The sequence below is a fragment of the Papio anubis genome, chromosome 9 (assembly GCF_008728515.1).
Source record: "Papio anubis isolate 15944 chromosome 9, Panubis1.0, whole genome shotgun sequence".
Taxonomy (NCBI): domain Eukaryota; kingdom Metazoa; phylum Chordata; class Mammalia; order Primates; family Cercopithecidae; genus Papio; species Papio anubis.
The window spans coordinates 96,815,555-96,959,733 of record NC_044984.1 but is presented as its reverse complement, the minus strand read 5'-3'; the positions used below and the strand labels follow the sequence as shown (position 1 = coordinate 96,959,733).

Here is a 144,179-nt window from a genome sequence, read left to right as displayed (position 1 = left end):
ATGACAGAGACAATGGGGGACCTCAAGGAAAAGCAGCCTCATACCTCGGCTTCATGTTTGCAGGTCAGGAATACTGGGGAGGAAAGTCAGAAGGAAGAAAAGAAGCCCTACATTTTATACTTTCGGTCCAGGGAAGGTAAGGCTGGAGAGAGAGTTCACAGTCAAGGAACAGAAGAACTGGAGCTGTCAGGGCTTGACTACTCTGAGAAGCATTTCTTTCCCACCTACAGGTAAGTCTGTCCTCACAAGTTAATCAGTAGCTTCTTTCCAGCCACCCATTCCCCAGGGGTCATAGAGCTAAATCCCGAATTTGCTGCTACTCCTTCCTCCTCCCATCAGCTGAAACATCCCAGATTTTGAGCACAAACTTCTCCATTGACTGCCCTGACCAGGGCCAGGTTTTCCATGGAGGCATGTATGCCTGGCCAGGTGATCCCCGGTTTGGAAAGTACAGTCTGCACTAATAGGTGTATTCCAGGGCTCACACATAAGTAACGCAGAACATCCTCTCCTTTCTAGGCACATGGTGTAAGGGGCTGGTTAAGGAGCAAAGGGGATGAGACACACAGTGTCCTTGTATCTAACAAAACACTTGAAATGGGAAACAAGGAGGGACACTGATAGATCTTTCCCCTAACTGGAGACTGCTGTCTCAAATCTCACTGGCAGACAGCCACACTAGGGTGCTTTCGTGACATCCTGCTGCTTCCGACCAAGTGAAATGAATTTCTGTCCGCCTTGGGGAGAAATGTCTCTCTAAGACAGCCTGAAGGAAGGAAGACAGAAAGTTAAAAAGAAGGTTAAATATAACCGGCACTGATATGGAGTCTTGAATAACCTTCAGAAATTCCAATAGCATTATTGCCTCTGCTCTCATCAGAGTTCCACACCCCTTCTCCCTGCCAGAGCACGCTTCTCGCATTTTCCACAACTCCTCCAGGTTCTCTCTGAAGGTGAGGCAGCCCACCGAGGCTGTCTCCATTGCCTGTCTCTGTGATTGATGGTCACCATCATCCCTCCTCCCCCAGGCGCCTCAATCTGGATGCACTTAATCAGGTTCTGAGATCATGCACAGGAAAAAGAACACATCCCGGAGAGTTGGCTGGCTGGCCGCACCACCTCCAGGGTCACTGAGAGCTAATTGAAGCCATGAAATGTGGAGCACAAGGCATGGGTCCTATTTTCCAAAGGATTCCAAGAAGGGGTGGGCAGCCATAGGCTCCGGTGAGTTCTCCTTGATAAAATCTTCATGGGAACCCAGCCACTGTGAATGCTAGATTTTTAATCACACAGGGCGTGTCTTTCTTTCTTTTTCTTTTCTCTTCTTTTAAATTGTGGCAAAATATTCATGATATAAAATTTACTATTTTAACCATTTTTAAGTATACAGTTCGTTGGCATTAAGTACATTCACATCGTTGTACAGCCATCACCACCATCCATCTCCAGAACTTTTTCATCTTCCCAAACTGAAACTCCATATCCATTAAACACTAACTCCCATTGGCTCCCTCACCCCAGCCCGACAACCACCATTCTGCTTCCTGTCTCTGAATTTGACTACTATAGGTAACCCATACAAGTGGATCATACAATATTCATCCTTTTGTGTGTCTGGCTTACTTCACTCAGTTTAGTGTCTTCAAGGTTTATCCATGGTGTAACATGTATTAGAATTTCCTTCCTTTTTAAGACTGGGTAATATTCCACTGTGTGTGTGTGTGTGTGTGTGTGTGTATAACTTGAGTGTCCACTGACAGATGAATTAATAAACAAAATGTGATATATAAATAGATCATATATATCATATATATGTATAGATATATCATATATAATATATATAAAAATGTGATATCACATTTTGTTTATTAATTCATCCATCAGTGGACACTAGGGTTGTTTCTACCTTTTGGCTATTGTGAATAATGCTGCTGTGAACATGGATGTACAAATATGTCTTCAGGACACTGGCTCTCAGTTCTTTTGGGTTATATGCCAAGAAATGGAATTATTGGATCATATGGTAATTCTATGCTAAATTTTTTGGGGAAGTGCCATAGTGTTTTCCACAGTGGTTGCATCTTTTTACATCCCACCAGCAGTGCACAAAGGTTCTAATTCTTCCACATCCTTGCCAACACTTGTTATTTTCTGTTGTTTGTTTGTTTGTTTCATAATAGGGCTTTCTTTTGTTTGATTTTCCTTCCAAATGGACAACTTGTCTTTTCCAGTGTGAAGAATTTCCAGCTCACTCTACTTTTATCTGCCATGGTGTTGTGGAGAGGTCATCTTACTAATAATATTCTTGTAAATACTCCCTTTCATGAAGGCCACAGCCCCTGTGGGTCTGAGTTAAGAACTAAAGTGCTTTCAAGAGTTCAGAAGTTTTAGGAAATTTATCTCCTGATGGAAAAAAATCTTATAAGTGACTGCTCTTTTCTATTTTTGCTAAGAAAAGTTACTCCCCCTTCAGGAGGAAGAAAATAGGTGCAGGAATAAATAATGTGGGGAACGTAAAGAAATGAAGGCTGTAGAGTAAAGATGTCTGGGAACTCAGCTCCTCCTGTGCAGTTGCTGTGTGGATGTGTAGCCTGAGCAGCCACTGAACTCACTGAGCCTCAGTTTCCGCATATAAAAGTAAAGAGTAATGCTTGTACCATGGGATTAATACCACATTTATATTTAAATTTATTCTTTTTTATATATAGCATATCTTTAATGTATAGAATTAAAAGCTGTGCAAACCCTTATAAAAATGGGATGCCATCCATCCTTTTCTGCATTTTGGCTTTCTCACTCCACATTTTCTCATGAAATCCCCTCCAAATCAACCGGCAAGCTCATGTCAATCTTTGTAATGGCATCACCCATGGTTGACTGTGCTATCATTTCTTTCTTTTATCTTTTTTTTCTTTTTGAGATGGAGTCTCACTCTGTCACCCAGGGTGGAGTGCAGTGGCGCGATCTCAGCTCACTGCAAGCTCCGCCTCCCGAGTTCATGCCATTCTCCTGCCTCAGCCTCCCAAGTAGCTGGGACTACAGACACCTGCTAATTTTTTTGTATTTTTAGTGGAGACGGGGTTTCACCGTGTTAGCCAGGATGGTCTCTATCTCCTGACCTCGTGATCCACCCACCTCAGCCTCCCAAAGTGCTGGGATTATAGGCATGAGCCACTGCGCATGGCTGCTATAATTTCTTAAACCACCCTTCTTGGTGAGAATTTGGCTTTCCTTTTCTCCATATGGCAGCTTGGATGTAGTGTGTGGATAGTGACTCTGCTGCTCAGTGTCCCCCAGGGGCACCCTTTCTCACTCAAAATAAGATCCAAAGACCACACAGAGGCCCACAAAGTCCTAGATCATCTTTGTACCTCCAACTGCCCCAGCATCCCCTCTGCCCAGTATTTTCTGCTTCACTTGCTCTGCTCCAGCCTCACCAGCCTCTGTACTGCTCCTCAAGCCCGTTACTCATGCTCCCATTTCAGGGACTTGCTGTTCTTTTGGATCTAGAAGACAAATATGTACATGGCTTACACCCTCACCTCTTCCTGGACTCTATCTCAGCAAGGTCTTCCCTAGTTTCCCATGCTAAATAAGCAACTCCCCTCTCCCCTCAGCACTCCCTATTTCCCTTCCCTCCTTAATTTATCTTCCTAGCACTTACCACTCACTTGTGTATTATCTGATTCTCCTCATTAGACTGTAAATGCTACAAGGGCAGGTATTTCACTGTTTTGCTCGATAGATAGATAGATAGATAGATAGATAGATAGATAGATAGACAGACAGACAGACAGATAAGACAGAAAGAGAGAGATGAAGTTCTATATCTTCAGTAACTCCATTAGTGCCTGGTACTTAGTAGGGTTTGAAACATTTTTAATGACCAAATGAGTGAGTGAATGAATGAACCTACATAGGTCAATGTGGGATGTGGGCCATGATGGAACACAGAATAGCATGTTATCAGAACCAGAACAGAGACAATTTTTGTGGCCATATGAAACTAAAGCGTCCCAAATTCCTAGCAAGAAGGAATTCAACACAACTTCGGAATTATACTGTATTTGAGAGCTACACAACAACCACAGATATACACATTAACTACCCACTGAATATAAAGAGCTCATTCCATGGAATGAAGTGGCTATTCTCATCTGAATGCGCGTTGTTCTTGTTATATCCATATGCAAACCCATCTAGTCCCTTGTAGAGAGGTCCATATCAGTTAGATTAAAAATGAACAAACACTGTGACAAAATGGCACAGTAGCTGAAAGCTCTGGCCCTGGAACCTGACTCCCTGGGATTAAAGCCCACTTCCCTCTGAGGGAGCTTGGACAGATTACTTAACCTCTCTGTGCCTCAGCTTCTCATGTGTCAAATGGCAAGAACAGTACCTATTCTTGTTGCAGGAGTCAAATGAGTTAATATATATGTAAAACACTTAGGACAAAGGGTGGCTAGTTTGGTGACCTGTCTGGAGACAGACTGCCTGGGGTCAAATCTTGGCTGTGCTACCTACTAGCCTTGTGATCTTAGGCAAGTCACTTAACCTCTCTGTGACTCAGTTTCATCAACTATAAAATGGGCATAATCACAGCCTCTCCTCCGAAGAATGTTGTGAGAATTAAATGTGTTAATAACAATATTACACATAATAATTCCACAGAGTTACTGTGAGGATTGAATGAAAGGATGAAGAAGGCTTAGTGCAGTGCCTGGTACATAGCAAGCAATGATGGAGAGGAGGAGAAGTTAAAACAGGAGTGTGCTCAGGACATTAAGGGAGTACAGAACATATGCTTTGCTGGAGCCAAAGATAGAAAGGTGAGGTTTAGGGGGCTGCAGTAGACTGTGTTAGCTGTTTCTCCTCCCTAGGGATGATCACACTTACCTCCCTCTGGGAGCAGACTTAGCTCAGTGACTCTTTGTACAGCAAAATGTGACCAGAGTGGCATGTGTTACCTCTGGGAAGAAGCTTTGGAAGTCAGTGCATGGTGTCTCATGTTCCTGTTTCCCTGCCTCTGCCACCATGGAGCATGGTTTGAGATGGAGCCTTAGTTATACTGAAGGACTGAACTCCTGTGATGATCAGGTTACTTTTGCTGGCTTGAAATTAACGTGAAACACACATGAAAAACAAGTGTTGTTTTAACCCACTAAATCTGGAACTGTTAGTTGCTGCAACATAACCTGGCCTAAACTGACTGAAGTTTTCTTGGAAGAGACGAAATCTTAGCTGAATCTTAAAGGTTGAGAAAGAGTCAAGCAAAGAAAGCAGGGAGGCTGTTCAGGCAGAGAATAACATGTAGAAATGTCCAGAACTATGAGGTGGCAGGGAATGTGCAAGCTGAAAGCCCCTTGGTATTGCTAGAACCTCAAATCAAGGAGGAGAATGCCAAGAGATGAGTCTGATAGGTTGATGGGTGGTAGTCACATCAGAGCCCCAGCATGTTGAGGTGTTCAAACTTTGTCTGTGGATTGTTGGGGAAATGCTTCAGCCACCCTCCACTATCCTTGTGGGGCCGACATCCATGACACATTCCTTGCATGGTACCTAGTCAAGGATCACATAACAATAACTGATTCCTCCTTCTTTGCCAAAATATAAGCTCACAGCTCTTCCATCTGGCATTTAAAAACCTACATAAATGAGTCCTGCCTATCCCACTGCCTAGCAACATGAATCCCTGGTCATAATGGCAAAGGTCTACTCTACTGTCAGTGGAACGTGTTTTGTCAATCTCATTTTTCAGCCTTTGCAATCTTTAGTGCATTCATATTTCCCAGGTTCAGGACAACCTCTTTTTTCCAAGTCTCATGTTTCCATATGGAGGGTCCTCCATTAGCTAATATTCCTGGCCTCTCTTGGTACTTCCAGTCATTTTCTCCTTGGGGTAAACAATCACTAACCTGATTGGTGTTTGGAGGAAAGAACATAATGTTGAGGGCTCAGCTGCTTTTGAGTAGTTTTCTTTTGTGATCTGTCCATCACTGCTGACAAAAAACATTTCTTCTATTTCTGCCAGGATGTGGATCTCCAGGATCTGGATCTAGATCTGGATCTCCCTGTGGGAGAGACCTTTAACTGCTGTATTAAGACTAAGTTTATCTGTAAATGACAGAATACCCCAAATAACTAGGGTTTAAGTCAGATCGAAAATTATACTTTTTGAATATAAGTGATATACAGAGGTAAGCCATTCGAAACTACTATGATACTTCATGGCCATCAGAAAACCCAGAGCCTCTTGTCTTGTTCTACCATTGTCAGCATGTGGGTAGAATTCCAGGGGTATTAGCTTCCGGGAGTTCCAGCCATCACATCCACCTTCTAGTTGGCAGGAAGAAGGAAGGAGATAAAGATGGACTTCCCTTTCAGTGCACTTTCAAGTAGTTACACACACCACTTAAATCCTATTGGCCAGGATTTAGTCATATGGCTATCCAGCTGCAAAGGAGAGTGGAAATATGTTTTTTGTTTGTTTGTTTATTTCCTTAAGGAGCATGTGCCCTACCAAAGCCTGGGAACTCTATTACTAAGGAAAAAGAGGATGTGGAATGGGAGGGCGCAACTAACAGTCATGACTATCTAATTCTTGAGGAAAATCTTAACAAATCCTCTTAGCCATGGTTGATAATCACATTCTCAACAGTTTCTCAGTCATCAAGAAGAAATTTGGACCTCTTGTTTGGCCTGCTTCCTGTGTGAGTCTCTCAATTGTTTCAGACTCAGAAGTGGAAGAAGGAATTTATTTGTTGAAGTCCAAAACCTTCAATGTATCACAACAAATCAGCACAGACAGTAATCTTAATATATCTGTCTCAATTTTGTTCTGGAAACAAGGTACCAATACATCAAAGAAATGCATGCAATCTCCCCCATCCCAATAAAAACACTGGAAATAATTACAAATAATATGAGTATGAAAATAGGACTATTTTGCTTTATATAAGATAAGCAGCTTATGAGAATGGCATATAATAATACTAACAGATTGCTCTGGAGAGAGATAAATGGAGAAACATGGTCTCCTTATTCCTACCCATCAATTCTAAAGTGAAAGAAAGAGGCTAACCATGTATTCCCAAAATACAAAGGGTTGATACATGAAAACTTACTTAAGTGTGTTATAATTTTTTTTTTAATTAAGGTGAGGCCAGAGTCCATTTAATACTAAATTACCATGATTTTTTTTTTTTTTTTTTTTTTTTTTTTTTTTACCGGCAGAATTGTATCCATTTCATGTTACACCAACAAAGCTATCCATCATTTTTGTTTAAGGGCACGCATTATTCAGGAGAGAGCATCACTGCTGACAAAACACATTTAAATAAGCAAGATTACTTCTCTTATTCACAGAATGATTCATTTCATGTCACACACACTTCATTTTTGACTCATAAAGTACGTCGCAACAGGCTTTGTAAGACTTATAATTATTGAGGCTATTTTTGGGCCGCTATTCACTGCCTTTTCCTAGCCTCTTTGCATTAATAACCAGTTTTTTCCTCTTCGTTATTTAGTATCCGACCAAATAGGACTCGTGTCAGCCAATCGGCATCTTGGGTGATGATTCATTTGCATTCAAAAGCTTAAAAATATTGAGTCCTTATCAACAAAAATTAAGCTTGCTGCCATGGAGGAAGCACTGAGCTGGATCAGGGAATACAGTGGAAAGTAAGATGTGGTTTCTGCTCCAGCCCTTTCTTGCTGAAAATTTAAGTGTTAGGTTACATAGCCACTAAGATCCTTTCCAGCACTGAGACTTGTATTTTAACACAAAATAATGATTGCCATGGGCCTTCCCGCTTACAGACTGTCCTTCATTTGCATTTAGCTCATTTGAGCCATGCAGCAACCTCAAGAGAGAGGCCTCTCCACTACTGGCCCAATTAAACACACCAGAAAACTGAGGCACAAGTTAAAAATAAATAAATAAATAAATAAATAACCCCTACATAACTTTGACTTTCAACATCAAAATTTTTCTTAAAAATCCCACTCCATATTTTCACAATTCTGGAATTCTTTCCAAAAGATCTGGATAAGAATGTGCAGTGCTTTCAAAGAGTGGTACCTTGAACTGCCTACATCAAAATCATCTGTGGTGCGTGTTAAACATGCAGACTCCTGGGTCCCATCCCAGAGTGACTGAGTCAGAATCCAGCATGGGGCCCAGAAAAGTGGCAGTTTAACAGGTGATCTCCAGCCTACTCAAGTTTGAACTTCACAAGAGTAGGCCCACCACAGGGAGAAAAAGAAGGGTAAGGTATTCCAGGCAGGATGAAGTGAGCAAGCTGAACTTTGGAGTCATGGACATTCATGGGAAACCCAAACTCAGCAACAGGCAAACATTATCCATTGCATCAATTTCTAGATGATGTCATAGACAAACCATTGAGTTGAACATTTTAAAGGGAGAAGGGGGGCTGACACAGCTTCAGAGCCTTACATCTCTGTAACACCTTCAACAGCTTCAGTCAGGTGCTGACTGCACAGCTGGAAGGTGAAGAGTCTGCCTCTCCTGAAACCAGGGACACTAAATTTAATCCCAGACACAATCTGCTGCCAGCTGCAAAGGTCTGCTTTCTTTCTCTGGGAGAAGATTTTTCTTGATGAGTTATATCTAAGTCCTAAACAAACTACGTGTGGTAATAATCAGAGTCCTGCACTAGAAGCCATGGGACTCAGGTTCAAATTCTCTTCAACCACTCCAGCCACTGTGTCTATTTGTTTGCAAGTCACTGAGCTAGCTTTAAGCTAATAGGGGAATTTGTTATAAAGACATAGGGCTGTCTCACAAATCCCAAGGCAGATCCAGGCTCTGAGAAAAGCCTTTCTCTATTACTCTTTTATTACTCTCTTCTACCTTGCTTGACACATCTGTTCATTTTTCTTTTCTTTTGCCAGCTTTCTCTGCTGCCCTGTTCATAGGTTGTAACCCAGCCGCCCCTCTGTTCCCAGTAATAGCTAACAGTTATTAGGTACTTACTCGGGTCAGACACTATCTTAAGCCCTTTACAAGTATTATTCTATTTATTATTATTATTATTATTATTATTATTATTACACAGAGAGCCTCACTCTGTCACCTAGGCTGGAGTGCAGTGGCATGATCTCAGCTCACTGCAACCTCGGCCTCCCAGGATCAAGGGATTCTCATGCTTCAGCCTCCTGAGTAGCTGAGACTGCAGGTGTGCACCACCATGCCTGGCTAATTTTTGTATTTTTAATAGAGATGGAGTGCCACTATGTTAGCCAAGCTGGTCTCGAACTCCTGACCTCAAGTAATCTGTCTGCCTCGGCCTCCCAAAGTGTTGGTATTATAGGTATGAGCCACTGCGTCCAGCCTTATTATTCTATTTAATCATCACAACAATTATTTGTGGTAGAGATGCCATGACTACTCCCTGCATACAGATGAGGAAACTGAAACACAGAGAAATTAAGTCACATGCTCAAGGGCACACGGCTAGTTCTGTTACGAGCTCCAGGCAGGCAGAACTCAGAATCGGTAGATTTATGTCTTGCCGTAGATACTTTCAGGTAACACACAAAGGTGTAATAGCTGCCTCTCCATGTAATTTCATATTTCAAAGTAGAACTATATGGTTCCAGCTAAGGCAGAGTGCTGGGGTCATCAGCACAAACAAGAGTAAAAGGGCTGTGCTCACATAAGTGAAGGCCTGGGGGAGCCCCTGTGCTCCCTGCAGAAGTGTCCCCATGGCTATTAATTCAACCAACTTTCTACCCTTTCCCATCTCAGGGTTTCAGGTTCTTCTGCCATAAAACGAAGGTGTTGATTCTGCTTAGTGTTTCCCAGAGTGGCACGAAACTGGTTCCATGAGAGGCTGTGCACTCAGAGAGCTCTGTGGTCCAGTGGGAAATGCTGTTTCATCTACCCTCCTCTTAAACTCTCACAATGAATGCTGATGTATTAAAGGCCTTGGAAAGTCCTGCAGTGAAGAAAACTGCTTAAACTTAACATAGCATATCCCAAATATTTTTGACAAGAGAAGCTTCCCCACACTTTTTCTGTAGACACTGAGCTACCTACTGATGGGAGCCATAGAAGAATTCAAGCAAGAATGCTAGCAACTTCCAGCCACAAACCCTTCAAATCCACGTACATGCATGCTTCTTCTCTCCTCCTTTCTGGCTATGATAGCAGAAGTGCCCTTTGTCCTGGATTCCATTCCCTCCTGCCTTTTCAGTAACTTTACACTATTCATTTTCACTTCTCTCCTGTATTTTCCAACCTCTTCTCCCACCCTCATAAACCATTTAAACATAGCCATGTGTCTCTTCCTAAAGAAAAACTCTCCCTGACCCTCACTTCTCCTCCAGCTATCCTCCTCCCTTTTCTTTCCTCCACAGCCAAACCTCTCCAAGAGAAATCAACTCCATGTCTTTTGTTGTCTCCCATGCATTCATCCGGCGTCTCCAACCTGGCTTCTGACTTCAACACTCAAATGGTTCTTGCTGGAGTCACCAATGGCCTCCATGTCACTAAATCCAAAGGACAATCTTTTGGTCCTCACCCTCCATCTCCTCTCCACAGCATATAACACTGCTGATCAAGCCTTCCCTTTCAAAATGCTCTCATGCAATGGCTTAAGGAATACAACCCTCTCCTGGAACCCCCTCCTACCCCTCTTAATTATGTTCCTCTGGCCTCTCCTTCCCAGATTCATGGCTCTTTATCCAAACTGCAACCGCTAAGTGTCAGAGTCCCTTGAGGTGAGTTTTCAGCATGCTCACTACCTTCTCCAGTCCAATATTATCTCATGAAGACCATGCTTATATCTCCATCTGCCAATTTGACATTTCTACTTGAATGTCTCAGACAGGCCTCAAACTCAATATATTCAGAACATGATCTTCCTTCTACAATCTGATCATTCTCCAATGTTCTCAAAGTTAACAAACCAGAAACCCATGCTTCATTTTTAATATCTTCCTTTCCTCATCTCCCATATTGACTCCAGCACTGGGTTCTATCTAGTTTAGCTTCCAAGTAGCACTCAAATATGTCCATTTATCTCCATTTCTACTTCTACCACCATAGCTGAAACAGACTCAGTTATCACCTGCTCTACTGCAATATCCGGGCCCTCTGTTTCCCCTACTAGTCTGCTCCTATTTTTTCTCCAGACTTCAACTAGAATTATCCTTTATTTAAAATCCGTTTGTCCCTTCCCAGTACTTTTAAGATAAAAACGGAAATCCCGAACAGGGTCTACAAGATCTTGCCCCATCTGGTCCCTGTCCTCCTCCCAGCTGCTCCTCTATCCACATGGCCCCTTACTCTTGGCACTGTGTGGGCAGAGATGAGGAACGGTGATGAACATTTTGCAAGGCACAGGACATCCCCCACAACAGGTGTTTATCCAGCCCCAAATGTGAATAATGCCAAGGTTGAAAATCCAGGTCTAAGCTAATGTGTTCCCCCTTACTAATGGTTGACTTAAAATTCCAGGCTTAAGCCAATCAAGGTATTCACCTGACCACTATTTAAGACAATCAAGGTATTTACCTGACCACTATTACTGGTCTAGAGGTGAACACATATCCTAAATTGCCTTAATCTGATTGAAATTATGGACTTCTCATCACATGGCTGGAAGAGAGGTGCTCTCTCTCTCTTTCTCTTTCTCCTCCCTCCTCTCTCCTCTCCCTTCTCTCCTCTCTTCCCCAACATGGGTTAGAAACAAGAAAGCACACCTACACCACCTGCTGCTGACAGATATCTTAGAAAACAGCCTAACACCACAGCTCACACACCAAGAATGGTAGAGCAGAGAAATAGAGAAAAACTAAACTTTATGGCATTGTTGAGTTACTGGATCATCCAGACCTGAAGTCTGCCTTACCACTGAACTTCCTACTATATGAGATAAATAAATGTCCTAGTTGTATAAGTTAGTATAAATCATGTTCTCTGTTACTTAATGTACCTTGTGCTAATTGGCTTAAGCCTGGAATTTTAAACTAACCATTATAAGGAGGAAGATGTCATTAGCTTAGACTGGATTTTCAACCTTGGCACTATTGACATTTGGGGCTGGATCAAATTGATCTATATAGTTCCTTTCTGTCCTTATATTCAATTATTTTATGATTCTATATATGGCTAAGACCCTTCCAGCCCCAGACATATTCAGTGGAAAAGTAAGGAGAAGGCAGGGAAGATGACATTTTAACCAAATTATAGAATACATACTTCGTTTCTTGTTTACCACTGGGCCGCTCCACATTTTCTATTCTTCTCAGATCTATCAGGACATGCTGTTAGGCAGACAATTTATTTTACTAAGATAATGACAGGTGTGTCTGTGACCCCATCAACCTTGCCTTCTGCCTGGTTCCAATCCCAAACAGCTGTTCCTTCCCGCCTCTGATGATCTGAACACTTAGGAGCCATCTATGCACCATGTAACCTTGTCCATCAGAGCCCCAGCCATGGGACCAGAGACAACAGTCCACAAGGCAGCTGCTGCTGTCACTTGCCATGACCGCTAGGGCCTGTCTTTAGGACAAACTAGCCTATGCTGCTGAGTTCTGTGTTCGGACAGCATTTGAACCAGACTAGTGATAGTGATAGCTAAGATTACTCAGTGCTTGTCATAACCAGCACCCAGCCTTGTATCTTATCTCACTGAGTCCTCCAACCACCCCTAAATGCAGGCACTATTATTAACCCTATTTTTTAAATGAGGTAATAGGCCACAGGAAGGTTAAATAATTTGCCCAAGTCCACACAGCTGGTAAGTGAAGCCTTTTTCCCTGGCTCATAGAGAATAAAGGTAGAGTGAGTGAAGTCCCTGTGACTTATTTTGTTGTAATTAAATAGATCTTTTCAAAAAACTTCAATTAAAAAACAATAGATATGGAAGATAAGTTAACCAAACAGTGCAGAGAATGATCAACTGAAAAGCGCAGTCTTCCTCACTTACTCATCACTTTTTAGTTGCCCTGTCCAGCTGTAAGGGGATAAGAATTGCAAAAAGTTTCTGGAAGATTTTTGCAGAAATTCTCTTTGCATGTGCAAAGAAGCAGTTCCTCCCTTTAAACCATCTGTTCCTACCGCCTTTTAAGGCACCAGTCTCGACACAAATTATCCTGTACCTTTCTCCAGTGTCTTTCTTGTCTTCCCCACCTCTTTGCTCCTTCCCAGAGGGCGGGAACTGCCTGTTGCCACCTCCTCCACAGGCACCTGGAGTACAATCAGGGGAGGAGATCTCAGTAACCAACATCTCGTGAGGAGAGAAAGAAAAAAAGAAAGACCAAAAAAAAAAAACCCTGAAAAGCAGTTTTCCTGAATAGCAGTATTTCCTGTGGCCCTATTGGGCAGCTGTTTCTTTCTCATGTTTGAATTGTCACTGTAATTCCACAGGCTCTGACTTGTTGCCTAAATGTCAGGATGAACCCTCAGTTGGACAGTTGAACAAACACATAAGGTCACTGGCAAAGAGAGGCATTCCCAGGGATCTGAGTTCTGGAGTCCCCCAAGTGCAGATTGGCCCTCATGTTAATTTGGGGTCCACCCTTTGCTCTGCTTTCACCACAAACTGTTTAATTTGTTTTGTTGTTGTTTAAGTGCAGCTGTCTCGGAAAGCCCCTAAGAAATAACCTTTCAAACAGGGCCTTCCCAATGCATGAGCTCTTCCAAATGCATGTTGTATTTGGAAGTGGTGCACAGTCCCACTCACTGCTAATCTCAGCACACTTTCCATATCTCCATATCATTTCTCAATAGCAGCAGCTTAAGAATAGGGAATGACAAACATCTATTCCTCATAAAACCAATGGAAATTGGGCAGTGGGTATTGGATCTCTCGAGGACCCAGTGAATGCTATTCCCATCTCAGAAAGATGCAAAAGCTGTGGCTTAGGTAAATGAAATGAGAGCTCCATGCCCACACCTGGAGGAGTCCATGATCAGTCATGTGACTTTCAGAAGTGTCCTAGTTTAGCAAGAAGAGTTACGACCCTTTGGTGCACAATAAAAATAAACTAAGATACCTCATGATTATATACGTGCCATCAGCCCATAAAGCACTCTTCAATTTTGGACCAGGTAACTAAGGCCTTTCCTTCCAAGATAAGGTATAAAATATGAAGATCTATTCTTGTTTTAATTTCTTTTTTTTTTTTTTTTTTTTTTTTGAGACAGGTTTTCACTCTGTCGCCCAGGCTGGAGTACAGTGGCATGATAATGGCTCACTGCAGCCTTGACCTCCAGAACTCAGGTCATCCTCCCACCTCAGCCTCCCAGGTAGCTGAGACTACAGGCATGAGACACCATGCCCAGCTAATTTTTTGTCTTTTAATAGAAACAGGGTTTCACCATGTTGCCCAGGCTTGTCTTGAACTCGTTGGCTCAAGCAATCCATCCACCTCAGCCACTCAAAGTGTTGAGATTACAGGCGTGAGCCACCATGCACAGCCCTAATCTTGTTTTAGACACTTCTCCATCTCTCTTTCAATGTCCATCACCTCCACTCTGATGCCATCTACCTTCTTAGTCATACTCCACCACCACCACCACCACCACAGAGAAAGACATCTGGTACTCCCTAGTTGCACCACACCTGGGCTGATATCCCAAGTTCCATCTTGTATGCAAGACTAGAGCATAACTTCCTAATTTCAGGAAGTGTTCGTTGATTCATAGGGCTTACCTGGTGGGTCTTATCTAAGTTCAGAAGGAAACATTAATATTTCTCTCATGGGTACATCACAGGGGAGTTGGGATTTGGATCGTTGTGGAATTGCAACCCTAGCAAATCCCTTCTCTCTAAAATTGACCTGATGTTTAGCATCTCTCAGAAACTGTAGTAGGTTCATGCTACACATACTTACTGAGCACCTACTATGTGGCCAACACGATTTCTGGCCCTTGAGATATATTCATGAATGATACAAAGAATGTCTGCCCTTGTGAAGTTGGCATTCTACAGGCAGTAAAGAAGGGGATGGGAATGAAGGTAGAGATAGAGTAAACAATAAACATGATATGAGACATACTATTAAAAAAAAAAGGAGGAAAAGAGTAAATCAGGGTAAAAGTGATTAGAAGTGATGAGGGCTCAGATTTCTATTTAAAATAGTTTAGGGAGGTATCAGTGAGAAAGTGTCCAAATAGGTGGCACAGGCTTCTTAATATAGGTGCTCCTTGAATGCCTGCGAGAGGATGGTGGCAAGTACAGCTGAAAAGAAATAAAGCTGGGGAGAGTGGGAGGTAACAGGACAGTGACAGTTGGGGAAAGCAGATACTGAAGGAGCTTTTACTCTAAGGAAAATGAGGAGCCATAGAGATATGTGTTGCTTTTCTGCCTGCACAGCATCTTTGGTTACACTTCCCTAATTTTCCCACCCCTCCCCTGCTTTCAGTCAGAGTGGATTAGGTGGGAGTGATCAGATGTCACAATTCCACTTCGCACACTCAGGTATGGCAAATCAGTATCCTGGACATTTGATCCACACTAAGCCTAAAGTAGACATTTGACTCACATTAAGCCCAAAATTCAATTCCAGGATTTTCACTGAACGAAAAAAAAAAGCCGGGGGGAGTGGGGGGGGGGGTTGCAATCTTTCTTCCTAAGTTGCCAAGTTGATAGAGTGTACATCTGGAGCTTTCAGCGGCCATTGTGGCCTCATGAAGCAGAACCTTGCCTAAGAATGATGCCAGCACAGAGGAACACAGAGCCCAGGAACAGAGAAACACAGGTCCCCATTGACATCAATTGAGCACCTGGATTCAGCCTTGCCTGAAGCTGATATCCGTAGCCTTTTTAGTTATATGTTAACATTTCCCTTTTTAGATTGGACTAGTTTGTTGGATTTCTCCTCTTTGAATGGAAAAAGTCTTGACTACAACACTAATGAATGCAAATGAGTTGTCTTTTACCATGGCCTTGGTGTCTTGTCTCTTCAGCCAAAGGAGTAATTAATGGAGGGTGAGATGGCAAGGGGTGCAATGTGAGTTAAGGAGTAAAGTTTAGGAGAACTGCTAACCATACTCCTGTCCTGTAACTTTCATTGCCAAGACCATTAAATCCTTACCTGTATGTTCTGTCTCATCTCAGTCCATGAGAACTTTTCCAGGCACATGGAAATATTGGCATCAAATTAAGAATCAAGTAAGTCTTGCATTGGAGCCCCTCTGACCTTGTAGCCCAGCTCCCCAGTAACTGACCTCCAGTTTCCCCCTCCCTGCATGTCTAGGTCCTCTTTGCTTCCAAAAGATGCCAATGACTTGATTCCCTTCCCTAAACCTCAATTTCCCTGTGCCTGCCTGTGGTAGGTTGAATTGTTAGCCCTGATTCACACCCTTGCCATGGCCTCCTCTTCGTGGGTGGAAGGTACTTCCCTACCCTTTGACTTTGGGTCTGGTCATGTGACTTGCTCTGGCCAACAGCATGTGGGCAGAAATTGCAGCGTGCTTGTTCTGAGCTTTGGCCTCGAGTGGCCTTGCATATTTCCACTTGTACACTTGTGCCTTTGTTATCACTATGAGAAGACCATGCACCAATGATCCCACTGTTGTCAGGAGGAAGAAGAGAGATTTAGGGAGCATAGTCTCTCCAGCTGCCATTGCTTTAAGCTGAACTACCCCAAATTAATCACAGACCTATAGCTATAAACCCCAGTCTAGACTACATGAACAAACCACAATCAATCTGCAAAAGTGTTAGCAGTAATAAACTATTATCTTAAGCCATAGAGTTTTGAGGTGATGCTATGAAGCATCTGCTAACTGATACACTGACTTCTTGATACTGACTGCCAATATCACCCTCCTGGCCCATATTTTTGGACATTTATTGAAGATCTACACCTCCAAGACATCCTGGACAGGCTGGAGTAAGATATTTGGACTCTGTATATGTAAGAGAAAGGACCCCTCTTTTCTTCTTGTACGATTTCCAGATAAAATATAGGCTGCCCACTTTAATTTGCATTTCAGATAAAAACTGAATATTTTTTGGTATAAGTATGTCTCAGGCGATATTTGCAAATTTATCCAAAATTCAAATTTAACTGGGAATTATGCATTTTTATTTGCTAAGTCTGGCAATTCTATTCATCTACTACTCACTCTGTTTGGTTCTGGAGAAATAAAAAGACAGCCCCTACCACAACACACACACACACACACACACACGCACACAGACACACACTAACATACACATGCTTCACTTCAGGTTTAAAGTCTATTACTATATGGAAAAGTTCTTTGCAATGAAAGTTTTGAGCACGTGCTTTTGTCAGTCTGTTTAAAGTGATTGCCTGTGAATATTCTTTCTGAATTCCAAGGCACAGAGGTGAGGAAAGGAAGATATGTGGAATTATTTCCACTGTACACTCAGTTAACTGAATCAGGGTAAGGACTCCATTTCTCTCTAACCATCATGAAAATTGGTTCATTCTCAATATACCAGGGGTGAAACATAGAGTTAAATACCAGAAGCTATGTATTGAGATTGCAAATGGCTGCTTATCATTCCTCAGTTCATAGAAGGACCATATCTTTTATTGTCAACTTGATTAAAGGCTTCAGCTTCAAAATAAAACTCGTTTCCAAGGGGCTTTCATTTTCCCTTTGATAAACAGGCATAATTCACTTTTCTTTAATGTTATTCCAACTAGCGTTGTGTTACAATGGGGTTTTTGTCATGCCCCAAAAACATTTTTGAAACTTTCTTATCTTTCCAGGCTCTTGCTAACAGCCACCACAATACTCTCTTGGGCATAAGAATGCCTACTCCAGCAAAGACTCCAGAAATAAGTTTCTGGCCTCTGGTAGTCGGATCCCCTGGGTGGAAGGGAGAAAAGGTTGCATATAAATCATTTCCCATAAAAGACTTTGTCAAATGGCTGAAACACAGCATACGAGGCAACTTGTTCCAAGTTGTTTTTCAATCAGCATTTTGTGAGCACCTCCTAGGCACCAAGCAGTTCATATACTAGTAGCGCTTGGCCTTGGCTGCATATTAGAATCACCTAAGGAGCTCTATGAAACTACTGCTCTCTGGAGCCCTCCTTCAGAAATTCTAGCTCAATTGGTATTGTTTTGAGGTGGGGCCTGAGCGTTAGTATTTTTAAAAGCTCCCCAATGGTTCTAAGACGCTGAGAGTGTGCTGTTGGGGGAGGGTTTCCCCAGACACCTGGGAGGTTGAGGCCATGACCCCAGTGTCCCTTAGCCTGCCAGCCTTTCCTGACACCTGGCTGCTGGGTGAACACTGGCATAAGTGGATGCGAACCTCAGGCATGCCTAGCTTTGCCCCATCACTTGACTGCAGTACTGAAGCCCCCAATTGCCTTAGGGGGATTAAATATGGAGCTGGAGACCTGAGCAAATCAGGGTTCTTTTAACCTTTTTTAGAGTCTGGCGCCATGCCACGCCATAATGTATGCTATGGTCTGAATGTGTGTGTTCCCCCGAAATGTCAAATGTTGAAATCTAACCCCCAAGGTGACAGTAAAAGGGGATGGGGCCTTTTGGGAAGTGATTAGACATAAGGGTAGAGCCCCCATGAATGGCATTAGTGCCCTTATAAAATAGGCTCAAGGAAGCTTGTTTCTCCCACCCTGTGGGGGCATAGAGAGAAGGCAACATCCGTGAATCAGAAACAAGATCTCATCAGATGCTAAATCTCCCAGGGTCTTGATACTGGACTTCTCAGTTTCCAGAACTCTGAGAAGTATATTTCTGTTGTTTATAAGCCACGCTGTTTATAGTATTTTGTTATAGCAACCCAAATGGAATAAGGCAATGTGTCAAGAGGCTTAGCAGTGTACTGGGGTGAGGACCAGGGACGGGGTAGACAGGCTGATGTGAGGCAATTCAGGCATCCTGCATTCACAGCTTTTAAATAGTTACCTTAGCCGGACGCGGTGGCTCACGCCTATAATCCCAGCACTTTGGAAGGCCGAGATGGGTGGATCATGAGATCAGGGGTTCGAGAACATCCTGGCTAACATGGTGAAACCCCGTCTCTACTAAAAATACAAAAAATTAGCCAGGCATGGTGGCAGGCGCCTGTAATCCCAGCTACTCAGGAGGCTGAGGCAGGAGAATTGCTTGAACCCAGGAGGCGGAGGTTGCAGTGAGCCGAGATTGTGCCACTGCACTCCAGCCTGGGCAAAAGAGCGAGACTCCATCTAAAATAAATAAATAAATAAATAAATAAATAAATATTTACCTTAATCCATTCACCCAATAGTTACTGAGCCTGTTTTCTCTACCATGCATTGTGTTAATTTTAGAGATCATAGCAGTGAATAAGACAAATAAATTGTCTGTCATTATGGAGCTTCTATTCTAATGAAGAAGGGGTAAGCAAGGAAACAAGTAAGTAATCTCATTCTGTATGGTGATAATGTTATGAAGTAAATAGCCAGGGTGATGGACTGGAGAGCAATGGGAAGAGGCCTGTTTTACATAGGGTTGTCCCAGGGCAATTGATTGAAGGTCCAACAGGTGAGGTTAAACCAGCTTTGGGAGGATCTGGGAAAAAGCAGGCCAGGAAGAGAAAAAGGCAGCTACCAGGACCTGAGGTGGGAAGGGACCGGTATGTTCTGGGGCCAGTGAAATGAAACAAGGCCAGAGTGGGAGGAGAGATGCTAAGAAATAAGCCTAGAAAGAAGAACACAAGGGAGGATGGGCAGGGACTTGGGGGCCCCATCTGGGAGTTTGGGTTTTATTCGTAACACAATGGAAGGACATTGGAGGGTTTTCAGTGGTAGACTGGCATGATAGGAACCATCTTTTAAAAATGTCACTCTGGCTGCTTTCTGGGAATTACAAATGGGCAATGGAGGACCCAGATAAGAGATTTCAAAGCCCTTTGGCAAACTCAGTGCCAGTCCTTGACTTCTTGTGAGATCTCCTTGAAAAAGCACTTGGCAAGGGGTCACTGCTTTTTATAAGTGTCTAAAATTCATATTGAAATGAAATCATGGGGAGAATCTAATAAGAATTTTTTGGGCACTCTTTTATGAAGATCATAAAGATTAGAAAAAAACATACATTTGGAGAAGTACCCCAAAAGTTCATGCGTCTTTTAATTAATGAATCATTCATTTATTCATTTTTTCTTTCTTTTATACAACAAATATTTATCATCTTTCTACTCTGTGCCAGGAACTGCGGTCTGTCCAGGGATTCAATGGGGGAATAAATGGATAGTATCTTCTGCCTTCTTGGGGCTTGTGGTCTACTCTAGGAAGTTTTCGTAGCCTTTAAGAACTCAGCCATGTTGCAAGACAAGTTCTACAGACCTTCTGTACATCATATTACCTATAGTTAATAATACGGTATTGTGTACTTTAAAATACACTAAGAGGATAGAGCTCATGTTAAATTGTTTTACAACAAACAAAGAAACCAACTCAGAAAGTAACACAAGGTAATTTTCAGAGGTGATGGATATGTTTAGTACCTTGATTGTGGTGACAGGTACCATGGTTGTACACATATATCCACATTCATGAAAATGTACACAATAAATATGTGTAATTATTTGTATATCAATTGTACCTCAGTGAAGCATAAAAAGGGAAAATGAAAACAAAAAAGAAATGAGCCAAATGCAAGCACGAGGAAGAGTGGAGAGACGTCACATGGGAAGAGCCTCAAGTTCTCATAGGAGTGGGAGCTCGGTAAATATTGATTGACGAACAATTGATGTTGAACAAGTTGTTAACATCTCTGGACCTGTTCCTTGCTTTCAACAGAAGAGAACAGCTGGGCAGAGGGCTGTAAACTCTGAGTAGCTGGCGTGTAAGTCTTCTTTCAGTGTTAAAAGTGGGATGCAGAAGTGGGATAGAAGGATAAGGGTGACATCAGCTCAGCAACCTTAGCATTGCTAAACATAGGATGACCTATGTGCGGACCTCCTAAATGGCACAATATGATGGATGTAGCACTCCCTGTGAAGTTTTCTTTACAGAAAATTGGACAATAGTTTGCTATTGGTAAAGCTGCTAGAGCTACCTGCCATTTACCGGAGATAATGAGGAAAGAGAAGCATGTTGAATGCATCACAGGTCACAACATGTAACCAGCCAACTCTAAGTGTGGACAGTTCTACAGGACAAATTATCTGTTTTTGTGTTTGTTTTTTTAAACACAGAAAAGTGTCAGGTTTTGGGTGGGTTAGATTAAAGGTGAGTTAGATTAAACCAAAAGCAATGATAGATCCTGTTTGGGTCCTCATTCCACAGCTAGATGTAAAGCGACATTTTTGAGACAACCAAAGAAGAATGAACCCAAACTGGGTATGAGTTGACATTAAAGAGCTATTATTCATTTTGTTAAGGGTAATAATGGTTCTACGGTTTGGCTAAATGAAAAGAAGTTCTCAGGTGTTTCATACTACAACATAAGTGAATCTTGATCACATCATGCTAAGTGAAATAAGTCAGACACAAAGGGACAAATATTGTATTATACTATTCTACTTATAGGAAGTACCTAGAGTAGTCAAATTCATAGAGATAAGAAGGTAGGATGGTGGTTGCCAGGGGCCGGAGTCAGGGAGAAGTGGGGACTTAGTGTTTAATGGATTCAGAGTTTTAGCTTGGGAAGATGAAAAAAGCTCATGGTTGGATGGTGATGGTTGTACAACAATATGAATCTACTTAACGCATGTGAACTTACACTTAAAAATGCTTACAATGGTAAATTTTATGTGATGTTTATTCTACCATGATAAAAAAAAAAAAAAAGAGAGTTCTTAGGTGTTAGAGAGAAATGCTGGAGAAATTCCAGGTGAGTGAATGATCTGATGCCTGGGATTTGCTTTAAAATAGTCTAGTAAAACAAAACAAACAAAAAGTCTGGAGGATAGAGGAGAAACAAGACTAGGAAAATGTGTATATTGTTGGGGCTGAGTGATAGATAATGAGGGCTAGTTATACTACTCCTTTACTGATGATATGTTAAATACTTTATAATATGAAGTTTAAAGTATCTCTGTCATGGTTTGGTATGTTAATTTTCTGAGATGCTTGCTCTTTTTAGAGGACTCAATTAAAAAAGCAAAATCAAGTCCCGCAAAGCCCTAGTAACATGAGCTGTCATGGTATGAAATTGAGCGTAAAAGAGGGCCCAAGCTCCAGGACTTGGTCATAGAGACTGCATTATAGTGAGCAACTGCCTCATATGTTATATAGGCACCCTGTGCTGCTGCCCTTGTCATATTGCTGGGCAGAATAAACAAAACTGTATGCATCAGTGACCCTTCTTGCTGCCTCCACCTTCTAAGCTCTCCAGCTCACAGGGACTCCATGGAGAAACATGATGTGAAAGTGAAAAGACAAACCCCAACCTACCCATCTTAACCCATGAATGCCCCAACGTGCAGCCTGAGCTCTGAAACCACCACACATTTGGCAAAGAGAAGAATGTCTCTTTGTACAGCTTCAGTCCTGACCAGGCAACTAGATCCCTGGAGAATATACTGAGTGGTAAAGCCTGAAGCTTCCCCTGAGGATTAACAGCAACAGCCCCAATGCCTGGGCTCTGTTGGACTCAGTGCAATGTGGAAAAATGTGTTCTCCTGTTCACATTTAAAGAACAAAATAAAGATTGTACCTCCTTCTACCTTGAACCTGAGGCCTAACTTCTGAGGCTGTGGCTTATTCCTGGTTCTAAACATTCATGTGATTTCTCAGGTCCTATGTAGACTCTGTCTTGTTCTCCTCTGCTTCTCCCTCTGCCCTTTTCCTCCCACTCTTGGAATCAGGGTCCTGGTCTTTATCTCAGTCTCTGTGCTTGGGGCCATGCTCCCTGCTGAACAGGTGGTCCTTCTCTGGATCTACCTCCACACCTTCCCATCAAAGCTTTTTCCATTGCCAATTCCACCACCTTTGCCCACTGCAGCCAACACTCAGATGGTGAGCTATGTTAAGTGCTGTTACATCAAGAGCAAGCAACTTGGCCTTGCCGCTTCTGTTTAGAAGGAGAAAAGGGTGTCCATAAGATCTTGAGAGGGAAGAGGAAGTGGTTCTCTTTCCCTCATAAGTACTAAAAGTGGAAAGAAACACCAGCATTTTGAACTATTAAGTTGAACCACATGAAATCACCAATATGCTACCTACTAAAATCAGAAAATTCATATCACCCTAACACATCTCCTAGACTGCCGCTCCCACCCAGGCACACAAAGCTATTGTAGGCTGTTTTGGACTAATTTGGAGTGAAGAAAGTATGGTATAATTAAAGGGTGAAGTCTTGAACCAGACAACTCTGTGGAGGAGAAGGCCTTACCAACTCTTTTCCCATTGCTTAGGACACTTTAAGCAAAGGAGTAGAAGTAAATACTCGTCATTCATTTACTCCCTCCACAAAAATATATTCAAGTTCTATTGCAGGCTAGGTATTATGCTGTTAATATAATATTCTTTTTACACTATGTTTACTCCCAGCCTTATTCTTCCTTTCCAGGAAGGCAAACACGTGCTGGTGTTATAATGGAAACAGCACTAGTTTAGGATCAGAACAATCACGGTTTGGCTCCCAGGTCTGTTTTTAATTAGCTGCATGACCATGAAGGAAGTCCCAGACTCTCAAAGTTATCAGTTTCTCCACTGATAAAATGGGTATAAACATGTCTGCATCATGTATTAAGGATAAAATAAGTTGACCCATATGACAAGTGCACTCGCTACGGGTACTTTTCCTTCACTCCTCCTTTTCCTATAAACCTTTCATTTATTCTTAAGTTTCCTGGTGGCCTAGTCATGGCGTCTGGTTTAAATCGGCCTGTTCAGCTTGGAGCAGACTATTATATCAAGTGGGATAAAAGTCTGGAGTAAGGTTCACAGACACTAGGTTAAGGATCCCTGATATATATTTGGGTGTTTCAATACTTACTGGATAACTCTAACCCCAAATGATCAATGTCACTGTTTGCTTTCCTGCTCTATTTCCAGACATATTACATAAACATGGCAAGATCAAAGAGCAATAGCAGTTTGGCTGCCACTTTAGACTTTGCCCCCACCGAAAGCACTTGACCAATGTAATTCTTGGTCATAACTAATTGTTGGCAAAGCTGCAAGGAGTAGCCCCAATTCTGTCCTGTTAGGGGAAGTGCAAATTGAGAAAACTTTTGGAAGACAACACTTTTGGACAGTTTTTTAAAACAAAAATGTCTGTAATGCTACCCTAAGAATTCTCCACTAGGAATATCTGTTAAGAAAGTAGTCAGACATAAGGATATCTGATAAAAAAAAGGTAATTCATTATATGTCTGGAGTTTTTGTTTGTTTGTTTTTGAGACTGTGTCTTGCTCTGTCATCCAAGCCAGAGTGTAGGTACAATCATAACTCACTGCAACCTTGAACTCCTGAGTTCAAGCTACCATCCCACCTCAGTCTCCCAAGTAGCTAGGACTATAGACAAGTTAACACTAGGCTCAGCTAAGTTTTTAAAAATTTTTTTGTAAAGATGAGGAGGTTGCCCAGGCTGGTCTCGAACTCTCAGCCTCAAGCAGTTCTCCCACTTCAACCTCCCAAAGTGCTGGGATTACAGGTGTGAGCCACCGCGTTCAGTCTTAGATGTTTGTTTATAAAAATTCTGAAGGATGGGGCACCCCCAATATTCAACCAGAGAGGCTTGATTAAATAAATTATGGCTACTAATAAAATGGAATCCAATTGAGCTACTAGAAATCTCACATAAAATAAGAAAGGATAATCTATTGCTAAGTGAATAGAGCTGATTATAAAAGAGCATAGTACATTTTTTTAGTTACAAAATGCACCAAAAGTTTAACATTGGTAATATCTGCATCGAGAGATTATTGATGATTTTTGTCATCCTCTGTGCTTTTCTACATTTTCCAAAATTTTTGCAATATGTATAAAGTACTTTCAAAATTAGGGGTAGAAAGAATGCACCTCTTTGTTTCTAAGTACTTAACACATAAGTAACTATCTAAATAGCACCCTGCCACAGGAGAACAGAGCAGAGAGCAGACTTCTGAAAATGAGGGAGACACTAATGGCCATTGTTATATCATTGTTAGCAAAGGTCTGAGGATCAACCTTGTTGCAATTTCCATGTTCTGCATCAGTGCATATTTAAATGATGTTGTTGTGAGCTTTCCAAGCTACATGGAAAAGATTCCCATGACCCAGTTGTATTCAACTCAGTGCATAACACAAAGGAATGTCTGTGTAGGAAGGAATCTTTAAAATCATTTTGTTTTGCTCTTCCCTTTCTTAAGTGAGGCATCCAAGCTCAGAGAAATCAAGTGAATTGTCTTAGGCCACCAAGCTGGTCATGTGTATGACATTCTGTATGGCATTCTGTACTAAGTACATTGGGGTTCATAGGATGAATAGCGAAGGATTATCACAGATTAGGTGGACTTGTCACAAAACATATCAATTTGAAACAAGGTGATATATAGACAAAAGCAGCAACAAGCCAAGATAAAACTATTTGCCAGCATTCCTCTTCAAGAGAGCACAGTGTCTGTTTCAAGAAATGTTGTGATAAGCTTACTTGGAGTAGATGCTGAGGCCCTGGGGCCATGAAATGGGTGGTACCATGGCTTCAGGAAGAGGGGCAAACTCCTCTGTACAAGAATTGTATTTGTTCCTCAAAGAGGGAGGGAGGGGAAAGAGGAAAGAGATGAGAAATGTCAATCATAAAATGTTGGTGAGTAGATCTTTTTTTGTGAACTCAGGAAATAGCTGAGTTCTGTATACAAGTTGGAGCAACCAACAGGCTTACAAGCTCACCCGATTTTACCAACAACCTTCGCACTTTTAGCAGTGATAGTCCTGTGTCCCATGAGACCCTCAGTCCTGAGCAAACCAGGGTGGTTAATCCACCAAGGGCAACATGTGGATGGGGAGTTAGAGGCCTCTTCTAGCATCTGCGTTACAAAGTAAATTTTTACAAATCCAAGAGACTGTCAAGTTTTGCAAAACATTGTCAAATTTTGCCAACAGGTTAAATGAGCAAAATGAGAATGAGAATATCTCTTCTTATATACAAAGAATCTATAATTTTTCAAAAGCCACTGCCTAAGTCATAACAACGCTTTAACATTATTGATAAATGTGAGAGCCTTGATTAGGAAGCTTCTCTCTTGCCATTCCTGTGCTCAAAGAATAAGGATTAAATTCCTGCCCTGCTTATTGGGCAACTCACCAAACATCTGTGATGTATGTAGAAATCACAACTTCTGTAAATAAAACCAAACAACCATATGTAAAATGGAGATATAATTATTGCACTCCTTCAAAGTACCGAGGTTTAAATGAGTTCATATGAGTAATGATTACTTAAAAATTGTTAGTTTCTCTGGCTTTGGCTGGTTAGAGCCAAAAGGGCTGCTGTTTGCATTTATTTTCCATTTTCAAATCTTCTGCAAATACATGAATATTGAAAGCAAAAGAAAAGTGAAGGGGAAAAACTCAACAACCATTCTGCTGGGCCAGAAGCTGCTCTCCAGTCCCCAGAAGCTGCCAACTTTTCCCACTCCCAGGTTTTCTCTCTTTTTTCTTTCCTGGTCCCTCCTGTTCTCAGAATTAGAATTTGGGTTGCCACTCTCTGTGCTCCTTTTACTTCAGAGGAGAATGCGTACTCAAGAGAAAGAGTCAGACCAGGAGGGAACAGATGTGCCTTCCTCCTGGTCATTCCATTAAAGCCACCTTAAGGTTTGGCTCGACTTTCATAATAGCCTTTCTCACGGTATCTTTGTAGATGCAATAGTAAGATGGAGTAAGTGGGAACTGATGTAAAGATGTCAGTTGAACAATAATACTATCTACTAAACTCCTAAGTAGCAATTAGAAAAACCCAGTTCTAGTGGGTAGAGAAAAATGATTCTCAATCCTGAATGAGAAAAGAATCACCAAGAGAATTTACCAAAAAGAGGGATGCGTAGGGACCCATCACAGGCCTTCTCAGTCTGCAGGACTATACTTCTAACAAGTACCTGTATATTTAAACTACCTCCTCGGGTGATTCCAATGTACTGCCTGGGTTGAGAGCCCTGAGTATAGCATATGTGTGGTACAGTGGGTCTCATGTGAGTGGTTCTGAGACAAGTGGACTGCAGGGCACACTTTGAGAAAGGCTGTGGTTGAGAGCACTGGCTCTGGACTCAGCAAGACCTGGGTTAGAATTCCAGCTCTGCTCGTATGTAATTAGACACATTACTGAACTGAGTTCCCGCTTTCCTCAGACATGAATTGGGAATTAAAATAGGGTTTACCTTGTGTTTGCTATGGATGAAAGGAGAGAGTATTTGTAAAGTGTTTAGCAGCATAGAACAAATTACACTGTAAACAGTTTTTTTTAAAAAAAGTCAATACTTCTTTTTTTTTTTGAGACGGAGTTTCGCTCTTGTTTCCCAGGCTAGAGTGCAATGGTGCAATCTAGACTCACTGCAACTTCCACCTCCCAGGTTCAAGTGATTTTCCTGCTTCAGCCTCCTGAGTAGCTGGGACGACAGGCACCTGCCACCACATCCGACCAATTTTTGTATTTTTAGTAAAGATGGGATTTCACCATGTTGGCTGGTCTCAAACTCCTGACCTCAGGTAATCCTCCTGCCTTGGCCTAAAAGTCATTACTTCTAACTAGTCATTTACTCCTCTTTGGGCCTAAGCATCGTCATCCATAGTATGGAATAGAGTGTACTCAAAGAGGTCATCTATAAGGCCCCTCCCAGTTCTAACTTTCTATGATTGACAAGGATATAAAGCAGGAATTGGCAAACTTTTTCTGTAGAGGAACAGATAGTAAATATTTTAGTCTTTTCAGGCCATATGGTCTCTGTCACAACTACTCAACTCTGCTGTTATAATGTGAAAGAAGCCATAAACAACATGTAAATTAATGAATGTGACTGTGTTCTTATAAAACTTTATTGACACAAACAGGCAATGGACCATATTTGCCCCTGGGCTGTAGTCTACCAGAACTCTGATGTAAAGGATAAAAGGAGAAGGTAGGCTCTCTCCACTCTGTGCTAATCAAAACAACTGCAGTAGTGTGTCTTCTCCAAGATACTACACTTTTAGAATACACTGAGGTACACAAAGGTTAAATAATATGCCTGATTTAGCTTATATGTTTCAAATATGGCCATTCTCTTCTTACAATAAGACTTTGACATTCCTCTTACCAAGAGCTGGGGTCTATGTCTCCTCCTTTTGACTCTGGGCAAACTTATGTCTATGGCACAGGTGGTACTACATGACTTTTGAAACTAGGTCATAAAAGGTGATACAGCTTATACCTGGTTCTCTTAGGATTCTCATCTTTGTAACCTAGACATCATGCTGTGAGAAAACCTAGCTCACCCTATATATTAGTCTGTTTTCAGGCTGCTGATAAAGACATGCCTGAGACTGGTTAATTCATAAAGAAAAAGAGGTTTAATGGATTCAGTTTCACATGGCTGGGGAGGCCTCACAATCATGGCAGAAGGCAAAAGGCACATTTTATATGGAGGTAGGCAAGAGACAATGAGAGCCAAGTGAAAGGGGTTTCCTCTTATAAAACCATCAGATCTTGTGAGACTTACTCACTACCATGAGAACAGTGTGGGGGAAACCACCCCATGATTCAATTATCTCCCACTGTGTCCCTCCCAAAACGTGTGGGAATTATGGGAACTACAATTCAAGATGAGATTTTGGTGGGGACACAGTCAAACCATATCACCCTATGAAGAAGTTCACATGGAGAGGAACTGGTAATCAACCCCAAATCACCAGTTCTGTGAATAAGCCATTTTGCAAGTGAATCCTCCAGCCACCAGATAAGCCACCCCAACTGAGTGGAGCAGAGATGAAACATCCCTGGTGACCCTTGCCCAGGTTGAAGATTCATGAACCAAATAAATCGTTGGTTTTACCTTAAGCCATAAGTTTTGGGATAGTCTGTTATGGAGTAAGAGATTAATTAATTTTTTTTTTTGTATGGGAATTGGATGTTGCCACTTTAAAAAAATGTAAAAAATGTGGCATTGGCTTTGGTACAGTAGGCAGAATCCTAAAAGATCTTGAAGAGAATTTTAGTAAAAGCCTAAAAAGCTTCAAGGAGCTACTATATCCAAAAGTAAAGTGAATAAAATGTTATTCAAAGCTACAGAAAAAGATCCCCATGTTATATTATGTAGTGGCAGAAAATTTTGTAATTCAGTCACCTGGGGTAGCATGGTCAAAATAAAATGTACCTAGTAGATTTGATGATTTAACCAAGGGGACTTTCAAGAAGAATATTGGGAGAGTCACCTTGCTTCTTCTAGCTGCCTATGATAAAATGTGAGAGGAGAGAGATGAGCTAAAGGACAAACCATTACATACAAAAGAGCCAGAATTTTCAGGGTTTGGAAATAAAACTGTGTCTCATCCCCAGCCTCTCCAAGATTTTCATATCTATAAATGGCTTCAAGGCAAAGAGGATTGAATACAGGGTGTGGCTTTAAATCCCTTGTTAAGACCTAAGAAATATTTAAGGTGGTACCTCAGAGATGTATTCAGATAAAATAACTTCTGAGGGTATGAGTGTCATCTCTCACAGATCTTCTCCATTAAACAATAAGGCTTCCAAGAATCATAAGGGTGATGTTCCTTAGGACACTCACAGAGGTCCAATGGAAAGAAATACCTGGCTCAAATCGGTCTGTGGATGACTTTTGTCTAGTGGGTACATGTCAAAATGATTCATAGAAAATCCAAAGAGTTTTTAAGAGAATTGTTCTGAGCTGAGCATGGTGGGGCACGCCTATAATCCTAGCACTTTGGGAGGCTGAGGAGGACAGATCATCTGAGGTCAGGAGTTCGAGACCAGCCTGACCAACATGGCAAAATCCTGTGTCTACTAAAAATACAAAAATTAGCTGGCGTGTTGGCAGGCACCTGTAATCCCAGCTACATGGGAGGCTGAGGCAGGAGAATTGCTTGAACCCAGGAGGTGGAGGTTGAAGTGAGCCCAAGATTGTGCCACTGCACTCCAGCCTGGGTGACACGAGCAAAACTCCATCTCAAAAAAAAAAAAAAAAAAAAAGAGAGAGAGAGAGAGAGAATTGTTCTGGTAAAAGCACTGTCAATTCAGACTAAAAGGGATGGAAACTGCATACAATTAAAAGAGTGCTTTGGACTAAGATGTAGACTGAGAAAATCATTCAGCTGCAAATATGGCTACAGGAAGATAAAGGATAATTTAGAGTATGGAGCCAAAAGTCAGGGGGCAGAACCAAGAGCTGTGTAGAACCATTCCCAGGTAGTAGAATGAGGCTTAATCAAAGAACTAGCAGCAAGCATCTGGCTGTATTTCAAAACTGTTGTAGTGTGATAACAGTTGTGTGTTTCTTATTTTCTCCCTCTTTGAATGGAAATATCTATGGGGATTATTGTATGAAGTCCCCCATTATATGTTGGGTATGAGAGGAACAGACAACTTGACTCTTTAGTCATAGGTCTTCGGAATGACACTCAAGTGGCTATACCTAATGTTATAATAGGATGAGACTTAGGGGTCTTGGGAGAAGGGTGAGAGTATATTTTGCATAAAAATTGGCATGAATTATAGTGGCCAGAGGGCAAATTGTGGAAGATTGTATTTTTCAAACATAGTCGTAACAGTAAATTCAATCTCACATGCTCTTCTTACAAAGTAGTATTGAACCCTGTCTTAGTCCATTTTGTGCTGCTATAATCAAGTACTTGAGACTGGGTAATTTATAATGAACAGAAACTTATAAGGAACCCACTCCTACAATAACAAACCCACTCTCAAGAAAACAGCATTAATCCATTCGTGAGGGCAGAGCCCTCATGGCCTAATCACTACTATTAAAGTTCCCACCTTTTAATACTTGACTTCTTTAATACTGTCACAATGGCAATTAAATTTCAACATGAGTTTGGTTGGGGTGGGGGGAATACTGGAACCATAGCAACACCCCTCTATCAAAATGTGATGCTCTGTGATTTCTGAGGCCAGACCATAAAAGGTGATACAGCTTCTGCCTAGCTGTCTTGAGAATACATCCTTGGAATCCAGCCACCGTGCCATAAGGAAACTCAAGCCATGTTGTCCAGGTTGAAATTGACAGCCATGTGAGTGAGTCATCTTGGAGGTGGTTCTTTGAACATTTGATGAGCCATCCCAGCTAACCCCATGTGCAGAAAAATAAGCTATCCCCACTGAACCCTACCCAAATTGCAGATCTGTGATCTAAATAAATGACTTGTTTCTTAAGCCATTAAGTTTCAGGGTGGCTTGTAACATAGCAATAGATAACTGAAACACTTTGCAAATGGTAGAGCTCACATTTACACACAGGCATTCTGACTCCAGAGTTCATATTTATAGTTGATACAGAAGGTTGCACTGTCCAGATCCCTATTCGGGACTGAAATTCCTGATTACTACCTCAAATGCTGCAAGTGTTGCCCATCAACACTTGAGTTCTGAGGCCTCTACGCCAATTGCTCTTGGGTGAAGAGAGAACTTATAACCTTGCCAAGGTCAAAGCCCTTTCCAGGGCCAGTCTGCACCCAACATTTGGTTGATGTAGGGATATAAAAACTCAGCCTCTCTGCCCCAACTTGGGCAACCCTCAAGGACTACCCCAGCTTTAGAGCTTTCCATGGGGTCAGCTAAGGCTTTGTTGCCGCCATACAACAGCCCAACTTCTCTCTTTTCCCAATCTGCTTCTTTCACTTCCTCCACAGGTGCTGATCCTGAGAAACCTCCCCCAAAATTTCAGCATGTGAATCTTCATTGCAGTGTCTTCTGCTTGGGGATCCCAATCTGCAATGCTATTCTTAAGTACACCTAAAATAGTAAGAGTGGAATGAGGTGTTTACAAAGGTGGGTGAACTGAGGTATTCAAGCAAAGGCATTTGATGGGAAAAGAGTAGAGGGAAGTTAATCTACGTAAACAACTTTTATTGAATGACTACTGCATGTTGTGACTATAAAGACAAGAGATTATATTTATCTAGAAAAGTTTGTCATCTAATAAAGGATATGGGCAATAAAACATAAAGTTACAATACATGGTAGTAAGTACTATGAAAGGGAAAGACTCTAACGGGGCCATGGAAACCCAAAGGGCCAGCATCTCTGACCTTGCAAATACGGGAGAACATAAGCTTCATGTAAAGATCAGTAAACACTGCAGAAAGCACAAAAATATGGAAAGTGGAAAGTGATGTGGCTAGATAATTTGACAAGGATTGGACTATGAAAGGCTTTGAGTACCCTGGTTAATGGTATGTATTTTGCTTTGTAAGAAAATAGAGTTCCACTGAAAGTCTTCAGGAATTGGATCATCAGAGTTAAGTGCACATTCTAGAAAGATCACTGTAATCACATCTTGGAAGATGATTTTAAAAGTGGCAAGACTAGAGACGGGAAGAGCATTCAGGGTTGCTGTTGTGATCACTCAGATGAGAAATTATTATCTTTGTCATTATTATTATTCAGTAATGCCGACAAAGAGAAATGGGGATTCTGTATTTTTCCCCCTACTCCCTGCCCAAAATTAAACCATCTAAGCTGGGCATTCTATTCTAAATGTGGCTTCCTATACTGATTACATGGAGCAATTAGCTGATTAATCCTCTCCTCCATGGAGAGGCTGTGAAAGCAGAAGAAACAGCAGCAGTTCAGGAGTTTCATGAGGGCAAATTAGTTCCTCTGTCCCCCAGCATACCAGAAAAAGCAGCAGTTCCTCAAAATGAAGATCTACGTTAATCAGACACTTCTGTGACACACTACTTCTCAGCCAAATGTTGAAAAGCTTTGAGTACCCTCAAGGTACCCCCAAGGAGTGCCTTCCCTGCCTGAAAAAGTGTCATAACCACTTAGGGGACTTTCTTCAAGGATGAGAACATTTCAACTGCCAACCAATTATCAAGGACATCTAGTACAGCCTGAGGCAGAATGTATTTGTTTTTTGTGTTTCTCTTAAAAAGACACTGATCAGCCATCATGTCTTTTGGTTGCAGAAAAGCAGAGACCTGTAAAAAATGCAACAGGGAAAGAAGCCTCAAGGACTCACTTTTGCGATCTGCTAGGAATGAAATAATCCCAACATCAGGGCTTCTAAGAGCCCCAAGATAACTGTTGGAATTCTTTAAGATTCAATTCCCTTGAGATTAGAAGGTGGGGAATAGAAGCAGGGGAAGAAGTTTGCATTTTGTTTTATTAACTACAATCCATACACACATAAAAAGTGCCTGCAGGAGTAGGTGCACTTTCTTTTGCCCTTCACCTTCCACTCTATGAGGGCACAGCAATAGAGCCTCACCAGATGTCAGCACCTTGATTTTGGAACTGCAAGAAATAAATATATGTTCTTTATAAATTACCCAGACTCAGCACAAAATGGACTAAAGCAAGTACTTACCTTCCAAATTTCTGTCTTGGTTGACTTCTAAGGAAACCCAACTAAGAAGTGCCCTCCAACAAAGGTTGTAATAATTTGTACTTCCACCAACAGTGTGTGTTTTCTCTTTCTGCATCAGTTTTATCTCTACCCCAACTCATCATCATTATTTATTCATTCATTTACTTATTTGTTCATCCATTCACTAGATGCCTGCTAAGCATATTCTGTATCAGAAACCTTTCTGGCTGTTGCATACAATACAGGGCACTGGAAATCAGATATACTATCTCCTTTTCCTGTACTCCTGCTGTTACTAAATGTTTTTTAAAGAAGGAAAGTCCAATATCATTCCACAGCTGGAGAAAATACATTTGAAATACATATTCTCAACTAAAGCAACACATGAGTGAGGGATTCCAACAGTCTGTAATCAGCAGTGACAAGATTGATTATCAAATCCTTCCCAGGTTTGCTAAAGGGTGGGGTTGAAGAGAACGGGAGATGTCAGACCCCTGAAGCAGGTCAAGGGGACCTGGGACAGAAGACAATCTTCAAAGATTTTACATGTTGATCTAGACTAGGGTTTGATCCAGGACAAAAAGAAACTGCATGCTGAGCAATTTTGTCACAAGGTTACAAATGTTCTGCTTTCATGATTTATGGACATGTTTTTGTTTTTCAGACTGCCTGTTTTCATAGTAAAGAGCTTTATTCCCAGAGTGCTCATTAATGGAGGTATTATTGTTCTCAAAAGAGCAAGAGAGAAAGTCACCCCTACCCTGGGTAAATTCCAGGCAGCCTTCTCTGCCTCTAAACCACAGCTGCCAAGTGTTGGGAGAAGTCTGTCTATTCTGCAATCATGGAGTCCAACCACAGCTGAGCCCTTGCTGCTCTGAATACAGCATGTGTTTGTCCATAGTCAACTCTCTCCCTTTCTCCTCAGGAGCTACTTCAGGCTTTCTCCTCTCTTTAAACCTCCTGCTCTGCTACTTTCTCCTTTGCTCTAAGCAGAGGAGCTTGTTTTCTATCTTAAGGGAAAAACTGGGCAATTCAAAGATGGTGAGGCAGGAGAATCACTTGAACCTGGTATGCGGGGGTTGCAGTGAGCCAAGATCGCATCACTGCATGCCAGCCTGGGCAACAGAGGGAGACTCCATCTCAAAATAACAAAAACAAAAACAAAAAAAGGATGGGCTCCTCCATTCACAAACCTCTCCACATCTGCCGCCATCCATGACTCTCAATTACCTGCCCCTCCATCTGCGAATCTCGCCTATTTTCTCTGGTCCCCTCCAGCTCATTAAGATAGCATTTGCCTCCTGTCCCTCCTGTTCCCTTCTGTTTCTCAGGGCTTCACTACAGCTCTTTGGCGTCATCAGATAAACATGCCCAAATCTCTTTTAACTTTAAATGAAAAGGCTTTCCCTGTAAGGCCCCTATCTGACTCCTCTTTCTTATTTTATTGATTGATTGATTGATTGATTGAGACAGAATCCTGCTCTGTCACCAGATTAGAGTGCAGTGGCTCAATCTCAGCTCACTGCAGCCTCTACCTCCTGAGCTCAAGCCATCCTCCTGCCTCAGCCTCCTGAGTAACGGGGACCACAGGCATAATTTTTGTGGAGATGGGGTTTCACCATATTGCCCAGGCTGGTCTTGAACTCAAGCAGTTTGCCCGCCTAGGCCTCCCAAAGTGCTGGGATTACAGGTGTGAGCCACCACACCTGGCCTCATTTCTTTGATAATTGAATGCCTTGAAAGAGTTGTCCATCCTCACTTTCTTCATATCTTCTCCTCCCAATTGTTCCTAACTCCCTGCATCTTTTTCCACCCAACACAACATAGATATGTTTTTCTTTTCCTCATTTTCAAAACCAATTAACTCTTTTCAAATCTCAACTCACTCAAAATCTTTACAGCAGTGGTTTGCCATCATAAAACAAATGTCACCTGGGAACATATTAGAGACTAAATTCTTGGGCTCCACCCAAGATCTGCTGAATTAGAAACTCTGAGATGTGACCCGGTAACCTATGTTTTAGCAAGTCCTCTAGGTGACTCTGATTCATACTTTGAGTTTGAGTTTAATATTGCTAACCTCTCCTTATTCTTTTTAAAACACTTTCTCCACTTGGTTTCTATAAACTAATATTCTAACTTTTCTTTTTTTAAAATTTTTATTGTAAATCAATAATTTATAATTGTATAAATTTGTGGGGTACAAAATGATGTTATGATTTAAGAATACAGTGTGGAATAGTTCAGTCAAGCTAGTTAACATATCCATTGCCTCAGATACTTAACATTTTTTGTGGTGAGAACATTTGAAATTTACTCTTAGCAATTGCAAAGTATATAATACCCTATTATGAACTATATTCACCACACTGGGTAATAGAACTACAAAAATGTATTCCTCTTTTCAAGCTGAGATTTTGTACCCTCTGACTATTATCTCTTCATTTACATTTACCCTTCCTCCTAACCTCTGCAACCACCATTCTACTCTCTGCTTCTATGCGTTTGATTGTTATGAATTCCACATGTAAGTGAGAATATGTGGTATTTGTCTTTCTGTGCCTGGCTTATTTCACTTAGCATAATGTTCTCCAGTGCCATCTATATTGTCACAAACAGCAGAATTTCCTTCTTTTTAAAGGCTATTAATATTCTGTGGTGTATATACCACATTTTTATCCATTCATCTGTTGTAGACACATTCATTTCATAGTGCTGCAATGAACATGGGAGTGCATCTTCAACAAACTGATTTCAAATATTTTAAGTAGAATTGCTGGGTCATATGGTAATTCTATGTTTAGTTTTTTTTTTTTTTTTTTTTTTTTTGAGATGGAGTCTGGCTCTGTTGCCCAGGCTGGAGTGCAGTGGCCGGATCTCAGCTCACTGCAAGCCCCGCCTCCCGGGTTCATGCCATTCTCCTGCCTCAGCCTCCCGAGTAGCTGGGACTACAGGCGCCCGCCACCTCGCCCAGCTAATTTTTTTTTGTATTTTAGTAGAGACGGGGTTTCACCATGTTAGCCAGGATGGTCTCGATCTCCTGAACTCGTGATCCGCCCGTCTCGGCCTCCCAAAGTGCTGGGATTACAGGCTTGAGCCACCGCGCCCGGCCTATGTTTAGTTTTTTGAGCAACCTCCTTACAGTTTTCCATAGTGGCTGGTACTAATTTACATTCTCATCAACAGTGTACAAGGGTTCCCTTTTCTTTGCTGCCTTGTCAACACTTGTTATCGTTTGTCTTTTTTGATAACAAGTATGACCAACATTCCTGTGACCACTTATCTAATCCATAGACCCATCATCTCTTAATCTGAATCTCTCATATGAAGTCTACCCAGTCCTCTTGCTCCTAGTCTTGTCCTTTCCCTCAATGTTCTTCACATTGTTTCTGGAAAGGTCTTGCATTTCCAGACAGTGCTGAGGGCTGATTTGATGTTTGTGGTCAAAAATCTAAAGTGAGGCCATTCAGCTTGGTTATGCATTTTCTCCAACCATATTCAGCTGTACAGGTGTAGGCATGGAGTTGATGGAGATTCAGAACTGTGGTTTTTCCTTTACAAATGTGATGGGAAAAGACATGGATGAGGTACGTACACACAGGGGATGGAGTAAAGTGATGGATCACGGAATGGGTCACAGAATGATGGGTTGAGTAAAGGGGAAATTGAGGGCATAATGGGATAAGGAATAAGGAAATATAGAAGAATCAAAGGATTTGAGATCCCAACAGTGGCAAGGAATGGTTAGAGATGGAATACTAGAAGAGGTGAGCTGGAAAAATAGAAAATGGAGGTAATGCAAGTTACCCAAAGTTTAGGGTATGAGAATTAGGGTTGATATATGAGGTATGGTGGAAGAACAGATGACTCAATGCAAGGAGGCAAAAAGGCTGAGGAGCCAGATTGTCAAAGAGACTGTCTACATAGATGCCAAAGTACTTAAGAATGCTAACAAAGTCAATAGTGGAAAGAAGGCAGTGATCCAGACAACAAATCTTTAATGAATGAAGGGGACTGACAATAACGACAATGGATAGTGGCAACAGGGTGGGAGAGCAGGAGGTATATTCTGATAACTTGTGCTCCAGAGGAGCTGGAGATGGAGCAGTTTGGGAAAGAGGGAGAGAAATCATCTGAAAATAGTCGTAGGGATTGAAGAGGACATCTATCCATCATCTCCAGACCCTGGTGTGCATGAAATACAAGAGAAAAAGAAACAGTCTCCACAGAGAGGACTAGGCAGAATCACTTTCCTCCAGAGGCACATGGGTTTCAGTTAAAGAAAAAAGAGGAAGCAAAAGAAGATGAGGAAATGGGGAATTTTGCTGACGACCTGCTATGAGTTCCAGGGGCACAATAGAAAGATTTGGGGGAGGGGTACAGAAGATTAAGTCAGATTGAGAGATGGACAGAGCAGTCTAGAGAGTACCCATGATGGGATGTCAAGAAGGATTAAAAGCATGTAGGATGACCATGTGGTCTTTAAGAAGGAAGTGAGTAACCAGTTCTGACTGTAACCTCCTTTTTGAGACTAGTCTTGGAGGCAGTTTTCAGTGAGGAGGTGGGAGATGTTGGAAGGCAATATAGTGTTGATGAAAAGCATAAACTTTGTTAGTCTTATGTAAAACCCCAAAGCAATTCCTATTAAGCTCCCAGTGAATGTAACCTTTCCAGGGATTGTTTGTATTTTTAAGAGAGACAGTTTTCCTTAAGTAGATGGGGAGGAAGGTATTTTGAGCCTCTGCTTCTCATTTCTTCTGACCTGTATTTATAAATGCTGTTTCATTAAAAAAAAAAATTTTTTTGAGTCCCTCCAGCTCTGCTTGAGGCTCTAGCATAGACAAGTACTGAGTAAAGTCTTCCCTTAAGAAACTGAGATAACTTAACCCTTTGCCTCTATGTCTATTCCTTAAGGAAGATTCCCTTGCTTCCTTCCCTTTCCTTCCTTTCAAGGTACTTGGATCAAGTACCTTTGTTACACTCCTTAAAACAACAAACAGAAAGAAGGAACGTGTATTTCTTGTATGATTCACAGCTCAACTTGTAAGTATACTTTAATTAATATAATTATTTAATGAATAATGGTCTCCCTGCAGTAGATGGTAAACTGCCATAAGAGGAGAGATGGGGTGTGGCTTTACTCACTCATCAACATGTTCTATTTCATGGCATGTTGGCTATTATGCTCAATAAATATTTTATGAATGAAGGAATCAATAAATATATGGATATGTGTCTACATATTTACATACATTCATAGAAAGAAGAAGTCATGACTCAAGTGATATGGGAGTTCACAGAGGTGAATCATCGCTTCTAGCTGGTGCAGGGGTTGGGGGCACAGAAGAGACGGCAGGAGGATTAATGAAGGACAGGTGGTAAATGTGCTCAACTTTTCAGCCCAAAACATAGCGATTGAGGTGGGGATGAGGATTCTTTAGCAGGAGCTGGGCGTGCACATGGAATGAAGCATGTCTAGAGTATACAAAGTAATCCAGTTTGATCAGAGGATGGGTGAAATTATGTAATGGAAGGCATGTATGTATATTCATTTGCAAAGGTCAGCCAGGTTGAATTGTAAAGGGCTTGGGTTGTTGCATTGATTTCATAATATCTCCAACAAAAAAAGTTAGTGCAATTCAACACATTACCCTCCAGGATAAAGAGCGTTTGAAGCAGATTGCTACAGTCTAAAAGTCTAAATAGTTTTTAAGGGAACTTATTAAAGACAGCTCAAAACTAATTCCTTTTGGAGGAGATTTTGCAATTTAAGCAGCACAACGAGTGAGTGTCTTTTTCCAATAGTGCAGGCCATTGAACAGTCTGATTTTGCACAGGTCTATTATTCAGTGATCCAGTCAATCTGATATGCATGTGCATTTATTTCCTATGTCCCTGGACCTTATCGGTAAAGGCTCAGCTTGACAGTAGAAATGAATAAGGTGTTGTGAGGTTGAAATGGGAAAGAAAGAGCTTAGGTGCAAAGGTCCTATAGTATTGCCTTTTCTTGCTCTTTCTTTTTTCCTTTACTCTCTCTCTCTCTCTCCCCACTGCTTTTTATATGTTTGTTTTATTTTGCACATATACACTTACTTAACTGGAACTATGAGATTTAGTATTATAATTCCAAACATACGATATTTCAAGTGAGTCTCTGTTTCAATTACTAAAATCAGACTTCCTGGACAAGAAGAAAGCCCCCACTTTACTCCCAGCAAATGGTTGGGACATAATGAACATCTGGAATGTATACTCGGCGTCTTTAGATGATTACTGATAGACCCCACCCCATTGCGTTCTTTCAGGGCTATAAAAACGTGCTAACATAGTTACATCACACATTTCAGCTGGTTTGCATAAGGCATGATTTTACCCCATGACATTTATTTAAGAAAGTAAATAATAGTCTCATTCAAAGAGATGCTGTAGTTCAGGGCACCTATGTGAATGCAGCCTGGTATTTCCTGCCTGTTTCCAAACAAGTTGGTTAAAACTTGTTTGACAATGAACGGTATTAACATATTTTCCAGGCAACATAATTTAGTAGTTCCAAGAGAATGAAGTTTTCTCCAATCTGGGGTGACCTGGCTTCCATGCGAGTAGTTGGATTGTCCCCACTAAAGAGTTGCATCTTGCAGTCATGCATTTCACTAATGGTTCACAAAGAAAAATCCCTTCACAAAGAAATTCTCTCTTGTATTATAGGATAAAAACCACACTGGGTTTAGCATGCTTGGGACATGAGTGCCACTGAACTTTTTCAAAAGGGCTCAGTGGAGATCCTGTGGAACTGGTATTTATAAACAGCAAAAATGCAAATTTGCCACCACTGGTGTTGAATGGTAACAACTGCTATTGTCCAGTTATTCCTGATTTCACTTAGCATAGATTATCAGTTCTTCCCTCCCACTGGAAAGATTCCCTTCAATTCCCAGCAGCTTTGGGTTTTATGTTTTGTGTGTTTTGTGTTTGGGTCCTAAGAGTTGTTTGAATTTGGATCACAGGAGTTCCTTGCCCCACTGAGCCTGTCCTTGGGGGCACCACTTGCTGAATAGTCACTGGTTTGGAAACATTTGCTTTATCTGCAAAATCCACAAAAGTGAGGGGATTGGAAAAGGCCAGATGTTGGGAAAACATCTTGGGAAAAATAGCGGTCCTCTTGGGAAAAATAGATCCCCTCACTGAGAAGCCCTAACTTCTCTCCAAACTTTGCAAATGCTACAATTGCCTCTGGATGTCTTCTGCTTTCCAAAGCAGTGGAGTGAATTTAACAACTTTGGCACCTTGCAGAGAAGCTCACCAGTCCAGAATGTGGGATTGCTACCTCGATGGGAGCCCAAGCTGGTAAAGAGCCTGCCAGTGGGTTGGCAGTGCTCTAACCCCTGCAAGATCCAAATCTGAAGTCACCATTTTCCTTGTGAAGAGTCAGGGATGTGAAGCCAGGGTAGTTGATTAAAGGGAACTAGTTCAGCTAGTATTCTTTAGCCAGGAAAAGAGGGAAAAGAAAAGAGGGAAAAAACCCACAAAGAACTGGGAGCAAAAAGCCAAAATGCTAGTCAGTAAGCATACAACCTGGTCAAACCATACTGTCTTGAATTTCAAGAAAGTCAGCATGACTTCAGAAACTGTCTCTAATCTACCATGAGCCCATTTGAGAACTGCCAAACAGGGAAAGTAATAGCTTTCTGAAAACTCCCAAACTGCACTGATTCTGGGGCAGGTGGAAAGGAATTTGCTATGTTATTTATCCTAGGACAACATGTAGATGCTTCTTTAACCTTAGGAAGTACAGACTGAGTTTACCCAAGACTCTAGGACTGTAAATAGAGCATTCCAGGCTATTAAGTGGGAATGTTAAGGCTTTTACGTCTCATCAGAACAAAGCCTATCCAAATCAGAGTGTGACACACTAGATAAAAGTTTGGCATTATGATTTGCTTTACTTCAGTTTCCCACATCTAAGGCTCCAGTAAGACATACCCCAGAAAACCTATCCTTTGCTCTTTGCTCTTACTATAACTGGAAGAGTATAAGTGGCTTCCTGACAGGATGAGACTTTGCCTGAGATTCTGGCTTGGGCTCTTCCAACTCTTGCTTATGGAGACTAATTGTCTATTTATGCTTCTCTGGTTGCTTGTTTTGTTTTGTTATAGGTAACATAGTATAGTGAAAAGTCTGCATGAATTTGTAATGTTGGGCTGGCAGAGCACATAGTGTTGTGTATTAGAACAGCCTGATTTTGAATCTGGAATCTGTAATTTAGTAGCCATATGACATCAGCCAAATCATTTAACTTCTAGCCCAATTTTCTCTTCATTCATCCAACAAACATTTTTGGGTATCTAGTATGTTCCAAGAACTGCCCCCAGCCACTTTGAACTAAAAATGGAAATAGAGTGATAGTTAAACGAGATTATTAAAATTAATATGAAATAAAGTATTAAACATAATACAAACTCAGTAATGGTAGCATATATTAATATCATTCTTAATATATAAATATTTATTCAGCACCTATTAAAAACCAAGCACCAAGCTTGGAGTTGGGGCATACTGGTGTACAATAACAGGTTAGTTATGAAGAAGCCATTCTGAACATTAGCAAGAGATGAGGCTGCTGAGGAAGAGAGTGTTTTGAATGGCAGGAGGAGGACTTAGACGTGATCAAAGGACTCTGAGGAGTCATTGCATGTTGCTGAATGTGGTATGTGTGGAAGACCATTTCAGCAACAAGACAATGGCTAGATTGCCATGAGGGAAGACTAGTTAGAAGCTCATGCAATAATCAGAATTTCATCAATCCATTATGGAACAATGCCAGGCAACTGGAAAGGAAGAAGATGGACCTGAGAAGCATTATAAAAGAAAGTGGAAGAATGAGGGTGAGGTTTGATGAGCAAGTGAATACAGGTGTCAAATAAGCAAGCCAAGACCAAGGTAATACTTACAGAGGCTCAAAAGCTTTCAAGAGTAAAGCGCAAAACTGAGTAACTAAATACACACCCAACTCTCTGGGCAGGGCATCTCTGAAAGAAAGGCAGAAGCCCCAGTCAGGGACTTATAGATAAAACTCCCACCTTCCTGAGACAGAGCACCTGGGGGAAGGGGTAGCTGTGGGCACAGCTTCAGCAGACTTAAACATTTCTGCCTACCAGCTCTGAAGAGAACAGTAGATCTCCCAGCACAGCATTTGAGCCCTGCTAAGGGACAGACTGCCTCCTCAAGTGGGTCCCTGACTTCCATGCCTCCTGACAGGGAGACACCTCCCAGCAGGGGTCGACAGACACCTCATACAGGAGAGCTCTGGCTGGCATCTGGCAGGTGCCCCTCTGGAACAAAGCTTCCAGAGAAAGGTAGACAGCAATCTTTGCTATTCTGCAGCCTCTGCTGGTGATACCCAGGCAAACAGGATCTGGAGTGAACCCCCTGCAAACTCCAGCAGACCTGCAGAAGAGGGGTCTGACTGTTAGAAGGAAAACTAACAAATAGAAAGCAATAGCATCAACATCAAGAAAAAACTCCATCCGTAGGTCACCAACATCAAAGACCAAAGGTAGATAAATCCACAAAGATGAGGAAAAACCAGTGCAAAAAGGCTGAAAATTCCAAAAACCAGAATGCCTCTTCTCCTCCAAAGGATCACAACCTCTCACCAACAAGGGAACAAAACTGGACATAGAATGAGTTTGACGAATTGGCAGAGTAGGCTTCAGAAGGTGGGTAATAACAAACACCTCCAAGCTAAAGGAGCATGTTCTAACCCAATACAAGGAAGCTAAGAACCTTAATAAAAGGTTAGAGGAATTGATAACTACAATAACCACTTAAGAGAGTAACATAAATGACCTGATGGAGCTGAAAGAAACAGCTTGAGAACGTTGTGAAGCATACACAAGTATCAATAGCCAAATCGATCAAGCGGAAGAAAGGATATCAGACATTGAAGACCAACTTTATGAAATAAAGCGTGAAGACAAGATTAGAGAAAAAAAGAATAAAAAGGAATGAACAAAACTTCCAAGAAATATGGGACTATATGAAAAGACCAAACCTCCGTTTGAATGGTGTACTTGAAAGTGATGGGGAGAATGGAAGCAAGTTGGAAAACACCCTTCAGGATATTATCCAGGAGAACTTCCCCAACCTAGCAAGACAGGCAAACATTCAAATTTAGGAAATACAGAGAACACCACAAAGATACTTCTTGAGAAGAGCAACCCCAAGACACATAATCGTCAGATTCACCAAGGTTGAAATGAAGGAAAAAATGTTAAGGGCAGACAGAGAGAAAGGTTGGGTTACCCACAAAGGGGAGCCCATCAGACTAAGAGCAGATCTGTCTGCAGAAAACCTACAAGCCAGAAGAGAGTGAGGGCCAATATTCAACATTCTTTAAAAAAAAAAGAATTTTCAACCCAGAATTTCATATTCAGCCAAACTAAGCTTCATAAGTGAAGGAGAAATAAAATCCTTTATAGACAAGCAAATGCTGAGGGATTTTGTCACCACCAGGCCTGCCTTACAAGAACTCCTGAAGGAAGCACAACATGTGTAAAGGAAAAACTGGTACTTTAAAGATCATCAACACTATGAAGAAACTGCATCAACTAATGGGCAAAATAAGCAGCTAGTATCATAATGACAGGTTCAAATTCACACATAACAATATTAACCTTAAATGTAAATGGGCTAAATGCCCCAATTAAAAGGCACAGACTGGCAAATTGGATAAAGAGTCAAGACCCATTAGTGTGCTGTATTCAGGAGACCGATCTTACATGCAAACACACACAGGTTCAACATAAAGGGATGGAGGAAGATTTACCAAGCAAATGGAAATAAAAAAAGAGAAGAGGTTGCAATCCTAGTCTCTGATAAGACAGACTTGAAAACAACAAAGTTCAAAGAAGACAAAGGATATTACATAATGGTAAAGGGATCAATGCAACAAGAAGAACTAACTATCCTAAATACACATGCACCCAATACAGGAGCACTCAGACTCATAAAGCGAGTTCTTAGAGACCTAAAAAGAGACTTAGACTCCCACACAAAAATAGTGGGAGACTTTAATTCCCCACTGTCAATATCAGACAGATCAATGAGACAGAAAATTAACAAGGATATTCAGGACTTGCACTCAGCTCTGGACCAAGTGGACCTAATAGACATCTACAGAACTCTCCACCCCAAATAAACAGAATATACATTCTTCTCAGTACCGCATCACACTTATTCTAAAATTGACCACATAATTGGAAGTAAAACACTCCTCAGCAAATGCAAAAGAATGGAAATTGTAACAAACAGTCTCTCAGACCACAGTGCAATCAAATTAGAACCCAGGATCAAGAAACTCACTCAAAACTTCAAAACTACATAAAAACTGAACAACCTGCTCCTGAATGAATACTGGGTAAATAATGAAATGAAGGCAGAAATAAATAAGTTCCCTGAAACCAATGAGAGCAAAGACACAACGTACCAGAATCTCTGGGACACAACTAAAGCAGTGTTTCGAGGGAAATGTATAGCACTAAATGTCCACAGGAAAGAGTGGGAAAGATCAAAAATTAATACCCTAACACCACAATTAAAAGAACTAGAGAAGCAAGAGCAAACAAATTCAAAAGCTAGCAGAAGACACGAAATAACTAAGATCAGAGCAGAACTGGAAGACATAGAGACATGAAAAACCCATCAAAAAATCAATGAATCCAGGAGCTGGTTCTTTGAAAAGATTAACAAAATAGATAGACTGTTAGCCAGACTAATAAGGAAGAAAAGAGAGAAGCATCAAATAGACACAATAAAAAATAGTAAAGGGGATATCGCCACTGATCCCACAGAAATACAAACTACCTTCAGAGAATACTATAAAAATCTCTATGCAAACAAACTAGAAAATCTAGAAGAAATGGATAAATTGCTGGACACATACACCCTCCCAAAACTAAACCAGGAAGAAGTCAAATCCTTGAATAAACCAGTAACTAGTACTGAAATTGAGGCAGTAATTAATAGCCTACCAGCCAAAAAAAAATCCCAGGACCAGACAGATTCACAGCCAAATTCTTCCAGAGGTACAAAGAGGAGCTGGTACCATTCCTTCTGAAAGTATTCCAAACAAGAGAAAAAGAGGGAATCCTTCCTAATTCATTTTATGAAGCCAGCATCATCCTGATACCAAAACCTGGCAGAGACACAACAAAAAAAGAAAATTTCAGACCAATATCCCTGATGAACATCGATGCAAAATTCCTCAATAAAATAATAGCAAACTGAATCCAGCAACACATCAAAAAGCTTATCCATGATGATCAAGTCGGCTTCATCCCTGGGATGCAAGGCTGGTTCAGCATATGCAAACCAATAAATGTAATCCATCATATAAACAGAACCAAAGACAAAAACCACATGATTATCTCAATAGATGCAGAAAAGGCCTTCAATAAAATTCAACAGTGCTTCATGCTAAAAACTCTCCATAAACTAGGTATTGATGGAATGTGTCTCAAAATAATAAGTGCTAATTATGACAAACCCACAGCCAATATCATACATAATGGGCAAAAGCTGGAAGCATTCCCTCTGAAAACCAGCACAAGGCAAAGATGCCCTCTCTCACCACTCCTATCCAACATAGTATTGGACATTCTGGCCAGGGCAATCAGGCAAGAGAAAGAAGTAAAGGTTATTCAAATGGGAAAAGAGGAAGTCAAATTGTCTCTGTTTGTAGATGACATGATTGCGTATTTAGAAAAACCCATCATCTCAGCCCCAAATCTCCTTAAACTGATAAGCAACTTCAGCAAAGTCTCAGGATACAAAATACTTGTATCTCAGGATACAAGTATTCCTATACACCAATAACAGACAAACAGAGAGCCAAATCATGAGTGAACTCCCATTCACGATTGCTACAAAGAGAATAAAATACCTAGGAATCCAACTTACAAGGGATGTTAAGGACCTCTTCAAGGAGAACTACAAACCACTGCTCAAGGAAATCAGAGAGGACACAAACAAATGGAAAAACATTCCATGCTCATGGATAGGAAGAATCAATATCATGAAAATGGCCATACTGCCCAAAGTAATTATAGATTCAATGCTATTCCCATCAAGGTACCATTGACTTTCTTCACAGAATTAGAAAAAAAAAATACAAAAAAACACTATCTTAAATTTCATATGGAACCAAAAAAAAAAAAGCCTGTATAGCCAAGACAATCCTAAGCAGAAGGAACAAAGCTGGAGGCATCATGTTACCTGACTTCAAACTATGCTAAAAGGCTACAGTAACCAAACAGCATGGTACTGGTACCAAAACAGATAAATAGTCCAATGGAACAGAATAGAGACCTCAGAAATAGTGCTACACATCCACAACCATCTGATCTTTGACAAACCTGACAAAAACAAGCAATGGGGAAAGGATTCCCTATTTAATAAATGATGTTGGGAAAACTTAAATGGAAGACTTAAAACCATAAAGATCCTAGAAGAAAACCTAGGCAATACCATTCAGGACATAGACATGGGCAAACACTCCATGACTAAAACACCAAAAGCAATTGCAACAAAAGCCAAGATTGACAAATAGGATCTAATTAAACTAAACAGCTTCTGCACAGCAAAAGAAACTATCATCAGAATGAACAGGCAAACTACAGAATGGGAGAAGATTTTTGCAGTGTATCCATCTGACAAAGGGTAATATCCAGAATCTACAAGGAACTTAAACAAATTTACAAGAAAAAAACAAATAATCCCATCAAAAAGTGGGCAAAAGATATGAGTAGACACTTTTCAAAAGAAGACATTTATGTGGCCAAAAAATGTATGAAAAAAAGCTCTTCATCACTGGTCATTAGAGAAATGCAGATCAAAACCACCGCCCGTTAGAATGGCAATCATTAAAAAGTCAGGAAACAACAGATGCTGAAGAGGGTTTGGAGAAATAGAAATGCTTTTACATTGTTGATGGGAGAGTAAATTAGTTCAACCATTGTGGACAGCAGTGTGACAATTCTTCAAGGATCTAGAACCAAAAATACCATTTGACCCAGTAATCCCATTATTGGGTACATACCCAAAGGAATATAAATCATTCTACTATAAAGACACTTGCACACATATGTTTATTGCAGCACTATTCACAATAGCAAAGATTTGGTACCAACCTAAATGCCCATCAATGATAGACTGGATAAAGAAAATGTGGCACATATATACCATAGAATACTATGCAACCATAAACAAGAATAAGTTCATGTTCTTTGCAGGGACAGCATTCTCAGCAAACTAACACAGGAACAGAAAACCAAACATCGCATGTTCTCACTCATATGTGGGAGTTGAACAACGAGAACATGCGGGCACAGGGATGGCAACATCACACACCAGAGCCTGTCTGGGGGTGGGGGGCTAGGGGAGGGATAGCATTAGGAGAAATACTTAATGTAGATGACAGGTTGATGGATGTAGCAAACCACCATGGCACATGTATACCTATGTAACAAACCTGCATGTTCCACACATGTATTCCAGAACTTAAGGTATAATAAAAAAATACACATCCACATAAACACACATGTATATGCTACATTTTCAGTCAACACTAAGAACAGATGGTACAAATAGCACCTATCAATCATGTTTCCAATAATTGCTTTGGGAGACTTTTCCTGACTGTAAAATGCCGGCTTAATGTAAAAAAAATGCAGAAAAGTATTAGAGGTGCTAAAAATCACTTGCCTCATGCTACACAAAGGTTCATAGCCCCACATAGGGTCAGGCACGGAGTCAGTCTCTAGAGGCATAAACATGTAAAAGCTCTCTCCCAATGTTGCTAAAGGGCAGGAAATCATCCCAACTCAAATATCACCTTAGGCCTGAAACTTCTCTCCATTGGTCTAAACAACTAACTTTCTTATCAGGGAATGAGTGTACTTTTATTATCTAGAGAAACTAAGCACAGGTGCCTATTTTTGTATTTGTTTTCATGTGTTTGAGTGGTGTGCATGTGTGTTCTAGAATAAGACAAAAAAACCACTTTATTTTCTTGTTGCCAATGAGCGTCATCTTCATAAAATATTAATGACACAGCCAAGGCAAGTGGCCACAACTACTTTTTGGCAATGATCAAGAAACAGTAAGTGCAGGAGTCACAGGTGTAAGAAAAATGAATGAGAAGAAAACTTAGAATTGGAAAATATAATTTATTAACTTGAGTTCTCTTTTTTGCCACTTGGAAAATATTATTATTACTATTCAGTTTTAGTGAGGGAGGACCAGTGAGTGCACCTTTTGAGAGGCACTGATATGATGATTAATTTTATGTGTCCACTTAGCTAGGCCACAGTACCCAAATACTTTGTCAAGCATCACTGTAGATGTCTCTGTGACTTTTTAAGGTGAGATTAACATTTAAGTCAGTAGACTTTGAGTAAAGGAGATTACCTCCATAATGCGAGTGGTCTCATCTAATCAGTTGAAGGCCTTAGTAAAAAGAGACTGACCTCTCCCTCAGAAGAAGAAATTCTGCCAGCAGACTGCCTTTGCTCCCCTCCCTGGTTCTCCAGTCTGCTGGTCTACCCTGCAGACTTTGACTTTCCAAGCTGCCACAATCATGTGAGCCAATTCCCTAAAATAAACCTCTCTATATATACTTGTATACATCCTGTTGATTTTGTTTCTCTGGAGAACCGTGACTAATACAACTGGGTTTAACATTTTATCTGGAGCTCCAAAAGAAGCTGAGGCCTTCACCAAGGTATTGTGAAAAGGAGCCAAGGGTGTCCTAGGAATATCTGAGTGTCTGCAAGGTGTTTAACCCGTGTTAAAGGGTTTGTGCTGGGCAAAGGACGAGATACTTTTTTTTTTTTTTTTTTTTTTTTTTAAAGACAGAGTTTTGCTCTTGTTGCCCAGGCTGGAATGCAATGGCACGATCTTGGCTTACCACAACCTCTGCCTCCTGGGTTCAAGAGATTCTCCTGCCTCAGCCTGCTGAGTAGCTGGGATTACAGGCACCAGCCACCATGCCCCACTAATTATTTTAGTAGAGTCGGGGTTTCTCCATATTGGTCAGGCTGGTCTCGAACTCCTGACCTCAGGTGATCCGCCTGCCTCGGCCTCCCAAAGTGCTGGGATTACAGGCTTGAGCCACTGTGCCCAGCCAGGACAAAATACTATTTTGAAGGGTATGTGCTTCCCAGATAGAGCATTACGAAAGGCTCTTCTGGATGCAGGGTCCCCTCTGCAATTGAATGTCCTAACTTCTGTTTATGCAGGGGACCCCAACAGGAAGCACCCTGAGAAGTTCCACAGTTAGCCATCTAGAGGTAAAAGATTGAGACTGGGGCTGCATGCCCTGCTTTCATGGAGCATAATAAAACTTCCTTAATCAGCCCACATGAAGTGTGTGATGCTCTGATGAACCTGCATTCCTAGAGAGTTCACTGCTCCCCAGAAACAAGATCTTGCCTCAACTCTTACAGTGGAAAATCTTTATCAAGTGTAATCATTTCATTTTTCTATTAAAATCTACCTCCCAAATATAAACACTGCAATTAAGCTTTACAAATGGAATATCTGGAAAGGTGAATAGATGATCAATATGTACCTCAGTTCTTACCCAGGCCTGCCTCTCGTGGGCCTAGGCTTTCATGTAACCCACGTCTGCTATTTACCTTGAGGCACTCTGCCATTCCCAGGGCTAATCACAGACTTAGTTACACACAAATCTTTGTGTACAAGGGAACATGAGAAAATTAAGACTGTTTTCCAGTCTTCCAACTGTGTGAAGGAGGCTATTGATGGGGAGTGGGAGGTAAAAGGGTTCCACAGGGCAGGACTCTGAGCTCATAGCCACAGTCTCATCTCCCACATCCCCCCATCACTGTGAACTTTCTCATCCCTACATAACTTTACTCATGCTGTTCCCTCTGCCTGGAATAGCCTTTATCATTGTTTTTCCATCTTGGAGGTGAATTCATGCTTCAAGGCCTAACTCAGATGCTTTTCTGGCTGACAACCCCTCTTCAACATTTCCAGTCTCTGTGAAAGACTGAAGTGAAAAATGAGTGAGCTTAATGGAGATCAAAATTATCTAGAAATGTAATTAATGCATGTATATGTTGGCATCTTTTTATGTAGAGGGTCTTTGTTCCCTGCCTTTATGTTGTGACTATGTGTTTGTTTTTCTAACACAATGGCATGTTATTGTAGTGATTTCCAAACACCAGGCTTTCAAACACCACCTGCAATTGTGTGTCATAACCATCGGCCACCTGTCAAATTATTTACTTACTTTAAATATATATGGTTTTCCTAACTTGATGTTCTTAAGACTTATATACATATGTTTTAAAACTAAACTTTAAAATATCTATTTTAAATATAGCATCATTTGCTTTAAACAGAAGGTTTGCTTAAAAGCAAATTCCATGAAAACAAAACAGTATTAAATTCTGGATAGAAACTTCTGCCGGAAAGACTTTGGACTGGAGAGTCACTTTTTGGTTGTTAAAAAGAGAGGTTTTTGTAACACAAAGGATAAATGCTTGAGGGGGTGGATACCCAATTCTCCATGATGTGTTTATTTCACATTTCATGCCGGTATCAAAATATCTCATGTGTCCCATAAATATATATACCTACTACATACCCACAAAAATTAAAACTTAAATTTAAAAAATAATAAAATAAAGAGAGACTAATGAGTGCTAGGGAAGCACTGAAGACAAACTAGTGCCAAACTGGGACTTTCTTCTTTGGAAATTCAGGATCAGAAAGAGAATTGTAAATGGAACCACCTCTATACTTAAGTGATTCGTTAACGCCACGTCTTTGACCAGGAGTGTTATAACCCACATTTTGAAAACTAATATGATAGAAATACTGCAGAACAGACAAGGAGACTGGGTTTGAATTCTGTTTTGTGAGCACCTAAATCTGTCTTGCTTGACAAGTCATTTTTCTATCCTCCAACAGCCCCTCTTCCTGGTCTTATTTTTCTTATAAAATGAGGAGGTTGGTTATTTTACCCTCAAGGGGTTTATGCAATTTTTACATTTTACCTTTATCATCATTTGTTTTCTAGACCTTCATTCATTCAACAAAATGTTTCGAGCTCATGCACCCGGAATTAGGAGCTGGGAATATGGCCATGAGGAATCCATCCATGCCCTGATGAAGTTTATGATCTTTCTTTCCCCCATTATCAATCTTCCCCTTTTTAAACTACAGTGAATTGAATATCTATCTTACTTATTTCAAAAGACTTAATAAAACTAAAGATAAGTGCAGCTTAAAATGTATTTAAATCCAAAACTTTCAAAAAACCCCCCACTCCTGCCAAAACGCACAGCCACGGTCAAGAGTGCAGTGGCAGTTTCTCAGAAGTCCACTAGAGGGCGCGCACATTTTTTTATTCCCCAAGAAAGCGTTTACGTGGGTCCTGCCCCTGCAATTTGGCATTGGTGTCTCTTTTCCCCACCTTCTACGGAACGTGGGGCAAGTGTGACGAGTCCTCAAGTTCTCTCACTCCACCAACCCACCCTTACCCCATGCCGTGACTTCTCCTGTGCCATAACGAAGAAGAACTTTGCTCACACAACCACAACAGTTTCGTTTCTGTTTCCAGCATTTGTCCTTTTGACATTTTAGAAGAAATAAGATCCAAGTTTGATGTTGAAAAGAAAGCACTGATTTCTTTAGTGAGAGGATTTCTCCTCCCTATATCTGTTTTCCCTAGTTGTGGGCGAAACGCTTCTTCAAGGAGTTAGAGCAGCTCCTTTGAGCAAATCTTCCTGGGGAATCACAGGAATCTTTCTAAGCAGATGTTTTGGAGCTGACATTAGGCCACTTGCTCGGCAGCATGTTGAGTTTTTGAGACTCTGTCTTTTCCTCTGAGTTTTATATTCTGAATTGACAAGTTCTTGACCTCAAACATTAGTTTGAGCAACCCATGACCAACCATCCTCACAAACCATGATCCAAGAGAAACATCCAATAGTTTCCCCCAAGTTCTTTGCCTGGTGGTTGCCCTAGAACCTTACGCCTCACCCTTTATTTGATTCCAAAATTCCCTTACCTCCAAATGTCCATTCTGAGCTTTCCTTGGGAATCAGCAAAGACATTAATGAAATAAATTGTAAACATGCCCTATTGTACATGGATATGAAATTACCTTTTGGACTAACGCCTCTCCAGTTAACACAGGAGACTGGGAACATGGCTTGAGAAGGAAAAAAAAAGTTAGGGAGAAGACAGGGCCTCCTTGCCCACCCCACCCATGCTTTCTGTGAACCTTAGCCAGCTTGCCCTTTAAGGAAATGAACAATTTTTTCTGTGTGTGCTCGAAAGGTGTCAGAAGGCTTCTGAGGCTGTAGCTTTATGCAAATATGCTACTCAAGAAGAAGGCTTTAGGGGAGAGTTATTTATATCCCACAGGCATTACACATGCAAAAGGTGAAACTGTGAATCTTTGAATTTCCAGGAGTGGATATTCTTATGATGAGCACATCCTTGCAGTTAGCTATTTTGGTGGCCATATCTCACTGTCAGATTTTTGCAGGCAGGAGACTATATAATCATTCCATGATTTTATAATGACCCTAGATGTTTCTCTCCAATGGGACTCATAACCTGAACTCTTCTTGGGCTTTAGATTTACCACTACCTTGAATTTGTAGTAATAGGTGCATTCATTTCTTTTACTCCTAAGCAGGTACAGCACTTGACCATTAAAAAGTAATCTGGTGGCACGTTTATTGCTCTTTCATTTTTGTATTGACTCCTGGAATTAGCAAAGAAAATGACCTTTTCTCTAGGAATTATTGCCCTGCTCCATTGCTGGCTCACCCTGTCCAAAAATATAGACCATTCTCCCAATTGAAATATACATTAATCACTTCAGGAAATTGCTTCCCCCATTGGAAACTGATAGCTCTCATCGGAATGTTTCCAAAGCACAGCTGATGACAATTACGACTCACTGAAATTTCAGTTTTCTTTGATTGTGACATAAAAACTGGGACATAAATTAAAACCTAATTATCCTTTAAGGGTAATTGGGGTTATAAAACCGAGAGACTGTGAGTCAGTGTGTCAATATCGCTGGAGTACAGCATCTGTCCCCAAAACAGCCTTTCATATGAAATGCTTGTGGATAAGGTTATCTGTGCACTGAGCATGTCAAGAGAGCACATCAAAGTGGGTGACAGACTTGAAGACATATAGTTAGCTTCTAGGACATCTTGGAACAATTAAAGTATGCTAAAACTGCAGTGGAAAGGGGTTAAACAAAGTCCTGGCCTTCACCTGTAATGGTGCCCAATGTTGGAACAAGGAACTTAGCACCAAGACTCCAGCCAGTGTCTGACTCTCCAAACTTGGTTGAAGAGGTTCTTTCTCATCTGGAAGACAGGTGAGATCAGCTCTTTTGTTCCATACAATCTACATCATCAAAGTCCATAAGAGGATAGACATTTTTCAGAAAGGGTGTGATCCACAAAAACTGCAGAAAAGAAAAAGATTTGTTGTAAATCAAGTGCACAAGGAGAGCTTATTAAAGGAAGCCACGGATTATTCTTAAATGCAGGGATTACTCACACAGCTGCACATGTGGGTAATCCCTGCATTAAGAATAATCCAGGGCCACCTACCGGGCCACCTCTTGATGATACCTCTTAGTATACTCTTTGGGTCAAATCCCATCCACTGAAATTTCCCAACATGGTACCCTAAAGCCTCTCATGACACAGTTTGCCTCCCTCATTTTGGATTTTCCAAAATATTTTACTCCCCTGTCTTCCCAGAGAATGTGTCACTCCTCTCATTGTGCACTGTTCATGTTTTTAAAAAGAGCACATGCCCATCACATGACTGTGAAGTTTTCCTCTTTGTCTCTGACATTCAGCTGCAAGCCCCTGAAGGGACTTGACCATATCTTCTTCCTCTGTGTTTTCCTAGGGATGTGTATAGTTGGGCACATGGTAGAGGTCACAAAATGTTGCTGAACATAGTGCACCATTGACACAACATAATTCCAGATTTCTAACTTTGATTTCTGAAAGGTAAACATTGCTACAAGGTATTAACCACACAGAAGATCCAAACAAACCCAACCCCCTTCCAAACAAAACAGGTTTGTTTGATTTTTGTTAGGGCATCCATTTCTACAAACAAATTTCTGGCCCCAGGATAACATAAAGAGCCAGAGTAGGATTTCAAGCAGAACTCTGTTTTCAGTTGATGTGTCAGTCCCCTGAGAGTCATGTGGGGGAAAAAAAAAAGAAAAGAAAAAATTCAAGGTCTAGGTTATTTCTACCACTCCTGGGAAACCAGGCCTGGAAAGCTCTCTAGGGAAAGAGGTATGTCTGTTCTGGGCTTTTGCAACCTTATTTTATAATCCACTTTCTTATCTACTGCTTCACAAAACCAAAGGGAAATAGGTACACACTGTATCAACAAAAGATCAGAACTGAATTCTCAATGGCAAAGGCAAGTGTACATTATAAATAGCAAAACAGCTGGCTTGGACCATGTTGCCGGCCAGTCACCCAGTTGAGGGATTTGAATGACATCATAACCCTTGAGAGGGTATTGCTAGCCAGCTGGTGTTATTTAGAATACACAAAAATCAGAGAAAGAAAACACACTCTGGCACACAGACTCCCTCTGTCACACACACACGCACGCACACACAGGTTTGAGTTATGTGGAAAATTCAAACAACAGGAAAATTGTTTGGCCCCCAGGTCCCCTTCTCCCAGAGTGCTGGGGTAGGGAGGGGACAGTGACAGGCAGCCTAGTTAAAGAATAAAGAAAAATGTTCTATTTCAGTTGGTTTCTACAGCTCGGCATAGTCTTTGCCTCATCGCAGGAGAGAAAGTATGAGACAGTGTCCTAAAGGGACCAATCGGATGCTGCCTGCCCCTCCATAGGTTCTAGGAAATGAGATCACTCCGCTCACTTGGCAACTAGGACAAGGGGTCACCCGAGTGCTGTCTTCCAATCTGCTTTACCCCAGTCACTTCGGGGTTAAAATTTAGAGTTTGCTGGAGAGGGTCTTATCGTTCTTTCTTTCTTTTTTGTTTTAAATTTTGCATTTGCTCTAGAATGTAAAACTGCTCTCCCATCCCCCATGTATACATTCCTTTAATACTGGTAAGGTGTATGAGCAGACGTGTGTGTCTTCGTGCCCAGCAGAAAGTTAATCAGAAAACAGATCCTTATTTTCTATGGCAGCATAAGTATTTTAATGTCTGCTAACCCTGTCACTAACACACATTCTTTTAAGGGAAAAAAATGCTTCTGTGCTCTAGTTTTAAAATGCAAAGGTATGATGTTATTTGTCACCATGCCCAAAAAAGTCCTTACTCGATAACTTTGCCAGAAGAGGGAGAGAGAGAGAAGGCAAATGTTCCCCCAGCTGTTTCCTGTCTACAGTGTCTGTGTTTTGTAGATAAATGTGAGGATTTTCTCTAAATCCCTCTTCTGTTTGCTAAATCTCACTGTCACTGCTAAATTCAGAGCAGATAGAGCCTGCGCAATGGAATAAAGTCCTCAAAATTGAAATGTGACATTGCTCTCAACATCTCCCATCTCTCTGGATTTCTTTTTGCTTCATTATTCCTGCTAACCAATTCATTTTCAGACTTTGTACTTCAGAAGCAATGGGAAAAATCAGCAGTCTTCCAACCCAATTATTTAAGTGCTGCTTTTGTGATTTCTTGAAGGTAAATATTTCTTACTCTTTGAAGTCATTGGGGAATTTTATTTAAATTGTGTACTGTTTGCTTCTGCCTAGAACTGTTATTCACTTTAAAATTTTCATTGTTTCGGAACTGGGAGTTATTTATAAATTGCTGAACATGCAATTCTGTGGAATCTGAAAAATAGCTCGGGGAGATGGATGCATTTGCACAGATATCTGTCTGAGTAGAAACTATTGCAAGGTACTTATGCTAAATCCCCCACTTCTGCAAGGCTTCCGTGGTGTCATTATAGAAGATTCCTTTAAATCCTGTCTATGGCTAAGGGCTATAGAGCGTGGATATGAACTTGGGGATTTTTTTCTTCTTTTGCAGGTGCAGATGTTTTATTTTTAAGACCATGTTCTTGTGCATGTGTGTGTGTGTCTGTGTGTGTGTAACTCATCAGGACTTTATTTACAAGACATGCTATATATGAAGAGTTATATTTTAGATGATATTAAAGCTTTTAAATATGATCTTTGGAGCTAAGGTCCCGGAACTCTGCACTTATGCCCGGAGAGAGAGTTAAAGTTAGAGTAAAGTGTAATTTGTTCTTCCAAAAAAAGAACTCCTTGACAACTCTTGCTGACCTTGCATATTTGCATAATTTAAACAAATACATACTGTATATGGAAAGCAGAAACTTTCTAAGAGCTGCTCGCCCAACTTTTCTGTTTAGAAGAGGACTTTCATGGGCAGAGTTTGGACTTGGGGTTTTGTGTTGTAAAACTCTGATTTTATATTCGGTGTCGTGAAGTCCCTTTAGGTAAACCTGGCTGCTGCTGTCGGTGCACCGACTTCTCGTTTCCGATTGCTGGCCGTAGTTCTAGTTTCCATTCTCAGCAAAATTATGTCCTTCAAGACTTGTGTTTTTTTTTCAATTTGCAAGCGCTTTTAAGCTGCTGTCACTGGCTCCACCGATTCAATTGCCTGAGGGCTCAATTCATAAGACGTCTCTGCCATTTAGTGCAGCATTCAGTTGCTGCTTTCAAACACTTCACCGCTAGGACTTTCGCTAGTCAAGTAAGTGGCTCTGGGAGTTAAAGATACACCCTTGTCAGGCACCTGATTCTGCTGTTCCTGAGATGCCAACACATGCAGGCCACCTTGCTTTCAAAGAAATGACGTCACTGTGCATACATACTATGTGATCTAGCAGCTGGAGTTTTTATCTCCCTACTTAGGGGATCATAAAAGAGGCTGTGGAACGTTATCTCTGCGTTAATTACAAGTTAAGAAAATTGTTTCCAAATGCACTTTTCATGCTGTGTATGCTGAACACTTCAGAAGTGGAGCTCTTAATAAGTTGTTACTTTTTTCTGTACTTGAAGCAGGAAGTGGTTTGAGGGAGCTGCGTGGTCTTTCACATGTAATTCAGTGAGTAAAGGTGTCCTGCCCAGAGGCAGAACTCACAAACTGATTGTACTCTGAGTCTCAAGGTATTTCCAAGTGAGTGAGTCGGGGAAGGGAGTAAGGGAGTGGACTGGAGCTTGGGTCACTATCTGGGCGGCTACAATAGGCATACAATGGAAATAGGTGGCTTGGTTGGGGAAAAAAGATTGACTTAAATCCCAGCTGTGCAATTTGTTCATTGTTTCAATGGACAAAAGGCAGTTTACCCAGGCTCATAGCATACCTGCCTGGGTGTCCAAATGTAACTAGATGCTTTCACAAACCCCACCCACAAAGCAGCACATGTTTTTAAGACCTCAGTTTTCTATTCACATCGGCCTCATAATACCCACCCTGACCTGCTGTAAAAGACCTGGAACAAACAAAAATGATTACACCTACAGTGAGTATTTTCTTATGACTGTTGCCCTCAAATTTTACAGGGCATTTTCATTGTAGCCCAGACATCTGGAATCAATTAATATTCCATTTATTTAAAATTTCTAAAAAAGAAAGAACTTTTAAAATTTGGGTTTGTGAATGATTTTTGAGAAAGTGTTTTCTGATTTTTTTTTCTTTTTTTCTCATGTCTTTCTGATTCTCCCCTTTTTTTCTATCATATCTTTCCTTTCTCTCTATTCATTTCTTTTGTGTTTGGCAAAATAAAAGGCCAAGAAAATAATGAACATATGGGACCACTTGTTTCACACTTTTAACTCCTAAGCAAGTTCGGTATTGTTTTCCCTTGTGGGAACATAATGTGATAAATTATCTGGTTCTCTGTGGGTGTACTGGACTGTTCCCTAAACTAAAAGAAAATGCACTAGAGGTTCTATCTTGTCCTAGAACTATAAGTACTGAGATTTATCTGACAATATTACTCAGCAAAAAAAAAAAAGGAAAAGAAAAATCTGTTTAAAAAATATTAAATTCTTAAGTTCTAGAGATTTATATGTATTGCTGCACTTAAATGTGTTATACTAGAGCTCACTATTAAAAATATAGTTTTGACATCTAATGAAGTTTGAAATTCACTAAGGCTATAACTTGAGTAATTTTATTCCCTGGATTTCACGAAAGCTGAAGAACTTGAAGGCATCTACCATTGCAGGTGCTTAGACTTCAGCATTGCTATAAACTCAACAAAGAAGGGAGGGGTGGAGAAATAGGATTTGGTAGAATAACATACTTTCTAGAACTGGCCCATTCCCGCAGTGTGGGGGTATGCTCTGCAAGGTCAATCACAGGTTTGTTCTTTTGAAAAATGCCATGGGGTCCAGTTGGGTTGAATTTGTTGAGGTTTCTAATGGAAATACTGAACAGGAAAACCCCACTAATTTTACAACTAAAAAAAAGAAAAAAAAAAGAGAATTGGATGATAACTTGCTTCTTCCAGTCCCAGTGTTTTGGGCTATGTAGGGGGATGGAAGATTTCCATGTAGAGATCCTGTTGAGAAAAATGCAGTAAATATTCAGTTGAGCTTTTACCTCCTCTTCTATTTTATGTCCATTATTTATGATCATTTGCAAATAGAGGGCGCTTTTCATCTTCAACTGCTTTACAACCATTAACTAAATATTTACATTTTGTTAACAAGAGACAGGGGTTTGGGTTTTTTTTTTTTTTTTTTTTCTTCAATTGCTGAGGTGAAGGTCTGACTACAAAAATGGAAATCTTCATTAGAATGATGGGGGAAATTTTGCCACTGATATAGAGCCATTAAATTGAGAGTCCATGGAGGGCAAGGAGGGTGGTCAGAAAATTAATGACTGTTTCTTCAAAACTGATGGGGTTGAATGGACCTGCCACTACTGTGAGGTTCAAAAAAGCCTCTTTCTATAATTATAGCTTCCAGAGTGACTCCACAACCCTTTTAATAGGGCCCCTCACCTAACACCCTGTCAGTGACTCTTCCTGTGATGTTGAAAGTAGATGCATCTGAGAGAAGTGAAACAACTCACCTTGGGAGGCTTCTTGGAAAAAGCCACATCTTTGTGCCACAAGTAACAATATGGAAAAACTTAATGATTACCTCAGCATGGTTTCTACTACTTAGAGTGAGGATGGAGACTTGAGCCACAGGACTGCTGCTTTTGGCAAGGCTGCTGTTTGGCTGTCTATCATTGACTAAGTCATGCCAACCAGGGGTCCCTGGGTATATTTTGCTATAAAATAGTTACAGTGACACATAAGTCCCTCCAAGAGATGAAGCCAGAATTCCTGTGACTAAAAATAAAATAAAAACACACAGAAGGGATTCTCAACATGTGTTGATTTGATATTGGACTTGAGGCCAGGGGCTTTAGTTATGCAGGAGTGGCTTCTACTAGAGCCAATTTCATTCTTTGATTCTCATGTTTTTTTCTGTTTCTGTTATTTTCTTCTATTTGTGGTTGTGTCAACTGCTGATACTCCCCAGGTAAGGAATCAGTCTCTCTCTCTCTCTCTCTCTCTCTCTCTCTCTGTCTCTCATAATAAGAGAAAAAAAAAAACCCTATGATGATATATAGTATTGTCAAAAGCCATTTTTTTGCCATAGCAAATTATTTTTAGTCAAAAATAGGGAATAATGTTTTGGTTAAAAATATTCTGCTCAATAATGAATGCATGTACCATCTGTGGATGGCCAATATTGAGAAATTTAAATTAACAAAACTTATTTGGCCTCGAATCTGTACTGAGCACAATCTTTGATAATTCAAAAGTCCTACCAGGGTCTCAGAGTGATATGGGATCCCACTGTAATAATAGCATCTTTCATTTCCGTAGTAAATGTTTCTAGATATTTTATCTCAATTCATTGAAATAGGAACCCATAATGAAAGGGTTCAGAGAGGACTCCTCCAAGGATCCACAGTAGCCAGGGGAATAAACACAGGTTGTTGGATGCCGAGACATGCTCCATCCACAACTCCCACTGGGTTCTCATGTACTCTATTGACTTCTGTGCTGGGTAGTCCTGATTAATGACAGTCGTGGAATCGTGGGAGTCAATGCACTTCTGTCCAACCTCACTCCCCTTGCAAGGACCAAGGAAGAAACCTGACCCTCCCTCTGTTTCTTGGGCAGGTGAAGATGCACACCATGTCCTCCTCGCATCTCTTCTACCTGGCACTGTGCCTGCTCACCTTCACCAGCTCCGCCACGGCTGGACCGGAGACGCTCTGCGGGGCTGAGCTGGTGGATGCTCTTCAGTTCGTGTGTGGAGACAGGGGCTTTTATTTCAGTAAGTAGCCCTCCCTCTCACTGTGCTGCTCAAGTCTAACGTGTACAGCTCTGTGGATTTACAACCGCAGGGAGTGTGTGAATAACTGAATGACTGCCCGTGTCTGGCAACCATCCTAGGCCTCTGAGATTCCCCACCTTAAAGTAAGCATAGTGTTTCGGCGGGGCTTTGGCAGGTTTTGCAGATCTAGGATGGAATTTTCCTCCTTTACAATTCATCTTTAACTACTTCCTGCTAAGCCTTCTTTCAACTATTATGATCTACCCTCACTATTTCATTCCTTTCAATGAAAGGATGGGAAAAAATAGCCCTGAGGTATTGATGTTTTTGTTTTCAAAACCTATGGTTGCACATATAAACATATGGAACACATGCAGGGCTGCTTTAAGTGCCATGTGATCTGGTGTAAACTAGTAAGGACTCTCCAGTCATGTGGATCTGGGAAAAAATATTAAAGGGCGTATCCTAGATGTCTCCATTCAACATGAAATCACCATGAACAGACAGAAGGTAAACTCTACTTAAAGGCAGGACTGTTTGCAAATGCAGAGACTGTCTCTAAATGCAAACTGAAATGCCATACGAATTTGCCCTCTATGCCAATTGACCTTGATTTTTTGTTGTTGCTCTCTTTTGGCATAGTTCTTCTCTGGGACCCTTCAATGATGTCACCATCTGGAAAAGGGTCTCTGACAAGTACAGGGTGACTTATGTCTTCAACAGCCAATGAAAAGTAGACAGCCAAGTCAAGGTGTGTAAATAATATACACAAGCAAAAGTCAATGATTCCTATGGGAACTGATCACTTAAAGAATCTAGCTCCCATGCATCTATCTCACTGTATAGGACTGCAAAATATTTAAAGCCAGATGCTCATTCCTTATAATTCTTTGGAGTTTTAGAGAGTTCCAGGAAACTGAGCATGAGTCATTCTTAAAGGTTCATATCACTCCAGTGTAGACAGCTTACCTCAGTTACCCACTATGCTTTGAATAGCTCCTGTAATGACTCACACACTTGAAGTCTCTCTCATCCTTCCCAAATGTCAGCTTCTCTCTAGGCAGGTGGGGTATGTATGTGTATGACTGGCAGGGTAGAGGGTGGCCTGTGTATACCGGTCTGGAGATCAGTAAGGGAGATGGGAAGGAAGAGGCTTGTGAGGGGATTGGTGATCAGTACTTGCAGTGGATTTGGCAACAAAGAGTTTTTAAATCACTAGTGACAGAGAATCAGAAGTACCTTCTACTATTTGAATAGGCAAATTCCCACTATTTGCTTCCAGCCAGTGCTTTAATTGAATGAACTCATTTATTTTTCTGGCAATAAAGCAATTCTATCCAGTTCTCTGTTGCAGAGCAGATGAATGAGTGCATTGGGTGAGTGGTTTTCCAATAGCAGACTTGTTTTACCTTTAAAATACCCTGTGGAAGACAACTGTGGGACATCACATGATCCAACAGTGGGTCATAATTATTCTATAATTTGCAGCTACTGATCTTCATTTTTTTAAAAAATGAAAACGTGTTTCTCACTTATTATGCCCAAGAGGACTTTTATTCCCCTTGATAATCCATTTGTGCAATTTCCTTTGATCCAGTTCACTAGGTAATTGCCAAGCCTAGAAGTGTCCTCTGTTACGTGCCAGGTTGAATTGTGATGTTCAACATGACATGCTCCAGAATTTCCATGCACAATGCATGAAAATTGGATCCTTCTATGCCTATGATGTTTGCATTAAATGATGAAAAATGAGAATGGAAAAAATGATTGTTCCTAAGTAACGGTATGATACTTACATGTTTTTGCACAGATACTTAAGAACATTGGACAACTAAAATGGAAACCAATTTCCAGGTTCTCTTGTTCTGTTACTGCAACAATCAAATTTCAGCAAATTTTTAAAAATTGTGTCTGAATAACTTGAAAAGGAAATGTTATATATAGCAAATCTTGATGTTTACTGTATGGCTTTAGCTAGAAAGTGGTTTTATAAATCATATATTGTCAGTATTGTCATTGAAAGTATGTGTGTCATGAGTTTTGCCTTCTAGAATTCCATGACTTATGTTAATTCGACATACCCTCATGCACAAAAGTGTCCAACATACCCGCATGCACAAAAGTATTCTTGTTAATGAGAATACTTGTTAAAAGTATTCTTTCTAATCAACTCGACAATCTTATTTGCCCAAAAGAAGTTAATCCATTTAGATTATTTTAATTTAATTCAAAACATTGATGGAGCATCTGTTATGTGTAAGCATTGGATGAGATATGAATGAGATGCCTAGAAATGAATGAGAGATTGACCTTGACTTCAAGGGGCTTACAGTTGAGTTGAGTGGTAAAAGAAAAATGCAACTAAGTATTATTGTTGTAATAGAAAAATAACCATGGAGAATAGATTATATCCTTTATGTTTTTCCTGAATATTTTGTCCCATTTGTGGTCTCACCTTACAAGGGTCTACCCTGCCAAGAATAATACCCTGTCAATGGGTTCCTTGATGCCAAAGGACATATTTATTTACCTTTGAATCCAAGTGTCTAGCTCATTGCCTGGATGCTATAGTAGCTGCCCATATTTGATTGTTGAACTGACAGGATTGAATTGAATTGAATCCAGTTGAATCCAATTGAATAGAATGGAATTACTTGTTTGGGATCTTAGTCTTAAGAACCATCAAGAATTAAGGTTGTCAAATACTGTGGACAATACTTCTCACCTCATGGTTATCCAGTTATTTAATAAAACTGCTTTTATTTTTTTGAACTGAAAAAATATATACTAACAATGACTTAGAGGCTGCTGCATTTTGGTCATCCCCAAGCTACGTTGATGTCTGTTTTGTGTCTGAGCCAATTATTCCTACAGGCATTAACTGTTGTCAACAAATTTCATTCAGTTTCCTTTTCATCCCCTGAGATTTACTGTGTGTGGAGAAGTCAGCTCTAAGCACAGTCTTTGAAATACTTTTTAGAGGGAAGCATTCTTCCCCACCTCTATACACTGTCAGTTGACTCTTATTATTCTCTTTACACTTATTTTCAAAGTTTGATTGTGGCTGTGCCTTTTATTTTAAACTGCTTCAAATCCATTTTGGAAGTACAATTCTTTTAGTTGTAGAAAGCAGTTTCTGATTTTAGTTTGAAATTCAAACATCTAAAAGAAAATTGCCTCCATATCTATCATTTTTGTCAATCTGCAATATTTAACAAGGAGAGTTTTTTAACTCTATTAGAACTGTTCTGAATAAAATATTTTGTAATGCTTATTGTGTGTAGATTGACCCAATGATATGAATGAGCTCATATTTCCCTTCAAGCCCAAGTTCCACTACAGCACAGTGAAAGCAACCTTCTAGATTATCTGTTTGTGAACATTATCCCATCATAAATGGAACAGTTCATGTATAATTAATGCAGCTTCCCTAGACATTTTATGAAATGAAAGACCCAATGAAGAGCTAATTACTCATTCTTTCCTATGCATCACAGGGAAGATAGGAGAGCCTATCAGCCAGCCTTGTGTTCTTGTAGTCCTGTGAGAAAAATGGTGGCATAATGGAGATGAAAGCACATTGGGAAGGAGCTAGCGATTTTCTTACTAGATTGATGGAGCCCTTATAAAGGGTGGCTCATTACAACCTCATTTTGCATGAAAAACACCAAGAAAAAAAAAGAGCTTCAAATGAAATAGGAGAAGTGAAGCTTACCATAGATATAATTTTTGACAGCCATGGTGATTAACCATTTTAACATGCTGCTATGGGCCTGTGGAATTTCTCTCCTTGGAGATTCTTAAAAAATTGACAGACAACCAACCATCTTGGATGGTTTCAATTAAGAGCAACTGAAAGAGAGTTTCTGGGGTCTTTTTTAGTTTTAAGAGTCTATAAACAGTCCCTTAAATAAACTGTATATGCTTTACCTTGGCGGTCTGGGGAAACGGAGAAGTAAATCAATTAGAAAAGAAAGTTGGATATTCTTTCAGCTCTTCAGGATTTATAGGTTTTGTAAAACATACTTCCAATGTATAGTTATTAAGAACAGGTCTGAATAAACGAATGGCATTTTTCATGTGTTAAAACAGACTGTTTTGTAAGGGCTTTAAGTGAAACTTTACAACGAACTTTCATTGTTATTGATTGCAACAACCTTCTTAGATCTAGGTTATTATTATTAAGTCAAGCTTCTTTCCTTTGATATATATGGTTCAGAAAACTACTCCCAGACCTGTCATTCATTAGCTGTAGGAGTTTGGCAGGCATTTAAACTTCCTGGGTCTAAATGTCCTTGTCCATAGAACAAGGGAATTTTATTAAAATAAATGACCTCTTCTAACTTTAACAGACTCATAGTCTAGGTTGTAATTAACAAAGCTCTGGTGCTATTCAAGAAAGATGAACCTTGGATTTAAGTAGTGACTAAATAACGTTTAGTCTCTTTTATCTTATTTACATAGTTTCTGTTGGTCCCCAGAGATAGGAGATTCCACTCACTTAAAGTAAAAGGAGCCAGATTCTTCATTTTATTTTGCTTTAAGCTGGATTTCAACCCCTCGGGGATGGAATAGAAGCTTAGATATGACCAAATACATGCAGGTCTTTTGGACCAAGGAGCCAAAGAAGCACACGCCTCATGAAAACAGACTGTCATTTTTCTTTGTTAGGATAGACCCATTGACAGTTCTCATCTTTACATTCTCTCACTCTCCTGACTGTGAGGTCGAGTTAGTACGTTCATTTTTAGATGCCCTTTATTAAATTAGAGGGGACAAATAAGAATCTACAGGTTTCTAAACCTTCACCAAAAGCCTCTTCCCAGCCTATTACCTTTTCAATTAAAGAAGAGAGTATATAATCGGGGAATCTGGCATCACACTCACCCACCATTAGCATTGTTTTGAGTGGGGCTGGATTTGAGTTGCACCATTTTCATTCCTTTTATTGGTACCCCTTAGACGGCCTGCTATGCGTCTGTGTGACAGCTGGTCAAAGTTAGGGGTACAGTCACTAGCTGTGGGAAAGCTTTTCTCTTTGAAACTAATTGGTACATGTGGGGTTTGACCTTATGACCCTGGCCTCATTAGTACCACTAAGCTAATAGGCCACAGATATTATTAAAGAAAAGCAATGTGTTTTTATATTGACCCCAAATGCTTGCTACTATCTTTAAATAGTAAAAGACCAGTCTCTGCAACCATAGGACCACTAAGAAAATGATGCAAAATTAGAAAATAATTTGCATTTGTTTCTGACATGCTAATGCCCTTTGAGACCATCTCCCTCCTGAGGGAGAGTTATAAGCAGGAGAGCAAAGGGTTCAAGACCAAGAGCATGGCCTCTATTGCCAAACACTTCAGGTTTGAACCCCAGCTCTGCAACTTACTTGGTGAGTGATCTTGAGCAAGTTACTTAACCTGTTTGTTCCTCAATTTTCTCATCTGTAAAATGGAGCCTGCCTTATAGAGTTGGTGTTAGGATTAAATTAGTTATAATTATATTAGAATATGTTAACTTAGAATATTGCCTGGCACATAGTAAGCACCACATATGTGAGCTATTACACTTAATTATTCTCTTCTGAGATCAATTGCAGAATCTGTTGCCAATGCTGAAGTATATGAACTGCCCAATTAATTACACATTCATTTCCTCTCCTTGGAGGCAGCTGATTAAAAATCTATTATGAGTAGTAAGAATTATGTAGTAGTATTAGTAATAATAACATGAAGAATGTTATGTTTATCTAGTATATTTACTTTTTCAAAATCCAGTTGTGTCAGCTCTCTCACTTTGTCTTTACCCCAGTCTTGGTGGGCAAAGATTATTGCTTCATGGGACAAACGAGAAATGTGAGACATGAACATTTTGTAACTTACCCCACTGAATGGTTCCAGAAACAAAGCTAAGTTCTCTTACCTCCAAGAAGTGTGTAGCATAGGGAGATACTTCCAAAATCCCGGTAGTCTTATGGGAGATAAGGAGCAAGAATCCCAGGATGACTAAATTGATATTGAACACTTCCTTGAAAAGAGGCATGAGAGAGATATCTATTTAATGACCCTATATTTTAGCTTCTGGAAAAATTGAAGAAATGCTAAGAAAACTTGCTCAGGATGCACAAGAAAAGTCTTCTTTGATTAGAGGTTGCTGCTGTACAAGACCTTTCACAGGCTGAATTCAGACAGAACACTGCACCTCACCTGTGTACACCAGGATATGCAGTAGGATCTGGGGAGCTTCTTTTCTGGCCAACTACAAATCTTCTTCCTCTTCCTGCAAACCTCAAGTGCTTCATTACTTGCAACCATTTCTTCCATTGGTTTTTCTCAAAGACCTACTAAAAAACTGCTGTTTAATTGGACTAAACTTTTTCTTGGGGTGCTTTTAGAGTGGCAGGAGGTGGTCACAGACACCATAATCCAGACAGGAAGAAACTTCCCCAATTTGACTATAAAAGGAGATGTGGGAGCAGCCAGTGGTTGGGATGCAAGACCACCACCTTTGCTGGTATTATTCAACCAGTTGTTTGAAGACCATTGGTATTGAAATGTATCCTATCTTCAGTGGCTGGTAGGGGAGACATTTTGGATGCAGGAGAGAATTTTGGCATTCTGCTACTTCAATGGGCCTCCAGTACCTTGACCAGACATCTTGTGTCATGCCATCATTGCCCAAGGTCTCCATTAGAGCTGACTTCATCTCTCCAGCAGCCTCTCTGCTGGTTTCACAGCCCACACCAAAGATTCAGACACAGTGAAAATGGCCACAAAGGCCGGGCGCGGTGGCTCAAGCCTGTAATCCCAGCACTTTGGGAGGCCGAGACGGGCGGATCACGAGGTCAGGAGATCGAGACCATCCTGGCTAACACGGTGAAACCCCGTCTCTACTAAAAAATACAAAAAACTAGCTGGGCGAGGTGGCGGGCGCCTGTAGTCCCAGCTACTCGGGAGGCTGAGGTAGGAGAATGGCGTAAACCCAGGAGGCGGAGCTTGCAGTGAGCTGAGATCCGGCCACTGCACTCCAGCCTGGGCGGCAGAGCCAGACTCTGTCTCAAAAAAAAAAAAAAAAAAATGGCCACAAGGTCTCTCCCAAGGAGATGTCTCATTGTTCTCAATAAAAGCCTGCAAGGGCTTTGCTCTTTTGTGCAGCCAGACGTCTTTGACAACCCATGGTGGCAAAAAACCATTTTTGCATTGAGCTGCCACCCTGGCAGAGTTCCATCCTACACCTCTCCCTGAGACATCCCAAAGAATTACTTTAGGTTGCCTGGAAAGTTCAAACCCCCAGGCCTTATTAGCTGTTAGACTAAGGAGATGACAACACAGCATTTTGTTTGTCTTTATCTATATGTGAGATCATGTTTAAAACATAGCAAAGAGGTGTTATTTGACATGCAATTCCCTAACTGCAGTAAGTTGTATGCCTATTTAATGCATTGTTTAGTCTCACATTGGCTAAAGCCACTTAAAGAAGCACTTGGCAAGCTCTGGCTTTTCATTCTTGGCATAGCTGCCCCTCTTACTTTTTCACTGAACCTTAAATACCAAGAAAAACCCTTCACTTAACTTTACATCTGGCATATTGCTTTCTGCAACTGGCCAGAACCTTTGCACATGGTCGTCTGCATTTGTCCTAAGGTAATTAATGGCTTTGCAATATTTGATCAGCAGCAGCACAGACACAAAGAGAAACTGTGCAACCAGCAGAGACCACACAACCTCTTTTAAATTAAAATCTTTTGCATTAAATGCTCAGGCATTCTGCAGGAATAAAGATTTCCATGCCAAAAAAAAGAGGGGTCAAAAAGAGGGGAGGAAATACCCAAGAACCTGATTATTGATTAAGTATACATCTCTATAATCTCTCCCTCTTAAGACTACTTGATTGTTCAAAGAAAATAAAATTGAAGATTGCTACAAACTTAGAAGTCCTTTAGAAAAATAATCTTGTCAATATTATGCAATCTAGTCATGTATCAAAACTGCAATTTTACCCAATATATTCATGTAAATGAAAATAATAAGAAGAAGAATTAGCCAAAGGCTGACTGAAGTCCAGAGAGAAGTGACACGTGCAAGGTCACACAGCTAATTAGTGACGAAGGGAGAAGATACTGTCATTCTGTTTTCTGCTCCCACTGCAGTATTCCTCCATTTAGCAGCAATTAGCCATGTCTGTGTCAGAGTTACCTGGCAAATTAAAATGACCAGAAGAAGTCTCCAATCAAATTCATCCAAATGAGCATAGATCTTGTTGGTTCCTTCCTTTCAATAAATTCACCTGAGACTTAGGTTAACCCTTTTATTCCCTTGCTGTGGAAATTTGTACAAACTAAAGTAATTCCCTGCCTGTCTCCTATATGGTGTGAAAAGCATTCACATGTACTTCGGGCATTCCAAGTCCACTTAAGGTCATAATTTGACTATTATTGTATATTATACTATTCTGACTCTTTGGTCACTCTCTCCAATGTCAACTTTGGTAGAACTGCTTTGGAATGACTTAGCAAAGCTGCGCTCCCGGAAAATCTGAAACAGTCTGACGAGTTGTTGGATCAGCTTTTCTTTCTGGAGATTTCTCTGACTGTCCCAAGCCAAAAGAAATTTACACCTGATTTTTTTGCAGACTCCCAAGCAAATACTCTATGAATCTCTTCTGGTTTTCTTCTTTCATCTCTGATCTTTATGAGGTACTAAAAGGCTGTTTGAGGGACCTTTTTAAACTTTGAAAATTTGTCAGACATAGGAGCAATCCAGAGAGTATTGCTGGGAAGATGGTACTACCTCTGTGCCATTTACCCTGATGAAATGGGTCTTTCATCAGAGGCAAGCGATTTAGAAAGTGTGCACTGAGCCAACCCACACGCAGCCCACTCCTGATTACCTACAAAACTGGGGAAAGGACCACCAAGAGTTAGAATTCTGGATTAAATGGATTTAAGGACACTATAGATTTTTCTTTCTCCCTCCTTGCTGACCCTATCCCCAACTTCTTTATGAGACTAAGTGATGTGGGTTTTTTTCATTTTTGTTTTTGTGTTTTTGAGACAGGGTCTCGGTCTGTTGCTCAGGCTGGAGTGCAGTGGTATAAACAAAGCTCACTGCAGCCTCAACCTCCCAGGCTCAAGTGATCCTCCCACCATCTCAGCCTCCCCAGTAGCTGGGACAATAGGCATATGCCACCACATCCGGTTAACTTTTGTATTTTTTGTAGAGATGGGGTTTTACCATGTTGCCCATGCTGGTCTCAAATTCCTGGGCTCAAGTGATCTGCCTGCCTCGGCCTCCGAAAGTGCTGGATTTACAGTCATGAGCCACCGTGCCCAGACTGTTTTAAAATCTTACCTTATTCTCATACTCCTCACTCAACTTTCCCCAAGCACCATTGGCAACAGACTTTTTCAGCCTCAGCACTATTGGCGTTTTAGGCCAGACTGTTTTTTGCTGGGAGAGGGAGCTGCCCCATGCATTATATAATATCTAGCAACGTACTTGGCCTCTACCCACTAGGTGCCAGCAGTCCCTTCCTCCCAGTCACAACCATCAAGAATATTTGCAGGCATTGCCAAATGTACCCTGGGGGGCAAAATCACCCCCCAGTCAAGATTCCTAGACTAGACAAATCTCCAGAAGAGAGGCAACTAGAGAGATTGGAAGACCATAAGTGAAAGTAACACATCAATTCTCAGTCACTCTTTAATCCAGAGCCTGTGGTCCATTGCCTGGAGCAAGCCATGAGAAGAGTCATTGTGGTTTTGAAAGCTTTTCTCTGAAAAATAAAAGTTCTTCCTATAGCCTATTTAAAACCTTTTGCAGGCCTTTTCTTTTTTGCCTTGTAGCCATGGAATTCATGTATTTTAGTAAGAAAAGGAAGGGCAGGCAGAAATGGTTCAGAGCAGAACCCTGTGCTTAGAAGTTTGATTGAGACCACCTGGAGCAAATTAAAAAGAAGTTGGTTATCTTTTTTTGTTTTTGTTTTTGAGACAGTCTTGCTCTGTTGCCCAGGCTGGAGTACGGTGGCATGATCTCGGCTCACTGCAACCTCCACCTCCCAGGTTCAAGCAATTCTCCCACCTCAGCCTCCCAGGTAGCTGGGATGACAGGCATGTGCCACCACACCCGGCTAATGTTTGTATTTTTAGTACAGACGGAGTTTCACCATGTTGGCCTGGCTGGTCTAGAACTCCTGACCTCAGGTTTTCCCCCCGCCTTGGACTCCCAAAGTGCTGGGATTACAGTCATGAGCCACCGCACCCAGCCGCTTGTCTTTGACCTTAACATACGTGGCTGTCCCCTTGTCAGGCACATAATAAATAAACTCTCAATTCCTCACAAGTGAAAAAGCCTGGTTCAAAGGTAATGACCACAATTTTTCTCCTTCTTTCTTATACCTTTCCTATCTGAGTCCTATCACAGTTATTCAATTGCTCAGAAACAGTCAGAAGTTCCATATTTGGGCCTGACCCAGCTCCCCTACTGAACAGTTCTGTGACCTTGGAGAAGTCACTTAACATCCCTGAGCCTTACATAGCTTATCATAAAATGGGAATAAAAATACTCCTCTGAGTTGTTCTGAGGCTCAGCTGTAGTAGGGCTTTGGAAACGAAGGGCCATCCAAATATGTCACGATTGATGAACTGAATTGGGTGCTTTTTGCCTTGTATCCCTAATCATGGCTCACAAATTAGATCGATGGCTTGACTTCTGTAAAACCTTAGGCAACAATTATAATCTGGAAAAGTTAATTTGGCAATATATCTTCTCAACCTCATTAATTAAAAAGAAAAGCATGTTGCTGCCTCCTGTTCACATATCACTTTACATTGAGACCACCCAAGAGTTAATTAATGGATCCTCAGAATGCTCACTCAGTATCACCATTTATTTCCTCTCATTGGGAGAAGCAGCAAAGAGATGGGGCCTATCATTTTACCACACTGAGCTTGCTTAAAGACTTTGTTCTCCACGAGGTGATTGGGTAGTCACAAGAGATATCACATATAGGCAAAAGATTTCTGTTCTCTCAAGTCAGCTATTGGTGATTTCTGCTTAGTCTCAAAAAGCAGCATTCAGCAGAGGAAATGTACTCACTAATCAGAAAAAGTATCTTTGCACTCTCAAGTTGTACATCCAAACTCTTTTCTTATCACAGCCTGACTTAGGGGAATTAATTTTTTTTGGTTTGAGAATGGCTTTCATGAAATCAAAATTGTGAGTTTTATCACCATATGGATCAGTGACTCTGTGGTTCTTCTATCCCAGGGGCCTCACATCCCATGGCTCCCAGAGACACAGCATTTGATGCACTTATAACACTTTTGAACAACACAATCAAATGCTACTGCTGCCACTGTAAATTTTCATTCTCTCTATTTTATCTTGAGCATTTTCAGAAGAACACAGACTAAGTTTTAAGGGCTTCCCTCCCGCCCTGTTTTTCACAGCATCTAATATGGAGCACTAAATACAATTTCTTGATTTGATATTGAAAATGTCATTCCAAAAGCTATTTCCTTCTTCCAGTCCCTCGAATATATACCATGACTTACAATTTGCTACTGCCATCATTTTGCATCTGAGATTGAAGATATAGGAGAAAAAAGTCAACAAGTCTACTTTAGATGTCGCCTCTTAGGACCTCTTCACTGCTGCTCCACTGAAAATGCCTAGCTCAAGAATAAGCTAATTCTAGTCAATAGGTAATTTTCAAAGGCTACTAGACCCACACCAACAAGGTCTACTTATGAAAGTGAGAACGGAACCTCCACTCAGTTTCTCTCTACTTCTATCTGAGTTATTTAATAGGAGTAGTGGTGGGCAAGGGAAGGTATGCAACAATTGGTACATCCCTGGCTAATGTATGAATCACAGCTGGAGCACCAGCCCTTAGAGAACACTACAAATGGTTTCTATTTGCCAACGCAGAATTGAAAAATTAAAGAGTTAGAAAGAACCATATAGAGCAATCTGGTCCAGTGCTCTCACTTCCCAGATGAGGGGACCGAGGTCCAGAAAAAACATCATGTGCATGAGGTCACAAAAGTTGGTTGGAAAAGCCGGAGCTACTGGTCGGAAAGCCAGGGCTACAGTTCAGTCACCTCACGCTTGGTCCAGAGCTCTTTGCACAGCTGGACCCTTTAAACTTAAACTCAGTAAACTCATCTGAGGGTAGTGCTCATAACCACAGTCCATAAACTCAAAGTGAACTGCTATGTCATATGCTTCTGGTATAACACCTCAGAATAGTTTCTAGAAAATTAAGCTCTTAACCATTCATGAAATCTTCATTTACTAATTTCTACCATCCATTGGGTAACATCATGAAGTCTCTTTATCCCAAATCTGATCAACCTGACTGTAGGACTGTGTACCTTAATAAACCCTAGTAGTTTGAGAGATTGGAGGCTTACAAAAGAAATAAAGGAAAGAGCTGATTTTAATTTGAAGTCAAGCCAGCATGTTGTATTGCTCGCTGATTCAGAAGCGACCCCAAACAAAAGGTATTATCCATGTGTTGTCTGTCTTCACACATTCCTGACTTGCTAGTCTTCCATGAAGGTCTTCCATGAAGAAGCTTAAATTTTCCTACGTAGTTTGAGTTTTATGTTTCTTTCCATTAAAGTTTCCAGCCGTTCATAGACATATTTAGTTTGGCAGAAGGTAGTGGTGACTCATGGAATGAAGAAATTTGAAGGCAAAGCTACTGAAAATGGATCTAATTTCTTTTTGGGGTAATTTGGGAGCGAGCAATTGATAATTTGTATAATTTTCCTGGTTTCATCAGCTGCCACACTGCCAAATATATGTTCCATATGGATGCTTTGTTATTCCTGAAACATATAACAAATTTCAGCTGCAACTTTATCTAATATGGTCAAAGGGTAAGACTATTGTTGGCTCATTTTCTCATTGTTTTTGGCTGGACACCCTCAATCAATGGCTATTGAGTGAAAAAACAGGATCATATTGAAACCATTTTCAGCATGTTCCTTCCTATGGATCCAACCATTTCACTGTGAGTTTGTCAAGCACAGCAAATGTTCCCTATTAAAGGGATGACTATGTTTTCAACATACATGTGACTGCCAGTTAATTGCATTCACCTTATAATTCCACTCTCTCAATTTGGTGTAGAGATGTTTTTGGCTCTCCAAAGATTCCTTCTTTTCTGCTGATTCTTACCTCCTAGTATGGAACATATATTTGAGGATGAATTTTGAGAAGATCAATGACACACATACAATAAGTATCATTTCAGGCTTCCCTTAAGTTAGACAGTCTGTGGTCCCTGAGTCGTATGAATCATAAGACTTGTGAAAGGTATTAGTGCCACAAATCTGGCTGGCATTTCTGTAGATTATCAGTGCTTTGCATGCAATTATGAAAATCTCCCTTACCAGATAAGTCAGATGGGGGTTCAGTAACATTGCACAAAAGCATCATGATGTGTAAGCTAAAGACACAGAAAGGCTTACTTCTGGCTGGTTCTGAAGTAGACACTGGCCACTTAGCGTTTTAAAGTCCTTTGGTGGATGATTGGTTTCAGTGAATATAAATGATTTTGATCTCCCTCCCCAACACACATATCAAAAACAATAGTAATAATAAAGAACAGAAACGTCTATCTCTTAAAAGAAACCAGATTTGATTACTGGCTAGGGAAAGTGTTTTGTGGCAAGAAAAAATCTCTTGTATCTCTTGTTTACAATGGGCTAATTGGTTTGATTAACAAATTGTTTAAGGGGAATGTATCAATGTTGCATAGAAAAAACAAAAGCTTAGTGTGTGAAAATAGACATAGACATAAAGTCTTACTACTCAAAGAAACCTGAGGGCTTTTTAGAAATGCAGAGTCAGGGCCCCTGACCCCAAAACGATTAAATCAAAATCTGCATTTTCACCCGATACCCACAGGATTTGGATGCATGTTAAGGTTTGAGAAGCCCCATCTAGAGAATGGCAGGAAATAAGAGGTACGTGCTAATTCGTGGCTCACATTTGATAAGAGAGAATACAAAAAGATCAGAGCTCAACTCTCACTGCAGATTTCAAAAATGATGTTGAGGTCAAACCTGCTTGTGGCCATTAACAATATATGTGCTGATTCACTTGTATTCAGTCCAGATTCCCTCAAGTTGGTGGAACCTTTCCTTGGAGGAATTATAGAACTGTTCCAAGGATAACCCCATGGCCTGACCTTCCGTGAACTGGAAATTGGAACTTCTAATTGCTGTAGCTGCAATTTCCAAGCCCATCACTGGGGCCAGGAACTGAGCCCCAGTCCTTAAGATCTTGCCAGTTTCTTTTTCAATAGTTACATTTTTCAAGAACAGCCAGGCAAGAGTGCTTCAAAAAGAGTAAAAAATCTAATTGCATTACGTGGACGAATGTGTGTTTTACTCATATCAAATATCATCCTTTGTTATACTCAGCCAGATTCTAATATTATTTCTTATGGGTCTGAGTTAATTAGTTCTATTAGGGTTCCCATTGCATTGGGATTTTAGAGAAATGGTTTTAAGGTAAGAAAAGTCTATTTTGGTCACCTATCAGAAGGTGAAGGGTAAACTTTAAAGCTGCTTTTCAAAGAGATACAGCTGGCTTCCAGCCTTCATGAGGGTCATTCTGAAACTCAAATTCCCTAGCCTTAATGAAGGTTTTTAATGAAGGCCTTGATATCTGAAGGGTGTGCTTCTTCAAAAGGACATTGTCCCACAGCAGTGCTGGTAAAGTGAGAGAGGACCAATTTTTAACCTGTATTTCTTAAAATTACAATAAAAAGAAAGGGAGGGCTTTGGATTGGAGAGTTAGAAAATCTTGGATTTACTCAGAACTCTACCACTAAATAACTTGGTAGATTTGATGATTAGTCATCTGGGTCTCAAAATTTGTTGCCATTGAAACAATGATATGTAAATGAACCAAGACATTCTACCTTTGAAATGTGATAATTATGATCTCTCTTTCCAGTTTGGCAGGGAAAAAAAGTCACTAATACAGTTTTCACATTTTTTTCACACACATTTTACTTGAACTTTAAGAACATGCCACTTCTTGACTGTATTCTTGACAAGGATAAGACGGTATTGGACTTAGACCAAGATTATATATTTGATTTGTTTGAATTTAATGCACATTATTTTAATACAGTGACATCCCTGACTCTTTGGCACTCCACCCATTGAATTGGTGTTGACAAGATAATCTCTGATACCTTTTCCAGAATGAATATTTACTGTTGTTCATGAAAATCTCAAAAAAAATCCCTTAAGAAATCTGACTGGATATGGAGATTATTGTTTGTTTCTTTGTTAGCATTCTCTCATTCCTTTTGCTGGGTGCTTTAGTAATGTATGGAAGTAAAATAACAGTTCTGCCCAATTTAATTGCAGAATCATCAGCTGGGCACCTGCTCTGTATTTAGCAATACCCAAGGGACAATGACGCCATCTTCAAAGAGGTTTCTTTGTGGGAGGACCCATGAAATTTCAGTCATACAGCCGAAGGCTTGAGTCAGATGGTAGTATTTGTCCCCTATGGTATCCCAATACACACCATCTATTGAGTGTCTTCTGGTTAGCCAAAGCTAATGATGAAAGAAATGAGTAAAGTACAGCTCTATGCACATGGAATTGATATTCTAGAGCCATGTCACAAAATGTTTCCACTCCTACCCCATCTGCATCTAGTCCACAGACATGTTTTGTTTGGTCCACCCAATATGTATTTGTTTTAATTTTGGAAATATAAAAATCAAGAGATTATTTAAAAAACAAAGATTAACAACTTGTCTTATAAAAAAAATGGTGCAATCCAGCATGGCTGAGCCTGCATTCTTGAGTGGCAGTTTTTGGTTACCGTTTTATGTGAAGTGTGTGCCCCTGCAGGATTAATTTATTCATTATATACCTATCTGACTCAGCATATACTGATCTTTGCCACTCCTGCTCCAGATATGCAAGATCTCGTTGGATATTAACTATACACCTGTCTCTTTTATTACATTCAAGACATATCTATTGCCTTTGTACTATCACATAATTACCAGACTAACTGCTGCTGGTTTATATAAATAAGACACAAATCTTATCTTTATAGAACTCTATAGCCCTCCCCAAACATAGCAAGGGTGCAGCTCAGCTAGAATTTAAAGGACAATCAAGTCATTCTGGTGAAGGAAGGAGGCAGATTTTAAAAACTGAACATTCAAAAATTTAGACATCATCAAAGGGATATTTCCTCAAGAGCAAGTGGAGTTTTTGGCCAGTGACCTTGTAAAGCAGGAAAGGCCAGGTTCCCAGCCAATTCAATGGATGGGTTGCACAATCACCCCTAGTGTTGAGCACAGTGGAGACCATCAACTCAACTCTTGAGACAAAACAAGTTGTAGCATTACAGTTTGTTTTGCACCAAGATGCAGAACAGCTGTTACTGATTTACTGGAAGATCCTTCCAGTCCCATCACTGTTTAGATCCTCCTCATCGCCCACCAAAACTATTGCAACAACCTCCTCCATGATCATGCTGTGTGCAAGACTGCTTGAGGCCAACCATCCCACCCATGAGATTAATCTTTCTAAAGCAATTCTTATCACTTTATCCCTTTTCTAAACAACATCCAGGGACCATTCATGGCTATGTAAATTGAGTGAGTCCAAACTCCCCAATTTGATAGTAAGGCATTTTATGTAAGATCTCTATCTGACTTTCTTAATGTATCCCTACAGCACAGTTCACAAACTGGCAGTCTGTAAGTTGTATCTAGTCCACATAAGTGTTTTTGTGTGGTGAATACAGTGTTTTTACTAAAATTTGATCATCTGCCAGTATTTACTAAATGACTTCATATTGGCACATGCTTTCTGCTTTACCAAAAACCCCCACCACTCTCAATTGCCTTGCTCTGGTCCACTTCACTTGCCTGCATGACTTGCCATAGTCATTGAGACACTGACTTGATTGACTCACTGAGTTTACAAATGCCCCCCTACATATTCCAACATCCAACCTATGTGACTTATTACCACCTATTTTATTTTCCTGGGCTTTCCTCTCTTCTTCTCTCAAATGTCACCTCCTCTGTAAAATCTTCCATCAGATGTCAACCCTCTTTCCTCTGAGAGAGAAGCAATAATATTACTTTTACAGCACTTTGTGTTTTTTTGGTCAGTGTTCCTACCATCTGCTTAACTATAAGCTCCACAAAGGTGAGGGCTATGTTTTATTAATCTCTGTAAGATCCCACTTACTCCCTCATACACTGCACTATCCATGTCTGCATGAAATTAATTGTTATTCATTTTTCTTTGGCCTTATGGGCCTAGATTACTTATGTATGCCCTTAAGAAGGCAGTAACTCATTTGAAATGTAGACATGGCTGAGTCGGAAGGCCTCCATGGACTTTTCGGTATTTTCAAGGATGGAGTGAGAAGTGCTGTATCTAAAGGAAACTACTGAGGGAATTTAGGTAAACAGAACATGATCCTTTTTGTTGGAAGCTGGCTGTGATCTCCAGCTTAAAACACTATTGCATGCCTCAGGAAGAGCATCAGCAAATCCTTTAGTATGCGCAACTTGTGTTAGAATGGCAGAAGTCAGTCTATTCCTGGGGGCTGGGCTGAGATAATGAATTGAGTCAATGCCAGGTAGAGCACAGATACACTAGAAAAAATGCAACAAAAAGAGCTCCATGTGCTACACTCAAAAGTATCAATTTCTAAAGTTTCTGAGTAACTAGAAAGGGGCTCGCATTCCTGTTTGCCCTGCAGAAGGATTGTCAACAAGTTACAAGATTATAGAATCAAATCTCAGGTGCCAGAAATGGATCCAACTTAGTGAATTTTGACTGGAATGCCAGTTGCAAAATATTGACCAAAAAGAAGAAAGTCATTATTTTCAGTGTTATTAAATTCAGTAACGTTTTATGGATAACTGTGTACCTAGAATTGTGCTAGAAACCAAGGGGAAGTTGAAACGAAAAAGCCAGAGCAAAAAACTAATGTTCATGAACGTCCATCACGCTCCCAAAAAGTAACATACAAATCTGCCTTAAGGTTACCTTCACTCTGGTTAAGAAAACAATTCTTACCCGTATGTCAGAATAATCATCATAAACCGATACAATTAAAGTAAGTAACAATATATAAAAATAACATTTTTTCTCATATTCTTCCTGGATATGGCAGATCTCAAAACATGTTTACTGAATTTCCAAAAGAATACAAAAAATTTTCATCCTTCTCTCTCTGTATACAGTCTTGTGAAATCGTCTACTAATGTTTAAAAGTAGGTGGAATTTGCACCTTCATGTACTGTCTGCCTGGGTCCTTGGCTAGGTAGAGGTATGGTTGTGTTCTATAGCCTGAGAGAGGCCAGAAATACTGGGCGAACAAGCTGCTTTGACTTTGAGTTGATGAAAAGCTCAGGAAAAAATCCCTCCTTTTGTAGAGCTGCCAGGCCAGTCTTTCCAACTCAAGTTCAATGATGCGTCAAAATTCTACCTGGAGTCACGAGGTTCCCCTCCCATCTTATCCTCTGTATCCCCCGGTCCAGATAGGATTTGATGCAGATAACATGGGCACTGTTGGTTGCTTTTCTTTTAGCATGAGGATTCCTCAAAACAGAGTTTTGTTAATAAATTAAGCAGAATTTGAGTGAATTTTGGCAGAGTTTGAGAATTTAAGTGAATGTCTGTGTATATTTGAATAATATTTATTTTGTTATCAGCACAATATTGGATATCAAAAAGAGTTCTGAATATGAGCTGAGGAGACCTGGACACCCTGAAAAGCCTTGAATTCACAGGTCAGCTGGGTTCCGTCAGGCAATTCTCTCCCTTGTAAAATGGATACAGTCAGCCCCACCTGCCTACCAAAAACAGTTTTTTTAGTACCAGGTGAGATAATACCTGTGGAATTGCCACAAAATTCTTAGAAAATCAGAACCCGCTACCAGTTTCCAGAGGTAATTTGAGTTAAGTGTTGTTAGAATTGAGGGAGGGCTAGGCTACAGTACATCCTGAAGTTGAAAGTGGGTTAGCCAAGATGCATTCATGCCCCTTCCTTTGGAACGTGGGGACTGTCATTCCTTTTTGGGTCATGTATGATTTCTGTGGACTGGAATTACAAGGGCAAATGTAGGAATTGCTATAATATTGGTCAGTACTTTTCACATTCCGCCATCCCATGAGTAGGGATAAGAGGTTAATTAAATACATCTCTCGGGCAGCAGAAATGATCAAGGCTGTCCCTGGAACACAGTTGCTTCAAAAAGTAGGCTTTTGTTTCAGGGAAAATCTCCCACAGAGAAACATGGAACGCCAAAGAGAACTATAAATAGGACTATCATTTATGTCAATTATAAATAGATTTGTTCCCTTTTGATTAGAAGATTAATGCTAGCTGAAACTCTGTAGTTGAGCAGAAATGAGGGAAAAACTCCTGACAAAATATTATTACATGCTAACAGTTAGATTTGATACCTTTTCCTCCCTGAGGTATTTTCTCTGATTTTTTCCTAAATGAAGACTGTCTTCTCATTTGAATTTACAGTCCAGTTTAGTCTTTGAAGTGCATTTGTTCATACTTCATTAGCTCCTACACACACACACACACACACACACACACACACACACACCTTTTTTAAATGGAAAAAATTGAATAAGTTGAATGTCCGTTTTAAGAATTTAAAAGGGGGCAAAACTTTCTCCTCAGATGCTCCTAAGATGGCCACTATGCCCTGCTCCAAAAGTTCTGCTTTCTATGAGGGAAATGTTTTACCAAATTACCATGCACATATGGATCCTTAGCAACCCATATTAACACTGAGCATAATGACCAAAGAGATAAAGGAAAAGATCAGTAGAGGAAGGGCCATAAGCCATTGCTGCTGAGCACCTGCCTGATATGGAGCCATATTTTTTCATTCTCCAGGAAGCAATATCCAATGGGATCCCAACTCTACATATGGTTAGCCAACTTCTTGTCCTTGATTGTGTTCATGACTCCTCTCTACCCAGGGCCAGAGAGAGAAATGACAACATCCCATCCAAGCTGACTGCTAGGTTCATCCTGGGAGGAGAGATTGCAGGGTGCCTCAGTCCTCTACTGGACATACTGAAAAGCTTGTGTCTTCCCTGCTAGGATGACAGGATGGGGAATTTTGCCTGAGTCTGCCCACCTTGCCTCATGGAGGCTTTTGATTTCAGCTACTACAAACTAAGCATTAAGGAAAGGGGTGCAGGTAGAGACTGGAAGAGAGGGTAGATGCAATGAGTGGAGACCTCTGTGTGGAACTCCTCCCTGATTTGAAATGCCCTATTCTGGTTTCACTGTGAGATATTTCCAAATGAACGTGTCAATTGAAAATGTACTGCCTGACCTGAGATTTCTGGAAAAACATGAATCAGAGGTTTGGAAAGTCTGGGTCGTAACACATAAAGAAATACATTGAATATTTATAAAGATATAACATTCTTAGAACTGTTGGACACGTTTCTGTGTGTGACCTCTCTCTTCCAAGTGGCATTGCTCAACAGCCCAGCACTCATCAGAAGGCTGACATTATGCTGTTGTGCAACTTGCAGCCATAGCAATGTCACTTTGCTAACTGCGCTTGCTGTGCATTCAACTACTGAGAAGCCAAACAGCTTTAGGTTTGAGTCAGAAGTTCTAGGCAAGATCATTCTTGTGAAACCTGAACCCTTAGTTCTTCTAAAAAGTCAAAATACATTTGGATCTTGCAAATCGAGAATGTCAGAGCCAATATTTTCCTCTTTAATCAAAACCCAGGAATGGCACAGTGGGTGGCTGGGGCCATGTCCTCCCTTCCTCCCCTTCCCTTCCCCCACACTCCCAGCCAAGATTCTCCAGGCTTGAGAGAGCTGATGTGGAAAAGCAGCTCTGGCCCTTGTGTGTTCAGCCCTGAACCTCTCTGCCAAGCACCACATTAATGGTGGACGCTAACACACTGTGATACAGAGGCATGAGCCTGAAATCACCAATTTGTCCTCAGACTGATAGGTAAAAAGCAAATAGGAAAGCCTTCTTCTTCCCTCTCATCCGTGTATTCCCAAATATTTGGGGCTCTATCCAACAGCCTGGCTCTATACCAAACATTTGCCTCTGACTCAATTGACCCCTTCATGGGGAACCTTCCATCCACATTGGATAACTCTACTGGCTCAATCTATGAACAATTTTCAAAATTGAGGAAACAAGGCCCTTTTCCATTCTTAAATAGGCTGGCCTAAATATTCTTGGGAGCTTCATAGAGAGTGTCATGCCCTGGCTTATTCACAAAGGTGGCAATGGCCTTCAGACTCAGTTAAGACAAACATTGGCACATGCAGGTGGCCATCAGATGTTAATGTTTATCTTGTTCCTCTGTATTGCTGTTATCTTTCAGGGAAATCCAGGAATAGCAGAAAGATGAATCTTCCCTTCCCCATGGGGCATGTACTTCCTTCTAGGGGGTACGAAGAAAAAACCCTGTCATTCCCTAGACCTTATGCGTCACTCTGCAGGGTTGGTAGTAGCCATGGTTAATGGCAAGTTTCAGAAGGGGAGAGCTTCCAAAACCTTGCCACAATGCCTGTGAAGTGCAATGAGGGTACTCATGTTTCTCTGGAAGTCACATCATGTGTTTAAGGTAGGCCTTCAACAGGGAGGATTTTGATAGATGGAGAAATTCTGGACACAGAAACTAACTCAATAGAAGAGCACATAGTCAGCAAAGTAAGGAGTATGTTTGCAGGTGCATGAGACATCCAGCCAGTTGTTTGGGTGTTATGCTAGTAAAGAGCGGTGCAAGATAAGCCCAAAAAGATAGGTTTGAACATCTATACTGAAGAATTATAATAGCGAGCACTTTTCAAGTTCTTATATGCATGACACTGTTTTAAGCACTTACATGTATTAACTCACTGAATCACCAAACAATTCCGTGAAATAGGCACTATCATTATCCTCACTTTACAATTGAGGCCACTGAGACACAGAGAAGTACAGAATGTGCTTAAAGGCACATAGATTCTAAGTGCAACAAATCCACGCAGCCTACCCAAGCATGCATGGTACCTGACAACCTTGACAGCATGCTCTCCATAGCATACATTTATTCTTTGCTTCTTTTTCCATCCCCACATCCCTAGCCATGGAAATGCTGAGTAACTTGTAAGGCCAAGCTCATCTCTTTCTTAGCAATGCCTTTTCCAACTTCATCATAAGAGAAACTTATCTTTCCCTGTTACAGGCCTCTCTTTATTTGTACATACAGTAATTTTCCCAACCTTACTTATATTAGGGTTAAGAATGTGTTCATCTGTGAACTTCTTCAGACCAGAGTTGGCATCATATTCCTCTGCATGTCCTCAGAACTTGGGACAGTGATTTGCATGTAGAAAGTGCTCAATTAACATTGCCTGAATATAATTGAATACCAGAGGCCACTGAGACCTGAAGAAAAGTTCCCTAATCCTACTGTACCTCTTTAAGATTATCTTTCCAAATTCGAAACAAAGCAAAACAAGCAAACAAATCTAAGAAATGCCAAGCCCTATGGGGAACTCTCCCACTCCTGAAAACCTACATCCTATAAAAAACACTTTGTAAAAGCACAATGTAGCCCCTTCTAGGCCACACACCTAACACATTATTCCAGCCTTAGCCTTGCTTGACTGTGAAAGAATGCTAATGGCAGCAGTGCTTCTAAAGGCAAAAGTGCAGCCACACATGAATGATGTATCTCACTAAGAACTGTAGAGTTCCAGGATTTCTGAGAAGACTCCTTTCATTGTAATAAAGTTCTCAGCTTTTCTACCCCCAAACTCTAACTCCCTGAGGAAGATTCAAAAACACCCAATTTAATTAAAACGTTTTTTTCTCACATTGAAGTCACAAGTTTTCACAGGGTGCAACGTGTTGCTAACCCAGCAATTTCCAGAGAAGGCTGCTCAGCAAAGCAGGTACTGTTTTCTTTTTAGGGCCCATGTCCTTAAATTGCTTTGCTGCTTACATGTCTTGAAGGGCCAAGTTTCTCTGGCAGATTCCAGCCCAAGCGTTCCTCTTTGACCCAACTCTTTCTGGCTCAGAAGACTTCTTTTTCCCATAGGTGCAGTTAGCCAATAAGAAGAGAATGTCCTATCTTTTTAAAAAGTACGCTTTCAATGTCTTCATTAGTTATCTTCAAACTCAGAGGGTCAATAACCACAGTAAGAGGAGCACCATGCCTTCTGGAAGGATGTCAAATAAGCATGCTGAATGGCCTACAATTTTGTAATTGGCAAGACTGCCCTAACACAGATTGAGTGTTATAGATCTGCAAAGTTCAGTGCTAAAATATGATTGATTAGTGCACAAATATTTACTGAGCATCTATTATATGACAGGCTCTATAACAGATGATGAGGATATGACATTTGTACTAGTCCACTTTCACACTGCTATAAAGAACTGCCCAAGACTGTGTAATTTATAAAGAAAAGAGGTTTAATTGACTCACAGTTCCACATGGCAGCAGAGGTCTCAGGAAACTTATCATGGCAGAAGAAGAAGCAGACATATCTTACATGGTGGCAGGAGAGAGAGTGCGAAGAGGGAAGAGTTCCTTCTAAAATCATCAGATCGCATGAGAACTCACTCACTATCATGAGAACAGCATGGGGGAAACCACCCCCATGCTTCAATAACTTCCCACCAGGTCCCTCCCTCCACACATGGTAATTACACTTCAAGATGAGATTTGGGTGGAGGTATAGCCACACCATGTCAACACTGAACCAAACTGACAGGGTTCCTGCCTCAGATGTTTAGAGGTTAGCCAGAAAGGTGAACACGGCCAGTGCCAAAGAAGAGCAAGGAAGGGAGAGATCCCTGTACACTGGAATCATGTGAGCGGTGAGCTATACAATATATTCCTCAAGCTTTCTTTCCTTCCCAATGGTTGGAATATCTTTCTCATCAATCTCCCATCTTCTTTTCACTTTCTCTTCTTTTCATCATCTACAGCATGCATTGTTACATGCCCATTGTTACAAAAACTGGTATTAGATTATTGTAGCAAGAAAGCCTCACTGTCCACAGGCCTACATCTCAGCACCTTGGTCTTGAGCTTCTAGAAGTTCTGGCTTCCTGGAAGTTCGTTACATACTCTGTGTAAACAAATGAAATAGAGAGTAATAAAAAACACTCAGTAATTCTCACATTATTTGTTTGACATATACTGAAATGATCTACAGAAAGGAGAGCTATACTCTCTGATCCATGAAGATCAAATGTGTCAGGGAGTTACAGGTTTGATAAAAACTTCATTGATGAACTTAATTCCTACCCAGGAATCATCTGGTCTATGTAGAAGAGTCCTGAGAATAGAAAAGCTACACTAGGTGTGCGGAACCATTCTTGCAATTCTGCATATGAAACTGTGATTCACTTGATATAACTTTAGAGAGTATGTTTTGACACCTGCTTATTTTCTTCCCGGTAGCCTTTCTGGTTTTCCAAAATCTTTCTCCTTGTTATCCACTGACACCATCAGACTAATCTACTATAACAGGTTAACAGACTAAGCAACTATAACAAATCTACTATAAAGATCTTCTAAAGCCTCTTTCAAGGCTGAACCTCTGTGACTCTGTATTCCTAGATCCCAAATCCTGTCTTCAATTAACAGAGGTTTAGGAGAAATGACCCAAGATCCTTCTTCTGAAAACCCATCCAAAGTATTATTGGAATCTTATTCAAATTGGAAAGAATGATTCAAAACTAGAGGCAGAGACAGAAGTATATTATTGCATCAACAAACAGCATGTAGATATTGAGAAAATGAAATTAAATGCAGCAAGAGAACTTATTTAAGTCTTCCAAATGAGTTTGAAAGAAAGGCAAATATGCCCTGTATCTGTATTTGCCAACGCAGAAGAGTAATAATAACCACCTTCAAATTAGATGACGAAGGTCTTAGCCTTCAGATAGAGGGTGAAGAAGAGATTGAAAAATCTGGAAACACAGCATTTTATCAAGCAGAATTTAGTCCCAGAGCAATTGGGCATCCATTTGTCTCCAAGTGGAGCAGTGTACGATGGCTGTGTTTCCATTCGTGCCAGAGAGCTGCTGGGGCCATCGGAGCAAGAGAGGCTTCACAAAGAAAGTTGGAAAGCAGCGCCAAAAGGCAAACACAATTCCTGTCACATCCAAAATAGTTCATTTAGCTCTTTATGCTACTCTCTTACTCTTTGTCATAGAGCAATTTCTAGGAGAGTCGCATAAAAGTAGGGAGATTTTTAGCTTTGAGCAGCAAATAAGTGAACTGGGCAAGGACAGCATGAAATTTAGTGAGGAAAAAGAAAAAGAATGACAGGGGAATAATATAAAAACCCTGGGAAGAAAGCACTTACCCTGTAGAGAATCTACTATATGAAAAGTCATTCCTCTAAAACAGATATACTCAGGATGGATTTTCTCCATTCGGAAGAGTCCATCACTTTAATAAAATACTTTTGAAGACTTCATCTCATAACCTCACGTTTGACATGTCTGAACACTTCTTCTTGGGAATTCACCCTCTCTCTATGCTACTGGATGAGACAAAAGGAGAATCTGTGAGCCTGGTGTTCCTTGGAGGCCTCTCTACCTACGCACATTTGTGCTTCACTTCTGCCAAGTGAATATAATATGACAAGGCTTAGAAAGCCCAGGGAATCCAGAGAGCAAGAGTTTGTGTCAAGAATAGAGGTAGAAGAACCATCGAATTACACGGCTGTAAAAGACCTCGAATTCATAAAATCCCTCCTCGGAGAAGGGGTTAGGATTCACCGCTAGAGGAATGTCAGCACAGGCCTCTCTCAGGATGTCCCTTCTCTGACATCCTGAGAGAGGCCTGTGCTGACATTCCTCTAGTTGGGGGTGGGGATGGGGGGAAAAATAACTTTACTGTCTTCCTGTTCTGCAAACAGAAAACTGCAGCAATGGGGTATCATACCAATTTTTAAAATTATTATTATACTTTAAGTTCTGGGATACATGTGAGGAATGTGCAGGTTTCTTACATAGCTATACACGTTCCATGGTGGTTTACTGCACCCATAAACTCGTCACCTACATTAGGTATTTCTCTTAATGCTATCACCCCCTTACCCCCACCTCCCAACTGGCCCCACTGTGTGGTGTTCCCCTACTGTGTCTATGTGTTCTCGTTGTTCAACTCACACTTATTAGTGAGAAAATGCGGTGTTTGGTTTTCTGTTCCTACGTTAGTTTGCTGAGAACGATGGTTTTCAGCTTCATCCATGTCCCTTCAAGGGAGATGAATTCATCCTTTTTTATGGCTGTACAGTACTCCATAGTATATGTGTGCCACATTTTCTTCTTCCAGTCTATCACTGATGGGCATTTGGGTTGGTTCCAAGTCTTTGCTATTGTAAATAGTGCTGCAATAAACATACATGTGCATGTGTCTTTATAGTAGAATGATTTATAATCCTTTGGGTATATACCCAATAATGGGATTGCTGGGTCAAATGGTATTTCTGGTTCTAGATCCTTGGGAAATCGTCACACTGTCTTCCACAATGATTGAACTAATTTACACTTCCACCAACAGTGTAAAAGCATTTCTATTTCTCGAATGCTCTCCAGCATCTTTTGTTTCCTGACTTTAATGATCGCCATTCTAACTGGCATGAGATGGTATCTCATTGTGGTTTTGATTTGCATTTCTCTAATGACCAGTGATGATGAGCTTTTTTTCATATATTTGATGGCTGCATAAATGTCTTCTTTTGAGAAGTGGCTGTTCATATCCTTTGCCCACTTTTTGATGAGGTTGTTTATTCTTTTTCTTTTTCTTTTTTTATAAATTTGTTTAAGTTCCTTATAGATTTTGGATATTACCCTTTGTCAGATGGATAGATTGCAAAAATTTTCTCCCATTCTGCAGGTTGCCTGTTCTCTCTGATGATAGTTTCTTTTGCTGTGCAGAAGCTCTTTAGTTTAATTAGATCCCATTTGTCAATTTTGGCTTTTCTTGCTGTCGCTATTGGTGTTTTAGTCAGGAAGTCTTTGTCCATGCCTATGTCCTGAATGGTATTGCCTAGGTTTTCTTCTAGGGTTTTTATGGTTTTAGGTCTTATATTTAAGTCTTTAATCCATCTTGAGTTAATTTTTGTATAAGGTGTAAGAGAGGGGTCCAGTTTCAGTTTTCTGCATATGGAAACGGGCTAAATGCCCTAATTAAAGGCACAGACTGGCAAATTGGACAGAGTCAACACCCATCGGTGTGCTGTATTCAGGACACCCATCTCATGTGAAAAGACACACAGAGGCTCAAAATAAAGGGATGAAGGAATATTTACCAAGCAAATAAATAAAAAAAAAAAAGCGCAGGTTGCAATCCTAGTCGCTGATAAAACAGACTTTAAACCAAGAAAGATCAAAAAAGACAAAGAAGGGCATTACATAATGGTAAAGGGATCAATGCAACAAGAAGAGCTAACTATCCTAAATATATATGCATCCAATGCAGGAGCACCCAGATTCATAAAGCAACTTTTTAGAGACCTACAAAGATACTTAGACTCCCACACAATAATACTGGGAGACTTTAACTCCCCACTGTCAGTATTAGACAGATCAATGAGACAGAAAATTAGCAAGGATATTCAGGACTTGAACTCAGCTCTGGACCAAGCGGACTTAATAGACATCTACGGAACTCTCCACCCCAAATCAACAGAATCATTCTTCTCAGCACCATATCACACTTACTCTAAAATTGACCACATAATTGGAAGTAAAACACTCTTTGGCAGATGCAAAAGAATGAAAATCATAACAAACAGTCTCTCAGACCACAGTGCAATAAAATCAGAACTCAGGATCAAGAAACTCACTCAAAACTGCACAACTACATGGAAACTGAAAACCTGCTCCTGAATGAACACTGGGTAAATAACAAAATTAAGGCAGAAATAAATAAGTTCTTAGAAACCAATAAGTAAAAAGAAAAAATGTACCAGAATCTCTGGGACACAGCTAAAGCAGTGTTTAGAGGGAAATGTATAGCACTAAATGCCCACAGGAGAAAGTGGGAAAGATCTAAAATCGACACCCTAACATCACAATTAAAAGAACTAGAGAAGCAAGGGCAAACAAATTTGAAAGCTAGCAGAAGACAAGAAATAACTAAGATCAGAGCAAAACTGAAAGAGATAGAGAGACATGAAAAACCTTTCAAAAAATTCATGAATCCAAGAGCTGGTTTTTTGAAAAGATCAACAAAATAGATAGACCGCTAGTCAGACCAACAAAGAAAAAAAGAGAGAAGAATCAAATGACACAATAAAAAATAATAAAAGGGATATCACCAGTGATCCCACAGAAATACAAACTACCATCAGAGAATACTATAAACATTTTGGATCCTGGTTTGGGCATTTAATAAGTGAATGACCTGAGACAAATAAATAAATTTTTCTGTGGCTCAATATTTTCAACTGTAAAGTGAAGACAATAACAATGTCCATCTCATAGGATTGTTGTAAAAGGTAAATGATATAGCATACGTATAAACCAGATGCACTCAGGTTTTCCAGTCTCCTTGGGTCACGCTTTTCTCCAATATCTACATAAAATAACTCATGACCCCTTTTCACAAACTGAATCCAGCAGCACATCAAAAAGCTTATCCATGACGATCAAGTCGGCTTCATCCCTAGGATGCAAGGCTGGTTCAACATATGCAAACCAATAAACATAATCCATCACATAAACAGAACCAATGACAAAAACCACATGATTATCTCAAGAGATACAGAAAAGGCCTTTGATAAAATTCAACACCCCTTAATGCTAAAAACTCTCAATAAACTAGTGATTGATGGAACATATATCAAAATAATAAGAACTGTTCATGACAAAACCACAACCAATATCATACTGAATGGGCAAAAGCTGTAAGCATTCCCTTTGAAAACCGGCACAAGACAAGGATGCCCTCTCTCACCACTCCTATTCAACATAGCATTAGAAGTTCTGGCCAGGACAATCAGGCAAGAGAAAGAAATAATTTTCAAATAGGAAGAAAGGAAGTCAAATTGTCTCTGTTTGCAGATGACATGATTGTATATTTAGAAAACCCCATCATCTCAGCCCAAAATCTCCTTAAGCTGATAAGCAACTTCAGCAAAGTCTCAGAATACAAAATCAATGTGCAAAAATCACAAGCATTCATATGCACCAATAATAGACAAACAGCCACATCATGAGTGAACTCCCATTCACAATTGCTGCAAAAAGAATAAAATACCTAGGAATCCAACTTACAAGGGATGTGAAGGACATCTTCAAGGAGAACTACAAACCACTGCTCAAGGAAATCAGAGAGGACACAAACAAATGGAAAAACATTCCATGCTCATGGATAGGAAGAATCAATATCGTGAAAATGGCCATACTGCCCAAAGTAATTTATAGGTTCAATGCTATTCCCATCAAGCAACCATTGACTTTCTTCACAGAATTAGAAAAAAACTACTTTAAATTTCATATGGAACAAAAAAGGAGCCCATATAGCCAAGGAAATCCTAGGCAAAAGGAACAAAGCTGGAAGCATCATGCTACCTGACTTCAAACTATACTACAAGGCTACAGTAACCAAAAACAGCATGGTACTGGTACCCAAACAGATATATCGACCAATGGAACAGAACAGAGGCCTCAGAAATAACGCTACTCATCTACAACCACGTGATCTTAGACAAACCAGACAAAAACAAGCAATAGGGAAAGGATACCCTATTTAATAAATGATGTTGTGGTATCATACCAATTTATGAGATGGTCATTTTACTCTTGAGTGGAGGCCATCCCTCAGTGACTCAGCAAAATTTGTCCTCTGCATGGTCCTTGTATCTTGTACCTTGTGAGGCACTCAAGTATATTCTGCTTTATATCATAGTTATTTATGAGTTAATGCATCTCCTTACTGGGTCCTAAATTCCTTGAAGGTTGCAACTTTGCCTTGCCTATTCATTTTCACATATTACACAGCACTTAGGGCAGTGCCTTCAATGTAGTAGGTAACCAATTGTTTTGCTTGCTTTATAGTAGTTGTTTTTAAATTGACTTTCAGCTTAGTTCTGCAAGAAGACTATCTAGATGAGATGATTTTGTCATCATAAATTTAAAATGTCCTTAACATTTTCTTAATATTTAATCCATAAAAAGTATTCCTGGCACATAGTAGATAGTAAATAAGTTTGTTGAACAAACTTATTGGTAAATACATCAATGAGTGACTGCTCATGGAGGGTGCCCCCCATTTTGCCCATGAAGTTGAGGTGGTGTGGGGAGAATGTTTTCATTTCCTGATCCTAACTCTCCTGTTTCAGTCTAGTATTGTCAATACAAAGGTGTCATCATTACCGTTAATCCCAAACTGATGTAATCTGAACTTTTGCTCTGTGTAATCACAGATATGGGGTACATTTCCTAGAAAAGAACTGCCCTGGACAAAACTGTTAGGTAGAAAAGAAAAAGGAAATTGGATTTCTTTTTTCCATATTGTCAAGAGCAGAGAGGACCTCACTCTGCCCACTCCCTCTTGACTCCTCACACCCAATAGCAGCACCAATGCCTGCCACAGAATTATGAGCTCTTCAGCCAGGCATGGTGGCTCACACCTGTAATCCCAGCACTTTGGGAGGCTGAGGCAGGTGGATCACTTGAGGTCAGGAGTTCGAGACCAACCTGGCCAACATGGTGAAACCCCATCTCTACTAAAATACAAAAATTAGCCAGACATGGTGGCAGGCACCTGTAATCCCAGCTATTCAGGAGGTTGAGGCAGAGAATCACTTGAATCTGCGAGGCAGAGGTTGTAGTTAGCCAAGATCGTGTGCCACTGCATTCCAGCCTAGGTGACAGAGTGAGACTCTGTCTCAAAAAAAAAAAAAAAAAAAGTTATAGGCACCTCAAGGTTGCCTGATTTTTGCGTACTGTTGCTTCAGTTATACACTCTAAGTGATCTGTTACCTTCCTTTCCAGAAACTCTGTGTAAATATATCTTAATTGAATGAACAAAGCCATAATGGAGACATTTGAGGCATTAGTAACCAGCCAGTGATCTGTTCTTTGTTCATTTAAGAGGAGGTTATCATGAAAATATTCTGAGAAACAGAGTTCCAAGATTACATTGGCTTAAACAATATGGAAGTTTATTTCTTTCATGTAGTAGTCCCAAGATACATAGTTCAGGGCTGCTGAACCATCTGCTGTGCAAAGTAGCTCTGTGCCACAAAATCTTCAAGACCCAGCAATTTCTAGCTTTCTATTTCACCATCCCAGCATGGTGGCCCTCATCTACAGGACCCAAGACGGCTGCTGGAGGTTCAACATTATACCCATGCTCTAGCCAACAGGAAGATAAAAAAAGCAAAGGATGCATTTTGGTTGTCTTTTAATGAAGGATCCCAGAAGCTTTCATGTGACACTTTCACTCATATTTCATTTCCTAGGGCTTGAGCACATGGCCATACAGAGCTCTAAGTTAGGCTGGAAAATACAGTTAGCTGAAAATTAGGGTTTCTGTTATTGCAGAAAGAGGGAAAATAGCTATTGGGAAATTACCAGGAATCTCTGCCAAAGAAGTTATCCCTGAGCTTCTTGCGTTCTATCACTTGAGTGCCCCAAATCAAGACACTACAAAATGAAAGACTGATCTAGTGTCAGCCAGATCCAGATGCCAGTCCTGTTAGCATCACTTAATGAGCTGTGTGATCTCTGAATCATTTCCCATGCTATCAAAAACAGCAATAACACCTCCCTACTAGGTTCCTGTAGGATGATATAAGATAACCAATGGTGCCTAGCACAGTGCCTGGCATATATGGTAGATATTTAGTCAACATTTATTATTATCATTCTGTCTGCATATAAGACTGGCTCAGCTTCAGAGTTTAGATCAACTTGGGCACAAAAATATTAACAAAGTTCCTGGCGGCCATATTTCTTGAGCAATTTTATACTCTATGCATTAGCCAGATGTGTTAGAGCAAATGAGTGGCTGCTCAAAAGAATGTCTTTATCCTCACTTGCGTTTTTTTCCTGTTATTGTTGGATGGTGTCAAACAAGACAGAAGCAGTTGATAAACTTGTCAGTATCATAAGAGATGACAATTAGAATCAGCAGAGCTTAATAAAAAGGAGCCTAAAATGATAGGGTTGAGGTAGTGGGGTTTTTAGAATGCAAAGAGCATGCATTTTCACTTCACTCTATTTATCAGGCCAAGCAAACTGAAGTGAAAAGTCACTTGTGGAAAACGGTAAAGAAAAATATACCTATTTTGCATCACCCACTATGTCATATCAAGTAAATGAATTGAAATCCCATGTCAAGTACTGGGCTTTATTCCCCATGGTTTCACACCAATTTTCTCTTAGAAGATACTCTAAGATGCACTAAGCTTTTCAAATGACTTCTGTCTAGGCAGGAAGTTTCTACTCAAGTTAAGAAGCAGTGTTGCCAGGTGCAGTGGCTCACTCCTGAAATTCCAGCACTTTGAGAGGTCAAGGCAGGAGAATTGCTTGAGCCGAGGAATTTGAGACCAGCCTGGGCAGCATAGTGAGACCCTATCTCGACCAAAAATTAAAAATTAACCAGACATGGTATTGCATGTCTGTAGTCCCAGCTACTCAGGAGGTTGAGGTGGGAGGATCTCTTGGGCCTGAGAGGTTGAAGCTGCAGTGAGCTGTAATTGTACCACTGCACTCCAGCCTGGGCAATAGAGCAAAACCCTGTCTCAAAAAAAAGAAGAAAGAAGAAAGAAGAAAAAAGGAGAAGGAGAAGGAGAAGAAGAAGAAGAAGTGTAATAGAATGATTTAGTGCTCAGAAAGTCTTGAGTGGATCCTGGTTTGGGCATTTAATAAGTGGGTGACCTGAGACAAATAAAGAAACTTTTCTGTGGTTCACTATTTTCAACTGTAAAGTGAAGATGATAACAGTGTTTATCTCATAGGATTGTTGTAAAAGGTAAATGATATAGCATATGTATAAACCAGATGCACTCAGGTTTTCCAGTCTCCTTGGGTCATGCTTTTCTCCAATATCTACATAAAATAACTTGTGACCCCTTTTCACATTCCATGGGCAGCCCATGCTCTGCCCAAGAGCTCTGAAGATTTGGGGTATCATGCTTCTCTCAAGTTATTTCACTCTGTAGTCTGTTTCCCAAATATGGCCCACTCCCACTTGTCATTCCTGAAATCATTATTATATTTCCCAGCCCCTTTGCTTCAGCTCATCTAAACGGCAGGAAAAAGCTGGAAGCAGGAGAGTCATGAGTGCCTGAAATTTTGCAAGAGCAGCAGGCAGTATGAGTGGGAGGACCTGAGATCTATGATAGTGAAAGACATGATGCAATATATTGCCTGCTTGGTTAAAGGAGCAGAAAGGAGTCAAAGATGACTGTAACATTTTGAGTCTGGGTAAGCAAGAAGATAATGGTGCAGATATGAGCAAGTCCAAAGGAGGATTTGACTTTGTTGATTTGACTCTGGTTGACATTGACTTTGGTTTCAGAGATACTGATGTATAATAGAGCTTTCAGAAAATAATTCCCATGAGTCACTAGGGTGCCTGTCCGAAGCTCAGTGAAGGGACTGCATAGAAGAAGAGGCTTGGAGATTTCCTTGTACAGGTGCTAAAGCATATTCCCCATCACAATATTAAATTTGTAAGTTACTTTTAAAAATAGAAAGAAAATTGCCATTTTCGAGTCTCAAAAGGACTGACCACCATCCAATTACATCACAAATGATCTCCCAAAAAACTCATTCCTGTAGACCAGGAGCTGAGTTTCTATTCATTATTATTTTCGTAGCTAAAATTTCAAATCACAGAATCATAACATGTTGCAGTTTGTATAAGCCTTAAAATGTTCCTGGCCCAAATGCCTCACTTAAATACAGGGAAACTGACCTGCTGGAGAGTCTGAGTGACCTATCCTTGTTCACTCAAGTTGAATAATGCTGCCAGAAATTCTATTGTTAGAATTTCTGCTCTCCCTTGCTCATTTTTTCACCTGCAGTCCAGCTACCAAAGACAGGATTTTAGACATTCTATCTACATTAAAAATGTTTCTTCTAACTGCAGCAGAAACACAGGTAGCAAGGATATAGTGTAGAATAAGGAGCCAGAGGCCTGGATTTTAGTCCCGTGGAAAAAGAACCAGCTGCACTACCTGGAGAGAGTCATTTAGTCTTCCAAGTTCTCAGTTTCCTGATTTGAGTAGCAAGGAGATGGGTGTAGATTCGCTCTGAAATGTCTTGCAGCTCTGACACTCCATGATTCTTGGAGAAAGCGGCTGTCTCCAACTGAATTCACATCTTCCAATCCCACACAAATGGAGAAGCAGGCCCATCCCAGTATTTGCGGAGGTCCATCAGGACCAAAGCTGTCCTCTCTCTGTGGGGGCTGGAGAAGGGAAGCAGCTGAGGCAACACGATCGATTTCCTTCCCGTTCAGAAGAGAACAATCGAGCTCCTCCCAGGGGAAGCTATGCTGATTTGGACAGTATGGGGTCTGTCTTATGACGGGAATGGAGGATTTCTGTAGAATGGGGATGCTTAGCGGCCGTAAGAATCAAAGATGGAAGGAAAGCCAAGAGGTCCTTAGGTCCGGTCCCTTGCCTCTAGCTAAGCCTTCCAAGGCAGATGGTTGTCATCCTACGTTTAAAGATCTCCAGAGTAGCAATTGCTCAGCTTCCCACAGCGCCTGGGGTCAGCATGTTTCCCCTTATAATCAAGAAATTCTTCCCGATGTTTAAGTGGAAATGCTTCCAATGTGGCCCGAGTCTGTTTACCCTTGTCTAGTCCTCAGAAGAGATGAGGAAGAATCTTCTGTGTAATAATCACTCTTCTTATACCTGGTGCTGGTGATTAAGTCACTTCTTAGCCTTTTCTTTTTTGGGTTAGATCTTAACTTCATTTTCCACCCAGTTAATCTTTTTTTTTTTTTTTTTTTCTCTCCTAGCTGGATCTTTTCCAGGTTCTCCAAATGAGCCTTAAAATAGGAGAATGAAATCTGAGTTCCCACTCTAATTAAAACCTCAGCAATGCCAAGTTTTGTGGAAAGATTACTCTCTAGGCTTTCGTTTCATAATTCTCTACATACACCCGCCTCATATTACAATTTGTTGTAGTACTTTCCTGCTCGCTCAGGGCCCACAGCTATTTTGTTATAGTACTTGTCTCTGCCAGATGGAGCCCATTTTTGTCTATTTTAAACATCTTTCTGTTTTTAATGACTCCTTGCTTCTAAATTGTTAAAGGTCTCCTTAAATTCAAATCCTACCTTCTAATGTTTCTTTACCTGACTTAGTGCCATCTGAAAAACATTCTAGTCTATTACTCGTCATTGAGGAAGGAAACTCAATTTTAAATCAATCCAAGAAGGGCCTGAATAGCACTCATTTCTTCCAATACTCACAAGCATAGTTTGAGCATGAAAAACAATGCAGGCCACCCCTTCTCCATTCATTTATTTATGAAACATCTTTTGAACACAGGGTAGACACTGGACACACAGCGATGAACAGTTTCTGTATCCGTTCACTAACGTGTTCCTACGTGTGTACCAAATATGTTCCTTAAGCACTTACTCTGTGTAAAACTGTTGCCAGCATTGTGGCTACAGTAGTGAATAGGGCATAAAAGGCTATTGGCTTCATAGATCCCACATTCCAATGGGTATGGGGGAGGACAGAGATAAATTACAAGTCCAGCAACAAATAAACAAGACCGTGTCAAATTTGATCAACATTTTGAAAGAAATAATGGGATGATGAATCTGCGGGTGGTACTGCCTTAGATGGACTGGATGGAGGAGATCCCCCTCAGAAGGAAGCCCTGAAGACCTTTCAGTTTAGCAGAGTTCTGTTATTCTGAACCAATCCCCTACAGCAAACCTACTTCCCTCACGTCTTCTTCTCACAGACCCAGCAGTAACTTTTTCTGGGCTGTTCGTGGTTTATAGTGCCTTGTTACTCAGTAATTATTTACATTCCCAAAGGACTCTCTCATGTTCTTTAATCAAAAGAAAAGATAAAAGAAGGAATTTCAGGATACAGGCGCCTTTGTTCCTCAGGAAGTCAATGGACATTCCTGGAAAATGAGAGTCCGGTGGTCTATTGTGTGGAGAAAGTGGACTTTAGTACCATGAAACAGATTTCTTCACTGTGGAACCTGAAGAGGCTGTTCCCCCACAATCTTGAATAGGCTGGTGAACTTTAAGACTCTGCAAAATAAGATAACATTTATAGCCGTTTCCTAAGCTTTTTGCATGGAACTCCTTGAAGAAAACTCTTCGGTGAATGCTAAGCTGAGATCTCTTGGATCTGTAGGTGTCCTTTGACATTGGATCTGGCATTTGGGATGTGATTCCAAATCACCAGCAGCCAATGTGCAGGCCAGTCATCGATGTCTCCGAAGAGTGTGATAGAAAGAAGACTGCAGAGGAAAGCAGGGAGTCCTTCCTGACTTTGCCTCAGCTTCTCTTGTGACCCTGGTCACATGTGACCTGTGCTTCTTTAGTTTTCTCAGATCATGGAGTCTTTTGAGAATCTTCTGAGTGACTTCTTTCCAGGAAAATCCACAAACATACCTAATTATACATCATGCAGAGGGTTGATATGCCTCTTACCAAAATGCATCTCTGAACTGGAGGATTTCTAAGGACCTGTCTGTCCATTGCTAAGGTTCAAATAGGTTTCTGCTCTGGTCATATTGACATCTTGGTCCATGGTGTTTTGGTTTGTATGTTTGCTTTTAATTGACACATAACAATTATAAATAATTATGGGGTACACGTGATGTTCTGATACGTGCATACATTGTGTAAAAGTCTAACAGGGTATTTAGCATACTGATCATCTCATACCTTTATCATTTCTTTGTGGTAAGAACATTCAATATCCTCTTTTTTAGCTATTTTGAAGTATGCATTATGATATTGTTAACCAGAGTCACCCTATTGTGCAATAGAACACCAGAAATTATTCCTCTTGTCTAACTAACTTTGTACCCATTGAACAGTTTCTCTATCTCCCCACCTAACTAACACATCCCAGTCTCTGGTAACCACTATTCTACTCTCTACTTCTATGAGATTAACTTATTTAGATTCCATATATGAGTGAGATCATACAGTATTTGTCTTTTGACATTAGTTTGGACAAGACCCCAAAAGCAACAAAAGCAAAAATAGACAAATGGGATTACATCAAACTAAAAAGCTTCTGCACAGCAAAGGAAAAATTAACAGAGTGAAGAGACAATCTCGGTCTGTGTTTTTGATTAGCTTGTGTGCTCCTTGGGACAAGACCAAGCATCCTACCACCTCTCAAGCTACTTTCAGCCTTCACCACAGAAGTGGTGCTAATATGTGTTTGTGCACCTGTGCCAGGTTGCTCTGCCGAGTCCCGAGGTGGCTGTTGCATGAGAAACCGCTAGGAAGGCCAAGGAGACCCCTCCACACAGAGGTACCAGCCAGCCCTGGGGATGCCCCGTTGACTTCTCAATGAGTGAATGAGGTCATTTTTCCTCTGTCTTTTCCAGAAATAGATTCGTTGAGAAGGCATGTGCTGAAATGACCTAGCAAGGCAGCAGGAAGGAAGTGACTAGAAAGAGAATCATTAAAAACCCAACTTCTTATTTAGAGGAAAACGGAAACAGGGACCTGGAGAAAGGCTCTAATTGGGAAGCCAGCAGTGGCCCCTGCCTTCCCTCCCAGCACTCCCAATATGGATTTCCTGCCTTCAGGCACTGTTGGATTTAAAGCTATGAGAGCTGCATACACAGTCTTATCAGAAGGGCTCAGAAAAGAAACAGAGCTTCATATGCCTTCTTCCTGCCGCTTATGTATGCAATCAGTTGGATTAATTAACCCTGTTTCCTCAGTGAGATTGATCCTATCACTCGCTTGAGAAATTCTGATTAGGTGTAAACTAACTGATAAATAACAAATTATATTATTTTTTGCAAAATTAAATGTCCTCTGCTTTGTATAATTACCATGGTTCTATGGGCAATCATCAGTGGTGTATTCCCTTTCACCCTCCTTTGACGCGAAGTTTGAATGATCCATGGAAGGATATTTTGACAATGTGGTACTGAAGGTGCCCCAAACCCACACTACCTTTTTGGCTTCTCTGCATTACCCTAGGGGGTTATAGGGCAAATGCATAGGAAAGGTCGATTTGGGTTCCTGGGAAGTCTGTCTTCTGAGCTGAATTTTACAATTGAGCAGGTTGGCTTGACTAGCCATCTGACAATTTTGAAAGCTTAAAAATAAATTGAACTTGGTATTTAGAAAAGGCAGCTTTCAATATCAGAAGACGGGCTTGTGTTTCTAGCTTTCCATTTGGCTGGGGAATCTATTAAGGCTCTCATTTCCTTCCCTGAGACCTGGCTTGTTGTCTTCAGGTGCTAGCTGGAATTCAGAAGGACACAGACTGTGCAAATACAAAATGCAGGGAAGGGAAAAAGGTCAACATGTGTTTTTGTTTCAGTTCAGTTTCTTACTTTGAAGGGTTATAAATTTTTTCTTTCTGTTTTGCAATAAGACTGGTTCTGCTACCAGACTGACATATAGATACCTTTATTAGGCAATTATCACAAGTGATATGAAGGCTTTCTGTGTAAGAAAGTGTAAGAGGTCTTTCCCAGGACTGTAGTTTTTATTGACTCTTCCCTTCTCTCTAGTGCTCCAGGACTTAATCATATATTATACACACATATTAGAAGTTGATATTGCACATAGGCATTGGCATCATCTGAGAACCTGTGGAAAATGCAAGTGCTTGAGCACCACCCCAGTACCTGTTGAAACAGCAACTCTAAAGGTGGGGCCTGTTGGTCGTGTTTTAAAGAGCCCTCCAGATGATAAAGATGCAGGCTCAAGTTTGAAAACCACTAGTATGTGTTAGTTATCTTGGGGACTACCTGCTTCAGGAACCCCCACAGATTTATGGGCCTGAATTTCATCCATTCATGAGGTTTGGGGACAAGTATGTGGGTGGAGAAGTCTTGCCATTTGAAATCAAAGGAACTTCCAGATTCATAAGCCACTTAAACTCTCAGTTTTTTCATCTATGAAAGTGAGAATAATTCCATTGGCACCATGAGGTTGTTGAAATGGCTGATGCACAAAATGTATGTGAAAATGATTTTTGAGCTGCCAGGCACTCTCTGGAGTTAGCTATATGGATTGATGATGCCAAAACACATTATGGACTGCAGGCATGCAGGGGGGAGACTGTGTATCCTGTGTCCTCTTCTATACTCCGAGCACCAGGCGCACGCACAGAATGGCCATTCACTGAGTCTTTGCTGAATAATATTAACTAACATTGGGTAAGTGTTCACTTACGCATGCATCACAAGCACCTTGTGAGGTGAGTATGTGCCTCTTTTTGGATGCAACCTGAGAAGTTAAGGAGCTTCTTCACATCACGTAGTTAGAAATGGTATGCTCAAGGCTCTTCTGTAAGATGGTGTGATATTAATATTTGCATGTAACCTATGCACTTCCTCTTGTGCGCTTTAAAATCATCTCTGGATCACTTATAACATCTAATACAATGTAAATGCTAGTAAACACCTGTTATACTGTATCTTTAAAATGTGTATTATTTTTAATTGTTATATTGTTATTTTTAATTTTCTTTCAAATATTTTCTATCCATGGTTGTGGACATGGAATCTGCAAATACAGAGATGACTGTACTTTTGAAATGCTCTCTGAACTCAAATGATGAAACATGTGAAATAAAAAAATTTGTTTTTCAAATAAAAAAAAGAAGGTTAAGCCAGCACCTGAACCCAGGCAAACTCCTCCAGAGCCTGTGTTCTAAACACTTCACCACACAACGTCACAATCAGTTCATCATAATGATGCTAAGGAGGGTGATGTGAGATGACATGCTGGGAGTGCTTGCTCAGTGCCACAAGCTGTCTCAAGCTCTCGTTGTGCCTTAACTCACAACAACTTTGGAGAGGGAAATACGATGATCATCCTCTTTTAACAAGAAAGGAAATGGAGACACAGAGACTGGCTGGTGTTAGGTTTCTTCTTTCCAAAGTACGAATTTCTTCTGTTGCTTCTCTCTATGTACCGTTTGTGTACCCAACTTGTCAATCTACCAATCAGTGAGTACTTGTGAAGTGTCCAAGTGCCCAGTATTGTGCTTCTAAACACAGAAGCATGAGATGACACTTTCTGCCCTCAAGATGCTCAAAATCAAACTGGAAAGAATATGCCAGTCTTCACAAAACAGAAAAAAAAAAAGACTAATATACAGTTAAGACCTTGTTTATGATACACAAAGTAATCATTTTCCATATTTAGAAGGTTAATGGGAATGAAGTCATCAGACAAGAATTCTCATGGGGGCCTGAAGAAATTTTGTGTTGCTAGACTGAGACTTCAACAATTTCTCTGAGCAATTATCCTTGAACTGTTGAGTCCAGCATCCATGTGTTGCAGTTTCCTTTAAGTTTGTTACAGTTATCCTGATTATAAGGAGATAGTGACCTGTTATCCTGTTTTTGTCTGTGTTGTTAACTTCTTATCCCTGGTACTGAGAACAGCATCTAGACTTCAGTAGGTGCTCAAGAAACATATGTGATCGAATGTTTATAAAAAGGAGAATAATAATGTGGTGAAAGAAGGACAGGAGTGTTCAGCCAAATTTTGGATTGAATGAGAAGGCAGATTGTCAGGGATATCATGACCCAAACAAAGGTGGAGAGACACCAGATTAGGGAGGAGCCAGGTTCTCCAGAGAGGACCTGGGTTCAGAAGGAGCACAGGAGCAGAGCCTTTGTTATTTAGGATGCAAACTTTCCCACTCCCATACACTGAGGTGTGGTGCTGTCTTGGCAGCTGTATGATGAACCCATCTCCCTACCCTAGAGAAGAAACCTCATAGGTACTTGGTGATTTTCAAAGTTGAGAGAACCAGAGTCTCTTGTCATCAATTTCATTTTCCTTGGTTTCACTTCTACTTAGAAAACCTTTGGATGCCAAACTCAAGTCTTGGTTACACCCCGTGTTTCCTTCAAAGGAAACTTCACTAGTAATTGAAAACAGAAATTGGTTCGTTTATTCTAACTCACAGGACACAGGTAAGATCCCTGTCTGTGCCCCACCTTGGCTGTCTCTTTTCTAATCCCGGGAGAAAATCTGGATATAATTCTCTGCTTTGTTGATTAAATTCCTCTAGTCCTTATGCAAAATTGTGGGCTTTCATCAAAATAGGATTGTCTGATAATACCCTTTGACTCAGTAATTCCATTCCTGGGAATTTATTCTTATAAATGATCTATGAGTAGTAGAATGTTATATGTACAAAGACATTTATTGATGCATTAGTTAAAATGATGATAAAAGTAGAAATAGCCTAAATGCCTAGTAATAGGAAAATGGTTAAAGAAACAAATGATGGCATATCTACTCAGTCAAATATTCTGCAGTTTTAAAATTATAATTATGAAAACTATATAGCAATATGGGAAATGCTTACAATGTCATGTTAAGTGGGAAAAAATAAAATACTGCATTAAATTTAGATTGTGGCTGGAGCTATGCCAAAATAATGTATGTATCTGGATGAGAAACAGAAACAATTTTGAAAAATGAAGATAAAGTGATTTGCTGGGATATCAAGATTATGGGTAAAAACTTCTCTATTTCAGTGTCTGCTAAAGTTGTTATAACTTTATGCAATTCAAGGGTATTGGCTGGCTATGAAACAAGGCTGACTGCCCCATCTGAAACTGAAAGGGTCACAATGTACTGGGTAAGATGTGAGCATGCAAGAGCCATGTCCTAAACTGCAGAGGTGCACAGACTTCTGTCTCAAGGGAAAAAGCTATGCATGGCATTCCTTCTGGCATTCTCTAGAATACCTAGGCTAAAACTCTGTGCACTGCATGTGCTCAAACCCTGGGGTTAGTGGGTCCACTTAGATGCCTTCACCCATATTCTTCATTGATATTAGCATCATGTGCCCACAAGGATCCCAGTAAAGGTATCAACTTCAGATTTCTTCATCACCAGGGAATTCTCTCACTTTCAAGGTGTCCCCGATTAAGGTGACCTGGCTCTGCAACTTACTAGATGTATGATTTGGGTCAAGTTACTTAACCTTGCTAAGCCTCAGCTTTCTAAAATGTAAAATGGATGTAGTAATAATGCTGACTCCATGTAGATACTGCACATGGGTAAATAAGACAAGAAAAGTAATATTTACTCTAGTAGCTTAGTAGGAAGCCCTCTATAAAGGGAAGCTATTGGTAATGTACTATTGCAAAGGCCCTGGTTTTTCTAAATGTCAAGGAGAAACTTGTGTTTAATGGAATAGTTTTCAACTTCATTTGATTATATCTTTGGGTCTTGTTATAGTGCCTTCTGTCTCAGTAGCTAACCTGTATCCTCTAAGTTTGAGTCTTCTCAGGCGTTCATGCTCCCATGGAAGTGTTTTCTGCACTCCTGTATTTAAATCACATTAGAGAACTTAACTAAGCTTCCAGCCTAGTAATGTGGTATGTGTAGTCACTCTGACATTTAGAGAAATGCAAAAGTTCAGGTCAGATAGAAGGCTAAGAGAAAGAGACCCCTTGGTGATGCCACAGATGACTAACCCAGATGGGGGAGATGAGAAGGCTGGGGAGCCAAGAGCCATAGCCAGACACAAGAGAGGAGTTTGGTTTGAAAAGAGAGTATTAAGACATCAACAGCCTGGAAAGAGAAGCACAGGGTGATTTGTGACCTGTTGAGTACCAAGAAAAAAGATGTGGCAAAAGAAGGCACAGATGTTCTGAAAAATGCGAAGAATTTATGATGGCTTGGAGTCCAACTGAGGGAAATGACTGCCAAAGGCATATCTCAGTGGACCGTGGGAGCACTGGCTTGATGAGAAGACAGGAGGAGGCTAGGACTTCATAAGTGACTTTTACCAGAGTGTCTTCCTGAACCAGAGCAAGGAAGAGAGATGAGGAGAAGATGAACAAGTTGTTTGAGAAGAAAAATAAATTAGCAAGTCTTTAGAAGCAGATTAAAATATTCCTGAACCAGCAGTCCGCTTTTTACTAAAATTCTTTTTCTTAAGTCATCTTCAATGACTTGAACGTACAGTTCAGTCATAAGGATGTGTGTAACTCTGTCTACATTCTCTTATCAGAATTCCTACTACTCAGAGTCAAAAGCTTCACTTCTTTCCTCCTATCCTTATCATATGGAAGCTGCTACAACACCTTGAGGGTCATTTCATTTATCAGCCTAAAGGTTTTTAAATGTAGCTTTTATATAAATAGGCATTCAGTTAACATAGTGGAGATTAAAAAGACCATACCCAGCAAGAGGTCAGTGGATTTTGATATTCTCCTTTTTCCCCAAGGGGAAGAGGCTTCCCATTGGGGTTACAAAGTAGCAGGTACTTGACAGGAAAGCTGAGAAGAGAGAATGGAGTCTGCCCTGTTGAAAGACTGTGTATCAGAAAGGAATGTTTAAATCCTGAACTTAGGCCCTCACTTCTGCTAGAGCGGGGCAGAGTTACTTATGCCTAAGTATTGGCATAAGTGATGCCTCCACACAGTTTTCTCAAACCCAGATGTGAGACAAAGACAGCAGACAGAAGGCAAGTGTCCAGGGAAATAAAATGGCCCACAAGCAGTTATCCTGGCCCAGTGTCCCTGCACCAAAGGAGCTTCCCCAGCTGTGTGTCACATTAGGTCTCACATTGCGTATTCTCAAGGAGGCCAACTAATTCTGTAACCATGGATAGGTTCTGTGATAAATTGGAAAATGACTTCTGGGGCAACAGTCTCCAGTTCTCAGAAAGGAAATTCGCAGAAGTGAGCAGTTGGCCAGAAGGCCAAAAGGCCATTGCCTCAGAGTGGATCCCAAAGCAGAGTGATGTGGCCATTCACAGCATGTTTGAGTATGTAAGAAAAAAGAAAAATAAGAAAGAGTATGATTTCTCCTGCCAATATCATAAGCTAAGAATATTTCTCTTTGCTGAATTCGGTAAAACAAATCAGAGATTTTTCTCGATGGATAATTATATTTGTTAAAAAGCATTTAAGGAGGTTTGGGAATCTGGGCATGATGTTGGTCCCAGATGAAATAAAGATGAGAACATGATTTAGCTTGGAGAAAAACTGTAACTTAACCACACCTCTCTCTTTTTCCTTATGCATAGTTCATTTCTTCAATTCAGAAAAATAGTTTTCGGGGGGAGGGGACTGGGAGGAGTGTAATGGCTAAAAAACAGGCTCAGTGAAGGCCAGAATATTACTAAGAACCTCTTCAGTTGGCCTTGAGTTTGCTACAATATCCTAAGATATATGGCATTCTAAAATACAATAATTTAAGGAAGGCACTTAAAGTTTCACAGTCATGTTTAAGCAATAACATATTAAGAATAAAAGGGAGAGAAATAATAGAAGCAAAATCCTGCAGAAAGAAAAGAAATAATGGTCTGATGAGTCCAGATTTTATCTGAAATTTCCTGAAATAATATAATCACACCCTAAATGAACCATTCAGCCTCAGTCTGCATACTTGACACCCTAAATGAACCATTCAGCCTCAGTCTGCATACTTGCTTGGCATTTTGAAAAAATAATACCACAACATGCTTGAGCACTCTTCGTATAGACTTAAATTTTACTGACCTTAGCAGTAATTTATTTTACCAAAAAAAAAAAAGAGGATGGCATTTGAAAAACTATGTTTAATCTTTATCTTCTGATTTTATATTCTGGGAAGATGTTGGATACCAATGGCATAGATGATGTCCTGTCTGGAAGCCCATTCATATTACCAAAGATAACATGTAGTTATGGCTAGACCTTTCCGAGGAAACTATGCATCTGTCCACCTGAAAATAAATGAATATCACACAGAGAATTCATGTACCATTGACAGACACCAAGGAAATTAGTGAAATAAAACACTGGTCTCTGTTGAACAGTAGGAAATTAAGCAATCTGGTCAACAATATTAACAGTCCTCCTAGGGCAGAAAGAGTCATTTGCTTACCTTATGAAGATGCGGCTTTGTGAAGAATAAAAGTAAAAGGCCATGCCCAAGGATTGTTAGAAAGACTCTTCTCATACTAATTCTCATTTCTGGATGCCCACAGAAGTGAGGGCCATCTCTCTTTCCTTAGGACTCCGGTTTTCAAAGTATAGTTTGATTCTATCACCTGCTTCAACAGCTCCAGCAAATGACTCTCTTAAGGGCTCTTTGTGCCCTACCTTGAGCTGGCTTCTGCAATCCACATAGATGGACTTGTCACCTTCCCCTACTCAAGCCTAACTCCAAATTAGACATTTTCCTTCATCAAACTCAACACCAATATCTGCTTTCCTTAAATTCAGCTTATAAATCTTGTTTACATCCAAAATTAAATCGAACGAAGAGGAAACTCTTGGTTTTCTCATCAAACTTCTCTTCACTACTGTACTCCCCTATTATTATCGAGAAACATTAATATGCCATATATATTATATATATATATACACACAATTATTGATTACAAATTGGGTAGTGCATGACCATCTGGATATTTAGGGTCATCTTTTTAGAAGGGGTGCTTGATATTATCTAGTACATTTGGTTGTTTACATGAGAAACTGAATCTCAGAGAATTTAGGTGACTTGTGCATCCACACAGAGGATTTGGGGCTGTAATCCAATGTTGTTTTCAATATACCATATTGCCTTGTTTTTATTCCCTCTCTGCATATGGCACTGTGCTAGGTGCTATAGAAACATTCCCCAGGACCTCTCAATCCAAGAACAACACTGTTGATACACCAGCATGAAAGGGACATCACACACAACCCAACTGGCACTCAAGTCTGCACCATGCAGTTATTTATATCATGTAACACCATACCATCTCCTCCCACTCGCCCTCCCTCCCTCCCTCTCTCCTGTGTTCAATCTGTCGCTGACTCTGGCTGCTCCCTTCTCTGCGACAGTGCCAAGGGCTGCTTCTGCTGCTGTGGAGGCTGTCTTCCAACAGTTTACTCCCTGATGCAGGCCCGGATGCCTCTCTTTAAGGAGCCTCCACCTCCCAACACTCTCCCTCCAGACATGCCAGACTTCCCTGGCAGCTGCCACCCCTTCACCTGCCATCCTGACCATATCACTCCCACCCCTGGGACAATGTCCAGAAGTGCCCTGAGCAAAAAACAGATCCCTGAGTGAGGAGACTAACGGGGATCAGGGCCCCTGAGAACAGAGGGCAAGTGCCAAGTTGCAAAGAAAAAATGAAATGAAAGACTTTAGAGAGAAACTAAAAATAAAGAGAATGTGTTTTAATATCCCTTTGGCTGATTCATCTTTCTGTGGCACCAGAAAGAGGGCGTTACCCTCTACTCACAAATGCCTTACGTTTTGTTACAAGGCCTCTCTTCCCACATCTGAAAGAGTAAAATAACAATAAGAGTGTAAGTACAGGAGATAATGCTGGTGGCATAGCTACAATCTCCAGGCTGGAGCCAGTCTCAGCTTACAGTTTTTGTCAGTCTTTCTAAAAAACAAAACAAAACAAAACAAAAAAAAATGAGATAGCTAAGGCCCATGTATGCGATTCCTCAACATCCCTTCTTATTCCTTCTCTGGCTGTCTGTTTTCATCTCATTCAGGCATGGGTCCAAGATGGAGTAGTGATTAAGCGGGCCTGGTGATATTGTATACCGGGTAACTGTTTATTCCCAAAGCATGGCTGGCAGGAGAGGGAGCCCTGGTTTTCAGTCATTCCAGGGAGGAAATGAAATGCTAATACCTAGCCTACCATAAACTCCACAGTGGCATAAGCCTTGCTCAAAAGTACATCAGTGAATAAAAAGAATGTCAAAGGCTGTCAGTAGCAGGAGAGGAAAGGAAATAGAAAAAGAAGAGAACAGAATGAGATGAGGCACGAAGTAGACAGAGATGAGAGAAATACTATGCTGGATGAAAGTGATTGGGAAACTATTCTGACCATGTGTTTCACCACATTCATCCCAGGCCTTGCAGCATTGTTTTGAAATAAGAAGCATTGATATAAATACCAAAAAGTCAATGATTTTAACCAGTGGATTATTTGGGACAAATCAAAGGTAACAAAGGGTCAAGATAAGCCCATATGCCTTATTTGACATGATTGAAAGATTCATTCTCATAGTGTCTATTCTAGATTAAAACTATTCAGACCAGTCTATACAACAGAAAGTTTGAACATTCTTTCAAAAGAACAGCTATTCATTTACTTTAGTGAACAACAATATCTAGAAAGGCCATCTGCTTCAACCAAACTTTGGAAAGGATGCATTTTTAAGATTAATGGAGAAAGAGGATACCTGCCCAACTAACTATGTTAACCAACTCAACACCATAATAATAATAGTTAACATTTATATAGTTTACCATACACCAGCCACTGTGCAAAACACTTTGCATACATTCTTACTTAATCTTCACACGGGTCCTGGGAGGTACTCTTATATATCCATTTTACATATGAGTACCCGAATCTTAGACGACTGAGTGCTTTGCCAAATCAAAGCTTAATAGTAAAAAAGTGGTAGAATCCAGACTGTCTGGTTCCAAAACTTGTGCTTTTAGCCACTTCACATATTGCTTCTGTCATTGGTATGACAGATGTCAGAGGCAGATCATACTCAAATTCTGTAATATGTTCTAAATAATACAAACAATGTAACTAGAAAATGGTAGCTAACTTATATAGCAGGCCCCACTGAAATAATTCAAACATAAAAATGACCTCTTGGCATTTGATTATCTTTCACCTTAGACGTTGATAAACCAAACCATTCCCTTAGGACAACATTTTTCTGTCCAGCAAAGCATTTCTCTTGCCAAAGTACAATTTTGTTGGCTACATCTATCTCCTCCAAGCCCTGGAATCAGACCTAAGCTAGTAAATTGTGCTGTCCTGGCAAGACGCTCATCCTCCAGGGCATTGTATCAGGCTAAAGTAATACATCATGTTGCTTCCCATTCTGTCTGCCCATTTCTCCAAAGAGTCCTAAAACAGTAATGTTTCTGCTTTGAATCTCTTGCTGTTATTGCCCCCAGGACTTGTACTTTAGCTTCCTGGCCTTGGAAACCAAGGTGAGCTGAAGAGCACTCTTTTCACACCTGCTCTTGACTTGGGTTTCCAAAAGAAAGGAGGCTCTCAACAAAGGGGCAGTCCCATAGAACTCTGCTTCATTCCTTTTAGACTCAGAGAAACAAAGACATTGACTTCATCGGGTAACAGAACACTTTCGTCTTTTGGGTTATGGGGATTTAGTAGCTGAGAAAAAGTTGCTGAGTAGTGAGGGTGGGGGCAGGTCATAGAGAGCCATAATTCCTAGAAAAAGATGACCTCGTCCAATTGAGAGGTAGTGAGACAGCAAACACTGGCAATTAAAAATTAACACAGGCCAAAAGTGAAATCGATGCCTAAATTTGATAGGTTTTCGAGAAAAGTTTATGACATGCAGTTCATAGAAAAGAGAACATTTTCTCAGTGTTCACTTTTACAGATGCCAAAGGTCAGTCTTACTTGGAAAGATCCTTCCACAGAAAAGCAGAAATGTACAGGGTCTTCTAGCAAAGTATAAGGCAGGCTATAGATATATTAGAAAATCTTTTTTTAAAAAAATCCTAATTTCAAAGTGTTTTACAGCAGCTTTGATACCACAGTAATTCCCTAATATGTGTTTGAGTATATGTGTGTACATACTCATGTTATTCTAAATGTAAAAAGATGTGGCCAGTTGACAGTATTAAAAGCTTCTTTCCATATCTTTACTAAGCACATGACAATGTATAACTCAATAACTACTTTAATTCAAGTTGCGATTTCAACAGAAAAAAATTTAAAGGCAAAATATTGACTGTCAAAAGCTTTTAAAGTAAATGCAAATCCTATGAATTCTGGAATTATCAACCATTCAATGTATTACATTGGGGTCTTGGTAATAATACAATCAGAATTTTCCTTATATTAGAAATTTATGAAAGGACTCAAGTTTTCCTTATAAAGCCATCAGAGATGTAGGAAATATTGGGAGGTGATTCTCCCTTTTCCACAAATGAAAATAGTAATTAAAATGCTAAAGTGAAGACTACTTTAAGATTATTCATCTCTTATAAAATTTCCCTACTGGTATCCCATAAAAAATAATGCAAACCAAGTGAATTTATATTAAATAAGGCAGCCCAGGGAGAAAATCTCGCCCTAAAAAACTAACCGTTCCAAGTTATTCTAAATTGGCAATGTGTCTGGAGTTCTGAAATAAATAACTGGTGTGAAAAACCTAAGTTTCCAGATTCTTCAGATCTGAACTGTAATATTTGGTTGTGTAATCAATCCTTAGTTAATCTAAGTGAAATGCAGATTCATTTCTTATTAGCTAATAATTTCATTTGTGTTTTTTATCAGACACATAATTTAGCATTTTCTAGAAATAGCCCTTAAAATCCAAGTTAATTGTCTTACCTCTTTTTTCCTCCTTTCAAAAAAAAAAAAAAGTGATCAACTTTGGAAACTCTTCCTGTTAGCAAATTTCTAAAGAATAGTTTTATTCCTTAGAAATCAAAGAATAACAAATGTATATCTTAAGAACTAGTTGCATCCCAACTCGAAAATGTTTGCATTTTTTATTATTTAAATACTGACTCTTCAAATCAATGTCTTCCCTTTCCAATGATAGAGTTGAAATAGTTAAAATAAAACAAGCAAGATGGGAATTTTCAAAGAAAATTAAAGCTGAATACATTGCGTCAACTGCATTCCCAGAAATCTATAAGAAACACAAACTTAGGCAGCATCAGTAGAGGAGGTAGTACCATTTTTACCAGTGATGAACGACCGGAGTCCTTTGTTCTAGAAGTGATGACCCCAGTTAAATCTCAGCATTACACATTTCCCTTCAGAGATGGAGGGGAGCAAGTTGCTTGCATCCATGACAAAATGTGAGACTCAGCTAATTGGTGTGGTTTTGATGATGCCACAGTTCTGCCCAAAACCCTTGTAACTAGCAAGTTTGCCCTGAAGATTATTGAATTACTCCCCTGACCATGCATTATTTAAAGGGAAGTGCTGTTATTATAGAAGCCAGCTGTTTAACCATTGGAATTCTGTCTGTTGGCCAACTTTTAAGATACAGCAGTACATTGTAACTAAACATTATGTCTACTCATGGAGGAGTCAAAGTCTAGGTTAGGTGGTGGCCAACTTGTCTGGTAAGCAATCTTTCGTCCACATGCTATGAAACCTTTGAAGCAAACTGACAAAATAAATATATAAATATATAAATTTTCAATGTCAAGACTTTGTCAGCAAGAAAAATTATGTGGCACGTTGTACATGCCTATTCATTCTAACAGTTGAGTGACTGCATGAACACTTCATCACGCCGGTACAACAGAACTCTTGGACCACACCTTGCTGTGTAGAAGGGACTATACACACCTGTCTTTTTTTTTTTTTTTTTTTTTTTTTGTAGCATCGAGTAAGGACAATTAAAAAGTGTTTAGAGCATCTTGGGGAACTTCAAACAGATAGAAAACAACTTTTCACCTTCTACATTAGAATATATTTGAACCTCTTTCTTGAAGTGGTTTCCAACCATACTGAATATTGGGCCCAAGCCAGTTTTCTCCTTCATCTCTTCACTTGTTATGGAATGTCTGGAATAGAAAAGACCATAGCAGTCATCCACTGTGTTCAACATAGGAATCTTCTGCTAGGATCTCTGACAGACATTTATTACAGCCTTTACTGAACTGTTTCCTGCAATGGGGAGTTCATTACTTTTCACTGAAATCTGTCCCACATCTAACACTTGTAAATTCAAATTGTTAGGAATGCTTTTCTTATATTAAGCCAATATTTGTTTTTCATTCACCTACCAGCTCTGATTCTGCCCACTGGAACAGAATTAAACAGCACCTAATGAAGAGTTTCTCAAGGCAAAGATAGAACAATTAGTTCTATCTCATTTAAAAATTAGTCGAAATGACAATAGTTATAATTTAGAAGTCATTAAAAATAACTATTTATCTCCAATAGGAAAATGTCAAATACTGAAGCAAATTGTTTTATTACCTTTCTAATAAATTACATTGTATCAGGCTTCTAGTTGTAGACCATAGCAGCAAATATCTTTATTGTGGTTCTGGAAAAAGAAACAATATGTAGCATTTGAAGATATGGAACAAAACTTTGACCTTCAACTGTGATCTTTCAATTGGTAAGAAATGAGATTTTTGTTTGTTAAATATTTTGATGTAGAGCCAGAAGAAATCAAGCTTACAGGGCACTTCAAAGGATGAATTAAACTTCAAAAAGCAATAGGTAAACACTTGTTATATTCATATATTCCAAATGACGTACAATAAGTCCATTGTAGACATTATGAGGAGACAAAGAAAAACATCTCTCTAGGATTGTGGCCAGTAGAGATAATTGGTAATTATATTTATGGCAAAATCTAAGTCTGTATACCACTATTTCAACAATATTTTTTTAAAAAAACAAATGTAGAACAAAAGATCAACTTTCTCTATGGAACACTGCAGAAAAGTCCTAAAATTCTCTGTACCTAAACCCATCGATCTACAGACTAAAAAGCATGAGCTCAGAGTTTGACTGAGTCATGTCAAACTCTGAGCTCATTTAAGCAAGGTGATAAACCAGATACCTGGTATTTCCTGGGTTTTTTTTTGTTTTTGTTTTTGTTTTTCTGTGATGATGATGACTTTCTATTTTACAAGAGGAAATAGACATGTGGTGAGTTTCATGGTTGTTTATAGTCACCAAGAAGCGAATTCGCAATCATAGAAATGATCTCTGCCATCCCAAGATGAAGGTTAGTGTCTTCCTCTTATAGCAGACAAGGAGCTCCAGCACATGTGGGACCTTGGAGGAGCTTGAAAGTTAGAGGAGTTTGAAAGGGAAATACTAAATAGGTCCTGGAATCCCAAAGCCTGCCCTTGTCTGTCTTCAAAGGCTAACCATGAATTTTGAAATCAGTTGTTTCTGAGTTGGCTAACCTTGAAAGTTTCTGGAGCTCCTCCTACCAGCCCACCCCCAAATACCAAGTTACTATTTCATAATCAACAAACGAATCCCAATTACATCCCATTAAGAAATTTATAGTTTCAACAAAGGGCAATCATTACCTGTAATGGACAAAAGATACAATGATCACAAAATAGGCCAAGTCACCTTTTCCTTCCTCCCCACCCCCAAGAGAGAAGCCAAAGGGTATCAGCTGTGCTTTACTGGCTAGCCACTTAGCAAAAAGTATGTAGAAGTCCTTTGCGGATTACAAAGGACCATGTAAGCCCATTTGTGTCTTTCCTCTAATTTATAGTTCCAGGAAAAGATTATAAAAACAAAAAAACAAAAAAACATTGTTTACATTGCTCAGGGGACCCGCCGAGGTGCGGATTGCCAGGGCCCAATCCCTCCCAAATGCCACAGCCATCGAGACCCCACAGGGTCTGCTCCGAGAGCTGCACAGCAGACCCCGCCCAGAAAGACCACAAATGAACCCTCACTGAGTTACTACCTCCAGCTGCCCTAAGAATGACAATAAACCTGCCTTACGGGAGGAAGCAGCCACCAGGGTCCTGTGCCAAGCATCAGGAAAGCATTTGGGTTCTTAGTGGATGCCATGAATGCTGGCCCTTCCAGCAGGGAGGCAGCCAAACTGGTTTGGTAGCAGGCCATTACCATGGGCCTGATCTCCCCCAATGAGGGAGTGCAAAATACATGAGGATTCTGACTTTCAAAACCCTATTCTCAAGTAATGGTGTCATTATTACAAAAACATAGACTTGTGATTTAAAACATAATGTTTTCTTCTGTCAGGAATTAAGATTGAATACATGTCAGATTAATTAATTGGATTCTTCTGTGCCTGTGATTTATAAAATGTCTTCCATAAAGCCTAAGCATCCATGGAGAAGACCAGCAGAGATAAGGGAAGAGAAGAAAAAGCAAGTTTCTTTTCCTCTGCCCTTGCCTGAGCTAGAACAGAATCACATGAAAGATGGACATTTTGTTCACTGTTTCAGTTTGGTGGTTACTCGATAAGAAATAGAATTCATTGTTCTGGTCTCTTGGGGTGATAAGAGCAGGAGCCCTACTAGATTGGTATTGTAATTAGTTTCAAGTCCCAAGACTTCTGTATATGGTCAATAGTGACAATGCTTCTCCACAAACCACATAGGACCCTGGAAACGGTGCTCATAGAAAGCTGGCTATGATTTATTTAGGACCTACACTATATGTCAGGTGCTGTGCTATGCATTATTCATACTTGATTTCATTTAATCTTCAAATAATTCTTACAAGGGAGATATTACTAACTCCATTATATAAATGGGCGAACTGAGGCCCAGAGAGCTTAGTGACTTTTCCAGAGTCATATAAGAGTTCTCTTGGCTCCTCAATGAGGCACTTGGGCTTTGCAGCAAGTAGATCTGAGTTTGCATCTTGACTCCACGATTTACTGCATGAATGACCTTGAGCAAGTCTTTGCCACCTGTGTGTCTCAGTTTTCACATTAGTAAAATGAGGAGCCCTTTCCAAACTTAAAACCTCCTTGATGTTCAACCTGACTATGTAGTCAAAGCAGTTAAACAAAAAGGCAAACATGTGAGCTGTCCTGCTTATAAAAACAATGCAGAGTTGCCAACAAGATTAAGAAAACAATGCACGGTCTTCTTTTAATATTTCTATCATCCTCTGAGCCAATATATAAGAAAAGAGTAGGATTGGGCATAGACAAGATCCTTGCCTACAGGTTGCAAAACTTGGGGAGAATTACCACAAATAGCGTGGTGAATGAGTTAGTGCTGATGAATGTGGTACAGACTCCAAGAGACATACTGGCATTCAGAAAGATCCGCGGGGTCAGGAATCACTGGGGAAGTTTCAAGAAGAGGTTGAGACTTTGCAGAGTACGTAGGTTAACTAGATGTGGGGAGAGGCAGGAGCTGGGTGGAAGACTGAAGAAAACAGATTCCACCCTAACATAAGGCCACTCTGATTTGTACAGACAAGCCCACAGGGTATGGCTCCAGCAGTCGGAGGGCACCTCAGACAGGCATCGTGGATGAGTGCTGCTTCCGGAGCTGTGATCTGAGAAGGCTGGAGATGTATTGCGCACCCCTCAAGCCTGCCAAGTCAGCCCGCTCTGTCCGTGCCCAGCGCCACACTGACATGCCCAAGACCCAGAAGGTAAGCCCACCTGGGTGGGATCCACCCATCCTCAAGTGGTCTCTCTTGTGCATGTGGGTGGGCCAAGCAGAAACCCTGCCCCATAGTCTCCTGGCTTACAAGTCAAAAAAGCTCATTTGCACCAAAGGGATGGATTACGTCCTCATGTCCTCATCGCTTTGGTCACTCTGCATTGCAAATTTCCCCTTCCACTGCTATGGACGATGTGATGATTGGAAGATGTAACAAAACAGTGGCTAAACAAACATGGGCTTTGGTGTCAGACAAAAGTGAAGTCCTGGCTTTCCCATACACCAGCTGAGAGCTTTTGCCAAATAATGTAACATATCCAAGCCTCAGTTTCATCAGTAACATTGGGATAATAATAATATCTACCACATCAGTTGGTTGTCAAAATTAAGTAGCTCGTGCATATATTTTGAGATGCTTTACACATGCCTGCATGAAGTAATTGTTGGACCATCGTTAATGTCGGTCATAATTGTACTTTATAACAAAGCTTGTAACCTTTCAAGTTCTGAGATTCTATAATCTTGCAAAGAAAATAAAAGGCTAATGGGAACTATTCAAAATTCATATTTAGTAGCAAACATAATTAAACAAGAAACATTAAAAATAGAAATTTCTGTTTGGCTATAAGAATGCCTAGAAGTTTGTAATGATCAAAATCTGCAGGCATCATTTCCTAAGAGCTAGACTGTAAACAAACCTCAGAGGTACCATCTATGCTATCAGAAGTACATAAAACATCCAATGCACATTTAGTCACTTGATCGATTTTTCTTGAATGAGTGAATGAATGAACAAATGAATATAAGAGATTAAAATTTTAGCCATTAAGTAGAAAGAATACGAACTAAAGAGAAGGTAAAGGAGGAAAAAGAGAAGGCAAGAAAGTTGAGTAAGGAAAGAAATAGCTCTCATTTCAGTCTTTTGGGGACTCTGCTGAAAAAAGAAATGCCAACATGTGGTTTTAATCTTTGGAGCTAGAACTAATAATACCGTGCAAAAGCACAAGATGAGAGATCAAGAAGTTCACAATGACACCTTCGCTGCTTCCTGGTCTTAAACCTCAGCTGAGGCTGGAAGAGGACCATGGTGGCTTATTGGAGATGTGACCCCAGGGCGTCCCTCTGAAGGATGGAAGGGGACTGGGCAAGACCCAACACACACAGAACACAGTAGCCACTGGCCAGGCAGGAAGCAAGGATCTCAGAAAAGACTTTTAGGTGAATGTGGCAGGAAAGTGTGCTTGCTGGGGCAAAGGCAGATTTATTCTTTCTCTTCCCAGGTGACCCAGCACCTCTTGGTTTCTAAATGGGGAGGGGGTAGGTGTCAAGAGATGCGTCCCAAAGTTCTGGAATGGTGGGTCTTGTGACTGAGGTCCAGACCCCTCTCCAGCACGAGTGCTGTCGCCTGCATCATATGGAGCCTGGGCATTCTGAACTGATTCAAAGGCTCTGTCTTCAGGGACACCATGGGAACCACTTGTTCTCAATGCAATTATTTTTGTGATGTTTACAGTATCAGCCCCCATCTACCAACAAGAACACGAAGTCTCAGAGGAGAAGGAAAGGTGGGCCAAAGACACATCCAGGAGGGGAACAGAAGGAGGGGACAGAAGCAAGTCTGCAGATCAGAGGAAAGAAGAAAGAGCAGAGGAGGGAGATTGGAAGTAGAAATGCTGAATGCAGAGGCAAAAAAGGAAAATGGAGGACAGGAGGACTAAGCAGACAGAGGCAAGGATGATGAGAGAGGAGCAGACAGCAAGAATGAAAAGCAGAAAATGCAATAGAGGAAATGAAGAAAAGTAGGCCTGCTGAAGCTAGATGATGATGTGATGGAAATAGAAGTAACCTTTTAGAGAATGTCGCTAAGAAACATGGCGAAAATGGAAAACAAAAATGTAATGCCCTAGAAAGCCTAAAGAAAGACAGTGGCAAAAATGAAAAAAAGAATAAAGATTATAAAAGAGGCAAAAAAGACACACTATTCTCTGCCTCTAAAACACAATTAAATAAAAGAATTCAAATAAAAATTAAGGCTTCTATATGCATTTTAAAATTTTGTATGAATCTGTTATGGAAGAATTGCCTATGTCAATATATGTTCAGAGTTAAATATTAGCCCCAAATGCTCAGCAAGACTGAATTGTGTCATAGAAGTTCCCAGATTCCCTTTTCCCGCAACGTCATTGGAGGCTGTATTTCTTAGTCAAGTCCAGGGTTTAGGCCAAAGGGCATCTGGTATTGCCTAAAACCCTGTGAGGTAACTTTTGAGAAGAGGTCACTGTACTTTTCTTCATCTTTTTTGCACTTTGGAATCAGATATAAAAGATGTATAAGTTTGCTAGGGCTGCCATAACAAAGTATCATAGGCTGGGTAGTTTAAACCACAGAAATGAATTTTTTCATAGTTCTGGGAGTTGAAAGTTGAAAATCAAAGTCTCAGCACTTGCAAGAGCCTTAGAGAAGGCTCTATCATGGGCTCCTCCCCTTGGTTTGTAGGTGGCTTCCTTCTTCTCCCCCTATGTCTTTACTTCATCTTCCCTCCATACATATCTCTGTGTCTAAATGTCCTCTGTGTGAAAGGACACCAGCCAGATTGGATTTGGGCCCACCCTACTGACCTCATTTTAACTTAATTATCTCTGTAAAGATTCTGTCTCCAAATACAGTCATATTTTGACGTACTGGGAGTTAGGACTTCAACACATGAATTTGGACACAATTCGGCCAGTGACAGAAGACTTCTGATGTCTGACGATAACCACTGCATTTTGATTACAGCTCCTAGAAAACACTCCCCTCCACCACCCCACCACAGATCTATTTTTATATCTGAAATCCTGAGTCTCTGCTCCACGAGAACCCCGGGAACATACTATGTTAGATCTGGAAGAGGCCTCAGAAATCATTTGGTTCAATCACCTTATCTTGAAGACTAGGACACTGAGATCCAGAAGTGGGTAAAGATGTGCTTGGGTTCTAAGCTGCTCTTCTTCTGGCCAGCAGACAACAGCACATAATCAAAGTGGGTCAACTAAGAAAGAATTCCAGAAGGAAAAGAGAGGGCAGAAATGCTGTGTAAAGTCATTACTAATTTAATATTTTTCCACCAGAAGAAAAGGAGTGAATGAGAGCAAGAGTGCTGGATTTCCCTGAGAGTGAAGACAAGTTAAATAGAATCACAGAATTCAGATTTTAGAGATCTTCTCCTTCAGATCCCTTGGTTTAATCGGTAGGATTGGGGTCTTCATAGATAATAAAGCAAAAAGTCTCGCCATCCTCCAAGTTGCGAATTAGAAGAGCTGAGAAAGGGTATAAGACAGAAGTTCTCAAGCAAACAAATGATGACACTTTGGGGTAAGAATATGACTAACCCAGAAGTGAAGCATTTCATCCAGGTAGTCTATTTTGAAGATGTCATGGTATAAAGGAACCTCCTTTCTGCCTGGTCCTCCATGCCCCTGCCATGCTTTTTATTCCAGGATCACCCTTTCTAGTGGTTCACTAAAATCCAGGATTACTTAAATATGATGGACATGCTCAAGGCTTAATCCAGGAGGAAAAGGTTGAACTGAAAGCATGCCGAAGCCCCTCATGGGAGCCAAACCACTGCTGCTGTGGTTGCAAAGTAGATCCTGGCTTATCAGAGCAGAGAGAAGCCAGGCTGGTGCCTTAGCCCAAGTGGCCAGTCACCTTATTTAGGAGATGTTAAGTTCTCCAGCTAAGACATCCATGCTTTGGGACCAGCTGCAGGCAGAGGCCAATTCCTACTACAACCATCACCTTAGAGTAGCATATAAACACAGATGGCTCTTCAAGGGACCACAGTTCCATTGAATAACTAAGAATTCATGTCCTATGGAAAGGTTTGAACAAACTATAATTATACCCAATCATAAACTTTTTTCAAGAAGAACTAAAGCAAAGGCAAAGAGAGAGAGGAGAAGGAAGGAAGGAAGGAAGGAAGGAAGGAAGGAAGGAAGGAAGGAAAGGAGGGAAGGAAGAATGAAAAGACTTTCTAGTTAAAGAATGCTTAACTAGCAAACTACGTGCTACAAGACAGTTCTTTTCGGAGTGAGTTTTATCAACTCTAAAGCAATTATCTTGAATGCCTACATGTGATTACTGAATAATATGAACAAAGAAAACAGAAAGAATCTATTATTATCTTTCCATTACCTTCTTTCTAGTGTTAATACCCAAGCGTCTAGTGATACATGGCATATAATGTTGGTTGGCTGGCTGGCTGGATGGACGGATGGGTGGATGGATGGGACAAATGAGTGACATAGGCTGATGAATAGTGGTAGAAAGACACACCATGAAAACAAGTGGCACTGCTGAGATGAAATGATTCCTTATTCTCCTGCATAAGACAGTGAGGCAAGTACAGAGTAAAAAAGGAAAGGCATAGGAGCTATGTTTATACAAGTCTTGCATGTTTGAAATTTCCTTCTCTGGCCAAATTGAAATTGTTTAAGGACCTACTGCTACAGGTAGCAACTGGCTAAGAATTGCATAGTGAATGTTATATACCTGTTACTCCTCTTAATGTTTCTTTGAAGTAGGCAGAATATTAATAATCATTTAAAATTCCAGTGTTTCAACTTCAACTGTTTCCTAGGGCAGATTGATAATTGTGTGTACAACTAATTGGAATGTATATGGAATAATCATCCTGAAATAAAATTGGTGAAAAATATTTTTTTATTGAGCAACTACAATGTGCAAACCTCTGTACTAGGCATGAACAAGAGTTATAAGCATTGGAGATGCTAAAATATAATCTTTAAGGCTTGGTACAGTGGCTCATGTCTGTAATCCTAGCACTTTGGGAGGCCAAGGCAGGCAGATTGCCTGAGCTCAGGAATTCAAGACTAGCCTGGGCAACATAGCAAAACTCCATCTCTACTAAAAATACAAAAAAATTAACTGGGTGTGGTGGCACGCGCCTGTAATCCTAGCTACTCAGGAGGCTGAGACATGAGAATTGCTTGAACCTGGGAGGCAGAGGTTGCAGTGAGCCAAGATCCTGCCACTGCATGCCAGCTTGGGTGACAGAGTAAGACTCTGTCTCAAAAATAATAATAAAATATAGTCATTAAGAGTACAAAATGTAGATTCAGATTACCTGGGTTCAAATCTTGGCTCTTACTTGCGTTGTAGCTTTGGGCAAATCATGTAACTTATGTATGCCTCAGTTTCCTTATCTGTTAAATAGGGGTAACAACTGAATTTACCTTATATAGTTGTGAGGGTTTATTGAGATTGTGTGTGTGTGTATGTGTGTGAGTGTAGAGTGTGCATGTGTGTGTCTGTGCAAGGAGTGGGAGGTGTATATTCAAAAACATATTATAGTGCTTAAAAAGGCATCTAGCCCATAGTAAGCATTATTAAAGTTTTAGTTAACATTATTTTACTTACCTCTGAAAATTGGAGCTATGTGAAAAAGAAGTTGGTCTCCTGAAGTAGAAGCCAGTCTTGTGTCACCAAAACCTTCAAGCCCAAGCTTGCCAACCCTTTTCCATGATGTGGTAGTAGAGTTTCAAGCATGTGGTAGGAGAATAAGAGAACTCAATGACCTAAGAAACATTCCAACCCAGAGAACCCCTGGTTCTATGAATAATTCCAACTTAAATGGGTAGCTTGGCTGTCCCAAGTGAGAGCCATTGCTTCTGTTTCCGGGTCATATAATGAACTTTCGGAAAACCATCATTTTTCTCAACTAGTTAAAATTAAATGTAATACGTGTTCTCATTTCATGGTGCCTTGGGAAAATTTAATTGTAGAATGAACTCCAGTTCTTGGTAGTTTTAAGTAAAATTGCCAAAATAAATAGAAATGTAGGATATTTCCAGGCTCACACAGCTTCCGGGGCACTTTCGTTTCTAGGGCTGCCAATCCAGTGCCTTTCACAAGCATTTTATCTTTCTTCAAACATCTCTTGAAAACAAACAAAACCTCACACAGCTTCTAATGTGTGCACTGTTTGAATGTAAGGGTGGAAAAGGAGGCAAATAAATGAGCTCCCAAAGAGCAATTCCTCTTCTCTCACCTCCATCCCTTGAAGACCTCCCTCCCACTAAAGAGAAACATTGTTTTCTTAGATAATAAATTCTGCAATGTCCCAAGTCCATTAACACCCACTGGGGAAGATGAGGTCTATTCTTTTTACTTGCCCATAGGAAAAGAGTAGGGCTTTTTTGCAATATTCACTAGATAACACAGAGTTGACTTTTAATCCAAGGGCAACATTGATAGTCTCTAGTTAAAGGGGAAGCCTTCAGGAGCAATGAAAAGATTAATAGTTTTAGATGAAGCAGAATCCAAATCCCTTTTTATGAGATTTGAAATACCCAGTTTGTATGCTCACCTCAGTACTTAAAGCCCAGTTACTGATTCCTTTGGCCTAAGCAAGACAGGTCAATTTTTAAAGAGGGAGTGGCTGAGATTAGCAAAAATTCTCCAGGTCCACTAAACTTCCAGACCTGCGAGGTGAAAATCAGCTTTTCCATCATCCCCAAAGGCCTAACTAGAATCAGAACTTTTCCCTGATGCCCACATATTTGAGGGTCCTTCTTTAATGGGACTCCTTAATGCCTTTAGTGCCATCCCATTTTCATCCAGTGACCAAAAGAGATGATTTAAAAATATAAACTTATGTTTAAATTCCAGAAGAGAGAAATGGAGATTGAGAACAGCAGGGAAATGATGAGAGACAAGGGACAAGAGGTTTATGACTCCATGTCTGATTTTTCCAGAGAGCCCCTAAAAAAGTTCTTACCATACCAGGAACTCAATTATAACTCTCATTGCCTATTGTTAGATAAGTAACAGGAGCTAGAAAACATTTTGGAAATTCCCATCTTTATTTTATTAATTAGTATGGTTATAGTTTTAAGAACCAGGGTCAAGAAGCTAACTTTTTAAAAAGTGGTAGTATGATGGTTAGAAATAAGAATGCTAAAGGTGCATCAAACTGATTTTAATTCTAAATGTCCTTGGCAGCAATTTAGAATCTGTAATAAACTATAGCAAACAGTTTTGAGGGGAAGGGGACTATTCTCCCCTTCGTGTGTGTGTGTGTCTGTGCCCGCACGTGTGTGTGTCTGTGTGCACCTTTGTGTTCTAGCATTGTTGAACCCATTAGGGAGCTCGGGGGGAAATACTTTCCAAAACTATAGGTGAGAACAGTTTCCTGGCTTTTCTTTCAGTGAAGGTAAATTCCTATGTAAAAACTAATCATCATTCAGTAAAAACTGCAGGATTCCTTTGTCTTCTCAAAAGCCTGTTTCTCATCCTAAATTAAAAATTATTCAGGAAATAAAGGGGCATTATTGGGGGGGTGGAAAGAAGTTGGTTTTCTTTTTATGGTATCTTTCAAGGATCCAGGGACTTCGACCACTTTCCATCTAATATACACAGAAGGATTCTGTAGATCCCTATCTATAGATCGCAGTAACTTTCCCATAGAACCAATCTGCAACTTGAGAAACTTCTAGGTCTAATTATTGACCCATTACAACCGAAGGTCAATGCATCCAGCCAATCTTCCTTCTATCATCCCCTGCCCCTTCTTCTATTAGGGACTGGGGTTATTGACAAAACCCATTAAACACCACTTTCCCATGTCTGAACCATTAGTCTCTAACTTCCTCTATTCAGTCTGTCATATGCCTTCATGCCCATCAGGTCAGATAAAGGAACATTCATTTATTTGAGTAGGCATCTGTTGTGATCACTCTGGAAAAAAGATGGCAATGGATTACCTTGTCCTCCTGGGCTTCTCTAACTGACATGGTCAAAATGTCCATATGAAGATAAAATGTTAAGAGCAAGATCTATGAAAAGCTGAGTGTGATGGCAACTCTTGTCTCATAAAATAACTCCAAAGTTACTAGCGAAAGACCAAGAAATTTTACATCAAACCGAAACCAGCCAAACGGTCCAAGCTTCCAAGCTGGAATCCATGGCAAAAGTTTCTACAAAATTCTCTGTACAATGTATAAACATTCACTTGGGGTTTTCTGTCTTGCCAGCACCAAGAGGTTAAGTAATTGAAGACCAACTAGCCCTGCCATCTGTGAAAATATGATGTGCTATTTTCACAGCTTTAGTTCACAATTATAGCAAGACAAAAGTTCCAAAGGATTAGGGGCAAGACCATGGCAAGTTGAGGGCTGAGTAAGGTTCTCAATCAGCTGACAATTGTAGAGTTGGGGGTATGCAATGTTTATGTCATGGTGCAAGTATGTGCCATGCTTGACTAGCTCGTGAGGCACTGGAAGACTAGAAGGAATAAAAAATATGAATGAATCAATAAATGCATAGTATAATTACTGTTACTTTGTCAGTATTGTTTTACCTAGGTCACTACTGAATGCTCTGATTTGTCTCTCTATAAATAATAATGAAGGTAGAGGTGCTTTTGGCACAATGCCACAATTCTGATTTTTTTGAAACTGTATGCATGCATAAAATGTTCTTGAGGTATTCTCTGCCTTGGAATAGCACTGGCTGGCACTCTGCATGTTTACTTTTATATGCTGAAGGCTGCTGTCAACCTCAAACAGATGCAAATCAATTTAACTTGTCACAGTGTTATTTTGTTCATCCTAAAAGTTCAAGAGAGGCTTCCAAACTTCCAGAATTTCTCTCAATTCAGTGAGGAGGAAAATTCAGAACACAGCATTCGAATGTTCTGCCCAGATTTGTCACACACACAAGGAATGAGTGAAAGAGGGCAACACCCTTTCCTCCTAACCCTGTGAACTCATCACTATTGCTTTGAAATGACACCAAAAAGTAAAAACCCTAGGCCTAACATCTCCCAAGGACACTGTAATAGGAGTTACTGCATACACCAGTTTAAGTAACTCTAGCCTAAATTGTATGTCAGATGAAACAACGACATTTCGGAGGCTTAAGAGAAAAAGAATAACCAAATCCAGTTTTTAGGTACAAATATGCTGAATCTTTAACATATATCAGCAAAATCGCTAGAATCTGGTGTTTCACTTTTTAAAATACCACATTTGAACCTTTCGACAATTCCAAAATCAACTCCCTCTGCGAAAGATACTAAGCTTAAACATTTTTTAAATTTAAAAATGTAACACAAACAGCTAACTAAACAAGCTGCCCATAAAATCAACAGTCTGGAGAGCCCTGATCCTGAAGTATTTTACAACATCCTTTATGACTATTAAAGGCAACATAAACACCTCTTGTCAGCAAGGGAAACTACCCTTGGCATTTTTTTTCTTTGTTCCCCAGGCTTTTAAACCATTTTGATAGAGATTTTTTTAAATCACAGGCAGAAATATTTGAAATAGAGTCAGGTGGTAGTCTTTAACGAGTAAGAAAGTTGCTAAGTCAAGATAATCTTGGAATAAAGTCCTTTGACTCCTGAGGATTCCTAGGAATGCCCCAGTCACTAGAAAACAGAGCTGTAAGTCCACTGTCCCAGCACTCAAGGGAGCTCTGGAAACTAAGGAGGTAGCTACTGTTTCCCCACATTCAGCAGGAGAAAGGGCAGCACTCTAGCATGGAAACTGCTTTGACAATAGTAACAATTAAAAAGTAAATTTAAAAGATCATAATAGCTGATATTGATTAGGTACTTGCCCTGTGGCAAGGGTTATAGGGAATCACCTCATTTAATCTTCACATGAAGCTTACAGAGTGAGTACCACAATTATCACTATTGTATAGATAGGAAATCTCAGGCTGAGTATGGCTAAGTGTCTCACCAACGTCTTGGGCTAACAAGTGGTCGAGCAGAATACAAACCCGAGATAGACAGACCACAGTGTGTTAATCAAGCACTGCACTCTCTCCTGCATTTCTTAGTTGATATTTACCATATACAACCTGTCACTTGTATGAGATGCAAGGGGGTTCCATGCTATTTGTCCTTGTAGAGAATACCACAGGAGGAAAAGTAAGCAGCCATGCAACATTTGCTGTTGACCTGACTCCATTCCATCATTCCTGCAGGAAATTGGCATCCATTTAATGAGCATTTCCTGGTTTGCCACTTTGCTCGAGCACTTTGCTTGGGTCTGGGGAGGATATAGAAGTGAAGGAAATATTCTACCTGCTCTCAAGGAACTGATGTTTTAGTGGAGAGACAAACATGCAGAATTTACCCTACAGAACATCAATGCTTGAACAAATGTAGACGCAGAGAGGGCTCTTACAGCACACAAGCCAGAACAGACTGATGGTGCTAACAATTAGGTTCAAGTTTTTTCTAAACAGTAGACCCTCCTGCACACAACTTTTACCCCATGCCGGGTAAATGACTAAGGGTTATTACATCCAGTTACAACACCACTCTGAGGTAGGTGCTCTTACCCCACCCTTTCATTTTACAGAAGAGGAAATTGAGGACAGCACAATGTAGTGATTATCAAAGGTAACACAACTACTGTGGGGGAGAGCTAGGATTCAAACCAGATGCGTAAGACAAGGTCCTCCAAGGAACAGAAGATGAGAAGGTGTTAAATGAACAGGAGTTTTATTAGGGGGAATTAATGTGTGAACCGAAATAGGGGAGGATAGGCAAAGCCATCAGATTGCAAGGCAAGCCTGAGCCCAAGGGAAGAAGAGAGGGAGAGCAGATTGGTTGGAAACATTTTAGGTGGGTCTGTGGTCTAAGGAAAGTTCAGTAAAGTCATCACAGAGTTTTTGGCTAAAGTTGGGCAATAAAGTTGCCCAACAAATTTCTGTGTCTCTCAGAAACAGGTCTGCCTCGATGTCCCCACCACGCTTGGTCACTGGCTCTTGGGAGGGGGCTGCCCTGGTCCAATCCACTAGAGCCAAAGAAGAGCCGTTGTAGTGGCAGGGGGTGGGGGAATTTCCACAACCACATAAAAAGTGGGGTGAGGTTTCCAGAAAAAAACGTGACGCTGGACTGACCAAAACTGTGTCCAGTAAGTACATGTCCCTTACTCTGTTAAAGAAGCAGCCACATAAACGAGGAGTACAGGTTTCTCAAAATGTGCACCTTGTTCTTTGGTTTTAAAGTCATATCCCAAAGTGCTGAGTAGATCGCATGACCCTCGCTTTACCTGGCTGCCAGAGAGGAAAGACTGATCCAACTCTCCTGGAATTTGAACTGTGATTCCCTGAAGCAGAGATATCAAAGTTGATACTGAGACATCTAAATCATCGTCCACCATTTCACATGTCCCTAGGCCAAGCCAGCAAAATTGCTATAGCACGTCCCTTTCAACAGGTAAAGGGCTGATATCTGAGCCCGCTTTCTAATCATCCACTGCTCTTTTCTTCTCATTTTGCCCTTTTTGGAAGAAGGTCAATGCTGAGTTAGTACTTTATGCTGTACAATAAGCTGCTGATATTCCATGCTGGACAGAATTTTCCCAGTATTTTTTATAGAGTGCCAGGCTTTTCCTAGACTTCATGTCATACAATACTTAACTTGTTTGGAGTGGGTGGAGATGGAAACATAGTCTACTGAAAACATCACTGCTTCCTCCCTGAAGTTTAAAGAGCCTATTTTTATCCTTTTAGATTCTATCTATCAGGCAAAATCTCATAAAGATAGCTGGGGGGCAGCTGGGGGGCGGCGGGTGGGGTGGGGAAGAAAAAAAGGGGTTATAATATCCAGGGAGTTTGCTTTTGCTAATTGAATACTGTGCTCCTAGACTTCTATAAATACCATTACAAATGGGTCCCAGCTTGTGGTAATACTCCCCCTCCTCGCTGAGTCTTCTGTCCCATGGCACGGCCTTGCCCTCTAAACCAGCATCTACCCCCATCTGGGAGCAGGGGCAGCTCATGATATTATCAACTATTGCTATTGGAAAGAGATCTGGACTTGAAAGCACTAGATATTTTTTACCTCTTGGGGAGGCAGTTTAGCGGAGTGGTTAACTGGTGAGCTCCAGAATCAGAAGGAATAGGTCCAAATTCCAACCACTATTACATCTCCATCATAAGAAATTAGGCAAGTTGTTTACCCTAGGTTTCAGATTCCTTAAAGATAAAACAGTCAAGGCAGTAGTACTTATCCCTGAGAGAACTATAGGAAAAAAGAAAATATATGTAATTTACGTACATACCACAATCCCCAGCACATAACAAATGTTCAAGTAATGGGAACTGTTACTATCTTAGCCCTTGGTCTATCAGTTTGTTCCTCTGTGACCTCAAGCATATTACTAAATCTTAGCGAGCCTCAGCTTGTACATGGGACTGACAGGAATAACACCGCATCACCTCACATGGTGATTGTCAGGATTCAGTGATATTATATTGTAAACTGTAAAGCCTCTGCAAATGTTAAGCAACATTATTATTATTGCCACTGTTATTAGTCCTCAGTGATCTTTTTTTTTTGGAGACAGAGTTTCACTCTGTCGCCAAGGCTGGAATGCAGTGTCACAATCTCAGCTCACTGCAACCTCCGCCTCCCGGATTCAAGCAATTCTCTTGCCTCAGCCTCCCTAGTAGCTGAAGCTACAGGCACATGCCATCACACCAGGCTAATTTTTTGTATTTTTAGGAGAGACAGGGTTTCACCATGTTGGCCAGGCTGGTCTCGAACTCCTGACCTCAAGTGATCTGCCCATCTCAGCCTCCCAAAGTGCTGGGATTACAGGTGTGAGCCACCACACTTGGCACAGTGATCTTATCTGAAAAGTCTGTGGATAGGTTTCCAAAGGAAAGCTTGGAGCTAGGATAAGAACCAAGAGATAATGGGAGAAGGTGAATGGCCTCTTCAGGGCCTTTTCTAGCACCCTAAATATGTGTGTCTGTACATAATGGGTAATCATATATATCACAAATTAAACCCTCCACAAACTTATTTCCTAATGAGTTGGTTAACCTTTCCTTCTGAAGGGTAAACATCTTTAACCAACCCCAGTGAGCTGGAGGATCAACATTTTCTTAATAGTCTTACCTTCGTCGGTGTCAATAGGAAACAGTATTTACTCACTACTGTTTTCCTTTTAAAAATCTGTCTACTTGCATACTAGAAACAGTTTCAGCTGGTTTGTTTGTCTTGGACAAGCTGTTGAAGTGAAAAGTTTTTGCTTGACTGAATGTGGGACAGTTTCATAACCCTTCAAGAAGTGCACCGAAGGTGGGTGCCAGCTCCAATGATGACGGCTGCTTCTAACATGCCTCCACTTGCCGCCCATTGTCAAGGGTGGCCAGCGTAATTAAGTTAAGACAATGAGCAAAGCAACAGATGCAACTGAGACCAAGTGCCTGAGTGCTTTTGTTTTGTCACTGTCATTGTCTGCAACAAAGAAGTCACATGTGACAGCCTGGGAAGAGAGCCAAATGCAAACCAGACGACAACCCAGCTGGTTTGAATGGCCTCCACCGTGCACGTGTGTGCATGGGAACCATGCTACTTGGCACAGCATCTGCTTCACTCAAGTGAGTCTCAGCCCCTGGCTGGGCTGTGATGCTGAGACAGACCCAGAAGAAACAGACCAGGGGATCCCTCTGCTCAGACTTTACACTTTATGCCTTGTGCTTTGAGAGAAAAGAAAAAGAATCTCTCTATTGGATGCGAAAAATAAGATGTATGTGGTTGGCCAATCTAACCTCAATTCTTTTTGCTATAGCCCCCCACTAATTTAAAGAGTAAAGCATAGATGGTGCCTTAATGTTTTCTTGCAGAAATTTGGGATTAATTTGGCTTGAGAGGAAGAATGGAGATTAAATGCTTTATGAGGCTTTCTTTTAATTTGTTCCCATTTCATTCCTGAATATTTTCTAAGTTTGGGCACTGCAGATGCTTAAAGATCTTCTTATTTGGAGCTGGTATGTCTCTTAAACAGAAAAACAAAAGGTAAAATTCAAATTAGTGTGTTTCTCTGCCTGTTAATGAATTTGGTTAGTAGTTAGGCAGAGAGATGGCATCCTTAATAATATCTATTTTAGGGATTTGATGAGCTACAGACCATCAACAGTGTTGATTGAGAATTGAACAAAAACATTTCAAGGAATTTGGGAACGTTAATGATGCTATTCTGTGGCCCCATGTGTCCTTCTCTCATTTTTCTAGAGAACTCCTATAAGAAAGCAGAACACGGCCAGTCATGGTGGCTCACACCTGTAATCCCAGCACTTCAGGAGGCTGAGGCAGGCAGATCACCTGAGGTCAGGAGTTCAAGACCAGCCTGGCCAACACGGCAAAACCCCATCTCTACTAAAAATACAAAAAATTAGCTGGGCATGATGGTACTCACCTGTAATCCCAGCTACTTGGGAGGCTGAGGCATGAGAATCACTTGAACCGGGAGGCAGAGGTTACAGTGAGCCTAGATCGCATCACTGCACTGCAGCCTGGGTGACAGAGTGAGACTCAAGAAAAAAAAAGGAAAGCAGAACCCAATGTAAGATTAAAAACACAAGTTTAGCTCACACCTGTAATCCCAGCACTTTGGGAGGCCAAAACAGGTGGATCACAAGGTCAGGAGTTTGAGACCAACGTGGCCAATATGATAAAATCCCATCTCTACTAAAAAGTACAAAAATTAACTGGGCATGGTGGCAGGCACCTGTAATCCCAGCTACTAGGGAGGCTGAGGCAGGAGAATTGCTTGAACCCAGTGGGCAGAGGTTGCAGTGAACTGAGAACGCACCATTGCACTCCAGCCTGGGCAACAGAGCGAGACTCCAACTCAAAACAAAAACAAAAACAAAAACAAAAGAAAAACACAAGTTTACCGGGAGCTTAGCAGTAGATGCTTTGCACCATAACAAATATATCTTAAGTGGTCTTTTGTGATATTTGAGGGAAAGTGCCAGGATTTAAAACAGATGGCATTTCAAGTTATTCTATGCAAATGCCCAGTTTCTTTCTACCAGCTTTTTTTTTCCTTTTTGCAGTGGTCACTGAGCTATTTGAATGTTTTTACACAATAATGCCATCTTACTTCTACTCAGTCAGTACAAGATGTTGACCATCAACTCATACAATGCTAACTACCTTTCATGAAGGACTTGGTGATAACTCTAATGTTCCAAGTAGAACTGGAAAACATGTGTAAGAAAAACTGCCAGATCCCTGTGAACCTTGGCCAATAGGCATTATTTCCGAGGGGTGGCAATTGATCTTTTTCCCCAGCCTTCATATTAAAACCTCTCACCTTCTCCAGGTCTCAGGTCTGAGTAATCTCAAATATGCTTTAGCTCCTCACAATATTGTGACTGTGTGGGTGTTCATCACCTTAGCCAGAAGGAACAGTTTGAAGATTCCAGGTATCATGGAGAGAACTTTTGTTTCTGGTTATGAACCTCATTCTATACCAATAATTATCCGTTACATCCTTCTGTAGAGGGCTCTCTGCCTAGAGGTAAAACCAAAAAAAAGATGTACCTCAGGTTTATGCATATAAGTGCCAGTTCCTCTTTGATTTTATTTCAAAACTCCTGTCTGCATACTTTGCAATTTAAATACATTCAAGGATAAAATAATAACTGTAGGAAAAGTATTATAATATAATGACTTAGTTCTGCACATCACGAGGGGGTCCCTCATACACATTCATTCATTTCACTCATTTTACAGATATTTATTGAGTACCTGCAATAACCTGGACACTGTTCTAGACACTGGGACTATAACAGTGAACAGACAGACACATCTCTGCTCTCACAGGGCTTCTATTCTAAACAAAACTCAATATTCAGGACGGGTATAGTGGCTCATGCCTGGAATGCCAGCACTTTGGGAGACCAAGGCCGGGTGGATCACCTGAGTCCACTAGTTGAAGACCAGCCTGGGCAATATAGCAAAACCCCATGTCTACAAAAAAAAAAAAAAAAAAAATTATCAAGGCATGGTGGCATGTACCTGTGGCCGCAGCTACTCAGGAGGCTGAGGCAGGAGGATTTTGTAAGCCTGGAAGGCAGAGGTTGCAGTGAGCTGAGATGGCACCACAGCACTCCAGCCTGGGCAACAGAGAGAGACCCTGTTCAAGAAAAAAAAACCTCAATATCCTTAAGATAACATCATTGCTTGTTGATCAGTGAATGGTAACACCAAATTAGGAACCCAGGACTTTTAGTCTTGGCACGGTTACTTTCCAATAAAGGTGACAATACTAAGAAGAGGAAAAATGAGTTAATAATAATAACAGCAGCTAATACTTATGTAGTGCTTACCATGTTCCAGGTCTATTGTGAGTACTTGTATATATATATAAGTACTCACAATATAAGTATTAAATTATATATATATATATAATTTAATCTTTGATCCTATAAGGTAGATATTATTGTTACCCTAGTTTATGGATGAAGAAACTGAAACACAAGAGATTGCCACTCGTACAAGTTTACATAGCTAGAAAATAGAAGAGCTATGAGTTGAGCTCAGCCCAGTATGTCTGTGATTTTACAGACTCAAAATTATAAGATTTCCTAATCTTCGATTTCTAAAACTCTGCCTTGCTCTAGAGGAAAACAAGAAAAACAATGAAAAATAAATATCTCTTTTTTACAAAAATTAAAACAGAACAAACTGCAATAAAACAACAGAGGATGAACCCAGAATGTGATTGATTTTTTTTCTTCCTAGGAAAGGATCTAGAGGCCAGAGGGCTGGATTTTTCAGGATCTCCTTTTAATCAATGAATCTGTGATAGAAGCAGATGAATCAAATCTCATCTTTGTGTGATTATAAAGCTGCCTGTGGTATTCACGCCACCAGAGGTACATAAAGGTCACTGAGTGAGATTTGGCAAAAGTACTAAGGGCCTGTCCACCTATATATGCCCTTCTCAGGAAAACCAAGGTTCAAGCTCTCTATTAGCTCAACTGGTAAGGCGTATGATATGGAAGGTTGAGACCCAGTGTTAGAAATAGATGGTTACATAAAACTTCATCGAGTTAATGTCACTTTTTCTTCCTTATTTATAGGAAGTACATTTGAAGAACGCAAGTAGAGGGAGTGCAGGAAACAAGAACTACAGAATGTAGGAAGACCCTCCTGAGGAGTGAAGAGTGACATGCCACCGCAGGATCCTTTGCTCTGCACGAGTTACCTGTTAAACTTTGGAACACCTACCAAAAAATAAGTTTGATAACATTTAAAAGATGGGCGTTTCCCCCAATGAAATACACAAGTAAACATTCCAACATTGTCTTTAGGAGTGATTTGCACCTTGCAAAAATGGTCCTGGAGTTGGTAGATTGCTGTTGATCCTTTATCAATAATGTTCTATAGAAAAGAAAATATATATATATATATATCTTAGTCCCTGCCTCTCAAGAGCCACAAATGCATGGGTGTTGTATAGATCCAGTTGCACTAAATTCCTCTCTGAATCTTGGCTGCTGGAGCCATTCATTCAGCAACCTTGTCTAAGTGGTTTATGAATTGTTTCCTTATTTGCACTTCTTTCTACACAACACGGGCTGTTTGTTTTACAGTGTCTGATAATCTTGTTAGTCTATACCCACCACCTCCCTTCATAACCTTTATATTTGCCGAATTTGGCCTCCTCAAAAGCAGCAGCAAGTCGTCAAGAAGCACACCAATTTCTAACCCACAAGATTCCATCTGTGGCATTTGTACCAAATATAAGTTGGATGCATTTTATTTTAGACACAAAGCTTTATTTTTCCACATCATGCTTACAAAAAAGAATAATGCAAATAGTTGCAACTTTGAGGCCAATCATTTTTAGGCATATATTTTAAACATAGAAAGTTTCTTCAACTCAAAACAGCTCCTTCAAATGATGAGTTAATGTGCAACCTAATTAGTAACTTTCCTCTTTTTATTTTTTCCATATAGAGCACTATGTAAATTTAGCATATCAATTATACAGGATATATCAAACAGTATGTAAAACTCTGTTTTTTAGTATAATGGTGCTATTTTGTAGTTTGTTATATGAAAGAGTCTGGCCAAAACGGTAATAGGTGAAAGCGAAACAATAGGGGAAGCCTGGAGCCAAAGATGACACAAGGGGAAGGGTACTGAAAACGCCATCCATTTGGGAAAGAAGGCAAAGTCCCCCCAATTATGCCTTCCAAGAGGAACTTCAGACACAAAAGTCCACTGACGCAAATTGGACTGGCAAGTCCAGAGAGGAAACTGTGGAATGGAAAAAGCAGAAGGCTAGGAATTTTAGCAGTCCTGGTTTCTTTTTCTCACTGAAGAAACAAACATCTGCCAGCTGTGTCATGGACTCACCACTGTGTGACCTTGGGCAAGTCACTTCACCTCTCTGTGCCTCAGTTTCCTCATCTGCAAAATGGGGGCAATATGTCATCTACCTACCTCAAAGGGGTGGTATAAGGTTTAAAAAGATAAAGATTCAGATTTTTTTTACCCTGGGTTGCTGTAAGGGTGCAACATCAGGGTGCTTGAGTTGCTGAGATGCAAGGAATTCTATAAATAACCCATTCATAGCATAGCTAGAGATTGGTGAATTGAATGCTCCTGACATCTCAGTTCTTGTCAGTGAAACTATCCAAATAACTGGCCAACTAACTAGTTGTTAAAAGCTAACAGCTCAATCTCTTTTAAAACACTTTTTAAAATATGTGAGAAGCATGTGATTTTCAATTTGATTTTGAATTCTGCATTTGGTTTTATGAATACAAAGATAAGTGAAAAGAGAGAAAGGAAAAGAAAAAAGGAGAAAAACAAAGAGATTTCTACCAGTGAAAGGGGAGTTAATTACTCTATTTGTTAGCACTCACTGACTCTTCTATGCAGTTACTATATGTCTAGTAAAACCTTGTTTAATACTATAAATAATATTCTATTCATTTTGAAAAACATGATACTTCCTTCTTTTCTAGGCAATATAAGGAAAATGACCCCAAATTTGAAATATTAAAATAATATCTAATAAAAAGTCACAAAGTTATCTTCTTTAAAAAACTTTACCCTTATTCTTAGCTGCATATACATTTTTTAAAAATTGTGTTAAAACTTGCTTGACTAGAGTTGCCAATTGAAAGGCAAAAACTTCCATCAAAACCAGAAATTTCCCATGCCTGCTTAGAAGGGTAGCCCCTAGCTCTCTGTGAATGTGTTTTATCCATTTAGCTGAAAATTGGTATCAAGAAAGTCCACTGGTTAGTGTACTAGTCCATCATAGCCTAGAAAATGATCCCCATCTGTAGATCAAGATTTTCTCATTAGAACAATGAGTTATCCAACATTCAGATCTTTTTATTCACCTTAGGACTTTTTGGTTAAAAGTACCCAGGCTTAATTATTTCATGCAAATTGTATATTTTACATTCTTGGAAAGTCTATATGAAAAACAAAAAGAACATCTTCAGTTTTTCTCCCACTGGGTCACCTCAAGGATCAGAGGCCAGGAAAAAAAAGACTCCCTGGATCTCTGACTATCTGCAAAAAGAAGGCTGCATTTAGTGGAGCCAGCACTCCTGTTCAGTCAACAAGTATTTTAACTCTCAGTCTAACATTATTTGAATTGAGCACCTCAAGCATGCTTAGCAATATTCCAATCACTATGGACAGATGTAAAAGAAACTATACATCATTTTTGCCCTCTACCTGTTTTCCAGACATACAGGTTCTGTGGAATAAGATACTGGACTCCTCTTCCCAAGATGGCACTTCTTTTTATTTCTTGTCCCCAGTGTGTACCTTTTAAAATTATTCCCTCTCAACAAAACTTTATAGGCAGACTTCTGCAGACTTACGTGTTTTCTGTCATAGTTAGATGTGATAATTCTGAGACTGTCTATGACTTATTTCCTTCACTTAATTCTATCCACAGTCAAAAATCCCCCAAGGAGAAAAGCTGAAAGATGCATTGCCATATTATCTTTCTTAACTTTTTCCAACACATAATCCTCCACAACTGGATCATAAATAAATTGAAAATAACTCATTATACCAATTCACTATTTTATTTTTTAATGAATTAACACTAGAAGACAAATTGATGCAAACCCTGGAAGTCAGTCGATTACTATATACTCCAGCAGAATGACTCGGATTTCATAGAAAGGAGCAAACAAAATATCACAACCCAAAATTTTACAAGCTTTGCTTCAGAATTAGATTGCTTTATAATTCTTGAATGAGGCCATTTCAAGATATTTGTAAAAGAATGGTAAACATTGGTAGGAATGAGCTTTCAACTCATAGGCTTATTTCCAATTTAATTGACCATCCTCGATACTTAGGTCAAATTTCTGTTCTCTCTTCCCCAAATAGTATCAAAGTATTATTTGAACTTTTTAAGATGAGGTGGTTCCCCTGAAAAGTTAATGCAGCGCCGCATCAGAATCCACTCTTCTAGGGATATGAAAATCTCTCAACACCCACCCTACATACACAGACACAGACGCAGATACAGACACACACACACAGACACACACACACATTCACCCTAAGGATCCAATGGGATACTGAAAAGAAATCACTTCCTTGGAAATTTTATTAAAAAACAAACAAACAAAAGCCTGTCTTCCCTTGAGAATCCTTCCTGTCCTTGGAACATCAATCTTTGTGTAGATGAAACCATCTCATGCTCTATGGCTCCAGGGTTTCTGTTACTATTTCATGCACTTGGGAGAAGGCTTAGAATAAAAGATGTAGCACATTTTGCTTTCCCATTTATTGTTTGGCCAGCTATGCCAATGTGGTGCTATTGTTTCTTTAAGAAAGTACTTGACTAAAAAAAAAAAAAAGAAAAAAAGAAAAAAAAGAAAGCATAGACATATTTTTTTAAAGTATAAAAACAACAATTCTATAGATAGATGGCTTAATAAAATAGCATTAGGTCTATCTAGCCACCACCACCTTTCAACTTTTTATCACTCACAAGTAGTGTACTGTTCACCAAATTGTGAATTTGGGGGTGCAGGGGCAGGAGATGGAAATTTTTTAAAGTTAGAAGGCTCCATTGTTTTGTTGGCTCTCAAACTTAGCAAAATTAGCAATATATTATCCAATCTTCTGAACTTGATCAAGAGCATGGAGAATAAATGTGGGAAAAAAGATCTTACAGCCAAATAGAAGAACTTAAAAGATAAGTAAGTTCCTTATTGATTTTTGTGCTCTCTGCTCTAAAACAGATACTCAGCAAGTGGAGAAAATAAGAACAAAGAGAAAAAAATACATAGATTTACCTGTAAAAAAAAAAAAAAAATAGCTTCTGCCAAATCCCCCTTGGGTATTTTTTGGCATTTACTGGTTTATAGAAGATATTCTCCCTTCACCCAGACATCTCAAAGAGCAGTAGCTCTCATGAAAAGCAGTCACTGATCTCATTGGGGAAATGTTGGAAAGTATTTCCTTATGAGATGGGGGTTATCTACTGATAAAGAAAGAATTATGAGAAATCGTTGAAAGAGATGGCTAACAATCTGTGAAGATTTTTTGTTTCTTGTTTTTGATTTTTTTTTTTTTTTTTACTTTATACAGTCTTTATGAATTTCTTAATACTCAAAATGACTTGGTTCTTTTCTTCTTTTTTTATATTGGAATGAGGAATAATAAGTTAAACCCACATAGACTCTTTAAAACTATAGGCTAGATAGAAATGTATGTTTGACTTGTTGAAGCTGTAATCAGACTATTTAAAATGTTTTGCTATTTTTAATCTTAAAAGATTGTGCTAATTTATTAGAGCAGAACCTGTTTGACTCTCCTCATAAGAAAGAATCTTTCCATTCAGATCACATGGGCTTTCCACCAATATTTTCAATAGATAAATCTGATTTATGCAGTGGCATCATTTATTTTAAAATAGAAGAATTGTGAAACTTTATGCCCCTCCCTTGCAAAGATCATAAAGTCCAGATCTGGTAGGGGGGCAGCAACAAAAGGAAAATGTTGTTGATTCTTGGTTTTGGATTTTGTTTTGTTTTCAATGCTAGTGTTTAATCCTGTAGTACATATTTGCTTATTGCTATTTTAATATTTTATAAGACCTTCCTGTTAGGTATTAGAAAGTGATACATAGATATCTTTTCTTTGTGTAATTTCTATTTAAAAAAGAAAGAAGACTGTCAGAAGCTTTAAGTGCATATGGTACAGGATAAAGATATCAATTTAAATAATCAATCCCTATCTAGAACAATGCTTTTGTTTTTTAAAGAAACCTCTCACAGATAACCCAGAGGCCCAGGGGATTTTTGAAGCTGTCTTTATTCTGCCCCCATCCCAACCCAGTCATTATTTTAGTATCTTCCTCAGAATTTTATAGAGGGCTGACCAATCTGAAACTCTAGAATTAAAGGAACCTCATTGAAAACATATATTTCACGTGTTCCCTCTTTTTTTTTTTTTTTTTTTTTTTTTTGAGATGGAGTCTCATACCGTCCCCCAGGCTGGAGTGCAGTGGCACGAGATCTCGGCTCACTGCAACCTCTGTCTCCTGAGTTCAAGCGATTCTCCTGCTTTAGCCTCTCGAGTAGCTGGGATTATAGGCACCCACCACCATGTCCAGCTAATTTTTTGTATTTTTAGTAGAGACGGGGTTTCACCATGTTGGCCAGGTTGGTCTTGAACTCCTGACCTTGTGATTTGCCCACCTCAGCCTCCCAAAGTGCTGGGATTACAGGCGTGAGCCACCACGCCCTGCCCATGTGTTCCCTCTTAACGTATGATTACATTGATCGTAAACATGGTCCTTCTCTCCTCATTCTTCAACTATCTTTGATAGGGGTCTTTCAAGGGGAAAAAAATCCAAGCTTTTTTAAAATTAAAAAAAAAAAAAGAGAGGACACAAAACCAAATGTTACTGCCCAACTGAAATATGAGTTAAGATGGAGATCGAGTTTCTCCTGAGAAACTCTGAGTTGAATTACCTGAGCTGAATTAGCTGTCACTTTCAAAAACATGACCTTCCACAATCCTTAGAATCTGCCTTTTTTAAAATATTACTGAGGCCTAAAAGTAAGCATTACTCATTTTATTTTGCCCAAAATGCACTGATGTAAAGTAGGAAAAATAAAAACAGAGCTCTAAAATCCCTTTCAAGCCACCCATTGACCCCACTCACCAACTCATAGCAAAGTCACTTCCGTTAATCCCTTAATCTGATTTTGTTTGGATATTTATCTTGTACCCGCTGCTAAACACACCACAGGAGGGACTCTGAAACCTCAAGCTGTCTACTTACATCTTTTATCTGTGTCTGTGTATCATGAAAATGTCTCTTCGAAATATCAAAACCTTTCAAATATCATGCAGCTTATATTCAGTTTACATAAAGGCCCTAAATACCATGTCAGATCTCTTTTTGGTAAAAGAGTTAATGAACTATGAGAATTGGGATTACATCATGTATTTTGCCTCATGTATTTTTATCACACTTATAGGCCAAGTGTGATAAATAAACTTACAGACACTGAATTAATTTCCCTGCTACTTTGAAACCAGAAAATAATGACTGGCCATTCATTATATCTGTCTTAGTTGAAAAGCATATTTTTTATTAAATTAATTCTGATTGTATTTGAAATTATTACTCAATTCACTTATGGCAGAGGAATATCAAACCTAATGACTTCTAAAAATGTAACTAATTGAATCATTATCTTACATTTACTGTTTAATAAGCATATTTTGAAAATGTATGGCTAGAGTGTCATAATAAAATGGTATATCTTTCTTTAGTAATTACATTAAAATTAGTCATGTTTGATTAATTAGTTCTTTTGGATAATGTTGGTGTAATGTGTCATTCCTTAAGAATTCTACTGTTATATAGCATTTTTATTAAGGTCATTGCAACAATTAAACATGAAAACATACCCAGAAAAATAAAACTAATCATACACAAAAATGAAGATATCTCATAGAATTTACAGATTCTATTTAAAAGTAAATATGTTTCAAAGGACTTGCAAAAGCTATGTAAGAGATGTATGAATTGTACAATATATGCATTAACAATAAAGCAGTTGTACATAAAATCCCCTCACTGTCACCCAACAGTGACTTATAATCCCTGACACAAAGTGGTTGGGAAAATATTCTCCTGCCAGAAGATTCAAACATATCAAATAAGGCACATAATATATAAATGGCATCTAATACATTCCCATACCAAGAGATTTATAAGAATGTGATCTCTCAGCATTGAGTTTTCATTTCAATAAATTGTTCCAATTTTTTACTGAATAGATACTGTGAATATCAAACTCACAACAGTATATATAGAAGTACAAGGTATAAAGATTGGTAATCTCCCTCTTGTTTAAAAGCATCTCATTTCATTTTTAAAAAATTCATTAACTATTTGGAAAGTTACCTAAATATTAAAAAAGTCTCGTAAGTTTTGTACTTAGTTTTAAGGAAATCATAGTAAAGTTTTCTCTAATATTTTCTCACGTGCCGTTGGTGTCCCATCTCACATTCATTCCCACCTTTGCTCCCTCAAGATATCCAAGAATCTCTCTGGGACTGTCATTGCGTGGGCCCCTTCTTCCTCCAAATGTCTTGTTCATGCTCTTAGCATTTTGCCTCCTGTAGTCATGGTGTTCTGTATCACTTCTCTCCCCGCTCCACTCCAGACAATCCCTCTCTCCTTTTGTTCACACTAGGGTGATCTAGCCACAGCCTTTCACTAAAGATTTTGTAGACAATGCAAAGGGGGTGAGTTAAGCACAGGACAGAAAACGCCTTCCATTTCAACGGCAAACATCACTGTTACTATGAATCCAAGGAATTTCTGGCTGCTCATGTGCCTCCTGTGATCTTAGCAAGATCTTTCCCACTCTTCTGCAAACTCTCCCAGGAACCACTTTCTATCAAACCCTTTATCCCCTCCTTTGGAAAGAACTTATAAGAAAATTAGATTGTATTCTTATGCAGGACAATCTTCTACCATCACAGCTTTGCCGGTGGTAGGGGTGGGGGCAGGGCTGGCTCACCTTTTATTACTGAATATGTACAAGTGGTGTTCTTTCCTAAAGGAAAAACCAATTCCATCCCTAAGAGGAATTCTATCTTCCTTCCAGGTCATCTACATCAAATAACAGCCTCTTTTTTTTAAAAGAACCTCTTTTTCTTCTGTAAGATCTTTATTGGAGATAATTACCACCACTCTAACAATAATGGTGGTTAATAGTTACTAAGCACTTACTGTGAGTCAGTCATTATGCCAAGTGATTTACCTATATTATCTCATTCATCCTTCCAACAAGCTTATGCATCAGGCACTATTGTAAACACTGCCTGATAAGGAAATGGAGGCTCAAAGACATTACTTAGTTTACTGAAGGTCACAGACCAGCAAAGAAGGCTTGAATCTGGGTCTGAGGACATTAAACCTGAGTCTGAAGACATTTGCTTTTACTACTCCACCACTTACACCCAATCCAGACATGAGGACAGCTCAGAATACTCACTGATACTTTCTTGTTCAAAACTGGCTTTACACACTACAGACAGACACATGACTAATGGCACCTTCGAGTGATGACCTATTATTGAGTATGACATTATCAGGATAAAGAAGCATTTCTGCATGGTAACCGATGTATCTAATAATGTGTCATTCCCCACTGCCATTCTTCTACATGTGTACGTCAGTTCTGGATAGTGCTTCACACTATGTAGGTAACACCCAGGGATATAGAGCCAATATTGGGATACCTCCATGAGGAAGGTTATGTGTTGGTTCTTATACAGTCCAGGAATAAACCATTCCCACTTAAGTGAAACTGGAAGCTGATTATTAAGAATCTTACCAAGACCTCTGGCAACAATCCACCTATTTTTCTCTTGACAGCTTATCAAAGTTAGTGTAGTCTCAAGTGCTATGGTTGAATCAGGGCTTCTGGAGAAACACTGTGGACTTAGAGCCTAGAGTTCCGTGAGACGCACATTCCCATATCCCTGCCCTCCAAAGTGGCCTTAGACAGCCCATACAAGCATTCACAATGGGCGGAGTGGTGCTGGTCCTAGATAATTTGGGAGACATTTGGCACTGTTGCAATGACTGGGGAGAGTATTTCTGACAGTTATTGAGTATGGACCAGGTCTCCAGACATTGCAAGTAGGAGATAATCCTATTTATAATCACCTAAGTCCAGAATATAACTCCAATTTATTTATAAACTCAGAGTGTTTTTGCACAATTTTAACATAAACCTAGTTCTTCAGGGATGCAATTACCATACAAATTAAGAAAAGGTAGAACTTTACCAAGTCTTTTTCACTGTTTTAGAAAATCACATCATCAGTGGCGATGCTAATTGTGCTGTTTGAATCTTTCCACTCCACATCTGCATCAGTCTACACATGCAGCTGTCCCACGCATGATTCTCCACGAGCATAAACATCCGACCACTTCAGTGAGTTTTCTAGGAGAGTTGTCCTAAGCATTCTATCTTGTAATGCATGTTATTTTATTACAAACTCTTTTCCTTTTATTTCTCCTTTATGTTACAGTTCAGGCATCATTTTGTTTTTTGTTAAAATTGCATATGTTGATATTACCTGTGAATTTCACTTTAGGACATTAAAGGGTAGATCATAAAATATATGTTATAAAAAGGAGAGCTTTGGGTCTGATAGAGTTGAAACTACTGGGCTATACCCATCCAGTATGAGCCTCCCCGAGTCATAATGACAGATGGATGGCAGAGCCTTCGCCTCCTTCTCAGTGAAGCATCCTAAGCATAAAGCTCAGCTGAAAGCTGGTATCTTCCTCACCTGTTTATGGATAGAGATTAAACCTCTGGGATCCCATAAAGGATAATGGTTATAGTTAATACAACATCTGGTTTCTAAATGTTCTTTTCTTCACCCTGTGATGGAATGAGATGGCTTGTAAAAGAATAAAGCAATCACTAAAAACAGAAGCAGATGTACATTGGATTTGAGACAATTGCAGCAGTACATCAGAAGTAAAATTTGACCTTGAACTACAAGTAAGGTAGGAAATGTGGCCTGGTAGGGAGGTTTCTCTTTTAAGAGATTTAAAAATTGAGGAACTGTGCTATAATTTTCTAACTCCACCTCACTTATTTTATTCAGTGGTTCCTGCTTACGTCCAAACCTCCTTCAGAAAGGACCCTGAGTAGGGTCTCTCCCTTCAAATGGACTTATAGGTGATAACAGGGATCATAGAAATATCCATATACACGTGCTATGACTGAACCTATCACTCCACCCCATGAATATGGAACTGCCTTTCCCAACCCCAAGTCTCTAAAATGGAAACAGAGGTGGGAGGTGATTGTTCCTAGAGAGAGGGAAGGAGACAACAATAAGAAAGAAACATGACCCAGGATTGTGCTTCTCCATCCTATTTAGTTCAGAGCTTCTAATTCAGCCACCCTTATAGGATGTAAAATACTCAAAAATAAGGTTACCCCAGAGCCAAATTTCTTTTTATTTCTTCTGCTTTAAAGATGAATTGGAAATAGAGACATCCTCATCTCTCAACTATCACCAAGTAGATTCTCTTAGATAGTTAATATTGAAAAGCATCCTCTGGTATGTCTAGACCTCACTGCTATAGTAAAAGGTACAGTGGAAAAACTGAATACAGATATGTGCTAGAATGTGCTGGCTGATTACTTGTTTGCTCTCATATTCATTTCCCAACATTCCCTTGATTTGCTCATTTTCACAAGGAGCTACATTTCTCTGCACCTGCGAGTTCTGGTTTCTGGGTAAGTTTGGGCAATAGGAGGCATTAGCAAAAGACAAAAGACAAGAAGAATGGAGAAGCCAGGTATTATCCTTCTTTTCTCTTTGCCTCCAACAGCATCTTCAGCAGTACTTGCAGCTCTTGGCTCCATAATCCCTTCCTCCCAGTGCAAGCAGCATTCTGTTCCCCTAGGGGACCTAGATCCATGGAGGTGGTTTTTCCCAAACACCAGCCCGCCCCCCGAGTATCTCTAGCCATAGGGATGGTAGTGATTTTAGGATGTTATTTTTTCTGGGTTGACTCCCCTCTCTTACTTAGCGACTCATCTCTTCCATCACCTGTATTAAATCCTCTCTGTTGGTCATGCACAGTGGCTCAAACCCGTAATCCCAGCACTTTTGGGGCTCAAAGCAGGAGGATAGCTTGATTCCAGGTGTTGGAGACCAGCATGGGTAACAGAGTAAGACCTTATCTCTCCTAAAAATAAAAAATAAAAGAAAAAAAGCTGGGTGTAGTGGTGCGCCCCTCTAGTCCCAGCAACTCAAGAGGCTGAGGTGGGAGGATCACTTGATCCCAGGAGGTCAAGGCTGCAATGAGCCGTGATCATGCCACTGCATTCCAGCCCAGACTAGGCAACAGAGCGAGACATCTTTAAAAAAAAAAAGAAAGAAAGAATCCTCTCTGTTTAAAATGCCTAGCCTAGAAGGGTTTCTGCTGTCCTTACTAGGCCCTAACTAGTACAAACAGGAATTACATAGTGGTAAGAAACAAGTGCTGAAATCAGGCAGATGTGGGCTTGTGTCATGCTCTAATATGTGCTTTGGACAAATTAAAATGACTTCTGTGGGGTTTAGTTTCCTCTTATTTTGATAAAAACAGCAATATCTGCCTCAAATTAGTATTTAAGAATTAAACATTATCATACAATAGTTCCTAAACTTCTAGATTTCTGAAAATAGTGAAATTTCCAAAAATAAAAGTAGAAATTGAGAAAATCTAAGGTGGCAAAATCTTTATTTGCCTAAAATAAGGACATAAAAAAATCATCTATCATCACCATTTATCACTAAAAATGAATCAATTTTTTAAAAACATGGCATGAATATAATCTAAGAAAAAAGGGCAGACTCTTTAATTGTGTAAATTAAGCTTTATAGAAAACTCATTATTAATTTAATTTTTTTCATCTTTTTAATTTTCCTGTGGCTAGATGAAACCACTGGCATAGTCCAGCACTAGTCTGCTTATCAACTCTTGTTTTGTGTGGTTTCTGGCGTTTTTACTATTACTTTTATTATAATTACTTCTGCTGTTATTAAGAATGAGAGTATTAATTAAGGATCTAAGATAGCCAAAGTAGAATTTTCTCCATTGGCTTTGTCACACCATTTTCTTTCTTTCTTTCATTTTTTATTTTTAATTATACTTTAAGTTCTGGGGTACATGTGCAG

The 144,179-nt window shown here is 40.1% G+C and overlaps 1 protein-coding gene across 4 annotated transcripts; it reads left to right on the top strand.

Annotated features, from left to right (window-relative positions):
- The first annotated feature begins 55,817 nt into the window (after positions 1 to 55,817).
- IGF1 (insulin like growth factor 1) lies at positions 55,818 to 138,772 on the top strand. Of its 4 annotated transcripts, none has more exons than XM_003907052.5 (5): positions 55,818 to 56,161; positions 60,642 to 60,798; positions 114,937 to 115,118; positions 116,643 to 116,694; positions 132,038 to 138,772. In XM_003907052.5, the coding sequence occupies exons 1-5, from the start codon at positions 56,099 to 56,101 to the stop codon at positions 132,061 to 132,063; spliced, it is 480 nt and encodes a 159-aa protein (XP_003907101.1). In that variant the 5' UTR covers positions 55,818 to 56,098; the 3' UTR covers positions 132,064 to 138,772. The 4 variants fall into 4 exon arrangements, with proteins under 4 accessions (XP_003907101.1, XP_003907099.1, XP_009179809.1 ...); XM_009181545.4 differs by lacking the exon at positions 55,818 to 56,161 and adding an exon at positions 56,176 to 57,974; XM_003907050.5 differs by lacking the exon at positions 116,643 to 116,694 and having other exon boundaries at positions 55,834 to 56,161; positions 132,038 to 138,748.
- Positions 138,773 to 144,179: the final 5,407 nt, after the last annotated feature.

What these genes read in the sequence shown, in the direction of transcription:
- IGF1 (XM_003907052.5), top strand. Translation starts at nt 56,099, where the DNA reads ATGGGAAAAATCAGCAGTCTTCCAACCCAATTATTTAAGTGCTGCTTT. An exon ending in AGACAGGGGCTTTTATTTCA is followed by an intron (nt 60,799 to 114,936) that starts GTAAGTAGCCCT and finishes TGATTTGTACAG; the next exon opens with ACAAGCCCACAGGGTATGGC. An exon ending in ACATGCCCAAGACCCAGAAG is followed by an intron (nt 115,119 to 116,642) that starts GTAAGCCCACCT and finishes TGATGTTTACAG; the next exon opens with TATCAGCCCCCATCTACCAA.